The sequence below is a fragment of the Rhinolophus hipposideros genome, assembly GCF_964194185.1.
Source record: "Rhinolophus hipposideros genome assembly, chromosome: 3".
Lineage (NCBI taxonomy): Eukaryota > Metazoa > Chordata > Mammalia > Chiroptera > Rhinolophidae > Rhinolophus > Rhinolophus hipposideros.
The window spans coordinates 8,595,997-8,740,175 of record NC_138049.1 but is presented as its reverse complement, the minus strand read 5'-3'; the positions used below and the strand labels follow the sequence as shown (position 1 = coordinate 8,740,175).

Sequence of the window (144,179 nt, the reverse complement as noted above, 5' to 3'; positions counted from 1 at the left end):
TGTGAGAAGGCTCGGAAGCTAGAGGGGCAGTGTGGGAGAAGGCCAGGCTGATTATAACACCCAGGGCCAGGGAGAGTGAGGCATGAGCTGAAGATGCCAGGAAAGGAAGCAGGACAGAAGGGGCCAAGGCTGGAGGTCCATGTTCTCATGTGTGACCAAGAGCACCGAGATGCCTCCCAAGGCTTGTCCATGTGGGTGGCCAGGACTCCTACTGTGAGCAGGGTGGGCTGCAGAGCGGAGGGTGGTGGTGCAGGAGAGTGACTGGAGGTGAGAAACAGCTGGAGAGGAAAAGGAGGAAATGGGTGTGTTTGCAAGGTATCTAGGTAACAGAATCAGTAGGACTTGGTGGTTGATTAAATAAGGGATGAGAGACAGGGCCCAGATGACAGGTTGCAGAAGAAGCAACCAACAGTCTGAAAGCTGGAAGAATAGCCCCCAGGGCCAAGACTGGCTTTCTGGACGGACATGTGACCTGTGCGGTCACACAAGCCCATGCTCAGAAGGGCCCAGCACTTGGTTTACTGCTCTGTTCTCGCTGCCTTGAAATGCTTAATCATTTTTGAACAAGGGGCCCTGCGTTTTCATTTTGCAGTAGGCCTGCAAATTACATAGCTGGTCCCGCCCAGGGCTTAATGTCTTCTACATGTATATGCAGAATCTTCGCTTAGCTAGTGGGACTTGTACTCTATCCAAGGCCTTGAGATTCTTGATTTATCTCATCAGGCAGGACGTGAGCATAAGACTCACGTCCTGCTCAGTGTAGTGTGTGTCTGTGAGCATATCTGTGGTGGAATTCACAAGAGCAGGAAGAAGACAGAGACTTACTATTTACCAGCTTCGGAGACACTTAGGAGACTGAGGGTACTTTAATAACATGAGCTTTGAGTTTGCTGCTTGAGTAAAACAGGAATTTCCCTCACCCAAGGTTCATTTCGTTTAGTAATTCTAGCTAAAAAATTCCATCCTTTCAAGCCAAAGTTAAATGGGTATGCCATTTGGCAGAAAAGATTTTTTTTTTTGAGTGAGTGATTTATGATTTTATTTAGCTAAGAATTTCATAGGATGTCGGAATCTCACGCAACATAAAATTTACATTTGAAAGAAAATTATCACAGAAAGGGTTTTACAAGAAAAATTGTGCTTGCTCTTCAGGGAAGGACAAAGAGACAGTCCTTTATCGAAGGTTAAGGTATAACACAATAAACTGTTCAAGGAACTGTCTATAAATTTACAAAAATTGCTATTCAGGCTTCTAGGCTCTGGACCAAATAATTATTACCGTCACTAGTAAATGAGAAAATAAACTATTAAGATTCACTGAGGTATGGATCACCATTCTAAGTTTCTTTACATGTCTTATATCCACTTACAACAGCAAATTTCTGTAAAACATTAAATTTATAGGAAGAACAGGAGATATTTGAGAAGCTCTTCCACGTATTTAAAAGGCTCGATCTTTTGAAGTCTACTTGGTAACGTACCATGTTTCCCTGAAAATAAGCCCTAACTGGAAACTAAGCCCTCGCATGATTTTTCAGGATGACATCCCCTGAACATAAGCCCTAAGGCGTCTTTTGGAGCAAAAATTAATATAAAACCCGGTCTTATTTTGGGGGAAACACGGTAGTTTAAAGGGCTTTGAAGTCAGATAGTTTTAGGTTCAAACCTCCATCTATCTGGGGCAGTTGCCTAAAATAAGCTTCAGTTTCCCCGTATGTAAATGGAGATAATCCCTACTTTCTGTTTGTAATTTGCATGTCGTGGTCATTTAATAACTTGTATTTTAAAAAAAAAAAAAAAAAAGCTGCTAAAGGACTATTAAATGCACAGTTATGTGTGACTCTGAATTTCCTTAAAAATAACCCTTTGCTTCTTTGATACATCACTCAAGAAACTCTGAGGGCAAGGGCCAGTTATTACTGGGCTAAACTGCTCTGCTTATGACAAAGAGGTGATGAAACTGGTGTTTTCCCCTCAGAAGAGAAGTAAAGAGAGGGACTAATGTGGAGAGGATGGGGAAGAGAGGGATCAGTGAGCTAATGTCATCTGAGGAAGCCATGTGGGACACCGACCAAGTGGCTTCCTGGCTGCAAATAAATGGTCCTTGTGTGAGTCAGGGTAAAGAGAAGTGTGTCCCGGAAACACTCTCTCTCTCTCTCTCTCACTCTCTCTCTCTCAAAATTAGGACTCTCCCCTGCAAGGCTCTGCACTGAATGAATCCCACCTTGTGAGGCCGACTTTGGGAGACAGTCGACCCCCGCTGCCCCTGGCCAGGGCCTGCCTTTCAGATTTCGTTGCCCAGTGTCTTATTTTCTTTGGCAAATATCTCCTTGCACAACAATTGGGGTTTCTAGAGGCACAAGTGAAAGACACCTGATAGCCCAGGGTTGAGACGGTCGGGAAGCGTCCATGAGGAGGTGAGAGCCAGGCAGAGAAGGACCAGAAGTGAGAGGAGGGAGATAGGATGAGCTGGAGGAAGATGCCTGTAGGAAGGAGGGGTTAGAGGTAAAGAGAGGAGGTGACTGATGGACTAATCCAGGACAAAAGGATTCTCCTCAGGCAGAGGAAGGTAGACCCTGCCAGTGTCTGCCATAAGAAGAGTGGTCTCGCACGCCCCTCTCTTCAAACTCTGCCGGGGTGGTCACCTTCCTTTCGTATTTTGGGGAAAAGCTGAGGGGCAGTCAGAAGCACTGTGTTTTGTCTCACATCAGTCTGTGCTGTAATGCTCACCTGGCTCCACACCAGGTGTGGAGGGGGGTTGAGAGGCATGTTGTGGTGGATAAACATCACCTGTCTGGCCCGAATGAGAGCCTCCTGCAGGGAGAGTAGGGGATGAGGCTGGACGGGTGGGTCAGAGCCAGGTAGCAGAAGGCTTCCATGTCACAGCAGGAGTTGCTAGAACAAGGGGGCTTCTAGAAGTGAATCAGCAGGGAGTCCTGTCTCCAACTGCTGGTCATGGGACAGGAGGTGGAAAACACAGGTGAAGAAAAAAAGTGTATTACTCAAATTATGGATTGGGAACAATTACTGTAATTTCTTCAATTTTTTGACAGGGACAATGGAAAGAGTCAAAAGATGAGTTCTGGTCCCATCTGTGACCTTAGGCAAATCCCTATGTGACCTTAGGCAAATCCCCTAACCTTTCTGCAAATCAGTTTCCTGTCTCCCAAAGGAAGATAATGATACCTGCTCCTTCGTGTTATTGGGAAACCTACTTGGAAAATGTGTTGGGGAGTGTTGTCCCAGAGCTAGGAGACTCAGCAAGACTCTGTTGGTGGCTGTGCATGGCCTGTGCCCTGAGATTGCTTTAGAATTCATAAAAGAGACAAAAGAGATAAAAAGTTAAATAGTATTTGAAAAGACAAGTAACTTAATTAGATTTGGGTGTGCTGGTATTTTCCTGTGTGTGGGTGAAAGGGTCTATGCAGAAAATGGTACGTGCCCTCAAGTCAAGCAGAGCTTGGGTTTCAGTCTCCCTTCCGCTCATGACAGCAGCGTGGGTCTCACAAATTTCTTGGGCCCTCTGACCCCACGCTGTCCCATCAGTAACGTGGGAAAGGCAGTACACGTAAACTTATTGTGAATATTAAATTCAATCGAATATGTAAAGTGCCTTACATATTCAATTAATAATTCAATTAATAATTCAATTAATGTCCATCGTTGTTATCACAGGGTGGAACTGTTTTGTTTCTCTTATTATCTTCCTTTTCCAGGCACTTACAAGGCACTCTTTTGCTTAGGGAGAAACAAGGGATGCGTAAGCTGTTCTCTCTTCTGGGGAGAAAGAAAAAAAAAATCTGCCTTCAATTGTTCCCTTTCTACATTACTTTGTTCTGGTTTATTTTCTGTAACGAGAATAGGGCTGTTTAGAATGTGGAGTTTCCAGGTAGTTCTGAGCATTTTCTTTATTCCTCTTCTCTGGTTTTTATTTGGCCTCTGACGAAGCAAGGCCCTGCCTACCCTTCCAGGGCCCCCTGGGCTGTCCCATGAGTCAGCCTCCTTTTCTGTCCCTGCACTTCATTGCAAAATGACGGTGGTAGACGTATTCACCAACATCAACAGGATGTTGCAGCAATTAACAAATGAATCAGTATAGAGCACACTCACATAAAAACTCCTAATAAAGCTAAATATTATGTTTCTGGGAGCTCTTAAAAGAAGATTTTCTTTACAAGAGTCCAGCTGGTGACTCTTCGGTGGCTTGTGAACTTGGCCTCCGAGCCAGGTGTGCTCCTTCCTCCCAGGAATGGGATCGTGAACATCCCAACCAGAAGCCCATCTCCCTGGAGTGTGGCCTTCCAGGACCAGAGTTCTGTCCTCTTCGGCAGCATGGAGTGGGAACCATGGGGTTGCCAGTTCAATTTGCCAGGACTCCCAGGCAAATGTGAATTTCAGATAAATGGCAACTACTTTTTTAGTATAAGTTTCATCTCTCATATAATAACTGTAAGAGAAGCAGAGCATACTTATACTAAAAAATTATACATTATCTGAAATTCACATTTAACTGGGCATCCCGTTTTAATTTGTTTGTTTGTTTGTTTTTGCTAAATCTGGTCCACAGTGTTGGAGTAGCACCATCTCAGGACCGTAATATTTAGACATCACAATAATCAACTCCTGCCTTCAAGAAATCACACTCTCTGTTATGGATGTCAGTGTGAATGTGTGATGTGCTGCTGCTTCCACATGAGGAACACCCTCCTGAAGGCAGAAGTCTTTCGCGGGGGCTGCTGGCCGAGTTTGGCCTCCCAGAGCTGTGACTCGAAGAGTCAGGGCTTGTCCATCGCGTCTATGTGTCCATCCTGTTGGTGCGTTCATACTGTCTGCGTGTCTAATAAATAACAATCTGGAGAGTGTTTCTTTAGGACTCTGTGAAAATGAGAAAATGTTCGAGAAGCATTGAAACCCACACTCCATAGGAGACTATTTGGTTGAACTTAACAACATTCATGTTTTTCAGGGTCATAGAAACAGTCAACAGTGGCCATGTCCCATGGGTCAACATACAGGCTGCCACTGAAGAAACCACCGAGAGTGTGGAGTGGGATCTTCGGTGAGGCTCAGTAATCCCCTGAGATTCGCTTCTGTGTGACACGTGGTCTCATCTTCATTACAGGATCTGCTGGTGCATTAACGCCCTGAAGGTAAGTCTCAGCCTAAGCGTGTGCGTCTTCCCAAAGTGGCGAGTGCTTGCTAACTGATTCAGTGGAGGCCTTTCATTTCTTACAAAATTCTCTGGAAAAGGTTGACTGTGGAGATTAGGTTCTGGTAATAACAAAGGAGCTTCGTGAGACTAAACCCCAGAGATAACAAAGGAAAATTTTTTTTTCATATTTGAAAGAAGTGGGGAGTGACGAAAAGCAGGTAGAAACTAGAATGGGGTTTATCCTTGAAAGAAGGATAAACTGCACCTGGTGAGATTTTGAAGTTTGCAGCTTTTTCTTTTTCCCCCTGAGGAAACTTCCCGAACCCCCATGCTTATTGGCTTGAGGTCGATGCAATACATTTGACAACAGTAGCACAAAATATATGTGTGTGTGCGTGTGTGTGTGTGTGTGTGTGTGTGTGTGTGTTAGCACATGGAACTACACTGATGTAAGGTCTTATGAGGTGTTTGATGTAGTATGGTCTTACCTCTAAGTGGATTGTGATAAATTAAAGATATACAGTAACCACTAGAGCAACTACTAAAACATGCAAACAGGTATAGCTAAAGAGTCAGTAGAGGATTAAAATGGAATGTTAAAAATATTTAATGTTGGGTGGCCGGTTAGGTCAGTGGTTAGGGCACGGTGCTCTTAACAACAAAGTTGCTGGTTCGATCCCCACATGGGCCACTGAGCTGCACCTTCCACAATGAAATTGAAACAACTTCTTGACCTGGAGTTGATGGGTTCTGGAAAAACACACTTAAATAAAAAGTTTTTAAAAAAATTTAACGCAAAAGAAAGTAGGGAAGGGAAAATAGGGGAAAGAAAAATAGATAGGACAATTGAAAAACAAATATGAAGATGGTAGACTTAAAACTCAAACATATCAGACAAGCAAGACCTAATTATATGCGGCCTTCAAGAGAGGCATTGTAAACATAGATGCACAAATAAGATGAAAGAAATAAAAATGAACAAAGTTACTACGGAAATTATGAGCATAAGAAAGCTGGGGTAGCTACATTAATTTTGGACAAAATCGACTCAAAATAGAACTCAAGGTAGGAAGTATTACTAAAGAGAAAGAGGGATATTTCAAAACTATGAAAAGATAAATACATCAGGAAGACATAGCAATACAGAGTGCTTAAAACTGTGTGCAACAAAAAAATGACAGAAATAAAGGGAGAAGCAAACAGATCCCCAGTCATGGTTGGAGATTCTAATACCCTCCTCTCAAGAATTGGTAAAACAAAAAGACAACAAAAAATCATCAAGATATAGAAGATTTGAATAACACCATCAACTACCTTGATTTAACAGACCTTTATAAAAACCACACATGCAGAATAGCAGCTTATGAACAACCACTCTTAGCAAGTACGCATGAAACATTCACCAAGATAGACCATATGTGGAGTTACAACCCCTGTCTCAATAAATTTCAAAAGATTGAAATTATAGAGTATGTTCTCTGTCCAGAAGTGAATGAAATTAAAAATCAATAACAATAACATGTCTAGAAAAGCCTCAAATATTTGTAAATTAAACAACATTCTTTTAAATAACTCCTGAGTCAAAAAAGAAATCACAAGGTACACTAGAAAATATTTCAAACTGAATGATAATGAAAATATGACGCATCAAAATGGGTGGGGGGCTGTAGCTGAAGCAGTGATTAGCGGAGAATTTATAATTTTAAATGTTTGTAGTAGAAAAAAGGCTTAAAGTCAATTATCCAAGTATCAAATATCCACCCTAAGAAGGTACAAAAAAGATGAGCAAGATGAATCTACAGCAAGCAAAATGAAAGAAATAAAAATCAGAGCAGAAATCAATGGCATTGAAAATAAAAAATAGAAAACTGTAACAAAACCAAAAGTTGATTATTTGAAAAGATTAATCAAATTGATAAACCCTAACAAAGAATGATGGAAAAAAAAAAAGAGGAAAAGGGCAATTTTACAATATCAGAGATAAAAACATCGGACATTACTTCAAGCCCTACGGTTGGTTAGCAAAAGGCATCTTTATGCTAATAAATTGACAACTTATATTAAATTGACAGATTCCTTGAAGAATACAACTTATAAAAATTGATACAGGATGAAACAGAAAATATGAATAATAGCCCTCTACCTATCAAAGAAATTGAATTAACACTCTAAAAACTTCCCACGTGGTTTCTTTGGTCAATTCTATTAAACATTTAAGGAAGAACTAACACTCATCTTATACAAACACTCAGAAAATAGACAAGAAAGCACACTGCCCAATTCATTTTATGCAGCCAACATAACCCTGATACCAAAATCTGTCAGAGAAATTATAAAAATTAAAAATTACACAACATACCTTATAAACAAAATCCTTAACAAAATATTAGCAAATTAAATCCAACAATATATAAAAACGATAATAGATCTGACCAAGTTGGGTTTATTCCAGGATTGCAAAGTCAGTTTAACATTAAAAAAATCAAACAATGAAATCAACCATATTAACAAAAGAAAGAATAAAAACTGTGTGATCGTTTCATAAATACAGAAAAGTCATCCAACAAAATCAACACCTATTCATGAATTTCTTTTTGTAATTCTCAATAAACTAGGAATAGAAGGTTACAGTCTCAAACTGAAAAAAAAGTGTACAGCCTACACCATACTTAATGATGATATACTGAGGATTTTCCCCATAAAATCAGGAAAAAGGTAAAGATGCCCACTCTTACCACTTCTATTAAATGTGTACTGGAGTTCTTTGGTGTCATGTAAATATAGTTTGGAGACTTCCCACTAAAGAGAATGTAATTAACACAGGACGCCAGCCACTGAGCTCTGAAATCAATCAGTCACAGGACTCTGATGGCTGACTTAGGATAAATTAAACAGAAGATACGCAAAGACCGCTATAAAATATAAAAAACTATAAAATATTGCTGAAAGAAAGGTTAACTGTGGCTGTTGAGTCTATAGCTCTCTGTCTCTCTAACCTGAGCTCTGTGCCATATAACAAAGAGAGGGGCCAGAAGAATCCCTGCTTTACTGAGTCTAAAAATGACCCCCATTCCACAAACCCATGGATACCCTGATGCTGCCCATGAAACATCATTAACTACCCCTGCCCTGCTTTCAAAGGTCAGAAGCATCACTTCCTGCCCAAGATTGTGTAGGGTATATCCACATTAGTCATTAATATCATCATCATGAATCCTGGAAATATGAGAAGTATTGTATAAGCATTTACATATAATAATTTCTTAAAAAGTTAAATTGTATTAGTAGAATGCTAATTGTCATATTTATAAATTATGAATTCCTTATATAGTTCCAAGTTATAAATTCCATAGCATAATTGAATGAGCCATGGTTTTATGAGGTTTTCATATCACCTACCGGAAGTGGTAGTCACCGTGTCGTCATCCATTGTAACTGAGCCTTTGGTCATAACATGAAAAAGTTAGTAAACAGATAAACCAACTCTAATAACCACAGCTAATATTTATTGAAGGCTTATGTGACAGACATATGCTGTGCACTTTATGGGGATTATCTCAGTCTTCACAGTAGTAACCTTGTAAATATTATTATTACTCCTACTATACAGATGAAAAAATTGAAGCTTAGTAAGTGTAAGTAATTTGTCCAAAGCCATATGGAGAATAACAATGGAAAGAAGATACGAGAGTTGACACAGAAGCTCTTCACTTGAGGATCTAGGGACAGCGGGATGTTGTCAATAAGATATTGAAGGCCTGGAAAACTGCTTAACTATGTACGAACATATTAATTTTTTTCAAAGAAAAACAGCTAGAAATTCCCTTAGAGGTTTATAATCCTTTGAAATTAAAAGTCATTGCCTGGCTAAGTGATCAATAAATCATTGCCAGACTAAAGCATCGACAATGAGCTATGTCTGGGTTAGCTGGTCATGGAAAGATTTCTGTGTTTTGTTTTTCTCATCAAAGACCCTTCTAGTTGAAGTGCAGTTCTGAAGATGGTTAATTCCTCTTACAACTCAGTGAAATCAGAATTCTAAAAAGATATTCTAGAACTGGTTTTCCCAGGGCTTCTAGGTCGGCGTATAATACACCAAAACGCACTAGAGATCAGTTTGATATGCAATGTCACCCTATAATGGAAGCTTAAATGACTTTTTACCAAAATTTTGCTATACAAAGTTTTATAGTAAGGTTTACAACATACAAACGTGATTTGTCTTCCTGGAAAAGCTTATTTTTCTGTAAATTGAATTACATTTTAAATGCTTTAAGTAAGATGGCATGATATGGAGGATGAAGGCTAGGACTGGAATAAAAAAAGTTGGGTCCAAATCCTAGTGTGGCCACGTAATAGCTGTAAAACTGTGGGCAAGTTACTTAATTCTCTGGGCCTCGGTTTCCTCATTTTCAAAATGGGGATAAGAACATCTACCTTATGGAGTGCTTATAAAGAGTAAACAAAATCATTGTATAAAGGTCCTAATGCTATTCCTGGTACAAAAAGGCCTGTCAAAATGTAATTGTTTTTCTTTAGCGTTTAGGGAATCCAATTATTAACAATTTTCTAAAGTACAAAAAAATCACCCTTGGTTTATCTTTTATATAAATTCACATTTTTCCAAGTCAGGTTTAGAGGCAGTATATGGTAAAACAGGGGTCAGCAAACTTTTTCTGTAAAGGGACAAGTAATGAATTTTTAAGACTTTGGGTTTAACTGGTCTCTGTTGAAACTACTCAGCTCTGCTGTTGTAGGATGAAAGCGCCATAGACCATCGGTAAATGAATGATCATGGCTGTATTCCAATAAAACTTTATTTACAAAAGGAGGCATCAGGCTGAATGTGGCCCACAGGGCCATAGTTTGCCAACCTCTGTTGTAGAAAATAAGACTGCACATGCTTGGGAGTCAGACTGCCTATATTCAAGTTCTAAGTGCCATTTACTAGCTGTATGACCTTAAGCAAGTGACTTAGCATCACTGTGTTCCCTCACCTGTAAAATGGGGATAATAATAGTATTTCTGTTCAGACTGAGTCTGAGTTGTTCCAAGATTTGTGCCTGAGAAGCTGCAAGCTCAAAGAACACACCAGGTGACTGAGTGTGAGACACAGGTTTATTGAGACTTACAGACGGGGGAGAGTCTCCGGTGGCTGCCGGCCCCAGGGGTAGTGCTCCACACGCAGGCAGAAAAGAAGCAAGGTTACATAGGCACAGCAAAACAAAGAGCATCGTGAGCAGGCCTGCTCTCATGCACACAGCATCCCAAGAAGCCGGGAGACCTTGAATGCTGACCAGCGCACAAAACTGGCTGTCTGATAATCAGTGTTCCCATTGAGCCGGGAGACCTTGACTGCCAGCCAGCTTATCTGCCTGTGGGTCAGGTCCCCACAACTGCTTTATAGAATTGTTGTAGTAAATGAGTTAATAAACCTATAACTCTTAAAACACTGCCTGGAACAGAGTAAGTGCTCAAACAATGTTATTCTTTTAAGTTAAAGCAAGTTACAGCTCTTATATCAATTAGGATTAGATCTGAGTAAGAGGAAACCCAAAATAACAAAGGCTTAATTGAATAAGAGACACTTTTTTGGCCCTCATGTCAGGTAGGGCAGAGTTGCTAAGGCAGCTCCACAATCCTCAGTGATCCCAGGGTCCTTTTATCTTCTTGCTTCACCAACCTCAGCCTGTGGTTCCACTTCTGGGTCCTAGTGGGTGCTTGAGTTCTAGTCATCATGCCCACAATCCACATTATTACCAGCAGGAAGAAGAAAGGCAGGGAGAAGGGGTATGTCCTCTCCCTTCAGAGATACATCGCTTAAGTTGCACACACCCCTGCTTATTTCCCATTGGACAGAATTTAGTCACATGGCCACAGTGAGCTGCAAGGGGCATTGGGAAATGTAGTCATATTCTGGGTTTCCCCTGGGAGGTCTATTATAATACTAAGGAGGAAAAACAGGTATGGCAGCAGAGATGCGGGGGTGGGGGCGACCAGCACTCAATGACACAACTCTGCTTTCTGAAACCCGATATAGTAAAATCAAGTGTAAGGAAAGGTGGCTGATAGAGAAGGGAGAATTTGAAAGAGAAAGAACATGACAAGGAAAGGAAAGGAGAGTAAGGTCGCTTGAATGGTTTCTTGGATTTTGTTCATTTGTGATCAGCTTGTTGTGAGGTTGACAGGGAGGGTCAGGCCACAGGAATCATGCCCAACAGCCCTTCTTCTCTGTCACCATTTACAAAGGAGTGAAAGACGCTGGCATTTCCTCCCCTCCCTGTTCTGCCTTCTCAACCTGAGCAGGGCAGCCAATAGGCCACGGAGATGATTCAACAGGAAAATTCCTCGGCTCTCAGAGGGGCCTGGCACTGCTTCCAAGCTCTGCTTTGATGGTGCAATTGGGGCTTGTCTCTGCAACCACACTCCACCCCAGCCAGTGTCCCCTCTATCCCAGATAGCCTTGCCCTCCCACTTATCTTGTCCTCCAGCACTTGGGGGTAGGGTGTGGGGAGGAAACTGCCTTTCTGGCTCTTTCTTCACTGCCTGAGAAGCAGAAGCAGCAGCCTCAGCAGCTTGCTGAGTTAGGTGCTTTAAGTGGTGGAACAGCCGGGTTAATTTAAATCCTGTTGGTTCTAGCTCCTAACCCTTTAATAATCACTGTTGGATCCCTTTGGGAAACCATAGGATAAGAACAAATTTTATCGGTGTCACTTTGATCCATGTGAGGTCTGTGATTGTGGGTGTTTAGTAAGACTGTTTTTGCAGTTTCATTTTGTTTTGTTTATAAACAGACTGTGTTAGACAATTTTTAAATGAGTATCTCTCAGACTCCTGCAGTTCTAGCTTATGCTGCTGAATTACTTTGCCATCATCTCTAGTGTTTCATCTTCCCAAACTGTATATGCAGGGTAAATTAATTCAGTAAGTGTAAATTGCTGAGGATAATCTTCTATTACTAGTGTTTGTTCCATTCAGAAGAAATTTTTGTAGTCTTAATACATACAATGGAAATTGCTTTTCCTAATAGCGAAGCAAAGGACGAATTGAATCTCTATCTTGAATGTCAACTGGTCCCCTCTGGGACTATGCACTTAGTCACCTGTTTGGACTGACTGAGAACACTTCAAGTAACCATAAACCATAGCATCCAGGCCTGGTCCCTGGTAGGTCTTCGATAACTATTTCTTGAATAAATAAATAATGTTTTTGAAAAGCTGTGCCCATCTTTCTCAAAAAATACTTCTCCAGCACTTGGCTATGTGACACCTTTCTTCTTGGCACAAACTGTGGGAGTTGCATCAGTTATGTGACAAGCTGCAAGTCAGCCCACGACAATTGCTAATCAGCCCACTTCAGGGAAACACTTATCTCCACTAGGACAAGCTCTTGTGTCACATGGGGTAATGATGGCTTTTCTCTTACCAGTTTCTTAGCTGGGAGTCAGCACTCAGGAACATCAAGTGACTAATTACTAAAATTCCTGGTGAACATACCAACAGATACTTATTGGTATGAGTGTGAAGAAACCATTTAACAACAGGGGGGAAAAATAATCTAGCAGAAATCAAGCCCCATTGAAAACACCTAAACCCTAGAATATTTAATTGAAGTTACTGGAAACACAAAAGTAGCAGAACTCCTTCATAGTGTGATAAATGCCCTCAGTGCCCTTCTTAAAAGGGCATTTATTATTTATTTAAATTACTGAGTGTGTAGTGTGATTGCTTTGGCTTCAGCCATGCCAAAGGGATGCCCTGCACTTTGTTAACTTCTGCCCATTGTTCATACTCATATCTCCACCCGGTGCTAGGCCGATGATGCTAGAGTCACTTAGGAAAAGTATCAAATGGGAGTCACTTTATCAGCGTCAAAAATGTAAGTTTAAGTCTTCATAGCTGAGGAGGTCCATTTCTCAAGGGTCTCGGCTTGGGAGATATTAATGCTATGCTGGAGATCTTGCCCATCTCCCCACGTTTTTATTATTCCCTTTAATTGTTTTGTGGATGTGCGCATCTCCCCCATCCAACCAGGTCACCAGTTCCTTGGCAGGCAGGAACTTTGTCTCACCCACCTCTGTGCCCACCATTTCTTCAGCTACCTCAGCACCTCGCACAATTCTTCATCTAAGTAGCAATCCACAATAAGTGCTTATTAAATAAACTAAGAGCTATGGCCATCTAGTACTAGGACTTCTATTCTTATATGTCTTGTAAACTGATTCTGAAAGTATTTGCAAAAATATTGTAATGGGTGGCAGCATCAGGGAAATTAGTGGATGGCTCCAAAAAGCCTGCTTTGAAGAACTACCCCCTACAGACACTGAAAATATCTTTAATCTGCTATGTTTGTTGGGGAAGCAAAAAAGATTTCATTGTTTTTCAATCACAGTGCATTATGAAATTCTAGAATGTGCCGAGTTTATCTCTACCATCAACTAGGCCAGCCTTTCTCAAGAAGAAACCAAGGCTTAAACAACTTACTGGACTTAGTCAAATCATTAGTTCATCGTAAAGGCAGAACTAACCCCAGTCTTTTTATTCCCTAAATCTCTACCTAGGATATTTTTCTACTACTATATCACATTGCCTTTAGAGACTGCTAAAGCAAACAAATAAATAATATGTTTCTATCTTTTCTTTTTTCTTTTTCTTTTTTTTGACTAGGAAATTTATTTGAGGAATGAGTAAGAACAATCTTAATCCTGAGAGAAGGCCATTACACTTAATGATTTATAATAAAAGAGAGTGTCTTTACCTGACCCAGATGACCTGGAACAGGAAAAACATAAAATTTAAGTCATAACATCCAAAGAATTTTTACTCTTATTCTCCAGTACCCTACTAGCTAGATATTTTCAATGATTTACTTTAGAAAAATAGCACTTAACTAATGTATATTTTATATATATGAGATGCTTTTTAAAAATACTAGATTTCCCTAGATACAAAATAAGAATATTGGTCTTGCTCAAACTTTTCGCACCAAAAAATAATGGAAAAGCAAAACTGTGTTTTATAATGGAAGAAAAGTGATAGGAAACAAATCAAAGTAAATTGATGAATGGAGACTGGAAACTGAACAATCAAATGAAATATGTCACCTGGTTTAGATCTCAAATCAAACTAAATATAGAAATATGTCTTTGGGATAATTTGAATATGGGCTGGGTATCACATATTATGCAGTAATTTATTGTTAATTTCTTTAGGCATGACGATGGTACATTAGACAATATCCTTATATTTTAGTCATGTGTAGTATTTAAGGGTAAAATGTTGGGGGGACAAAAGGGTTTCATTGTTTTTCAGCCTGAGACTAGCTTTAAAAATACTTTAGCAAAGGGAAAATATAAAGCATGTATGAGAAAATGTTAACAATTATAATATGAAAATGACAGTTTTACAGGAATTCATGATCTTATTCTACTTTTATACGTAAAATTGTTATAATAAGTTTTCATATGAACAACATTCAAAAGCACATTAAGTGAAGCAAATATCTTCTAATTTAACTTTAAATACCATTTCAGTGTGAACAACTTTTGGTTTCCATGTAAGAGTGAAAATATCTTTAATGAAGAAATACTAAACTGGCCAGTTGCTGGACAAAAGTTGTGCTTCTCACCTTCCCAGAAGTGACAAAGATGTCAGAACTTAAAAAAAAAAAAAATTCTATGAACAAAATCAGTGTTTTCTTTAATGAGGAAGTGTGACTTGAAAACTTGGCATTATTGGAATAAAGGAAGTTAGACCCTGGAGTCCCTCTTAGAAAGGATTCACGTGAGATTATGAGGCAAGTAGCTCTGTCAATATGCCTTGAATCCCAGGAATTTGGGCACCACCACCCCATTTTTCAATTGATGTTCCTGTACTTTCAGTGCTTCCTTTTTACATGAATGTCTTCACAATACTGTTTCTATACAAATCTCACAACTGGCCTTTGCTCTCACTGGCAGCTTGTTTGGAGTCTCCGTAGGAATATAACTTTTTTCCTATTTAAAATCCTATCTCTGAAACTAGAGGAGAGAGACATGAGTCAGGATAGGCACGGTTATGCTGTAGAAATAAGTTAACCTTAAAACACCAGTGGGTTCAAAGTTTCATTTCTCACAAAACAATTTCTCTGGGTCAGCAGGGTAGTTGGGGGTAGGCAGGGGGTACTGAACCTTCCCCACCTTGTAGCTGCACCATCTGGAGCTTGCCTTCCTGGGACATGAGTGCCTAGGGCATACCACAGGGGCTCTTTACAACCTTCCTCTAAATTTGAATAAATATAAAAGCGCTAAGAATGGAGGGTGATGATGGCCACACAATGTCCATGTACGTAATACTACTGAACTGGATACTTAAAAAAGGGAAATTTCACATTATGTGTATTTTACCGCATTTTTTTTTTAAGTTAGGAAAATTGTAAATGAAGACTAGAGAATAAAATGGTTGCTCAGGAAACCCATTTAGAACTAGTTTGTCCTCTAAACCAAAATAGCCTGTGTGTGTTGGAAGGATCTGTGCATACCAGTGCTGGCCTGTATCCTCCAGAAGGGAATTAAATCAGTTGTTCTGATACGGGGGTCTCCTTGGGGAAGCATCAAGGGCTGTTTGGAATTTTGTGGGGCCATTTTCCTGTTGTCATTATTATTGAGTGAGGGATGTGCTCCTGGAATTTAGTAGGTGAGGGCTATAGGAGCCAGACTTCCAGCAATGTGGAGGCACTGCTATGAAATAAAGAATTGCCCCACGTCTACTTGAATCTCAATTGTCCCATCAGACGTTCATGAAGTGAAAAGAAACTGTTGATGAATACCTCAGCCTGGAACTCCATTTTACGAATAAATGCAGTCTTTTTTTTTTTTCTTTTTTTTTACCATTTTCACAGTCACTGAATTTTCCTGGAATACAAATGCCATGTAAATTGAGACAAGGCTGTATTTTGTTTTGTTTGAAACTTTACCAAGAAGTTGTTCACTATTTTGGAAAAATGAGGTCACCTATAGCAATGCTGCCTGCCCTTGGTGTTTGAACAGCCAACACACACACCTTCATCGCTCAGCGCTTGGAATTTTCACTTGCAACGACGGAACAGAGCTGTTTGGAGTCTCCTTTTAACTACCTTACAACCAAAAAAGTATTAAGCTAGCAGACAGATGTGAATACAACAATCTAGTTTAATTCCACTAAAAGGCGTCTTCTAAATCTTTTCATACGATTGTTATGTGTATCTTAATTTTGTCATACAGTGATAAGAAATACATTGCGTATTGAAATGATTGATTCTTTAGGTACCTATTATTTTTCAGTCTTGCTCTGACAGTGTCCCCAGAGGTCTACCTTGTTCTACTGTTTCTTTCCCATCCATTTTGTGTCCCATCGCCTATGGAAGCCCACAGTCTCCAAAACTTAGCTACTACAGGGTGAATTTAAGGAGACCACTACCAGGTCTATGTTTTGGCGCTTCACTGTCCCATATCAAGAGGTAGGAACTTATTCTGACAGCACACTTACAGCTGAATTCACAGTTCACCTGCGAGGATACCAGGCTTACTCCTTTGCAATAGTCTCTAATTTGTTTTGGTACATAACATGACGTGAATTAAATGAGGCTTTTCCCCCACTTTCTTTCATCATATACAAATAAACTTGGCATGTTATTTATCTAGTGCATACTTATACCTTTACTCTTTCATTTTCTATACATTTTTCTGCAGAGGGGCTTCTGATCTTTTTACTTCTTATGAACGCAAACAAACGTGTACTATAAGCAGGTGCAAATAACTGGTTTGTCATGTCTTCCAGGGTATCTGTGCCTCAGCATGTATATATTATTTTTTCATACATTATTTCCTTTTATTCCACCTTTATTTTAAAAATAGGACATTACCTTTGTTTTTAAATGATGTAGTTTTAATTATGTAGTTGTGTACGTTCATATTATGTGTGTATAAACATATGAATTTTATTTCTTGATAATACAGGAGGCATTACAAAAGATTTCTTTCTGAGGAGAAAGGGGGTCTGATCAAGGTGAGAACCGGCGCTCTGCCATATGTAACTGTCACGTCAGGGTGGCTCCCAAGATCTGAGGCATGTTGTGAAGGTGGGAAACAGGGTCACAGAGACACTAGAAACTGACAGACAGTTGAGGTAATTGAGGATGGAAAATCCAAAATAGCCACAACATTCAGTCCTCAAAAACCTCAAAGGCAGTCGTGCAGGCTGAGGTTTAGGGGGGTTCAGGGTGGCCCCAGGGACAGAGACCTGGAGGTGGGAAAATTGTGAGAGAGGCAGATTTGAGGTCAATCTAGGGAAGGATTTGCTTAGTTAAGGCTGCCCCCAAATGGGATCACCTTCCCCTCCCGCTTCCCCGCTGCTAAGATGCCTTAGAGTGTGTGACCTCTGAGATGTCTTCCTAACCGGGACCCACCTGAGTGAAGCAGAGGTTAGTGAGTATCGGCTCTGGAACAAGGCTGCCGAGGTCCAAAGTCTATGCCTGCAACCTCCAAATGGGGTGACAGTGAAGCCCTTAATTTCTGTGTCTCAGTTTTCTCATATGAGTCATGGAAATAATAAAAAGTACTTTTCTCTGTGACATAGACTAAGTTCTCAATAGACGTTAGCAATTTCTACTGATCTTTATGAAGCACTGAAGAGAGAAACAGAAATCAGAAACAGAGAGTCCTAAGAACTTTTCAGTTCCTTATTAAGACCCAGTTGTATTTTTACTCTTGGGTTCCATGAAACTTTCCTGTATTCTTCTATGACAGTTCCTTGTTTTTGTTTTGTTTTGTTTTGTTTTTAATGCTAAGTCAAGTTAGTTTCAGTTACCTGCAACCACGGAAGTGTAACTAATACAGATGAAGAAAATTTAAAATAGCCTTTGAAAATAGGGTTAAGAAATTAAGGAGAGGGGACTAACACAGTGCCAGCATTTGGGATCACTGTGGCGGCGGACTCCAGTGTTTACTTGGTAGACCCTCTGAACTTCCCACTAGAGTACCTGTGAGTATACACAAAAATTATATGAACTTGTAACACAACAGGACATTTAGAGAAGGCAGAAAACCATAGGCCCGAATGTGGGGGAATTTCCACTAACTTCAGAGTGGCTGAGGTTGGGTTAAAAATTACCTTTTTGAATCATACCTGCCTTTCCCCTAAGCCAGCACAGTAATAGATGGCTGGAAAGAAGGCAGTAGGCCCTGACTTGCCACCATTAGGAGTCCCTATTAATAGCTTGAGAACACTTCTCTGAGCAAGCCAACTTGTCATTCATGTGTGAAAGTAACAAAGATGGTCTCAAATGGGCTCAAAGATGGGCTCAAAAAAATGCACCATTATATATATACCCTCCTGAAAACATCATTCGAAGATGTTTTCTCATGTAATAAGTATTGAAACCAATTGAACATAATTTTGGGAAATATGGTTTCAAAATTGACTCAGCAAAAAACAATTCTTGGGCCGGCCTGGTGGCTCAGGCGGTTAGAGCTCTGTGCTCCTAACACTGAAGGCTGCCGGTTCGATTCCCACATGGGCCAGTGGGCTCTCAACCACAAGGTTGCCAGTTCGATTCCTCGACTCCTGCAAGGGATGGTGGGCTGTGCCCCCTGCAACTAGCAACAGCAACTGGACCTGGAACCCAGGGTGTACGCCAGAATCCTGGCAGCCAGAGTACGGGGCGGAGGTAGGAGCCCACCTTCACTCCTACAGCAGAAGTGCTCTATACCCATGTTGGCGGGGGAGGGGGGGCAGAAGCAGGAAAGGGAGCTATACGCTGCACAGCCTTAGGAAAGACAAATATTTAGCACAGTTATATTTATAAATAACAAAAGAATTGTTTTCCTTACAAAGGGATTGAAAGTTCAGCAGTAAGCCCTCATTGAGCTTTAGAGACTCCAAGTCACACTGGCATGGTGCTGTGACTTCATCCAGTAATCCAGCAGCTCCTTCACCCTCGGCGGCATCGACTTCTGCTTCTTCTTTGCCAGGTAACTGCATCACATTCCACCCAGGCCAGGAACCTGGGCTTCGTCCTGGACCCTCCCTCCCTCTCTCTCACTCCCCACATCCAATCAGTCACCGAGTGTTACCATCTCAAATGTCCCTCCGCTCCGTCCCTGTGGCCACTCTCCTGACCCAGGTTTTCATCATCTCTCACCTGGACTCTTCCCTGAAGCTTCTAGTTGACGTTTTCTCCCATGTTTCTTTCTCTGCCATCTCTAACCATCCTCGACATGACTACTGAGTTTCTAAAACCCAACTCACACCCTGCTCTTCCAATCCTTGCCCACCACCTGCCTCCGTGTGGGTTCCCTGTGTCCACGCTGCTCCAGTTTGCCAAACGTGGGGGGACTCTTGACACAATGTTCTGATGTTTTGTGATAGAAAGAAGTGGTAGGGTTCATTGGATCCCACCACAAATGACGACAGAACACATGACACCAATCACAAGCTGGAAACTACAGAACTTTAAATAAATCTATATTTCCTGGCTGAGGATGTGAAGTAACGCTTAGATTCGTTCCACTTTGCTCTAAGTGCTCTTCCGGATAACATTTTCACTCCTTTTGCCTGTTTCTAGCCCTTGTTGTATACCCTACTGTCAAAATGAATGTTCATGATGCTCTAGCCTACCCTTTTATGTATTCATTTACACGTATATTCAGTCATTCAGCACAGCTTTATTGAGTATCTACCCTCCTTCAGGCACCAAGTCAGGCGCTGAATATACCCAGATGTATAGGAAAAGTCTGATGTGTTATAGTTTACCACATACATCAGTTTTTCCTGGCCACGGGCCTGGTATTGAGGTAAGATCATTAAGTGCCTGCCACAGTAATAGACACCCAACCCATTGGCAGTCTGTATGTCGAAAGATGTTATTTGAAAATTTTATTGGAATTCCATACACACACAAAATGAATAAAAGTATGTTTCTCTCTTTCATCAGACAGTTAAGAAGGATAAACAGTCAAAACAGTGTTAGCTTAAAATTGAGCTACTCTGTAAGCTATTCGTCATTTTAAAAAGAACAAACGAAAGGCATCTTTCTCTTGGCTTTTCTTCCCACTGTGTGTGGTAAATCCATCAGCTAGGCCATTTTCTGTCTCCATTTCTGCATATGCTATAGGTTACTGAGTCACTTATCTTCAACAGATGTAACAGTTACTCAAACTCTCCAAAATATTTCATAATTGTGAAGAGAAGCACATTTGTGAAACATTATTCTATAGGGATGATTTTGGCTTTGCAACTTTCAGTAGGAAAAATAAAACATCCTAAAGTACCTCTATAAACAACCACTAATCTCATTTTTTTTAATGTAAAGCAAATCAAACAGCTATCTGTATCCAGCTCTCTACTAAATAAACTTAAAATCAAGTGAAAAATGGCAGCTGATAGCAACCAAACCAACACTTTGTTTGCTTAATGTTCCGTTGACCCTTGAACAAAGCAGAGGGTAGGGGGTGCCGATCTCCTGCCCAGTTAAAAAGCTGCGTACAACTATATAGTCGGAAGTAGATGATTTAAATCAATTGCCAAACATTTATTTTCTTTCTGAAATTTAAACTCGGTTTGTCATGGCAACAGAACATTTGCATGGCCTGAAAACTGGGACAACTACATTTTTAGACCAAATTGCTTTCATATGTTAATCTAAACGAAATACCCTTTTTGGCTTCTGCACTGGTAAAGCCTAGTACAGTGTGTGCAAAAATGCTATTAATAATCACCAATAGTGAGACTATCGATAGGGGATTAACCCCCCAATCTGGCTCCATTGGTTGTTCCAACTACCTTCCATGCCCCACTGCTTGGTCCCTCCACTCTGATCATTGTCCTCCCCCCGTCCTTTACTCAGCTGCTCCTACTACTTTCCTTTCTTGGCCTTGTCCTGTGCCTTCCCACCCTAAAAGAAGGCTCTTTCCTCTTCTCATCATCTAAATAATTCCTCTCCATCTTTCAAAAATGAAAGAAGTTTATGCCTAGGAGAACTGCCCGATCCTGAATTTCACATCGGGCTTTGCATGAGCAAATATGTAAACTTTGATTGTGGTAAATGCCTAAAATATTGGGACTTATTTGTTATTGCAGTCCATAGGTACCGTGACAAATATAAATGTGAGAGGCAAAACTTTAAAACTTTTAGGGGAAAATATAAATTATGACCATAGAGTAAGGAAGAATTTCTTAAACAAGACACAAATATTACAATTGTTGAGAAATACCTTCATAGGTGTAAAAGTCTATAAAGCACACACACATTTACAAAATTGAGGAGAGTGATTGCTCCTGAGAAAGTGAGAGATGCACTTGGGGTGAAGGACATAGCTTCAGAAGTGCTATTCTTAAGCTTCATGGAGTTAGCTTTGTTAATTTTTTTTCTTTCTTTTTTTATTGTGGTAAATACATATAGCATAAACTTGACCACCTTAACCATTTTTAAGTGCTATCACATTGTTGTGCAGCCATCACCACCATCCACCCCCATAACTCTTCAGCTTTGGAAGATATTTTTATTTGAAATGCACGTACGTATTTTATGCACTCTTTTGCACACTGACATATTTCACAATTTTAAAAGGTAGGAAGTCATTGTAGCACAATACTTATTGTTCTGAAAATATATCCATGATATAGTCTAAAGATAAAATGGAATGATATAATACTGTATACATAAAATGTAATAAATAAAATGTTATTTGGCCGTAAAAAGGAATGAAATTCTGATACATGCTATAACTTGGTTGGACCTGGAAAATATCATGCGAGGTGAAATAAGCCAAACACAAAAGGACAAATATTATGTGATTCCACTTCTGTAAAATATCTAGAACAGGCAAATTTATAGAGACAGAAAGTATTTTAGTGGTTACCAAGGACAAATATTATATGATTCCACTTCTGTAAAATATCTAGAATAGGCAAATTTATAGAGACAGAAAATATTTTAGTGGTGCCCAGGGAAATGGGCAATTGTTTGCTGGGTACAAAGTTTCTATTTGAGGTGGTGAAAAGGTTTCGTAAGTAAATAGTGGTGATGGCAGCACAGCATCGTGAATGTAATAAATGCCACTAAATTGTACACTTAAAAATAGCTAAAATGGTACATATGATGTTATATATATTTTTTACCACAATAAAAATGCATAGGGAATTATAGAGCTTGTACAGAGGTAAGGGAGATTAAGAAATCTGGAAAGACACATGTCAAAATGCTAATAGAAGTTATTTTTTTCTCATTTACTTATTCTAATCCTTTACAATGTACATGTGTTGCTTTTGTAACTTAAAAATGCAAGGCTATTTTTAAAAGAGAACAGGAGAAAGAGTGATCTGAGAGGTAGAGGCAATGATGAAGAGAGAAGCAGATGAAGTCACCATGCAATGGTGATATAAAGAAGCCCCGTTATGGGCTGAGTCGTTTCCCCTCCCAAAATCATATGTTGGGGTCCTAACCCTTCCCCAATAACTCAGAATATAACCGTATTTGGAAATAGGGTCTTTGTGGATGTAATTAATTAAGATGTTACTAATCATCTAAAGTCACCCTACTCCAAATTTTCATCTAAGGTCATAATGGAATAGGGTGGGCCACTAATCTAATATAAAAAATGAGGGACATTTGAAAGTGGATAGGCACACAGGGAAAGAACATAAAAACAGACATCAAGGTGATGCGTCTATAAACCAAAGGTTGCCAGTAAACCACCAGAAGCAAGGTGTAATAGTTAATTTTATGTGTCAACTTCGCTTTGCCACAGTGCCCATTTAGTCAAAGATTATTCTGGATGTTTCTTTGAAGGTGTTTTTTGGATGAGGATATCATTTAAATCAGTGGACTTTGAGTAAAGCAGATTGTCCTCTATAATTTGGGTGGGCCCCATGCAATCAGTTGAAGGCCTTAGAACAAAAATGACCTCCTCCAACAAGAAGGAATTCTGCACATAGATTGCCTTTGCACGCGAAATATTCTCTTTTGTGGGTCTCCGCCTTCTGAACTCCCCTATTAGATTTTGGACTTGCCAAGCCTCCACAATCATAAGCCAATTCTCTCTCTCTCTCTCTCTCTCTCTCTCTCTCTCTCTCTCTCTCTCATTCTTTTTCTCTCACTCTCATTCTTTCTCTCTCTCTTTCTTTTAGATAGATAGATAGATAGATAGATAGATAGATAGATAGATAGATGATAGATAGACAGATAGATAGATAGTAGATAGATAGACATTCTCTTTGTCCTGTCTCTCTGGCAATCCCTAACTAATACACTTGGGGAGAGACCTCAAACTGATTCTCCCTCACAGCTGTTGGAAGGAACCAACCAACCCTGATCTCAGAACCTCCTGCTTCCAGAACTGTGAGAGAATAAATGTCTGTTGTGTAAGGCCTCCCAGTCTGTGGTACTTTGTTACACAGCCCAAGCTGACTAATACACCCTCCAAATGTGGGGGGTGGGGGTTGGGAGAGCTTCTCCCTCCCGTGACAGAGAGGCCAGGTCTTTGTGTGGCATCTACTTTGCATTCCTCAAATTCTGTTTTCTGTAGCATGTGAAAAAATTAGTCTCTCTTTGGAAATCCTCATAATGCTATCAAGAAATACAATAAAATGTGAAGGGCAGAGAGACTTACATCCAGCCTTGTAAAAATAGTTTTCAGCAGTCAGCAGAATCCTTTAGAGATGACAAAGACACCAGAAGCTGCAGCAAGCGACGCTGATGACTAGCTCATCAAAGGACATGATCGGGCAGATGACAGGTAGAGGGGGTTGGTTGTTTGCTTCTCTCTTATTCACCCTGTATTCTGAAAAATATTTTTTTTCCTCCTATGTCTACCTGACATTGTAGTGGATATTAAGTCAAAAAACAAAACAAAAACAAAACAAAAAAAAACACCCTTTTTTTGTATTGTTTATGTTTACAATTTTTGTTTCTCAAGTTTTAAGGAGCCAGTGATGACTAAAAAAAAAATCTAAAATCATGTTAAAGTGATCTGAACATTTTTAATCATTGTGCTATGAAATTATACGTTCAGGTTTAGTATCTTAAATATAATTATTTTATGTTCAAATTAAAAGTTTCTTCTTTTGCTAGGCTAAGTGACTTTAGATCTGTAAAAGACTTACAAATGTAAAATTCTTTTATTTCAATTAAAAATTTATAATTAAAAAATAGGTTTCCCCATAGCGTTATTCAAAATTCTGCACCTTTAATTAAATACCTTGTTTCCATACTGTATGACATAGGGAGATTCTGGGATTCTTTCTCTCCGTCATTCCTGATCCACATGGATTTCCCATGTTAGTTAGTGTCTTTACTACAAAGAGCTTCAGTTCCGGCTTCAATGACTCTACAGTTTATCCCTTAGCTATCTCACATCTTTTCACTAATCGATTATCTCTAAATCGTCAGACCTACCCTCTCTCTAGAGCCCTATACCCCTTTCCAAATATCTCCTGAGTATTTCCATATATCAACTCCAGACTCAGCCAGGCTCAAGCTAGCCAACTGGGGGGAGCTGGAGCCTCGATTTTGACCCCTTCCCAGGGTAGAGGAGGCCCAAGATAGGACAGATGGGGCTCCCCACCCCAGGAGGAAGCCTGCTGACACACAGCAGCCACAGACAAGAGCAGTCCAAGCAAACATCTGGCATCAGGGTAGGAGGGGCTTGAGGAAAGGGTTTGCCAATCTAGTCCATACACCGGCTGATAATCAACAAAGTTTCCACTGCCTCTCACTCCCTTGGCTGCTTCCCCTACTAAGACTGTCCCTTAGGAGTTTGGTCCATGGTCACTAAAATGTGTCTTTTCAAAGCTCACGTTAGTGTCAGAGGTGCAGGAACCCAGCTGCAGAGGAAGGAAGTCAGAGACTGGGCTCCTCCCTAGCACCTCATTTCTATTAACAGCTTCACCCTCCTCCAGAAGAGTTAATAGATAACATGACAAGAATAGTACCAGACACCCAGTGTGTGCTAAGGAAATTTTAGTGATTACTCTTATCCAGCATTAGAACCACAGTTACTTGAAGTTTTTTTTTTCCATATACACATAATCAGTCACTAAGTCCTGCATGCTTTTCATTCAAAATGCCTTTTCCGTTTATGTACTTAAATATCTACCAGTGAGATGATGTGATGTCTAGGATTTTATTCAAATATAATACGGGAGGGAGACGATGGCTGGGTGTAGGAATGAAAGGACTGCCCATGGCTTGGCAGTTTCTGGGGCTGGATAAGAAGTATATGGGAGTTCATTTTACCATTCTTCTACTTTTGAATTTTGAAATTCTCCCTAATAGAAATTAAAATAACAACAACAAAATTATCTCCAGGGTGATTCTTTCCTTTCCATCCTTTGTACAGACAGTTAAAGAAGCCAGACGATACTTGATGAGCAGGGCACTGAGGCCCACACTCCTGGGGAAGGCTGGCCTGCACACAGGAGGGCTGCAGTAGCACGTTCTCCCAGGGCATCTCCATGGATCGTTGGTGGCCACCCCCTGGCAGGCTCAGAAACTGAGCTGTCAACACTTAATCGTGGCTCTGCCTCAGAGGGTCAGACTCACGTGAATCGGGCTCAGGAGAGTGACAGCTACTTCGGGATGCCAATGTATTTTCCTCTGAGGGAACTCGTAACTGCTGAAAGCATGGGGCACTTGAGTCCATTTGCCAGCAGCTTCTTTCCCTCTAGGCAAGCTGTAAGGACGGCTTTCTGAGCTTGGAATCAGAGCGCTGGGAGTTGACTGTGCTCAGCATATGTTTACTGGAAACAAGTCAAGTAGCCTGACCCTTCCCCATTAGGCCATGACTCAGGACGGCACTTTTTTCTTCAAATACATCAATACCTTAATCTACTTACTGCTACATTTGCATGCCAAGCAGCCATTTGATCTCTTTGAGGTGTCTGGACATTTTTCACTCTTATCAGTATTGTCTGCGTCTTTCAGAATCTCATGGCCACATGATTTCTCTTAGTCCCAAACCCTAGGGAAGAGAAAAGAGTAGGACATTTCAGAATAGTGTGGCCATAACTATAATATGAATGAATATCTTCAACTACCAAAGGGCCTTCTATTTTTTTCTGTCCGTCTTGGGTCTGCACCAATGCTTCCTACACACCACTGCCAGATTCATTCTCTAGGAGCATTACTTTAAGATACTTTCTAATGGTTTCCCATGGCCTCCCACGTCATGATCTGCCCTCTACCTATGATCTTTCTAGCCAGATTTCACACATGACAACCTCTGCCCCAGTAAACTTGGTCTAGCTGACATCAGGGGAATACAGCTTGTACTGTTTCATTGTTGTGTGTGTGTTAACACCATTCCTTCTACCTTGAAAAATTAAAATTTTAACTCTCTTCCAAAATATAGTTCAACTTCCACCTTCTTTTGAAAATCTCTGATTTTACTACTCATAGGTGACAATTATCTCTTGGGAGAAAACAATTGTCAGGGCAGGCATCATGGCTGTACGGCCTGAACTGTTGCACAGGACCCCGTGCTCAAAGGGGCCCCGCACTCGGTCTCATGCCTTACCATTGCTCTTGAAATTCCTTTTTTCAATAAAAAAATACCCCAAACATTTGTTAACAATCCTATAGACTGTATCACACAGCTGTTAAAAAGAAATCAGTATTTTGTACATTTACATTTCACATAATTATGAGTAAATTTAAGATTATTTCAGACATCTTAATCTTTCCCCATGCTTGACCTAAACTGGTTAATGTTCCTTTAATCTCTTTACTTGACTTATTTTAAATTAATGATGTATTATTTAAATTAACGATGTATCATTTAAATTAATTATGTATGTATATATATATATAATAATGATTATTCCATTGACCCCTCTATAAACTTGTTAGTTATAATCATACACAAATCTTTGTGTAGTTACACTAATGATTACATCATGAATACTTAATATAGTCTAATAAAATAATTACTTTTACCACATCCTCCAATGCTAACATATTTGAAAACTTTTAATTCTACTGTTATCCTTACTGACTTGTATTCCTCTTGTCATACATTTTAATTCTACATGTATTTTAATCTCCATGAGACATTTATAGTATTGCTTTATCAAGCAATATCCACTTATATTTATCTCTATGTTATCCTTTGTTTTTGCTCCTCGTTCCTTCCTGAATTTTCAGTTTTCAATCTGGGATTACTTTCCTTTGGACTTAAGAACTCACTTTAGTATTTTTTCTAATTCAAGCCTGCTAACAACAAAATGTTTTAGCTTAAGCTTTTCTTTTTTTTTTTTTCTTTTTTTTTAAGGAGGGCGCAGCTCACAGCGGCCCATGCAGAGATTGAACCAGCAACCTTGGTGCTACTCGCACCACTCTCCAACCAACTGAGCTAACCGTCCACCCCAGAGCTTAAGCTTTTCTTTAAAAATCTTTATTTTGAGGCAGTATTGCTTATGGGTATAGAATTCTGGTTTTTTTTGTTGTTGTTGTTGTTGTTTTTTAAGATTTTTATTGGGGAAGGGGAACAGGACTTCATTGGGGAACAGTGTGTACTTCCTGGACTTTTCCAAGTCAAGTTGTCCCTTCAATCTTAGTTGTGGAGGGCACAGCTCAGCTCCAGGTCCAGTTGCCGTTGTTAGTTGCGGGGGGCACAGCCCACTATCCCTTGAGGAAGTCCAACGGACAACCTTGTGGTTGAGAGCCCACACTCCAACCAACTGAGCCAACCACTGAGCCATCTGACACTGGGCCATATGGGAATCGAACCAGCAGCCTTCGGCGTTCGGAGCACGGAACTCCAACCACCTGAGCCACTGCGCCAGCCCCTAGAATTCTGTTTTAACGGGAGAATTCTTTATCCCTTTTAAAATGGTGCTCTGCGGATGCGTATCTTATGTTATTTATGTTGAGACCTTAGCTATCAGCCTTTTTCTTGCTTATTTGGCCTCCGTATTCTCTAAAATCTTTCTCATTATCTTCCATTTTTAGGTCATACTGTGGCTCGTTATTGTTTCCTACGTATTTACTTTGCTTAGGGGATGTTGAGTTAATCGAACTTATGGATTTGATTCTTTCAATTTGGAACACGCTTCTGTACTTTTACATTCTCTTTAGTCTCCTTTTAATCACATCTCACTTGTCTTTTTTCCAATGTTGTTTACCCTGTACTTTTGTTAGGATATTTGCTCTCTTTTGTTAGCTTTATTTTTAATTTGTCAATTTTTTCTAGTTTTATTGAGGTATAATTGACAAATAAAAATTATTTATAGTAGAGTGTACAATGTGATGATGACTTAATATATGTTTACTTAATATATGCGAAATGATTACCATATCAAGTTAATTAACACATTTATCACCTCACATACGTAGTTACCGTTTGTGTGTATGTGTAGTGAGAACACTTAAGATTTAGTCTCTTAGCAAATTTCAAGCATACAGTACAATATTATTAACTACAGTAACCATGCTGTACATTAGATGCCCAGAACATACTTATCTTTTATTGGAAAGTTTCTACCCTTTGGCCAATATCTCCCCCATATAACCCACCTTTCAGCCTCTGGCAACCATCATTCTACTGTACAGCTCTATGAGCACAACTTTTTTAGATTCCACATATAAGTGCAACCATATAGTATTTGTCTTTCTGTGTCTGGTTTATTTCACTTAGTAAATGCTCTCCAAATTCATCCACATTGTTGCAAATAACAGGATTTCCTTTTCATATGGCTGAATAATATTCCAGCATATTGTATCTTCATTATCCATTTATCCGTCAAAGGACATTTAGGTTGTTTCCATATCTTGGCTATTTCAAATAATGCTGCGATGATCATGGAAGTGCAGATACCTCTTCAAGATAGTGATTTCATTACCTCTGGATATATATCCAAAGCACCGTGGTTCCCCGAAAATAAGACCTAGCTGAACCATTAGCTCTAATGTGTCTTTTGGAGCAAAAATTAATATAAGACCCAGTATTATTTTACTATAAGACTGGGCCTAATATCATATATCATAACATATCATATCACATAATACCGGATCTTATATTAATTCTTGCTCCAAAAGACGCATTCGAGCTGACGTTTCAGCTAGGTCTTATTTTCGGGGAAACAAGGTAGGATTGCTGGATCGATCATACAGTATTTCTATTTTTAATTTTTTGAGGAACTTCCATACTGTTTTCCATAGTGGCTGTACCAGTTTACATTTCCACCAGCAGTGGACCAACGGTTCTCTTTTCTCCAAACCCTCACCAACTGTTATCTCTTGTCTTTTTGGTAACAGCCATCCTAACAACTGTGAAGTGATATCTCATTGTGGTTTTGATTTGAACTTTTCTGATCATTAGCAGTGTTGAACGCCTTTTCATATACCTGTTGACCATTTGTATATCTTCTTTGGGAAAATGTCTATTTAGATCCCTTGCCCATTTTTCAGGCAGGTTATTTGATTTTTTCGTTATTGAGTTGTGTGAGTTCCTTATATATTTTTGATATTAACCCCTATCAGATACGTGGTTTGCAAATACTTTCTCCCATTCCACAGGTGGCCATTTCATTTTATTAATGGTTTTCTTTGCTGTACGGAGCTTTTTAGTTTGATATAGTCCCATTTGTTTATTTTTGCTTTTGTTGCCTGTGATTTTTTTTTTTAAGGAGGGCACAGCTCACAGTGGCTCATGTGGGAATTAAACCGGCAACCTTGGTGTTACTAGCACCACGTTCTAACCAGCTGAGCTAACCGGCCGCCCTTGTTGCCTGTACTTTTGGCGTCATATCCAAAATATCCTTGTCAAGACCAATATCAAGGAGCTTTTCCCCCATGTTTTCTTTTAGAAGTTTCATGGTTTCTGGTATTACATTTAAATCTTTAATCCATTTTGAGTCAAATTTTATGGAATAAAAGACAGATCAAATTTCATTCTTTTGAAATTCTTAATCATTTTGGAACATTTTCGTTTTGCTCTGAGACCTGCAAATTACGTAGCCGGACCTCATAGTTGCGCCCACTGAGGAAAGGACTTGGATCCCTGTGTCAAGTGATCTGCTCTGAGCATTAGGGATCTGATTGCTAACAGTCAGTAACCACGTTGCAAAATTATTCACTTCCCCTTCATTTCCATGAATTCTGTCTAGTGAATATTTACCAGACCAGTTTTACACAAGGGAACAATAGTTCGTTAATCCTCCCAGAATAAACAATTACATTTTCAAAAGAACATGCTATAATCATTTAGTCCCTAATGATCACGTCTAGTGGGAGAGATTTGAGGCAAGGATGACTACAAGGCACATTAGCCCTGGGTAAGTGTGTTGGGGTTTGAGGTCTGAGCAGTGTGGTGACTGACTCCCCTAAATTGTTCTGTTTTTTTCACAGCTTTTCCTTTCTCTTTACATCTGAAACCACAGGTTCTCTAAACACAGGTGTTTCTCCCAGTGGTTCTCATGGCAATAGCATGAGAGTGTTGTATCCAGGAAGATCAGAGGACATTTGTTGAGTAAGTGTCATGAGGGGCACCCTGCTCGCTGCGCCATTTGTCGTGCAGGGTCTCAGCTCCCGCTCCCCGCCCAAGAACGCAGGACACGGTAAGGCCAAAAAGGAACACCCACGGAGCCATAGATAGGGGAGTCAAACCAATATATTCTCGCTGGCGTCTGGGCTGGAGACACAGGAAGCAGGATCTACATAATCTGCCTAACAGCAGTCCGCGCTTGCCAGCCACCATCTTCTTGCTAGCCCCCATTCCTCCCTGCTAGCGTAGCCACAGCCGTTATATTAGTGGCCAATGGCCTACGGGTTACAGCTGACGGCCAACTAGCCACAGCTGCTGGCATCTGATCACAGTTGATGGCCATTTACTACCCGAGCCAGCACCTTTCTATGTGAGGCCGAGAGCCTGGAAACTGCTTTTTTGGGGTTTTGTCCCCACACTCCACCCCTACAGGGTCTCGCCTCACAATCTACGCGACAAGCGTCTTCTGCGAGGGGCCCTGTGCAAGGAGCCTGGAGGTGAATGCACTATCCTGAACACAGCCAGGCTCTCTGGGCACAGCCAGGGTTTCTCAGGGCACCACCAGTACTTCTGGGCACAGCCAGACTTCCTGGGCTTCTTAAGGTACCACCAGTCTCCCCGGGCACAGCCAGGGTTTCTCAGGGCACCACCCCAGTACTTCTGGGCACAGCCAGACATCCTGGACTTCTTAGGGTACCACCTGTTTCCCCAGGCACAGCCAGGTTTTCTCAGGGCACCACCACAGTACTTCTGGGCACAGCCAGACTTCCTGGGCTTCTTAGGGTACCACCAGTCTCCCCGGGCACAGCCAGAGTTTCTCAGGGCACTGCCACTCTCTCTGGACACAGCCAGACTTCCTGGACACAGCCAGGGCCTCTCAGGGCACTGCCACTCTCTCTGGACACAGCCAGACTTCCTGGACACAGCCAGGGCTCACAGGGCACTACCACTCTCTCTGGACACAGCCAGACTTCCTGGACACAGCCAGGGCTCTCAGGGCACTGCCACTCTCTGGACACAGCCAGACTTCCTGGACACAGCCAGGGCCTCAGGGCACTGCCACTCTCTCTCTGGGCCTCTCGGGGTACTGTGCTGGAACAACAGCGGCTCACATCAAGGTGCTTACATATTATCAATGGCGGCCAGTCAAGACACAAAAGCAAACATCAACCAGTCCCACTACATGATGGTATGTTCCCAAACAGTCAAGCGTCCATTAAATCAGGGATAGAAGGCAATTCCCCATGGTCCATAGTCATTCGCCAGGGCTGTCCTGGGGGTGAGGGATAACCTTGACCTCACCCTCATCTCCCACGGAGGACTCAGCAAGCGTTTCCTCCTGGGACTAAAAGTCCTGCATCCGGGCTGCCTCAGCAAGCAGTTCCCAGCCCACAGGGCGGCAACAACCTTCGCTTTCTCCGCTTTCTCCGGCCTCTGCTGGTTGGGGAACCATCCACGTCTTTCCACCCCTCCACGGGGATCGAGCTCTCCGGCAGCTGCTCCTCCTGGTCTTCCTCAGACTGAGCTTTCATACGTACAAACTGCTCCACTGCCCTTCGGAAAGCTTTGGCCAGCACCGTATCCTGCCGACTACGCCATGTGTCATGCGGAGGACCCTGCTCGCTGCGCCATTTGTCGTGCAGGGTCTCAGCTCCCGCTCCCCGCCCAAGAACGCAGGACACGGTAAGGCCAAAAAGGAACACCCACGGAGCCATAGATAGGGGAGTCAAACCAATATATTCTCGCTGGCGTCTGGGCTGGAGACACAGGAAGCAGGATCTACATAATCTGCCTAACAGCAGTCCGCGCTTGCCAGCCACCATCTTCTTGCTAGCCCCCATTCCTCCCTGCTAGCGTAGCCACAGCCGTTATATTAGTGGCCAATGGCCTACGGGTTACAGCTGACGGCCAACTAGCCACAGCTGCTGGCATCTGATCACAGTTGATGGCCATTTACTACCCGAGCCAGCACCTTTCTATGTGAGGCCGAGAGCCTGGAAACTGCTTTTTTGGGGTTTTGTCCCCACAGTAAGAGTGACTTAGCCGGGCAGGACTGTCTCAAGGCCTCTGACTGTGGTAGCAGGATGGATGTCTTATTTTCCTTCTGCTATTTCAAGTTCGAGGGGAATACAAAATGCATTTTTCATGATGATGTGCTTATCTACCATAGCTCTTTGCACATTTCAGCCTCTCAATACATTTTTTGTGAATGAAATAAAAAGTGCCTGGTAGACCAAACTAGCCCTAATAAGAGCCACTGCTTCATGAACACCTAGTACCTGTGGCAAATACTGGGCCAGGCCTCTTGTGTGCACCCTTCTAATCAATTATCTAACAACTGCCACCTGAAAATCACAGTTTTACAAGTATGGACATGAACAGGTAGCGACTGTTGATAAGAACCACATGTGTGTCTGAATAGTTATTTAATACTTAAAAAAATTGAGCTTAGAATTTCTCTATTTCTACAGAGTATAACATTAAATGTGTTACCTATTTGGACACTAATGCTGAGCTTGTGTTTATGAGAATTGTGAGTGTCTATGCATTTATTTACTTAAAAGAATATTTCGCATTTTGACATTTCCTGCCTTTGTCAAAGGTTTAACGATCTTAAGCAGAAAAATTGCTGAGGTGCCTGTGAAAATTCTGAGAAACTAGAGTAGAGAAGCTAGACATGTTATAGAAGAGGTTAAATATACCAAGTGATTGAAATTGAACACAGTGGAGATGAAGAAAGAGAGGAGTGAGTGGAAAGGCAAAGCAGAAAGACATGCAGAGGGGTGACCACAGATAGGTACTGGACATGAATAATAAGAATAAGTTATGATCATTGTGGGATAGTGTGGGGACAGAGCCAGGAGTGCAGTTTCCAGGCTCTGGGCCTCACGTGGAAAGGTGTGGCTCAGGTAGTAAATGGCCATCAACTGTGATTGGATGGCCGTCAGCTGTGGCTAGTTGGCCGTCAGCTGTAACCAGTGAGTCATTGGGCACTAATATAACTGCTGTGGCTACGCTAGCAGAAAATGGGGGCTAGCAAGAAGATGGGGGTGAGCTAGCAAGCGGCGGAGTGTGGATTGTGGATTGCAGAGAGGCAGATTGCAACTAGCAGGTGAGGTTGGTTGGCAGAGACAAGTGGACGGCGGGTTGCGGATCGTGTGGCTCCCACCTCCTGTGTCCCCAGTCCAGCTACCAGTGAGACTATAGTGGTATGACTCCCCTACCTATGGCTCCGTGGGTGTTCCTTTTTGGCCTCACCATGTCCTGTGTTCTTATGTGGGGAGCGGGACCGGAGACCCCTCATGACACCCTGCATGACAGATAGCATATTAGGAAGTTCGCTCTAGGTATGAGAACTGCAATGAGGAATTGGCATCAGAGCAAAGCCCACCCAGTAGACAGTTTTGATAGCTGTTCATCTCTGCTAGAACAGCATGCTACTCCAGCGAAAGGTGGTCTTGCTAAATCCTGTAAACAAGCCTCAAGGATGTGTCACTGTAAATGAGAAAGCTGAGGATGGAGATTAAAAACCTGCTCAAATTCACACAGGTGGTAGGCAGCAGAAATGAGTTTCAAGCCAAGTACAGTCCAACTCCAGGGCCACACGCTTTCCAGTCAGCACTCAGCAGTGGGTCCCCTCTCTGATCGAAGGCCTGAGGGAGAACAGGACTCTAAGGGACAGAGACTGTCATTCACAGTGCCTCGCAATAAATCGTGGTGGTTACAGCACACGTCCTGGACTTGTGGTTAACAAGCACTGTCCTTAGAATTGCCTTCCACGAAGAAGGAATAGTGTGTGTTTATATGTGCTAGCAAGTTAGATGAGACCTTTAGCTTTAAAAGTAATTCTCCATAGCCTGTGACTTGAGCAATGACACACGAGCTAGCAAAATGTCCTTTGCTACCCAGCTTTTTCTACCGTCAATATCATTTGCTTCTTTGTGCCCAATCACTGTCTGTAAAGATGTTTCTGAGAACGAACGTCAGAGTCTGCCCACAACAGGTCAGAGAATCAAAGCAATTTCCCAGGGTAAACTTTTAGGGGACATCAGTGATCATGAAGGCTGAGAGCCCGCTAGTTAGCCCATCTTACAATCACTGCCCTGCTCGCAGTATCCTCACCCGGCCTTCCTTCTGGGAGTCAGGACCACCCAAACTGAGCAGAAGGCCAGTGCAGAACCGAGAGCACACACTCCCTGCTGCAGCCTAGCCCTGCCCGTCACTGTCACCCCTGCCATCCATTCAGCCTCATCAACTCCAGCCTCTTCCTGCCTGCTCAGATCCTAGCAATCAGATTCCAGCTAAATCTCCAGTTCTGGACACCATTTCTCATTATTCTACACAGATTGTGTCTCCCAGACAGTGTCGAGAGAGAAGTGACTTGGTCAAAATGGAACCAAAACTAAAGCCAATCAACCAAAACATATTTAAAAAATCATCCCCTTTTATACATACATTGGCCAGCTTAACACCAAGGGACAACTTTCAATAAAATAACCTTTGCCATTTCTCTAAAACCTTTGCCTGCTTGAATTTTCCACCAGAGCACTGACAAAAGCACCTGACGTGTTACATGTGTAATTGTTTATCTTCTTCCCCCACCCACTCTAGATTCTAAATTCTCAGAGAGTAGGGACGTTTATCTCCAACACCTGCAACTGTGCCTAGTACAAGGTGAGGACTTAACATGTGTTGTGATTGGAAAGGCACCTGTCACACCACTTTCTCCTGTTTATTTCCAAGGCCACCCCTGAGGTTCACTTTAACCTCAATTAATTTATAAAATGTGAGAAAAAAAATATACCTTTGTGCCAACCCAGTCTGACTCTGGGGTTCTGTACTATTCCCCACTCTTCCCATCTTCCACCATATAGGGTGGGCAACCATCACGTTTTCATCCCATTCCACATTATTTTTCATAGTTTCATATTCCCACATTAGTTTCACATTAGTTAACCTAGCACTTAGTAGTTGGGATCTGAGCTATTGGAACATAAGGACAATCTCATTTTGACTAGAGAAAGAAACAAGAATTGTAACTGATATTTACTGAGAGCTTATTATGTAGAAAGCATCATGCTAAATCCTTTGAGCTCATCATCTAATTTAATCCACACAACACACCCATGAGATAGATATTATTGTTGTTGTTATTGTTATTATTATTCCCATTTTGCAGTTCAAGAAACTGAGGATGAAGAAGTAATGTACCTAAGGTTACATGGATTGTAAGTAACGGAATTGTCATGTGGGGTCTCTGGTGTTCCTTTTGGCCTCACCATATCCTGCATTCTTATGCGGCGAGCGGGACCAGAGACCTCGCATGACAAGAATCCAGCTCTGTCGACAGGAAAGTCTGTGCTCCTAAGGAAGAAAGAATGGAAAAAGAGAGAAGGGAATTGGGATGAGGACTGTATTTATGTTTTGTGGAACCATTATAGCTATATCTAAGAAAGTTAAGTTTTTAAAAGACAACTTTTAAAAACTATCATTTCAATGTGAAAAGATGTGTTTGGGGCTAGAGAGTTTCAGAGTTACAGTGATGAAGTTATTAATTTCTGCAGTTAAAAGTGCTTTAACTATATAAGTGTATAGTCATAACACCTAAATGTTACTGAACAAACCCAGGGCAAGAGTTAATACCCATTCTTATGGCCACCAGCTGTGCCATTAGCATAGGCTCCTAGGAATGCTTGTCACTCCCTCCTCCTGGCGTGATAAAAAGAGCTCAAAGCCTAAACTGAACAACTCTGTGGCTCTGGCTGCAGCTTTTTTTCTTTTAAAAGTGCCATCTAGCCAAACGCAGTCTGCAAATGCAAATCAAATTCCTTAGCTAATCAGTTGTGTTCTCACCACTGGGAGTAATGGAAATGCAGGCTGTAGAGCAAATAACTGAACTTGACGTGTGCCAGTTTCAACCTCTGGGTTCTGAGGACATCCCAAGTAAAGCACCACCTCCGAGAAAGCCTATCAAAGGAAGGAAGTGGATGGGAGGAAAGAAAGAGGTGTGAACGGGTGATCAAATGGAATCAGAAGATGAAACCACCTACTTCCCAACTTGGCCCAGGGCTTTTCATGATTATCCTGAGTGACGTCAACTTTCTAGTTTGGGAGAAGCCACTGTTCCACTGGGCGGCTGGACTTCTTGGAATAAGATGAAAGGATGTCATGCTTCTTCTGTTCTTCTAATGTGGGTGGGTGGCTCCTAGCACAGTTCAGGACAGGAGTCCTTGACTGGTTTATCTTGCTACCGGTCCAAGAGTCCCTGTGCCCTACGCTTCCGAAAGCCAAAACTCCAAACGTAAGAGTTGGGAGTAAGGAAAGGTTTATTCATCGAGAAGGTGCCGTTCGAGAAGATGCGGGTTCTAATCCTCAAATCAATCTTAAGAAAATACAGAGTTCAGGCTTCTTTTAAGTCAAGGGAAGGGAAGATGGGAGGGGCAAGAGGTGATTGAGGACCACAGACATCTGGGTACCAGCAGGGTCTGAGGAAGACCCAGAAATCTCTAAATCTGTTTGTTCCTAGTCTGTTCACCCAGCTGATCTGAGTCCGCTTTCGAGGTTCCTGCAAATCTTTGATAAACTATCATTATTTTTGTACACATTTCCCCCACCTGCTTGAGAGCAGCACCTTCCGGCAAGGGGCTGTTCTTTTAAAAACTCAAGCCCCAAGCAGAATTCTTCTAATGATCAGAATATCTCTAGCAGGAGCTGTTAGCCTGAAGGCCTCAGGAACAATGCAGGCTGGAATAAGATTGGGCCAGAGAGACGGATCATTTCACTGTTACAGTGATTGTCTTGACCTTCACAAAACTGCCTTCAAACCTCTCCCCTAAAATATTTCTAGTTCAAAAATGACATGTTTTGGAGACCTGTGATAAGAGAAGTGGGCTCTTGTCTCTGCTCTGGCCTAATGCGCACCAATAGGTAAGTCATTTACCTACCCTGTAAGGTCCAGTCAGACCAGGGAGTATTGTGCAGTTGAGGTTTATATGCCATTAGGGACAAAGAGAGGAAAACGGGTCTGGGATTTCAAAGGCAATAAGCAATTTACAGGTAGCTGAGTAAGAGGGGAACACAGGTGACAGGCAAATCCCTGCTAGCCATCTCTGAAACAATGGGACATGAGGTGGGGGGTCTAGTTAACAGACCCCGGCTTAGAGACTTTCTATGTGCCACAATATGTTGATTCCCTTCCAGGAGGAGAAGACCTTTCCATCTGAATCTCTTAGGCAGGAAAGGGCATGGGTCAAAGTTTCTCTCTGGGTCTTTTGTTTCTTAATAACCAACTTAAAACCAATATCCCAAGAGGCACACTTTGGGGGGGGGCAAAACCTTGGTCCCCTTCAGTGGTGCTAGGGGCAGGTTGGAGACATGGCAGCCTCTGCTCCTTAACTTACTGTCTGATGGCGGAGGCAGGCAACTGGTCACTCTATAATGAATTACAAACAAATTTCCAAAGGCAAGGAAACCAAGTATGGCGAGAACTTCGATCAACAGAACTTGACTGAAACTGGGAGCAGAGAAGATTTCCCTGAGGAATACTAACTTCTGTGACATTCCAGGAGAGCTCCGAAGGATGAGTGGGAGGTCAGCTGATGTGTGGGGTGGTGGGGGGAAGTGAACAGATGGTGGGGGGGATAGGGGTAATTCAAAGAAACAACATAAGCAATGTAATTTGCAGTGAAATGAAATGAAAATGTGAGGTCTCTTGTTCAAGGCTATTAAGAATGTAAGGTTTTTGAGAGAGAAGCATTAAAGCAAGTGTGGGGTCCCTCTAAGCACTGGACCCTACGCAGGTCACATGCCCAAGAACCTCTCCATGGAACAGAGTATGATGCTCAGGGGTGGGGAGGAAATGAAAGGCCAGTATGGCTCCGGAAGGGTGGTATTAGATGGAGCTGGAGATCAGACTCTCTGAGGATTGCATTGGACTAGAAAACAAAGTTATGGTGTTTTTACTGTCTCAATAATCCAGGCAGTGATTTCACTTTCATTGAATGTTTTTATTGATTTTGCTTAGTCATCATGAATTTGGTGTCTTCCATGGTTACTTCTACAGATGAAACCGAGACTACAGAAATTGTTCAAATCGGAAAAGCTTGGCCTCTGGTCTTTTTGCTTTCTTGGTGTCAGATGCCCAGGTTGATCGGTGGTAACCCCAGGCTTGAGGCAAAACCTCTTGGAAGGTCCAGGGAGCCACTGCTCTGCTTGGTCCCGGATGTTTATTCAGCACTCATTTTACTCAGCCCAGAGTAGAGCACCACTGGCCCACCAGCACCCCATCCAGGCGGTGTCAATTGAGCATGCCAAAAAGCACAGGTCACAGGATCAACCCTGAGTCTGTAGCTCCCTAACAAAACATGGATTGTTGAACTGCTGCACGGGGCTGAAGGCAGCTTTCAAATGTAAATGAAAACGGAAAATTCATTACTTATGCTATTACCCAAGTTCAAATCCTGGCTTTTGCACAGTATAGTTAGGATGTGTTCTTAGTCCAGATATTTATTTAGTTGTTTATTTAAACGTAAACATTTAAAAATAAAGTAATAAACACATTTTCAAAAATTCTGACGATGGCATCTAATGAATCTCCAGGCATTTTCTAGGCATATACAAGGTATTTTCGTATTTTTTTACACAAGTGGATTCTGCTGTTATGTTTATCTTTATTTATGCCTCTTAAAATATTATCCTTTTCTTATGGGCTTCGCAGAATTTCATTTGCCTGATATGCCGTATTGAAACAGTCCTATTAACAAACATATAGGTTGCTTTCTGTTTGGGGTTAGAACAATGCTTAACATCTTGACTCACTTGCGCAAATCTGACAGCACCATACATTCCTAGAAATAGACCTGCTAGGCCCAAGGTTATGGGAATTTTCAATTTTGGTAAGTATTACCAAATCAGCCAAGTTATTTCAGCGAGACTTGATTTCTTCATGTCTGTAAACAATGGACAACAATGACTTTCTCAAAGCTTCCCTATAAGGATTACATGAGATTAAGGCATGTGAAAGTCTAGTCCCGTGTTTCCCTGAAAATAAGACCTCGCTGGACCATCAGCTCTAATGCATCTTTTGGAGCAAAAATTAATAGAAGACCTAGTATTGTATTATGTTAATTACATTATAAAGACCGGGTCCTGTACTAATTTTTGCTGCCAAACATGTATTAGAGCTGATGGTCCAGCTAGGTCTTATTTTGCGGGGAAACAGTATATAGTAATGAAACTGTCAATGAATGGTCATCTCTCGCTTTCCTTTTCCTTCGACTATTTATGAATACTATAATTTGTGACTATAGTTTTAGTTATGAACTCAGCCAACAGAAAATTTACAGAAAATTCTGTAACACCGTATCCACGTCCAACTCCACCGCTGAATGTATAATAACTCTTCCAATCTCTGGAGGTCAAAGGGTATTTTCGACAGAACACAAAATTTGACATTAGTTCTAAATACTGCTTTTCTAGGCTAATAAAGGTGGCTTGGTTTGACAGTTGCCTCTTTCAACCTGTATGTCCCTGATGATAGAAAACAAACTGTACTAGACTGACATACCAACTAAGATGTACCTTCCGGTCACATCTGTCGTAGTGCCGTGGTAATCTTACTGCTCAACTCAAGTCATTCATGTGTGACTAAAACCCGTGTGTCCAACTCGGAAGAAAAACGTTTTGACAAAAACTACGGAAAATTTTAGAGCTCTCATTTCCACTTGCAGAAACTACGCTGTGTCTTCCCCAAACCTCCAGGGCCCTGGGTCATTTGTAAATGCACGAAGCGTGCAGAGGTGCATGTGGCACCTCGGAGGGACCCCTCCACGCGCGCGGACACCCAGGCGTGAGGCCGAGCGTCCGGGAAGGGCCGGCCGGGCCAGGGGGCCAGGGCTGCGCTCGGTGCCGGCGGCTGCTGCTGCTGCGGAGGTAGCGCCGCTTGGACTCCGCGCGGAGCACGCGCGGCCCGACAGCGCTCCGCCTCGGGGCCAGGATCCCGCGGGTCACCGCGCCCGGCCAGGGGGACGCAGACGTGTCACCGGAGCCTCGCGCCTCACGCAGCCCAACCTGAGCCGCCGCGCGCGGCGCGGGCGCGAGGCGCCAGTCGGGACTCGGCTCCCGGGGACGCCCCCCCCACCCCCCCCGCGGCGTCCTCACTGTCCCCACGTCGCGACCCCGACTCCGGCCGCGGCCCGGGACGCGTCCCCGAGCGGCGGAACAAAGGGCGCCCGGCGGCGGCGCGGCCCGGGGCGGAGGCTCCGCGCGGGGGCGGCGAGTGGGCGAGGAGGCCGGGCCGCCGCGGGCCCCGGGCGCGCTTCCGCCGCGCACGCCGCGGTCCATGGGAGGCTGGCCGGCGGGGGCGGGGGCCGCGCAGCCGGGGAGTTTCAGGAACTGGAGGAGCGGGCGGCGGCTGCGCTCGGCCAGCGCCCAGACTCGGGGCCGAGGCGGAGCTGTCGCCGCCGCCGCCGCGCCGGGGCCCAGTCGCGGCCGCCCTCACCCTCGCCTGCCCGCCTGGGGCCGACCGCGCGGCGCGGGAGCGGAGCCGGCCGTCCCGGGCCGCAGGGCCGCCCGCCATGGCCACCAAGGTGAGGGGCGCGCAGCGCAGGCCCGGCGGCGGGCGAGGGGGGTCCGGGCCGGGGACGCGGGCGAAGCGGAGGCGCCGGCTGCGGGCGCTGGGGGGTCGTGGGGCGGGACCCCGGGCGGGAGCGGGGACCCCGGGCGGGAGCGGGGCCTCCGGCACAGTCTGCCGCTGAACGTGCGCGCGGCGGCCGCCGGAAGGCAAAGTCCCCGCAGCGCCCGGCTCGCCCGGAGGAGCCGTCCCGGCCAGCGGTGTCCAGCCCCCGGTGCCCCGCACGTCCGGCCGCGGCCCCGCCCGCCGCCTCCCGCAGGACTCCCCGCGCGCCCCGGGGTCTGGGGACGCGGCCCGCCGGGCGAGCACGCGGCCTTTTAAATCCCCCCGAGCGCTCCCGCCGGGGGAGGGAAAACGCGAATTGACCGCCCCGCGCTTCCCCTTCCTTTCTTACTTGTTTATTTTTCTCTCTTTTGTTTTGTTAGCGTTTCAGTTTGAATGTTATTTCCAGCGTGAATCACATACAAAGAGGGAAATGACTGGGCTTTCAGGAACGCGTTTGCTCGGCCGAGGCCCGGGCCCGACTTACGCGGTGGAACTCGGCCTCCTGCCGGGTGATTGGCCCCGAGCGGGGCTGCGCTTACTTTAGAGTCTTTTTCGTAGAATTGGAGGTCACCCTGCGCTGCCGGCGTCACCCTTCCCTGGGGTGTGTTCCTTAATTCTGGATGTAAACTGGCAAAGCCAGGACCTTTGAATGAAGATTCCGGGAGGCCGTCCTGCGTTTTAAGGAACGCATGGACTTTTGCAAATCGTGCTTTGTCCTGTCACTTTTGTAAAGAGCAGCAGCCTGTTCCATATTTGTGTTTGAACCCTGTGAGCTTTTTTTTGGTTTGTTGAAAGCCTAACGTTTTTGTTGTGGGGTTTTTGTTTTTGGTAGAAAGACTTAGGAAAGTAGTACGAAATGCGAAATCCCTTTAGAAGATCAGATTGTCTGAGACCATTTCAGTCCGTTAAATTTTTTGCTCTAAATTTATGTAGTCGCAGTGTTTAGTTTTTTTTTTTTTTTTAAAGGTTGCTCTTCTCCAGGGGACCTGTTGCCTGCAGTTACTGAAATAATTACCTTCTTGTTAATAGATTATCAGCTATACTCTTCCTTGGTTTTATAAGATGTGATAGAACTTGCTACCTTTTTAATGTATATAACTTTTTGTGGATCCTTTAAAAACAAAACAGAACTCAAGCCAAGATGTCTTAAGGAAATTTGATTTTGAGGTTTGTGGCCACATATTCCAAAAATTACCGGTTACACGGCCTTGTTTTACACTCACCTTGCAACCTTAAAAGCTGTTTGTGGTAGTTATGTTGGTGGTGGTCAGGGCGGTGGTATTTCACACTCTGATCTAATGCATGTTACTGGTACTGTCTTTTAGGTGGCTCCAGGATTAGCAACTAGTGTGGGTATACATGATGAAAAATTTGATAGTTACACCTGCACTTAGTTTTTCCATAAAATCAAAAAGGACAGTTATTGTACTAAACTTGAATTGCACATGTCCTCACTAAACACAAGCCTTAAAGCATGTGTCAGCACTTCCAACTTGATTATCTACACCACTCTGAAGGCAAATTCCAGTAACTCTGGCTGTTAGTTTCTTTTACCTTTCTAATCACTATTCCACATGGGACTCATTTCCTTGTTTACATGGTGGCAAACTACTTCCATTTTTTTAAGAAAGGAGGAGCAAAAGAGCACTTATTAAAAGAGGACCCTCCTCAGAGTTCTGGTTTTCCTACTTCATGGTGATTCTGTGTCAAACCAAAGTCTCATTTTATTTGTTCCCAGAGAAAGTTGTACTTGCTGTTTCCCCTCCAACATCTAGTGGTTTGGGTTTTTCCCTTCCCTTTCTTTAATTGGGTAGTTGGGGAGCATGTACTTTTAGTAACTAATAACATCTAACTTTTTAATAAAATTTTAAGACTCATTTGGTACACAGGCTCTTGCTAGGAGCATTAAGTGATGACAAATAATGCAATATCTGGACATTTTAGGTAGTGTCAGGTTTCCCTTTGAATTTTCCTTTGAAGCCAGAGTATGGCTTCTGTTTTAGGTATGATTTTCTTATGTATTTTTCTTACATGTTTTCTTGAAGATACAGTTATCTTTGAACTATCGTGATTTTTAAAAAACTCCTCTGGCATACTCACCTTTTAGAAGAAAACTCAATTCTTCACTGCCAAGAAAAGTTAATCAGTAACTGCATATTTTAAAGGGATTATCTGTTCTTTGATCCTAATCCCTAACCCAGTAGAAAGTGAATTCAGTTTTGAGTGCATGTCGCTAAATTGAGTCGAGTTTCATTTAACAAATACAGGGAAAGGCTAATATGAATGTGTAAAGTCTTAACTTCTGTTAGAAGACTCAACAGGTTGATTTTGACACAGTCATATGGTGAATTTAGAGTAAATTTTTATTTATTAAATCTTGGGGAAAAATTTTTTTACCCATAACATATCAAAAGGGACATAAAGAAAATCATTAGGAAATTAATCGAATCATAGCTACTATATAATTTAGATGTAATAGCCATGTCAAAGTTAACCTTTGGTAACTAATTTGGGTCCTTTTGTGATTACATATAGTTTTAGGAATAATCATTACAACAAGATTTTAGGAGTCCCTGGTGCCTTTAATAAAACACAACATCTCTTTCCAGCTCTAGTGTCTAAAGTTATACGTTTGTGTTATATTATAATTAAGTAGATGTGGAATGTTGAAATACTACTAGGAAATGAGTGAATTGCGCAGGACTGTTCTATGATAAACTTAGAACAGTTCGGAAAGCATACTTTGTACTCTCTCCTGAGCAAAAATCTCTTGAACTGAAAAAAAGAATAAAATACCAGAAATATCTTTCTAAAGAGCCTTAGGATTAAAGTTGGTTTTGATAGTTGTTTTTAAAAAGTGTGGAAAATGCTAACCATTCAATTTTGTATAATAGTTATATTTTCTAAAGTTTCTTAATAAGTAGAATGTCTGGACAGTTTTTGTATAGTCTCAAAGAAAAATTCTATGACAGTAAGAAGGTAAACCAATTTCTTAATAAAGAAGGAATAGATTAGAAAGCATAAAAATTTTGCAGAGTTTTCTACTGCACCGTTTGTATATTGACCATCTGAAAATTATAGTTTTACTTTGCCCTCCTAACACTTTGTAGTTTACTTTGCATATGCGGTTCCTTTTTTTTCTGGAATGCTGTTTGTTCTCTGTCCTCTGACCCCAGTACCTTCTTTTTACCCATGTCGCAGCTCAAAGCATCACTTCCCCTAGAAAGCATCCCTGACCTCCCCGACCTTTGTTACAGGGTCCTGACTGCCATTGTAGGTTTGTTTCTGCAACTGGGGGCTGTCTCCTTTAGGTTGCTGTCAGCGCCAGGAATCTGGGACTGTGTGTGTTTGCTTTGCATTCTCTGTCCAGCCCAGAACCAAAGCTCTTGATAAGCTGTTATTACATGAATGAATGTTAAATTTTCTTGCCTCAGTTCTTCCCTCTCCACTTTGAAAGAGCAAAAAGATATTCCAGTGAGATAAGTAACTGTTAAAGAAAATTCTTTAGTTCTAGCTGTAAACTTTTGTTTAATTGTGTGTTTTAGTAAATTTTGTTTTAAGTATACATGCACAAAGGAAAATACACATCTACAGCTTAGTAGCAATTTATTTTTAAATATAATAACTCAGGTTTACTAATGATCATGTTACCAGAGGGGGGTGCCATTCTTGGCGCAATGCTCAAGCTTGGTTTCCACACCAGGGGTGGAACTGGCGGTGTCCGGGCTAGGTTCCCACACCAGGAGTTGAACCTGGACCTCGGGGAGGAAAACTAGGAATCCTGGCTACTATGTTACCGGGGGTTGGGCCCTCCTCAGCGCAGTGTCCAGCTTCTTGGCATCTCAAGGAAAGAATTGAAGAAGATACTGAGGTAAAGTGGTGAAAGAGCAGTTTATTAGAAGAAAAGGTACACTCCAAAGAGGTAGAAGTGGGCCCGAGCAGAAGGCATTGGCTCAAGGGCATCATTATTAGAAGAGAAAGTACACTCCAAAGGGATAGGAGTAGGCCTGAGCAAAAGCATGGCTCTGAATGGCGAGGACTTGGAGTTTTTATCCCTTTTTCCTCTAGAATGGGCTGTTCCTCTCTGGGCGTGGGACCATTTGACGGACACCTGTGATTGACAAAGGGCTATTACCTCATCTTCTTAGACTGCGCATGTTCCTTCCCAGAATTCAGTCTGTTATAATGATATTAATGAACTTCTGGGCGTACGCATGATGTTATAATGAGGGTATACTGAGGCCCAGGTGAAATGAAGGTCGTTGTGGCCTTTACTGCGCAAGTATGAGTGACCGGTTTAATCTAGTTGGGTATTTTGTACCCATTTGTTTCCTCATAGGGATGGATAATTACAATGAAAAGGGGACGTTTTGGGCAGACGGGAGACCTTTTGGGCGGTCACATTCTGTGGGTTGTGTTGGACGTGCAGGAATGCAGTGACCCCATGCCTGTCTCTAACCGCCTGCCTGTCTTCCCCTTGAGAGACGTGATCCCCATAGAATCTATATGGGAAGTTGAAGGACAGGAGGTCTTTCCTTCTGTATCGGCTTCCTACAGGGGCATAGAGCTGTCCCTACCTATTGGGGATTTACAGAGCTCTCGTCCTATCTGATCTTAGACGAGTGGAAGGGGTCTGAGATCTGCCAGGAAGACCGTGTTCTGACTTCTTTGGTTGGGACTGGTAATCTTGCTGGCGTGTCATCTGTATCCCCAGGGCCCCTGAATGAGGGAAAATAGATTTTAATAATAAATTTTAAAATGTTGGCTTGATGAGCAGAGCTCAAAGCTATGGATGTGGGGTGGCTACAGGATGGAAAATCCGTCAACTCTATGGAGCCTGTGGCCATTCACCCAGTCATTCAGGTGGCGTTAATTGTCCAGGAACTGGGCCCAGAATGGGTGGGAAAGAACGCGAGGCTTCAGTGATTATAATCAACAAGTCTAAATAAACTGATTTACAAAATAATTAAGAAGCAGGGTGGTAGGGGCTAAGAAACTGGGGAAAAGGAAACATAAGGAAAAGTAAACTCAAAATCCCTATAGGAAAGAAAACTTAAAAGTTTTTCAGTGGGAGGGGGAGGGGGCTACTCTCTTGGCCTGTATCAATTACATGAGAAACTGGTTCTTATGTTTTAAGGTGACTGGAACAATCTTCATACTTCGGAGACTTTGAAAAGATTTATCTTAACCCATGAGTTGTTAAAAGTGTCTTTAATTTTTTAAAGTATAGGGTTTTTCTATTTATCTTTTTGTTAATGATTTCTAACTTAATTGCATCGTGATCAGGGAATTTGATTGTTACTGATACTATACCTGAAAATTTGTTGAGGTTAACTTTGTGCCAAGCATATAGTCAGAAATGTTCCACGTGTGCATATATATATACACACACATATATGTATGTGTTCCCCAATTGATATGTGTGTGTTTTCATCAGACTGAACTTACTAATTACTTTGTTCACACCTGTATCCTTACTGACTACTTGATGTGGTGTATCTAACATATCTTTTGTCTGCTTGAAGGACATGGTAAAATGGTGGATTTAAAAAAAGATCTCTGAGTTTAGAATTAGCATTGTCTTCCACGTGACTTGAACTTTTTATCATTATGAAGTGACGCTCTTTGTAGTATATTTTTTCTTAAAGACCATTTTGTCTAAAGTTAATGTGGTTTCACTAGCTTTCTTTTGGTAAATATTTATCGGCTATATAAAAGTCTGTAGCTGAATTTTACCTTTTTAATCTGGCTTTGTGGCTAGAGAATTTTCTGTGCTTTTATTTGTGTTTACTGATGTGTTTGGGTTCCTGACTACCATCTTGTAGACTGATTGAGGATCCCTCCTCCCCTCTTACTTCTTTCCCACCTCCCTCAACTTTTTGGAAAGTTTATTCTGTATGTTACTGCTGAGTTTATTCAATGTTACTGCTGAGAAGTTAGCCATCTAATATTGTTCCTTTATAGACGATCTGACTCTTCCCTCTGTCTGTTTTTAAGACCTTCTCTGTGTCTTTAGTATTTTGCAGCTTCACTGTAGTGTTTCCATGTGTGGATTTTATTTATTAATACATAGCTTGGGATTTAACAGGTGTCTTGGGTCCTTCAGTAGCTCTAGAGCAGTGCAATTCAGTAAAACTTGCTGTGATGGTGTACATGTTTTACATCTCTGCAGCCCCACATGGTGTCACCTGCCACGTGTGGCTGACGAGAATTTGAAATGTGGTTAGTGTGACTGAGGAACTGTTTTTAGTTTTAATTTAAATAGCCACATGTGCTTAATGGTTACTGTACTGGGGAGTACAGCTGCAGAAAATTCTCAGCGATTATTATTTCATGAATATTGTGTCTTCCCATTCTCTCTTTCTGGAACTCTAATTAGCATGAAAAGGTCCAACAGACATCTAACTTCCTGACTTAACCTGTCATGTTTTGTTTCTGTGCTGCATTCTGGATAATTTCTTTGGCTCTTATGTTCAGTTCACTATTCTTTTTTCAGTTGGGCCTAATCTGCTCTTTTGTCCATACCTTTAATTTTTAATTATATTTTAGTTTTAGAAATTATATTTGGTTCTATTTAAAATCTACTTGGTCATTCTTTATAGTCTCTCATTCTTTCCTTATATTTTAAGCTTCTCTTAAGCATTATAAAACTTATAGTTTGTGTCTGTTAATTCTACTGTCTGAAGTCTAATTAGGCCATCTATTTCTGCTCATTCTCACTCATGGTGCTTTGTTTTCTTGTGTTTTTATTTTTTGTTTTTTTTCTGTGAGTTGCTCATCTTTCTTGGAACTTCATCGGAGAGAATTTTGATACCTAAATTGAAGTTATGGTCCTCCAGAGAGAATTTATCATTGCTTATACCAGTCTCCTGAAGACACATCCTTGGGGTTACTCTGACTTTAATTCCTGGCTTAATGTTTTTCCAGCTATACTGGGTAGCATAAATTTGGAGCTCAGGGGAAGTTTTCCCCTCTTGCCCTGCTCTGTCAGTGATGATAAGTTTCCTTGCTGTTGAGGTCTCTCATGTTGAGGTCCTTTTGGGGTCCCAGCTTCTGGCTCAGTACAGAAGTCCTGTCCTCCCCTGGTACAGTCCAGTTTTCAGAGCACAGACCCAAACTTACGGTTTCCAGGGTTTGGAGGAGACTTCTGGGGTGGAATCCTGCCTCAGCACATGTTTTTTCCCCAAGGTTTCTGCTCTCATTTCCTCTGTGATCTCTCCAGATCCTTTCCTTTTGTGCTGACTCAGCAATCTGTTTTAAAAGGTATTTATTTTTTTGCTTTTACTATTTTATTCAGCACTTAAGTGTTTCAGTCTGGAGGCGGTTGGGATATCAGCCTGCCGTGTTTGCCAGAACAAAATCCAAGTCAGAGCAGCTTTGTAACAGACTGAAGTGAAGGAATGGCGTATGTGCACACAAAGTGTTCAGCTATTCTTGGGAGGGAAAAAGATGAAGCAAAAGCAAAATCGTTAAGCATTTTAGTTGAAACAAAATGTTAAATCAAGAATCAAAATAATGGACTGTGAGCATTTTACTTTCCAATTGGTACTTCTTTTCTCATCCTTCCCTCCCCCCGTATTATAAAAACTCATGATAGATTTAACCCATTTATTCATTTTTAGGTATTGTAAGTACAGTGCTTATAAGGATGTTATTCAGTATGACTCAATTCTTCTGAGCTATTTTTAGCATCTGAAAATCGAGTAATGTGGTCCTAGGTCCTATTACCTGTCGAGACAGGACCCAAAAGTCACCTGCTGTGGCTGTTCATTAAGTCAGCGACATAGAACTTTAGGGCTGAGTTAATGAGAATGAAAAATGCTGCTTTCTTCTGGGAACTGTTACCTGTGGTCGTTCACGGATTCCTTCATTTGAACTCAGATGAGCTCAGGGCCAGGTCCTTGGCTCCACGATGCGATGTCATCTGAAAGGCCTTGTCTTTGTCCTCAAATAGTATGTCCCCCAAGCTGTAGTGCCTGAGAGGGTGCAGGCTTTCTGCCGGGCTGGGGTGGGAGGAGTGTGGGTCCTCCGTGGGGCTCCTGCCTGGCCTTCTCGAGGCAGCAAGGCTTTCAGAGGAGCTAAGTCTTGAAATCGTTTTTCTTTACTTTTTTGAGTGAATTTTAATCCTTATTTTATCATATCAGTCGTTTTTAAAATACGTACTAGTAAGTACATTTTGAGAGTCTGCAAGTCCAGTGTTGGTTTTGTAGGGTCCCAGATACTGAGTTCAGCAGACATTCCAATAGCTTCTGTGTGCCTTTTTTGTGTTGGAAGTAGGGGTAAAATTTGGGTCCTTGTTTAAATGTGCTATTTAAAATGTACCAGTTAAATGCCAGTTTAAATGTATTTTCTAATGCAAATTCACAAAAGAGGGCTTCAAAATGTAGACGATGGGTCTTAATAGTAGTTGTTTGTCTTGAGGTGGCTGCGCTTATTTAGCAACTTCTTTTTCATCTTTCAGCCTGTTTTATATTCTCAAGATTTGGAGTAATGAATATTGATTGATTGTGTAATAAGGAAGAAAACAAGTTCCATTTTTTTTAAATTTAAAAACGTTCTGTCATTAACCAGGCCTCTAAAGCAGATTCCCAAACTTACCCACCTTTGGTTCATTTGTTTTGAATTATACTAAGATGAGAAAAATGTTTTTAATGCTTATAAGTAGTAAGTGGCATGTCAATAGAAAAATGCATTCAGGATTACACATAGAAATTTATTTTACTTTCTTAAGCACTATATGTTCATACTTCTTCCAAAGGAGAAAAAGTATGTCTTTTTAACTTTTAAAAATAAATAAAAAATTACTGAACAAACATCACTAAACCTGAAAGTCTTAAAAATTACTGTTTTCTAAATACATTTGTAGTTTTACCCGCTCTCCACAGCCGTCCTCTCAGAAGCTGAGAGGAAGCTGAGCAAGCAGCCAGTCCTTTTGGGTCAGCCGCGGATTTTTATCACTTCTGTAGGAGCCATCTTCATAAGCTTTTAGTCAAGAGTTAAGATGTTTACAGCCCTTTTGTTGATGTGTCAGACTTTGTGCTGTGATTGCTGTTACCAGTAAGTAAAACATATTCAATGTTCTTATAACCAAAAAAACCCAAAAAGCTAGAAAATCAGTAGCCGTTCGAGCAGTAAGATTTGTAGTTACTTTAGATTGATCCATCTTAATCATTTAAAGCCAACGTAATATCAAAAAATATGGAGATTGTTTCTTAAAATTCAGATAGTTAAAGCTACTTCTGGTTCTAGTCTTTACTACTGTGTCTATACTATTTTAAAACCCATTCCCATTTTTGATAAGTAAAAACATCTCATGCCCTTCCTGTAGTCTGTATTACAAAAGTGGTAGGTTGTGTTCTCTGAAATGCGAGTACGGATTACACATTTTCCCCCAAACTCCCCTCCTCTGACTCGTTAGGAATGTCTGCTAATAAAGGTTATGATAATGGGAATAAGCTTCCGTCTAAGAGAGAAGTTGGACTCTTACTAATGTAGTGACGATCGCGTGTTCTGAGTTTTGGGCATTAATGGTTGAGCTGTGGTACCCTAGCTGCATCCCAGCCCCCCATCCTGGGAGCTTGTTAAACCACAGTTTGCTGGGCTCCACACCCAGAGTTTCTGATTCAGGAGATAGAACCCGGAACATGTATTTCTGCAGTTCTTCGGCTGATGCTCCTGGTCTGGGGACCAGAATATGGAAAACAAAAAGTAGGAACCTGGATTCTGCCCTTCGTTCATCCCTGGAATCTGTGGACTATGAAGTGAGTGGGTACTAGCACGCTGCATGCAGTGAGTATTGTTTTCTTGCTTAAAGGACTCTTCATTCTGAGTTCAATTTCAAGTGACACTGAAAATCAAAAGATTGATAAAGTATTCTCTCAAGTAAAAGCTGTTAGTGTCTCATCCACTTGTGATTTTCAGTAACTTTTCAGTGTTGTATTGATTCGTCATTTGTAGCACGTACAAAATGACTTAGCACTATTAGGGTCTGATTATTCTTGTGCTGAGGTGACTGTGATGCTTATTGCTTTTCCTGTTGCTTTTTAGTTAGCCAGAAAATATGCCACATAATTTTGTATATCGTCATAGTTTACAGTTATCACTGCGTATTGATTTGCATTGTGTAATATGTTTCTAAAGTGGTTGTGTAATAACAGTTTTTAATTCACTAGGGGGGTTATTATATAAAAGAACCTTGTTTTTAAATTATTTTGTAATTTAGATATTTTGTTCCTTCAGAAGAAATTGTTGAGCACCTACTGTGGGCCAGAAACTGTTGAAGCATTAAGGACACAGAGTTAAAGAAAATTTTAAAATCCTTGCACTCAGACAGAAATCCTTGCTGTTGTGGACCTTGCATGTGAGTGGAGGAGAGGGCGAGAAATAAGGTCAATAAGGAGAAAAACACAGCTGGGGAGAGGAGAGAAGGTGGTAAGACTGTGTGTGCGTGCCTGCATGCAGCGTGACATGCGTGGCCAAGGAAGCCTCCCAGGGACGGGGACCCTCAGGTCATGAGGGGCGGGAGGTGGCATTCGAATAGCCAAGGAAACAGTGTTGCCCTCAGGCAGGAGCATGCCTGCACGTCTGTCCTTCCGTCCGCCCATCCCTGTAAGCCGGTATCAGTGTGGCCTGAGCCCACAGGAAGAGCAGCACAGTCGCTCAGGTCGTAAGAAGTTAGGGGTGATGGTGAGTACTTCCGCGTTTATTGAGTGAGATGCAAAACCATGGAGGGTTTTCAACAGACCTAAACTGACCTGTTGCTTTCTTTTTTTTTTTTCTTTTTTAAGAGTTGATCTTGCCTCTGAGGGTCATAGCTAACTGTGGGGAGGCAGGGCTCTGTTCACTTTTATATCGGCTTCAGTCTTAACTTCATCCCTTCTTTGCAACGTAATTGATTTATCTAAAGTCACACTAGGAAAATCCTGTGCTCCATTCAAGCCTGTCACTTCGAGAGCTACAAAAGGATTGATAGACTGTCCTTTTATATATGAGGAATATCCCAGTCAAGTCAGTTGAAAATAGTTTTTAAATGAAATTTTCTTTTTTTCACTTGTTTAAATGCAATTTAAAAAATCTCTCACACTGAGTTTTAGATTCTGATAGAAAATTTCAGATCATATCTCCTGACATACTGAAAGTGGGTGCATACACCTATCAGACTCATTTGCTCCTTTGAGCTATAAAATAGTTGGTTGATGAATGGTGTTCACCCAGACGGTAAGTAAAATATTTCCAGAATGGCAGATTTTAACCAGCCATAAAAATATTTATAACCAATGACAAACGACTACATTCCTCTTCTAATTGGAATTAGTGCTTGCTGAAGCAGCTTCTTGTATAAACTTTCTGAAGCCTCAGCAATTTGAGAACAGTGGTGTAAGAAAGCAACTGAAACACCAAGAATTGGGTCACAATGTTCTCATGGGCTTTAGAAGAAATGCTATCACCCTGGCGTAGGATTTTGAGATTCGATGAATCTTTATTCTTTTCCTGGTTTCATTGTAGTTTTTTATATGAAATATGTTTCTGAAATTTTATATGATTTGTGGTTAAAACCTCCATGACGGTGAGTTTTCAAGATACTGTTTAAACAGTTTGGCATGATTCAATATTTTTTATTTTAACAGTTTATTTATAAAAATTCCAAATACAGACAAAAGTAAGATGGTACAATTAGACCCCTGTGTATACATCACCAGTCTCAACATTTACCAAATCCTGGCCAATTTTATTTCCTCTAAACTTCCTCTCCCATTTTCCCTTCATTATTTTGAAGGAATTATTTAATGATAAATATTTCAGTATGTACCCATAAAAATAAAACTTTTTAATATTATTTAATATCCAGGCATTATTTAACGATAAATATTATTAAGTGATAAATCACTACATACCCATAAAAATAAGACTTTTAAGAACACATTATTTAATGATAAATATTTCATAAGTATATACTCCTAAAAATAAGACTTCTAAAAACACATAACAGTAATTACTGTTACCCCACCTAAAAATTATGAATAAACCCTTAAATCTTGAAAGATCCAGTCTGCTGAAACCTATGTAACTTTACTAACAGTTGTCACCCCAACAAACTTTAATTAAAAAGAAATTTATTGGGGTGATACTGGTTAATAAAATTATACAGGAAAAAAAATGTCCAGTCTGATAGTGTATAACATATTCATAAATTAATAGCTTGCTGTATTTGTTGCTTGATATGCATTAAGATAAGAAAAGTGCCATCCAGTTTAGAGGCTTAGGTGATATACTTAAAAATTATTATTTATTGGCATTTGTTCATTTAAAATAAATTTTGCCGTAGGTAGTGTGACTATAGCTAACATACCCAAAGGTTTTAGGGTATGTTTGTGTGTTCCTTTCCTCTTGTTGAATCGCTGCACTTAACAAAATCCTCAGCAGACAAGGCCCTTGTAAGCCTTTCTGGACAGTTTATGTGGTGCTCGCAGTAGGAGGGCGCTTAGATCTAGAGGTGAGGAGAATGGGGTTGTATATGTCTTTTATTACATTGCAGGTGGCAATGACATGGCCTAACCTTTCACATCCAGGTGGTACCTGTTGGTTAGAAAGTTGATGAAAATGAAGATTAAAAAGGAAATACTAACCATCGTGTTTCAACTTAAAATTCATAAATACGCATTTATTCAACAATCCTTGAATAGAAAACCAAGGTTTTTTCTTTGAGTATGTACCTCTGATGGAATTCTAAGTGATCCATCGTGGATAATCTCATAATGCATTGCCTGTGATTTCAATTTTTAGTTTCTTTTAAAGAATTTAAAAACAACTTCAAAGCATTGTAAATACAGAATCCTAGATTTTTAAAAATTGCTATTTCCCATTTGTCTTAACTGTTGTCTCAACTGCACTTACTCTGACAGTAAACAGGGCAGTGGCGCTTCCTTGCTTATTTTCGCATCCTGGTGGAGTCATCCGTGGCAGCTATTCAGCAGGTGATTTCCTAGGGGCGCTCGGTTAATCCCACTTCACCTTTCTTCTTTTACTTGGTTTTCCCTTTTTGTAGAATTGACTAGTTTACAGCAAGGATCAGCTGCAGAGACAGAGAGGATGCTGGCAAAAGTCTGGTCAGAGGTCCATTTCCTGCCGCATAGAAGGGGTCCGGTTGGGAGCCCTCCAAGGCGCTCTTCTGGCTTTTCATCTTCACATGTAATGAATTCCTCATTCTGTAATCTTTTCCCGTCTCTTGGTTGCTCTTTAGTCGAAATCTCTTCATTTGATCAAGTTTGATTCATTCTTCTGTTTTTGGTATGAAAAACTTTTAGCTCTTCAAATTATGTTTTATTTTGCTGACTTAATTCTCTTTGACAGTCCTTTTTACTATGACTCGAACCTTACACTTATGATACAATAAAAACCAGCTGTAGTCCTGTTGTGAGTTTTATATTAGTTGTATGATGATTCTAGAAGAGAAATTGGCCTAAAGAGGAACCACTGATAAAGATAAATCATAGATAAGAGCACTGGCCTTCGTCCAGTATTCAGTGTAAGGCAGACACCGCATTCCTCATGTAACCCAGTTGTGTGTCTTTATGTAGATGGCCTGAAGGAGAAGAATCACTTTAAGTAGTTTAAAGATCACATTGCACTTAAGTATACTGGTATTCTTTAAATACTTTAACGTGAAGTGTTTAAATTCTTCAAATAGGCCCAGCGGGACTGGAAGGTCATCTGGTTTAATCCCGCCATTTTTCATGTGTGAAAGCTGAGGCCTAGAAAATAAATATCCGGTGCTTTTTACCTTATATAAATTCAGGGTTATGATGGGGACCCTGAGTTGTTAGGAAAAGACTGTTTCATGTGTTTTGTCCAGTTTTCTAGCTGTGTATGGTAAGAGGGCAAGTGTAGTACTAGTTACCCCATCGTGAGTTCTCTGCTATTTGATTTTGATTAGTTATTTTAACTACTGGATTTTAATGTGTCACTTACTCATTTCATATACTAGTTTTTCTCTTCTCTTTTTGTTTTATTGGGTCTGTACGAGGGTTTCCAGGTGGGAATTCCCGCCCATTCTCAGGAATGTTTTTTGCTTTCCCGTTCCCGAATCCCGAAAAAAGTTGGTCGGGAAATCGGGAATATCAGCTCCTTGATCGTGGCTGGTAGTATCGGCCGTCACTTTGTGGAAACGATTCATCGTGGAAAACAGAAAACAATTTATATCTTGGGATTCGGGAACGGGAAAGTGAAAAAAAATTCCTGAGAACGGGCGGGAATTCCCACCTGGAAACCCTAGTCTGTACTATAGCCTCTTCATTTCCACCTTTTAATAGTTTTATCCTTATAAGGCCTCAGTTGATTCAGGTTATAGGAGGAAATACTATACTGAGTTTTGGGACACAGATTTGGGTTTGCCATTTTGCGTATGTTTAGTGTTTCACAGTTTATCCACAAGGTCCCCGAACAGCAATGAAGCCTGCACTATAGCTTGGGTCCCCTTTCCTGTACCTTTCCCTAGCACACAAGGGAGCCCTCTGAGAATCTTTGTATTGTTTGAGAAATACAGATTTAGGGGAAACTGCAGTCCCTGTGAGGAACTTAAGGTACTGAGTATAATAGAATTTTTTTCTTTAACTTTTTTTATTTAAGTGTGTTTTTCCAGGACCCATCAGCTCCAAGTTAAGTAGTTGTTTCAATCTAGTTGTGGAGAGCGCAGCTCACTGGCCCATGTGGGGATCGAACCGGGACCCTGTTGTTAAGAGCTCGCGCTCTAACCAACTGAGCTAACCAGCCGCCCCTATAATGGAATATTTTGACAGGTTCTTTTGTGAGGACTAGTTCTCTTAAATTTTATGAGATAATGTGTTTTTTTCTAAATGGAATTGTTTGAGTGTTCAATCCAATCTGTAGTAAAGGGCTATAGTACTTGCCAGTGATGGTTAGTGTAAAACAAAAGGGACTAGTAGCTAAAACAATTATTTTACAGGACAGTTTCATCTGGAGAAAGTTTTCAACGTAATAGGGCAAATAAATGTTTCAAGGTACTTTGTGCCATTTTGGAAATTATGCCGAGTTTGTATTAAAATGATGGTTGAAAATGTTGAAAATTTTAACATGGTCCTTGACTATTGATTTTTGTGTGTGGTCTTAAAGTGCTAAAAATCAAGTATTGTCTTTCTGTATTTCTGAAGTCATGGTATGTTTCAGGTGCCCTTTTTTAAGCGAGCAGAGTACATTTGGGACAAGTTCATTTATAATTTCTCCCAAAAAATTCCCTTGGGATTGTGCATGAACTGCAGTGTGTTTACAGACCGCTGTATGGACCTGTACCGTGTTTTCAGAACGTGGTGTGAGTTACTGATAGGCTTTCTTCGTTCTTCATAAGGTTCCTCATGCTTTTGTTTTCTCTTCTGCTTTGTGTTTTGTTTCTGTTGTTGTTACCGGTAATATCCTCCCAATTATTTATCAAGTTTACAGAGCAACTTAATTTTTGCCAGTTTATTTTAAAATTGGTCTAGTTAATCGTTATTCTAATATGTTTTTCTAGTAACATAGGGGTGAGACAGGTTAGTTAGTATGTTAGTATGTTGCTAGGTAGACAGGGGTGGGGTCCGTTGTGGAATAAACAAAAGGCAGCCATATGCTGAAACTCCAGGTTCTGGAATGTCTGCTTCACTTCGGGACAAAGATGTGAGAACACACCTTAAGGTTAATAAGTTATCTCAGATCCCTTCTGGCCAGACAAAGGAGCAGATGTGATAGGTAGGAATGGGCTGGTTCATTGATCCCTTCAGGATGAGCAAACAGGACAGACCTGATGGATGCATTCCATTAGGAGGCTCCAGCTCCTTCCCCCAGCAGGTATACCCGAGGGAAGGTATAAAAGTCAGAGCTTCTGCCTCAGTCACTGGGCACCCCCACTCGGGACCTCCTCCCGCTCGGGAGCTCTGACCCTTTGCGTTTAATAAACTACCCTCTTTTGCAACTCCTCGCCTCTCCTGGGTCCTTGTTTCCATTGTTCGTTCTCACGAGACATGATCGAGGCATTCACTCACTCACTGAAAAGTCCCCTACATCATTTAGGGACTCACAGAGACATATTCCTTCATCAGGGTGAGGGGTTCCCTGTGGACCATCATCATCAGCATTGCTGGATCATCCCTTCCTACATACACTAAGGTGGTGTGTGTGTGGGGGGGGTGTTGGTGGTTGACCCCCCCCCACAGGTGGGTCTGGTTCTTGAGTGATCTGGTGAAGTAGCAGATTCCAGAACCAGGTTTTTGTGGGAAGAAGTAGTAACCTGGGCACTCATCTCTTTCCCTTGAGTCCCTGGGTGGACTGGGGAGAGGCGGTTGTGCAGCTTTTAGCACATGCAGTGTGTGTGTGTGTGTGTGTATGTAATGTTCAAAAAACCCAACAGTCATGGTAGCTAACATTTATTTACTGGGCCCTTTGTGCCAGTTACTATTCTAAGTGCTTTGTATTTATGCCTTCATTTATCATGTGGGTCACAAGGCACATTCTGTTATCTTATTCTTGAGGAATTTCGTTGAGACTTGAAGGAATTCGGCCTAGTTGAACCTGCATGGTCTGGCTCCAAAGCCAGCTCAATCGCTGTGTTGTCAATAATTACATTTCCTCCCCTTTTTGTGGGCGAATGAAAAGCATTGTCAATATACAGTACTGGGGGGCAAGGGTGGGATGGGGGTGCAAACAGACACTATTACTTTAGAGTGTATAAGCTTCCTACCAGCTGTCTGGGCTTTAGGGTACTATTTGCTTTATATATAAATATATATATATAGCCAATGCGCATTTCCTTTTACAATCGGGAAAACAATAAAGCTGTTTTAATTTGGCATGGATGTGAGGTTATTTTCTTAACCACGGCTAAGTAGGTATAAGTAGGTTTTCGTGTGCTTTGCCCTAGAGGTTGAATAGTGATTGATAACCTTGCAGCTGTGATAAAGAACAAGGTAAATGTGCTGATATGGAGACTCCTGAGATTAAATAAAACATGAATGTACAAGAGTGTGTGTACTGTGGTTCTGAGTGGCTTTGTGTGTTTGTGCAAACACGTGTCAAATGTGTAACGTTTTGAAGGGTACTTTCAAATCTATTAGCGCTTGTGTCCTTTGGCAGAAGAGGAACCTTTTTAAACTTTATTATATTGCGTTTGCTGTTGGAAAAGTGTATGTATATACTTGTGTGCAGTGAAAATCACAATACAGAATGAGAACTCCAGGAATCTGTAGCCTTTAATACAGATTCTGTTTGCCGTCCAGTCATTTTTTGAGCTAAATTTTGGAGCATTTAGTGCTTTGTTAATAACCAGAGAAGCATTTTCTAGTAGATTGTGGTATTTTTAACAGGATTCTGAGTTTGTAAGTAGAAGTGCAAGACAGTGCTTACAATTTTTATGTATTTATTTTTGACTAGGAATAGGTTCGTGTTAAAAAAAACAACAAGACTGAAAAAGTACAAAGCAGGTAACACTGAAAATTCCTCTCCTCCCCCCCCTCCAGCCAGCTGTCTTCTCTCCTCAGAGGCTGTGATATCTTTATCTCATATCCTACAGAAGCATTCTATGCATACACAAGCAAACGCGTTTTCCCTTCTTTTACACACATGTGGTACCTTGCTTTATATTCTAACTTAATAACATTCATTAGAAATAATTCCACAGCCAGAAAATGAACCGATCTCGTTCTTTTTTGCTGTAATATGGGAGTCCATTTTATGGAGGTTCCCACTTTCCTAACCAGTCTCTCCCTACCTTTTAGGCGGTGGCTGGTCCTTTGCCATTGTAAACAGTGCTGCAGTGAACAACTGTTTACATGTGTCCTTTTGTACAAGTGTGAGTATTTCTAGAGGATAAAGTCCTAGAAGTAGAATTTTTGAGTAAGAGTATGAGTATTTGTAATTTTAATAGGCCTTTTACCAAATTGCCTCTCACTTCCATTAGCACTGTGTGAGAATACCTATTTCCCCGAGCCTACCACCCTAACCAACGTGATATTGTTATGAGAGTTTTGTTTTTGATTTGTTGCCATCTGGTAGGTTAAAAATAATGTTTGTTTAGCCTTATAAGTGAGGTTTTACATTTTTAAGAGCCATTTTTACTTTTTTTTCCCTTCCCAATTCCTAGGTAGCCTTCATAGAGTAGGGGAACCAACATTTGTGATATTAATTGCAATTATTTTTCCTAGTTGGTCATTTATTTTTTTATCTTGTTTATGTTGCCTTTGCCAGGCAAGGCAGGTATGTTTTATTTTGGGGGAAGAGCAATTTCTTCCTCTCCCCTTTTAAGGACAAGGGTTTTGCTTCCTATTTGAAATCCTCCTCCACTGCAGGATTATTTTTAAAATTCACTTAAGATTTCCAGTGGTACTTTTTACAGTTTCATTAAAAACCTTTTCATTATGGAGAATGTCGAGCATATTCAAGTATAATAAAGCCTGTGTACCTATTACCCAATTTTAGCAGCTGTTGACTCGCTTGTTTCATTCATCTAGACCGCATCAACTTCCCCCACTCTTGCATTATTTTTGAAGAAATACAGACATTTTATCACTTCATCTGTAAATATTTTAGTGTATATCTCTAAAGATGGAGAGTCCTTTAAAAATATACCATTTTGGTTCCTAAAAATTGAATACTCTTTTATATCATGCGACCCTTAAGTATTCAAATTTCCAGTTGTCTCAAATATCAATCTTTTCTGTTGGACTCAGAACCCAAATAGTCTATACATTGTGCTTGTGATAATCTTCTAAGTCTCTTAATTTATAGGTTTCCCTGCTTCTCTTTTTCCCCACCCCCCAACTTACCCACCCCCCGGGCTTGTTTTTGTCTTTGAGAATTATTTGTTAGAGAAAAATGGGTTCTGTGATTTCCTGTATCTGGATTTTCTTACTGCATCCTCATTGCCTAGTTTAATACATTCCATTGTAGTTCCTATAAATTGGGACTAGGGTCTAAAGGATAGATAAGAGTCACATTCTTGTTTCTTTTCAAGTAGATTTCATAACTGGCGTTGTATTTCATCGGAAGGCAAATAATTTCAGGTTGTCTTTTGGATGCACTGTGCTTAGATGCATTAAATTATTAGAAATTTAAAAGTGATGTTCTAATTCTGTTCTTTTTTCATTTATTTCATTTATTACCATAGGTGTCCTCAAGGTTCATCCGTGTTTTGCATATTGCAGAATTTCCTCCTTTTTTTAAGGCTGAATAGTGTGCCACTGTATGTCTACACCATATTTTCCTTATCCCTTCATCTGTCAAAGGACATCAGGTTGTTTTCGTGCCTTGGCTGTTGTGAATGCTGCTGCATTAACACAGGAGTGCTAGGATCGCTCTGAGACCTGGTGCTTTTAGAGAAACACCCAGAAGTGGAATTACTGGGTCACATGGTAGTTCTATTTTTAATTTATTTGCGAAGTCTCCATATTGTTTTTCATAGTGGCTGCACCATTTGGCATTAGCTGGAATATTATTGTAAAGAGAGACTTCTTATCTACTACTTGATTAGTGAGTGGTACAGTCTGTAAAGGAGAGGCAGGATAAATGCCTGATTTTTTTCACCTTTATTTACCAGTTTTCAAAATGAAATGGTTTCCTACCGTGTTTCCCCGAAAATAAGACTGGGTCTTATATTAATTTTTGATCCAAAAGACGGATTAAGGCTTATGTTCAGGGGATGTCATCCTGAAAAATCATTCTAGGGCTTATTTTCCAGCTAGGTCTTATTTTCTGGGAAATATGGTATGTCCACATGAATTTTAGGATTAGTTTGTTCTGTTTCAGAAAAAGAATTCTTGTTTGTATTTTATTAGAATCATTGAAGGGAGAGTTGCTATCTTGACATTGGGGCTTCCCTTCTAAAAACAGAGAGAGGTTCTTTGTTTGAATTAGTTTTTGTTGCCTAACAAACTATTCCCAAACTTAGTGACTTAAGACAACACATACATAATTATTTCTTACATTCTGTGGGTGGTTCTTGTGGTCTGGAAAGCCTGGCGGAGCTGGATGGCCTGGGGTGGCCTCACCCGCATGTTGGGGTCTCACCTCTACAGGAGGATGGCTGGGGTGGCGTGGTGGTCTCTCCTCCGCAGAGGCGAACCCAGGCTGGTTCACTTCAGGTCACAGAGGTGGTCCTGGTATGAGAGTGGCAAGCCCCAGTGTGCCAGTGCTTTTCAAGCCTTGGCTTGTATCACATTTGCTGTTATTCTGTTAGCCAAAGCAAGCCAATGAAAAAGTCCAGAGTCAAGAGTGGAAAAATCGCCTTCACTTCTTAATGGGAGGAGTGGCTAAGTCACATGACAAAGGAGTAATTCATACAGGGATTGGAAGATTTATCACGACTATTGTTGCAAACAATCTACAGTGCTCCCCAGTTTTTCCAATTTTCTGTCTTTCAGCAACATGTTAAAGCTTTTTCCAGATCAGTCTTATGCATCTGTTTAGTTTATTCCCAGATATTCCATCTCTTGCAGCTACTGTAAATGGTGTCTTCCCCCGACCCCCAATTTTAACTTAGAACTCTTGGGCAGGTGATACGTGCACACAGTTAAAACTAAAATAATATGAAAAGAAATACACTGAGAATTGTCATTCTCCTCTTCTTATCCACTCATTTTCCTCTCCCATATGCATAGGTAACCAGTTTTAAAATACTTTATCTAGTGCTTCTTTATAGAAATACTGGCCCACATAAATATAAATGTTCTACCTGTGAAAAGGGTGGCATACTGTATGCCCTATTTTGCAACCTGCTTTCCTTAATGATGTGTTCATTCCATGTCAGTGCACAGAGATTGTTCTCATTCTTTTATTGCTACAAAATATTCCTTTGTAATGGTATTTCAGGGTTTATTTAACCAACTCCCTGTTAGTAAACACCAGGGTTGTGTACAGATAAATAGCATTGTACACATGTGCATCTAGAGAATGGGTTTCCAAAGTGAGATTTCTGGGTCATAGGGTGAAAATATCTTTAAAGCTATATTGAATTAGCGTTTCTCACTTAGCAGATTGGCAAAAATCCAAAAGTTGGATACTTTATTGTGTGTGTGTGAGCCTATGGAGAATCATTACTTTCATACCTGTTGCTGGTAGAGGTTTAAATGGTACAATCCCTAACGGAGGGAAATCTGGCAACAGCTACCAAATTAACTTCTTCAGGTGTGAAATGGAGCATTTTTTCCATGTTTCAGGGCCATTTATATTTTTCTGTGAACTGTTTATTCTTTGCATTTTTCTGTTGGGTTGCTGATCTTTTTCTTGAGTTTTAGAAGTTCTTTATATATTAGAAAGATTAACCTTTGTGATACGAATTGCAAAGATTCTTTCCTTTATAACTCATGTTTAATATATTAGTGATTTTTGTATAATAACTTTGTTCCCAGCCATCTTATACGAGTCAGCAGATTATGGCCCATGGGTAAAAAAATCCGGCCTGCCATGTGGTTTTCATAAATAACATTTTATCGGAACACAGCCACACCCATTTGTTTACATGTTGTCTATGGTGGTTTTTGCACTGTAGCAGCAGAGACAGACTGTATGGTCTGTATATCTTAAAATATTCAGTATAGGGCTCTTTACAGAAAAAGAAAAAATGACCCCAATTTAAAGCAACCACATCAAAATGTTTTGTATGATGCAGCCATTTTGACATGGCCTTAAAAATAAAAGCCTGTTAAACTTTCTGGTATGTGTGTGTGAAGCAGTGGGCAGTCCCAGGTGGTGTCAGAAGTGTGTAGTACGTTACTGGTGATCATGATGTTACGTGTGATTTGGCCAGTTTGATGACCAGAACATCAAGTAACTTAAGGAGCTGGAGTTTGTAAATCCAACAAGCCTAGGAGGGCCTTGGATGCCTGGTGGAATCTTTGTCTGATACTTGGGAATAAAGTATAAGTCTCTCCAAAAAAAAAAAAAAAAAAAAAATGCCTTTGTCTGAGTGTTCTTATGTGCACTGCATAAAGAAGCTTTGATCTGGGTGAATTTTGATAGAAAATCTCTTAAAATCATCCCAGTCTCAAGCAGTTTCGTTACAGCATGGCCTCTGTTCAAAGGATTTCCTTGGTTGAAGTACTTTCCAGAACTGTTCTGGAGTGGAATAGAGGGAAGAAGGAGTAATTAGTCAATCAATTAACATAATTCATTGACCCATGACCCCTTGGAAAGAATTCCTTGTCTTGTGCAGCTATCTTGGACCTTAGGGCTGCTGTATTGTTTTTTGGGTTTTTTTTTTTAAGATTTTATTGGGGAAGGGGAACAGGACTTTATTGGGGAACAGTGTATACTTCCAGGACTTTTTCCAAGTCAAGTTGTTGTCCTTTCGATCTTAGTTGTGGAGGGTGCCGTTCAGCTTCAAGTTGTTGTCCTTTCAGTCTTAGTTGTGGAGGGCGCAGCTCAGCTCCAGGTCCAGTGGCCGTAGCTAGTTGCAGGGGGCGCAGCCCACCATCCCTTGCGGGACTCGAGGAATTGAACCCTCGAGGAATTGAACCGGCAACCTTGTGGTTGAGAGCCCACTGGCCCATGTGGGAATCGAACCAGCAGCCTTCGGAGTTAGGAGCACGGAGCTCCAACTGCCTGAGCCACCGGGCCGGCTCCTAGGGGCTGTTATATTTTAAGTTTTACTGATGAAGCAGGTGAAGAAGCTATGGACAGCATGTTTATCAGGTGTTCTGCGGACTTAGCAGGAAAGAATAAGGGAGAATTGCAGGATGGCATCAGAATTCAGAAAACTCTTAGTAGGTTGGAGCAATGGGCTGAATCTAACAAATGAAATTTTACGGGGATAGTTAAGTTGCTCTGTTTGATTCAAAATATCAACTGAACAAGCACAGGCCAGGATTTAATAAAGGCTCTTGAAATCAGAGACTGATATAAACTGAAAAGCATTTAAGCCTTAACCACTTAGAATAAGGACGGATCCATCTGCATATGTTAATGGTGTAATACAGTAATGCTGTCAGGGTCCATTAGGGTAATTCTGTTTCTTCTGGAGAGCTTGATGGTTCAGTAAAGGGAAGGCATTACGTATGTAAGATTTTATAAAAAGTCAAATGAGCGTGCTTAAGTAAAACAAGCTTGCCATTTAAAAAGGTAAACTAGTTATATGGAAATATCACCTGCACCCTGAATTTCAGTTCTCAGGGGTGTCAAATTAATAAGGAACCCTTTCCTGTGGTCTTCTGAAGGTTTGCATGTTTTACTCTTTATATAACTGAGCATCTGTTTTAAAGATGGGAGAACTACATTGCTGAAGATTTACTGCTTTTCCCCAAGATTTAATTGTCATTTGTGTGAAACCAAAGAAGCAGCTGCTTAAGAGTAGGAGCGTTCTAACTCAATGTGAACTTTTTTGCTGCCAGTTTTTGCTTGTTTGTTTCTGCTATTGAACTGTTTAATTCTGCTGTTGTCCATTTTAGGTTCTTGTTTTTTGGGTTTTGATTTGGTTTGGGTTTTTTTACAGAACAAGAACTACAGCACTGTACTTCCTATATGCAGTGTTTTTCCTTAATTTAGAACATTTTCTTAATAAATTCTTTTGTTTGGGATTTTTGGTTTGTATCAACTTGGACTCTCTTGGTTGTAACAGAATCTGAACTCACATTGGCTTAATGCACCAAAGGAGATACTTTGGTCCTCTTGACTGAAAAGTCCTGGGCTTGTCTTCCACGTGATCTCATCAGGATGCTGTTTCTCTGTCATTCTACTCTGTGTTTACTCCATTTCCTTTTGCAGACTGTCTCCATACCTCAGCTCATCAGTCATTGGCAATATCTTCAGAGAGAAAGATCCACTTTCCCCAGCATCTCTGTCACCTTCTGGGATAGAGTCTGATTATCCCTGTTTGGGTTACATGCTCAGCCGTCACTTGGAGTAGGGCAGGAAGTTTCCAGCGGCAAGGGATGGGGCAGACAAAATAACAGATGTTACAGCGTGAGTCAAGAATGAATATTTTTATGTGCCTCTCTCTTCTCCCAAAAGGAAATGTGTGCTAAGGATGGTGATTGTGCACGTATCAGACGGGTGTGGAGTGGCACACTTACTATTCCAGTACCTGGAATTTGACTTTGAGAACTTTGAATCTGCTAATGTTTATTTAATGTATGTAGATAATGGAACTTATGTATAAGATTGCTGTCTACTAGCCATTGTTCCCCTTATCTGTAATACTTTCTGAAATTGCTATTGAAAAGATAAATGTGGTTAACAGTATGAATTCAGTATATAGTATCATATAGGGAAGTTATCTACTGATCAGGAACTGTATGGACATTTCGCTCTTGAAAATACTTGAGTCATTTCTTTAAAGTATAGCTAACATTGGAAAAGCACTCTAGAAAAATGGACCTTTTCTTTCAGAGGCCACATCAAAAACAGGTTGGCATTTGGGGTGGGTGTCAACATCTTTATGTTTGGATACTGTCGGGTGGAGAGGAGGAAAAAGGGGAGTGGTAACGGAAGCGAGTGAGACGCCAGAAGGAAGCCTCATGCAAGGATCGGAAAGAGTAAAGACATGGGTAAAGGGAGACGTGCTCAGAGGTGCTCAGTGCTACGGGTTCCGGTCTTAACTAAACTTTCTAACAATAATTGCTGCCTTGGGCTGAACGGTCAGTTATTTTTTTCTGTTAACATGTTACGCTCATTTGAGGATGTGATTTTTAAATCTTTTTGTTCTCCCAGATTATTCTCATTTCTAATTTTTAAGAAGCATCTCTAGGTTTTTGGTTTTTTGTTTTTTTAAAAAAAGGCCTTAGATCAACATTTTAAATAAACCTGTAATACTTATATACATTTTTTCGTGAATAAATGTTCGGTAATATTTAAAAGTGTAAGTTTTGCGGTGACCGGTTAGTTCAGTTGGTTAGAGCACAGTGCTTTTAAGAACAGGCTGCCTGTTTGATCCTCTCATGGGCCACTGTGAGCTGCGCCCCTCATAACTAGATTGAAACAACTATTTGACTTGGAGCTGATGGGTCCTGGAAAAATACACTTAAAATAAAAGTTTAAAGAAAGAAAAAGTGTAAGTTTCACCAAGTTGTAAGTTTGGTAAACAAGAGGCTTTGGTATTCTGTATTTGGGGATTTGTGGGCTTTAACAGATTTATTAAAAAAAAAAAAAAAATTGTTAACCAGGATTCTTCAGGAACCATAAGAAAGCATCCTGCTCTTGGCAGCACAGCAGACAATCTGCCCTGGCAGCCTGCTGTCCTGTGGGTGTGTCCTGGCTGGGGGGGGGGACACCTCACAGCAGAGGTTCCGCCTCTCACCTGCCCTCAGTGCGGGAGGGCTGGGGTTGGCATGACAAACACTCTCCAACATGACAAGCAGAATTCTACCTCCTTTTGCAGCTGTATGAGAAAAATAACCTCATTATGGTTTTGCTGTCCTTTGTAATGACCTAATGAAAAGTGTAGTGCTTCTAAAGTTCTCTGCCTGCCCCTTTCAATCCCCTTTCCCAGCCTCTCAGCGAACAGACAGAAGTAAGGGGTCTGATGCAGTTTCTGGCCCGACAGACTGTATATTACCATTTGTTTCTTTCCAACTTTTTATTGTGGAAAATCTCAAACATGTAGAAAAGTTGAATTATTTTCCACTGAACACCATAAACCCACCATCTAGATTCTAGAAATAGCATCTCACTATACCTGATCCATAACATATTCATCCGTCAGTCCATCTTATTATTTTCAATGTATTTCAAAATAAATTTGTATTTGGGGTTTTTTCCTAATCTTTTTTTTACTAGCAGTGCATCCTTAATCCTTGTTACCAGGATTTCAGGTATCATTAAGCAAGTGTGGAGAAAGCATTGGCGAGCAAAAGGGCCTCACACACTTCTGACGCATGGTTGGTGTTCAGTCAATATTTGTTAAGTGAATCCATTGATCCTTAACAGCCCTTTAGGTAAAGTTCCGTTTGCCTCTTATGACAAACAAGTACTTTTAAAATAAGCCATATGTTTTCTAGGTACATGTGAGCCCCAATTTGTAAGATACACTTGTTGTATATCATAAAAGTGTATATAAAATATATATTTTTTACAACAGTGGTTCTCTTTCTTGGAATACATGCATGGCAGCATTCCAAGGAACTCACATTTCTGGGTCGGCGCCTCGGGTCCTCTTGAGGAAGAGGCTGAAAGAGCAGCCCCACCTCATACCAACCAGAAGAGTGTCCCTTCAGTCTGTTTTCTGTGAAATTCAGATTTCATTGTAGGAAAATGTTTGAAAATTACAGGTGTTTAGGTTACACCGCTCTGTAAAATCATTGTGAAGTGGGAAGTGTAATAGAAGAACGTAAATATATGTTGCTACCCAAATCTCAAATTTCCGCGTTTACTTGGCTAGAGATACTGCATTATCAAAGTTCATCCCAGTGTCTCTTCTAGATGAAGAATTCTGGGGTTTTAGTTGCAAGGAAATAATCTAAAGATGTATGACTCTTATTTGTGTGTACGTACTTGTATGTCTATATGTGGAGCTCTTCAGGGCCTGGAGTGAGTGTTCCCAGATTGAACAATATCTGTATTTTCACTTCTTACCTCCTAAAAGGAGGGGCATGCTTTTTTCCCAGCCCCATCAAGTGGATGTGTTTTGAGTATGTTGGGGGGCTGATCTCTAAATGCAGTGTGGGCAGCTACCAGAAACCTTCCCTATTTCCAACAGGGACTCGCTCATAGGCGTCATTCTTTCTCACAAGAGAGAAGGCTGATTAATCACTTTGGTAATATGTCTTCCTTTCTTCCAAAACAGCGGCTGCTGTCATGAAGTATTTGTTCATACCAGCATGTTTACAAAGTGAACTTAAAGGTTGTTTGTTTTGTTACGGTTCAGTTTACATTTGTAACTTGTTTGCCTCTCCACTTCCAACAGGCTCGGGTTATGTATGATTTTGCTGCAGAACCTGGAAATAATGAACTGACAGTTAATGAAGGAGAAATCATCACAATTACAAATCCGGTAAGAGAACTGTTACATTTGAATCTGATGGTCCCTTAAGGACTTATTTTTAAGATTTTATTTTTTAATAAATTGATCATTCAGATCCACATGAATTTTTTTCCTGTTGCTTGCAAAGTATTGATGGGGAAGTAAGAATATTTTATAAACATTGAGAAAAGTTAAGTCCTCTAAAGATAGCTGGGTAGGGTTCCATCAGACAGAAGTAGAAAGAGAGAAGTCCCAGCCAGATAGATTCCAGCCAGATGAAAAGTATAGTCAGAAAGTAGTCAGTGTTCTTAGAAGCCCCAGCTACCGTTTATTGACAGTGCGGAAGCCCGCTGTTTTGCTGGGTGCTATGCATCTTGTCTGTAAGTGTTTTCCCTATGAACTCTGTGAGGTGGGTGTTTTTTGTCCCGACCCGCGGGACACTACACGAGGGACCCCGAAGCACCTAGAAGGGAGGAAAATGGGAGACACAAAGACCGGAGACAAGACAGGAGTTCTGATCAAGTCTCTCTTTATTGCAGCTCAATCAGGGGTTATATACATTCTTCTGCTGGGTGGAGGGGCATTAACATAAGAAGGGTTGCCGCAGGCTAGCATCTTAAGCCATCCAGACACCCCCTACAGAAATGTGGGTGTTATCTAAAGGCCCAAGTAACTTCCTCTATCTCATGCTTCTCAGTTATGTGATGGTGCCTTATAGGCACCCGCCCCCTACAGGTCCCCCTTTTCTGTTTTATAAAAAGAAAAAAGAGCTCTAAGCCCCTAGGGAACTGCGCCTGTCTTAGGTTGGGACAGTCCATCTCTGTGAAACCTGGGACAGTGACAGGTTTTTGATTTTTTATGTTACTTAGAGAGCTGTCCTCTTACCCGTCATTGGCTATCCAGTTCATCTCACAGGGGAGGAGTCCTGTTTTATGACTCCTGTCATTGGAGATAGGGATCTCCTCGCTCTTGCATCTCCAGTCGGGTGTAATGGACCTGTATGGGCTTGGCCTGCAAGGCCTCTATTTGTTGTCTGAGAAAGCGCATGAGTTTATTGAGGAGGATGGGTCCCAGTGATAGTAGGATAAAGCACCCATGGGGCCAAGCAGGGGTAGTAAGTAGGGAAAAAGTCCATTGAATCCAGAGAGGGTTGGAAAGGAGGTCTCTTCTTTTTTCAAGGTCTTCTTGTCATTTTTGACTCTGTCACGAACAATTCCAGATTTGTTAGCATAAAAACAACATTTTTCTTCCAAGGGCCAGGCAGATGCCCCTTTTCTGCAGTAAGTAAATCTAATCCCCTCCTGTTTTGGAGGACAACTTCTGCTAGGGAATCAACCTGATCTTAAAGATCTTGGATAGTTTCTGAGAGTACCTGGACATCTGATATAAGTTGCCCAGATAATTTATGGTATTGTACTAGGGAATGTCCTATCCCTGCGGACCCGGTGGCAAGTGCGGTGGTGATGTTAGGCCCGCTAATAAGGGAATAAAATGGACTGCACGTTTAGTGCATCCTGCAATATGTTCAAAAGTCGGGATAGGGACTGGCTCATCTCCTGGAATGATGGATACATCTGGGAGGAGGGAGCCTAGGGCACAAACTCCTGTCCAGTTTTGTGGTAAATAGGTGTAGGCATAATTATTTCCACAAATATATACCGATCCATTGGGTGCACACATAGCAGAGGATACATTAATGAAGGAGGAGCAATTTGTAAAGGAGAGGCTTCTAAAAATAACCTCTGTAGTATATTGTTAAAGCCAAGGGGTTGGACTCAAAAAGGGAGAGCTATGTTGCATGAATTAGCAGTCATTTTTGTGCCTGTTGTGAAAGATGGCTTCTCAGGGAGCAGGGCTGTCCCTGGAATGGGGGTTAACATCTATTTGTTTTATAAGTCTCTCGGGAAGCCACCGGGCAGCTTGGGTTTTATTATCGAAAATGCAGACTGATCCTCGTCCCCAAATGAGGACAGGATCTGGGCCTGACCATAGATTTGTTATGGGGTCTCGCCACAAAACAGAGGCAAAATTATCAGCTGTGGATGGATGCCAGAGGCGGTCAGCGGCAGTTTTTGAGTTTTTGTCAAGTTGCAGGAAGTTTAGAATAAAAAGCGCATGAGCAACAACATTTTTGGGGGAATTTTTTATAGTGTACAATTCTCCACTTTTTAACTTATTTATAGTGATTTTGAGTGTTTGGTGAGCGCGTTCAACAATGCCTTGGCCCTGAGGATTATAAGGGATGCCTGTAATGTGATGGATCTGTAAAGTGGAGCAAAAGGACTGGAAATTTTTTCCTGTGTAGCCTGGCCCATTGTCTGTTTTGATAGTCTTAGGCTTGCCCATTACTGATAGGCAAGTGAGGACATGAGAAATAACATGTTTGCTGGCTTCACCTGTTTGTGTGGATGCAAAAATAAATCCACTGAAGGTATCAACTGTAACATGAAGATATTTAAGTTTGCCAAATTCAGGGACATGGGTAATGTCCATTTGCCAGATTTCATTGGGAACAAGGCCTCTAGGGTTTACTCCTAAGTGAGGGGTAGGTAGATGTGTGACACAAGCAGGGCATTGTTTTACTATTTGTCGGGCTTGTTCACGTGTGATCTTAAACATTAATCGTAATGTCTGAGCGTTGAGGTGGTGTATAGAGTGAGCGTGTTGAGCCTGATCAACAGTGGAGACGAAGGAAACAGTTGTTTTGTGTGTAGGTGAGTAAGTGTGTCAGAAAGGGGCCAAGAAAGTGGCCAGTCTTCTTGTCTAATAATGGTTGCATCAGCACCAGTGTCAATAAGGCCTTTAAAGGTTTTTCCATCAAGTTTTAAATCTAGCATGGGCTTATTGGGGGAGAGATTTTGAATCCAATAAGCATCTGAGGATCCAAAATTCTTTTTGTTTCTAGGCTCATTGCTGGCAGATTTATGGGTGGTCTGGAGTGGGAGAAGGAGTAGTTGAGCTATTCTCTGTCCTGGTTGTATAGAAATGAGAGAGGAAGTAGAAGAGGCTACAATCTGTATTTCTCCTGTAAAATCATTATCTATAACACCAGGGTAAATATATAGGCCTTGTAGGCTCGAACTGCCTCTTCCGATTATTAGACCAAAAGTGTTTGGTGGTAGGGGTCCGGTGACACCCGTAGGTAGTATCTGAGGTCCCATGTCAGGAGTTAATATTGATTTGGAGGAGGGACTGAGGTCCAGTCCTGCACTGTCGGGGGTTGCTCGGAGGAGACTTGAGACAGGACAAAGTTTTGTTGTGGATGAACAAACCGAGTCGCCCCAAGGTTTGGATTCTCTGCAGGGGCCTGGGGCTGGCCCCTCAGGAAGTTTCCCTGCTGGGGCAGGAGAGGATTGCCGTGGGCATCTATTTTTGATCTACATTGATTGGCCCTATGTTTGCCTCTCTTGCATCTGGGACATACTCGTGGGGGCAATATGGGTATGGGAGTGGGCTGGCTTAATAGTGTCTGGCGAGGGGTTGGGCATTGATTGGCAAAATGTCCGGGCTGGCCACATGAAAAACAATTATTTTTGCTTTTAGATGGATTAAATAATGAATCTTTTAAAGCTGCCCCAATAGCAAGGCCCATTTGGTGACCAGGACCAATATCAGTGCATAGGCGAATGTAATCAGAGAGTGAACCCTTTTTTCTAGGGCGGATGGCTGCCTGACAGGCAGAATTGGCATTTTCAAAAGCTAATTGTTTGAAAAAATCACTATCAGTTTCTGTGCTACCAAGGAGTCTTTCAGTGGCGTTGGTTAGGCGACTGATGAAGTCAGCATATGGTTCATCTGGCTTCTGTCTAATACTAGTGAGTTGAGTTGTGGCCGGCCCCTTAGGGAGAAGTTTTTTCCATGCCTTAGTAGCGGCAAGGTGAATTTGAGAAAAAAGGCCAGATGGATATTGTAGTTGAGCTTCATTTGTATCGTAGGGCTTAAAGCCCCTGAGCTTATCATAGGTCCAATCAGTGCACTCGCCTCCCGCTTCTGCGTTGCGGCGTGCAGTTTCTTTACAGGCCTCAGAAAACTCAGATTTCCAGAGAACATAATCACCCCCTGATAGGGTGGCATGGGCCAAATAGTGCCAATCGTGGGTGGTTAACCAGAGGTCATCTAGGGATTGTAAAATTGAGAGTGTAAAGGGGGCCGTGGGGCCATATTCATCCACAGCTTTTTTGAGTTCTTTTGTGGTTTTTAAATCAAGGCGTTTATAGTGTCTGGCGGGTTCTTTATTATCTCTGTCGGGGTCCTCATCACTATCTGCACTGCCCTCTTCAGTTTTTATTGGGGGGAATTCAATAACAGGGAAAAGATTAAGAGGGGGTTTTTTAGCAGCAGAGGAGAGTTGTGAATCTAACTGTTGAAGTTGTTTAAGGAGAGTTAGATGTTGTTTTTTGAGTTGAACGGTTTTTTCTAATTGTTGGACTTGGTGGGAGAGGAGAGTTTGATCAGGATCCTGGATAGGAGCTGAAGGCATTTGGGGATTATAGGGAGGGGGCAATTGATTAGAGGCCAGAGACTGCCAGTCAGGATTAGCGGCAGCTTCCTCTAAATCAGCCTCGTCCTCAGAGCTTAACTGATCGTCCTCAGGTGGGCTCGAATTTACATTAAAATCAGGACAATTAGGTGAGGACTCTTTTAGTCCTGAGATAAACTTGTCATGAACACTAACCTCTTGTCCCATTATGAGAAGGAATAAAGACTCTCCTCACGTAGGCAGTCGGTTGGTACAATCCGCCAACACGGACCCAAACGAGATGGCTCGGATGGTAACGACCCGCAGATGAATGTCTTTTGGGACTCACCCGGCCGGAGCGACGGGGGTGTTGGGATGAGAGGAGAAAAAGCCCTTACGTGAGCAATTGGTTGGTATAATCCGCCAACACGGACCCCGAGAGGCGACGCGGCTGGTAACGACCCTCAGGCGAAAGCCAGTCGGGACTCAACCGGTCGGGAAATCCTCTGGGTGGACGATTGGAGCTCAAAGTAAGCAGGCAAAATCTCGCTCAAACGGTCCCAAACACCTAGAAAACTGTCTCGTTGGTGAACGACTAAAACCCAAAGTGAGCTGAGAGCAGATAAAAAAGGAGACTGGGACAACAGGTTAGGGGAAAGGGGAACCCTAGTCTAAGTGTCTGAGGGGAAGCCTGTAGACTATACATAAGTCTAGAACACAAATATATGTCCCATTTTTTGAAGGAGTCGTCCGCTTACCTGTACAGATCTCCCACAAGTTGGGTAGTCTTATGGTGATCAAAGAAGAAATATGCTGCAGCTCCTTAGACCGGACGAACTCAGACGTCTCGTCTTCTAGGAGACTTCAGGCCCCACGTTGGGCGCCAGTTGTCCCGACCCGCGGGACACTACACGAGGGACCCCGAAGCACCTAGAAGGGAGGAAAATGGGAGACACAAAGACCGGAGACAAGACAGGAGTTCTGATCAAGTCTCTCTTTATTGCAGCTCAATCAGGGGTTATATACATTCTTCTGCTGGGTGGAGGGGCATTAACATAAGAAGGGTTGCCGCAGGCTAGCATCTTAAGCCATCCAGACACCCCCTACAGAAATGTGGGTGTTATCTAAAGGCCCAAGTAACTTCCTCTATCTCATGCTTCTCAGTTATGTGATGGTGCCTTATAGGCACCCGCCCCCTACAGTTTTTAATCTCTTTTTACAAATGAGGGTAATGAGACTTAGAGAAGTTCAGTAACTTGCCCAAGCTCATTCGTCTTGTAAGTGGCAAATCAAGGATTCAAAGCCACATCTGTTTGGCCTCTAAGCCTCTGCCTTTTCTTCTCTGCTGAGGACCACCACATGTAAACAGGTGTCCCAGGGTACAGGATATGTACAGGGCCAGTAGGAGGCAGGCCAAGAAAACTGGCACTTGGGGCCAAATCAGAATAGGACCTGTGTGCCAGGCTATACCTAGACTTTGGATTTCATTTTGTAAATAATGGATTCATTTAAGGGCTTTATAGTTGATACTGTTGGAGGGAGGTGACACGATGAGACCTGCACTTTAGGGAAATGAATCCAGCAGACGGTGTGGTGGAGTGTAGAGCACGACTTTGGGTAGCAGCAGTAGGAGTTGAAAGAAGATGGGTGCAGGTGGCCTTGCAGAGTCAGAGCCAGAGGACTTTGTGCCTGATTGAGAATGTTGGCGAGAAAAGAGTCAGCGATCGCTGAGGTTTTTGTCCTTGGCATCTGAGACAAAGTGGATTTATTAACAAATGTGAGTCAGGAAGAAGAGCTTCTTTGGAAAGATTAGAAGAGTTTGTTTTTAGATATGTTGAGTTTAAAGAATAGTAAATAATGAACCCTGGCTTACGCTTTGGATCAGTTTAAAAATGGAAATGCAGAGCTGGAGATAGGCTGCGTCCCTGCACATCTTTGGCAGCACGTGAGGAAAGGTGCCAGGAAGGACGAGGGGACTCTGGGAAAGGTAGGAAGAGGTGCAGATGTGCTCCACTGGCGGGAGTGGGCAGGACTGTGGCAACATAAGAGCAAGGAAGGAGAAAGAGGAACGGCCGAGAGGACGGATGGTGGTGTCTTCATATTGACAGTGTTTTTAAAACCTGTGTTACATGTCTTAGATACCAAAAAGAAGTACTGGGGAGAAAAAGTATATGTAGTTTTATAAAATATGCTAGGTGTATAGAAGTAAATGGTTCTATTTTTATTCATAGGAGAAATTAAGATTCTTTTATCTACCTATCTAGTTTTTTTAATGAAGAAGTATTCTTCACATCTTGGTAAAATAGTATTGTGTCTAAGTTGCTGTTGTCAAAAATGGACATTAAAGTTATAGTTTAAAGTGATTTTTTAAAAATGTTTTATCTAGATTCAAGTAATAATTTGAGCACAATTTATGAACGTAAGACAACTCTTACTATTTTAAGGAGAAAAGTGGGACTTGGGTAAAATAATAGATTGAAAAAATAGGAATCCTGGTGTAGAGTACTTTAGTTTATTAATGTTACTTATCCAGAAGATCTAAGGAACTGTGGACGAGGTAGCTTTTCCTAAATAACAGGTAATCCCAAAGCTTGGTGCCTTAAACAACCATTTGTTGTTGCCCTGGAATCTACAAGTCAGCTGGATGGTTCTACTCACCTGGGCTCACTCGTGCACCTGCAGTCACCTGGTGCCAGGCTAGAGCTCAGCGTAGCTTCATGGCTTCACTCACGTCTGGCAGTGCTCCTCCTGGGCGTTGGCTGGCTGTGGAGGTGTCAGAGGTTGGGCCTGTCTCTGTCCTCATCTAGCAACCCAGATGTATTCACGTAGAAGCTCTTTTGGTTGGGAAAAAGCAATCTGAAGTGTACAAAACCTCTTGAGGCCAGGCTTTGGACTCACCCCATGTTATTTCCATCTCATTCTGTTGGCTAAAGAGGTCACAAAGGATAACACAGATTCTAGGGGTGGGGGTGAGCATGTGCAGTCTACTTCTTGACAATCAGAGCTGCAAATCATTTTTGTAATCTACCACAGACCATAGAAAGGAATTACAAACGATGGTGTTCTACAAATAGGCTATTTTAAAATCTTTGGTCACTTGCTATTTAACTTTGATTTTTATTGTTTTTAGATTACATATCATTTTCTGGAGTAAAGAGAAGACTTAAGAATTTAAGAATTTGAACTGTGTTAGCTCTGTAGGAATGAAAGCTTAATGTTAATTACTTTTCACGTATAACAATTCCCAACGCAAAATTTCTGCAGGAAATGCCAACTATAGTCTTTCTTTTCCTTTTTCTTTTTTGAAAAACTCTTAGGATGTTGGTGGAGGATGGCTGGAAGGAAGAAACAGCAAAGGAGAACGAGGTCTTGTTCCTACAGACTATGTTGAAGTAAGAGCTTACTGTCATTTATTAATTAAACCTGGTCTTTGTCAAACGTCTTTTTTTTTCTAAGATTTTTTTTTACTGGGGAAGGAGAACCGGACAGTGTGTACTTCCAGGACTTTTGTTTTCCAAGTCAAGTTGTTGTCCTTTCAGTCTTAGTTGTGGAGGGCGCAGCTCAGCCCCAGGTCCAGTTGCCGTTGCTAGTTGCAGGGGGCGCAGCCCACCATCCCTTGCAGGAGTCCAACCGGCAACCGTGTGGTTGAGAGGACCCGCTCCAACCAACTGAGCCATCCGGGAGCTCAGCAGCAGCTCAGCTCAATTTTAGTTGCAGGGGGCGCTGCCCACCTTCCATTGTGGGACTCGAGGAGTTAAACCAGCAACCTTGTGGTTGAGAGCCCACTGGCCCATGTGGGAATCAAACCGGCAGCCTTCGGAGTTAGGAGCACGGAGCTCCAACCACCTGAGCCACCGGGCCGGCCCTCAAATGTCTTTTTATGAATTATCAACTTAAAAGACAAAGGAAGATAGCAACTTCATTTTCAATTAAAAAAATTACATTATAAAAGTAATACATGGTAATTATATAAAATGTGGAGAGTACATTGAAGTAGCACTAAGAAACAATATTAACTATAGGCCCAAGCTCCAAAAGTTACTCCAAATATTTAGATTAGGTTCTTTCCAAGGAGAGCAACTTTTAATTATTATGAGTAAAAGTCCCTGTTTTTCATTCACTTGTATAACAGCTGCTACCTACAATATTGTTTGTTGTAGAATTGAATCACAAAGTTTAAATAGATTTTTTTAAGTAGCTTACTTCTCCCTGTGTTAATGTAGGGCGCATCTCTCAGTTCTTTCTCCCATTCCCACAGACAGAGGGTCTTGAATGAAGTGCTGTGAACCACTGCCTGGTTTAAGCTCCATTCTGATAGATGCCGAGGAGATAGTGTTACAAGCCCCGAATGAATGGGCTCCCTGTGGGGACACACCCACTCAGCCCACAAACCTTCTGCCTCACCTTCCTGGCGCCCCCTGCCGGTGGTCTGTAGGTTACTCGAAGTACTGAGCCCGTGGTGAGCTCTCCTCTCAATCTGAGAGGAAGAAACGAAGGTAGCCTGGTGCCCTGGGAGTAAAATTGGAGTGAGATCAAGAAGAAAGGCGCCTGTGGTTCCTCTCCAGTAGAGAGGAGTAATGCCCTGGGAAAATGTTCGCCTGAGCGCTGCCTGCACCATGGGAAGGTCTCCTGTTGTTCCTGGTGGAACCCTTTGGAGAACCTGATGAAATCTCAGAACTATGGGCATGTGCGTGCACCCCAGCCTTTCCCATACAGTTGCGGAAGGTTCACCGGCCCCTGAAACGAGTCCATGTCTTAGTTTGTGTTGTGTTTTAGTTCTGTGCACTGTGCATTCAGGGTTCTAAAACTGACAGGAACGAGAAAAATCTGAGGCTTAGTAGATACTGGCATTAATTGCATTTTCTGGAATTTTGCACATTTACAGAAAGGAATAATTAATACAGATGTTCCTGGGCTTGCTTGCCTGTTAAGAACATAAGCCCCTTTTCCATGAGAGCCGACAATTCTTACTTGCTTTCAGGGACGCTAACGCTGAAATAACTCTAATCTATTAAAATAATTGTGATTCTTCCTAATATTCAGGTTTTGCCCAGTGATGGGAAAGATCCATTTTCTTGTGGAAATTCAGTGGCTGACCAAGCCTTCCTCGATTCCCTCTCAGCAAGTACAGCTCAAGCCGGCTCGTCAGCTGTGAGCAGTGACAACCAGGTAAGTGTTGTGTCATCCTCCTGGATGAGGCTGGCTCTCCTGAGAGCAAAGCTCATTTGTGGAAGCTTGTGATGCGTTAGCAGCTGTTGCCGTTCCCCGAACACATAAATAAAGCAGCTGTTAGATGTTTGTGTGGCATTTCTGTTGGGTATTAACAAAGAACTTGCCTGTTGAACCTACTAAAAACTGTTTAAAGTTGATGAGAAGAGAAAAGCAGGGTGTTCATTGAGAGTAGCTTTTAAAAGTCTGGCATGGTATGAACACAGACCCCGTACGTTGCGAATACCCTGTCAGGTGAGGGCGTAGGAAGTACTGTGGGTTGAGGCGGTCGGTGTCAGGACGCGGTGTGTCTGACCTTGGCACTGACTTACGTGCTTAGCGAGAGCCCCCTCATCCTGAGGTGAAACACGTGTAACAGTGACTGCAAATCCAGCACTCCGCACGTGCTGCTATTATTGTACTGCTTCTAAAAGACTTAGAGTAATGGGGTAATTTGAGAAAAACACACTGAAATTTTACATTATTTTAATGACAATTTGATCAGTTTGGGTGACGCTGCCTATTTCAGTTATTACTAGATGATTATCCAGAGTGAGTGACAAGAAAATTGAGAGGATAGTTATCAAAATATTATTGCTGCCTCCATCTTTAGAAATGAGTGGGCTTTGGGGAATATTATTTCTTGATATGTTTTTCAGTTACATAAAAGGTTTTAAATTATGTGAAGCCTAATTATCATATCACTTGTAATTATTTGCTTACAGAGGTCTATATCCTAACCTCCCAAGAGAGTTTATCAAGGTGCTTTTACCATACATTAACTACAGGTTTTATACATTTTAAATAGCCTTTTGTGGACATCCTGATTTACAAATTAGTCTGACCCAGATATTTAAAAATCAGAGGCAAAGTGATCACTCTAGTTCAGCATTTTCCCATATTTTGTTACTCTGTAATATTTGAGAAGTTGGTCAGTTAAAGATTACTGAAGATGAAATGGGAAGAAATAGTAGTTAAACCTCACTTGAAGTCTCCCCAGGGATTCTCAGCCTGAATGCTGTTAACCTTTCAGGCCTGATACTTCCTTATTGTGACGTTTAGCAGCATCCCGGCCTCTACGCACTAGATGCCAATAGCACCCTCCTCCGTTGTAACAACCAAAATTGTCTCCAGATGTTGCCAGGTGTCCCCTGGGGGCCAAGTCTACCCAGCTGAGATTCACAGAGTTAAACAAAAACATCAGTGAAATTTGTTTGCGTTAAATAAGAGACAACATTTTAGTAAGAGGGAATTATAGTTAAGATTATCATAGAATAAGTAAAGGAAAGAAAAGATGGAAATTGTGCATTTTATTTTAATTCAGGGACCTAATCAGCCATTACCTCAGGATAGGCTGGAGCACTTGAGCTGACGAACACAAATCCAAAATCAGGCTCAAATCACTTCACTGTTGTGAAGTAGCTTTCTCAGTATTTAAGTGTTGTAGTATAAACTGAAGAGTGTAAATCTGAATTTTTTTCTTCCGGGTTATTTAGAAGAAAATAATAACCAATTTTTAAAGAGTTGGATTTTACTAACCCAACCTAACATTAAATCTAATTAGAGCCTTTGAATGAAAAGAAAAAGTAAACTGAAACTGGAAGTAACAAATACAGAAAGAATGACCGTAATTAATTAATTTGAGCATTTGAATTTAAATCAAGTAAAAATACTTTTAACAGCCATCCATGCTCTCAGTTATCTGAGCTATGAGAGCAATTTAAATAGGCCAAAATTGTGCTACATTTTATAAATATCATGAAAGATGTCATGAATAAGAAACCAGACAGCCATTATTAATTGGCAGCTTTTAAACATTTTTCTACAATCAGGTTTGCCCATTCTTTCATTTCTGAGTGTCAGTAAAAAACTACTTATGTTCCAGCGATATGCCTCTTGGGATTTTTCTCATGAGTCTGGCCTTGTGTTCTCTCACGGAGGACAGTTTTATTTGGGAGACAGGTGTGTCAGAGGAGCCAGGCCTCCTCTCCCCCATCAGGCCATGCAGGGCGCACCCCATCCTTTCAGCTCAGTGCACTGTAGACTTCTGAACCACTGTCTGTTTACCCTTCTCAGCACCAGTTATTTTAAATTAGGCTTTCTTCCCACACAGGCAGGTTAGCCCCACAATTCAGCTGCTGGTTATCCAACATCGGACTAGTCTTTCTCTTAAATCATGTCTTTTAAAAATAAGGTCCTCTACAAGGTATATCCATCTGCAGATCTCCTTGAATAACTCATTTCAAGCCCGCTGGCCTTTTCATTTATCTGCGCCTTCCTTTGTATTTTTAATCTATACTGCATTTCAGGGTAACTAGTTCATAAATTTATGACTTAATATGTAAAATAGCACTTCCTTTCATTTTTCTTAAAACGCCTAATTTGAGATTGCTTGGGGTACCTTTGGTTCTAGCTTCTCACTGAGCAGTCGCAGGGGTAAGTGTGGTAACTGGGGAAGAGGTACATAACACTGATGCATTCATTACAGCGACCCATTATGATCTTTCTTTCCTCTGCTGGTATATGAGGGAACCCTTTATCTATAAAACAATCCAGTCACTTGGCTGTGGTACAGACTCGAATTATAAATGTCAAAGGAATATAATTCATTATTCTTTAAATGTGTTGGAGCAATTTAATTCGGAAAATGATAATGCTCTTTTATTTTCTCAGTACTTGGAGAGAATATAGACAAAATTATTTTCATAATCTTGGAATATGGAAGGCGTTTCTAAGCACGACACAATGTCTAGCAGCCATTAAGGAAAGCTTTGATAATGTTTAAGTCAAAAAGTAATATTAAACTAGGAAAACTATTTCTAACATGCCACCAATATAACTAATTCTCTTAATATACAGAGGACGCTTGCAACTATAGGAAAAAGATGAATAACTCGGGAGAAGAAATGGGCAAAGGGTGTGAACAGATTTTTTCATTGGAAAAGAAGTACAAATAGCCGGTAAATAGGAAAATACTCATTTTGAGATTCTGCCCTCAAATTAGCAGAGAATTAAAATGCTTCATTCCTGGTGTGAGGAAAAGCGTGTTCAAATAGGCATTCTGATACGAAGCCAGTGAAAGGATAAGGTATTTTACAGTGGAAAGTGTGAGACTTGCAGATTTCAGCCTTAATGCCTGTGTAGAGCTTTGTGTTCTCAGCACTGGCTGCAGGACCAGGAGCCAGCCTAGCTCATCATCCTACCATCTGCCGCGTCACCCATCAAAACAGTTCAGTTCTCTTCCAGAAAATCCTCTGGGGTGGTTAATTATGTTTTAACAGTTTAGTTATTAAACAAATGGTCTAAGTTAAGTGGTTACTTAAAAATATAAACATCTTTTTATTATGCAGAGATTTTCATTGTAATAATATTTGTTAATGAAGGAATTTTTAATGGCTAAGGGATGAAGAAGGCAATAGTACTTTTATGTTAGAACTATGTTTTCCTTTCTCTTTTCTCAAAAAATCATTTTAGGCCATTTTAAGATATTTTATAGTCCATTTAAAAATAAATCAGCAAAAGAAACCTTCACAAAGGTTATTAAATTTGCTTATTATTTCATCATCTCAAGTAAGGTCTGTAATGCCATAGTCCTCTCATAATTGCTTATCGAGGTTTCCTCTTTATAAAACCTTTATTGAAAGGTGCTCTTGGTCTTCCCCCACTGCCCTCCACCCCCAAATGATCCGGTTAGTACTTGGTTACAGGCCTTTGTAAGGAAGGTTGTATACATCTGTTTATAGGATTTGTTGACATTTTTCTTCAAAACTGCATTAGGCTGGCATTACTAAGTTTCCCCGCTTTGTCGGTTTCATATCCTCGCCTTGTATGACTTCGTGCATCTAGGGAACCTTTCAAAAGTACTTGCTGGTGAAATTTACTGTTTAGGATGGTTTTAGTGTTGTTTGCTTTTGCCTAAAGGGAAAGAAAAGCAAAAGGTTCGTTTTGGTTTTTTACCTTAAAACTGCTATGATAAAGGGCTAGTCAGCATTGTTCTATGCACAACCCCTCATCAGAAGAGTTTCCATAAAAGGCCCTTTAGTATGGATTTTTATTAGATCTGTCTGGAAGCAAATGGTCTTTTGCTATTTGTGGCATCATCCTGTTTGGTACTTAGAACTACCTATTTTAAAACTTTGTGTTAACAAGAGATAAACTCTCTAGGCTAATACAAGTATTATCCATTTTCTAAGGCAAATTGTATTCTTTTTTATTTTCTCAATTTGAAAAATAAATACCTGGAATTGACATCTGTGGGTCAGCAATGTGAATTAACAAAGGATTTGTTAAGCCATTTAAATTTTGAGGGGTAATTTCCAGTTGGTAGTGTTGATATAACTGACTACCAATGGATTTAATATGTTGTGGTGATCTAACCTCATGTTTAAAAGAATGTACAAGTTTTATATACCTATTAGTGGTTTTCTGAAGTCAGTAGAGGTTCAGCTGTAGAATTAGATGATGTCCTTTGAGCAAATATAAAGAACAAAATAAGAGATTTTATAATTCTTCTGTATTTTGAGCTGAAATGCTTAAGCTTTTTACATAAGAGAATTTTATACTCTCTGTAAGCCCTTTTGAGAAAAAGAGTTAAGTCTGTGTCAGAAACTGATTGGGTATAGGAATTACATTATTTGCTTTCTATTCACACTTCCTAATACAATTGGCACATGGTTATTAAATGTTTGATGAATGAGAAATGTCAGATAAAGACTTTGGTCAGATGACGTGCAAACAAACAAACAAACAAACAAACAAAAAAACGCCTCAGCTACTAATAACCCCAGTCTTCACAAAACAAGGAGCTTTTTATTCATTTTTGTTGTATGCCCCTGGACAAAGTCTTGCCCTGGAAGTTTCTAGTGGCAAAATTCTTTCTTTTTTCCAAGCAAAAGACCATTTATTAGGGCGCAGTAGTGTGATAGGCCATGGCATGATAAGCTAAACGGCAACACAGCACATAGGATGTAACAATGTGACACTCAGGCATAGGAGGAATTTCCTTATCTGATGAGGTGGACCCTCGAATGCTTCTCGAGCCTCTCCCCCAAGATGATAATGTCAAAGGTAGTGAGCCCATGGTTAGGGTCTCCTCCTACCTGGTGGACTTGCAAACTGAATGATCTGTCTTGACCCATGTTGAACTTTGGGCAATGGGAGCTGTGACCACTCATCACCGTCCTTGGAGCCTTCCTGTATCCTTTGTACTCCTCCTGTTTGCTGGTTTGGTAGAAAGCAACTTTCATGAAATATAAGTTATCTTTTTCATAATTCTCAGATGTAGGTCACTCGAGGTCTGACCTAGTTCAAGTGTACACAGATAATATAAATGGAGTCTATTGCCCATTTCATCGTCTTCTCCCAGCCTGTCCCCGTGTTCTTATTCTCACGGTCTGTGCAGTGAAAGTTGTTCTTCTTAGACCTTGTCTTGTCTACTTACTAGAAAACCAGTGAATTGAGTCAGATCTCACTGTTGTTATCCAACAAGCTCTTATTTAATGCATTTTCATTGATGCCTGTTGTCAGAAGTAGGAGTTTGATGCTTCCTGGTCCAAGGATGTCATCTAAGAGCAAAATACAACAAAATTGCAAAATATAACAAAACCAGAACCTATCATTTTTGTGGTCAACAGTTACAGATTAGTGTTTTTATTTTCTTTAAAAAGAATTTTTAAATAACATTTTATTGTTATAGAAGCAGTACATATGCACTGGAAAAAAATTAGAATTCAGACTAGCAAAAGGACAAGCATCACATTTCCTGCCATCCACTACTGTTTACACCCTGATAGGTGTCTTGTTTTCTCTGTGTGAACGTGGGTGTACATGTGTATACCCAGATGAGACGTGTGTGGTAATATACGCTGTAACCTTTTAAAAGCTGATGATACTTTCGTTTCCTTTTCAGTATATTTTCATCTCACATAATATCCAGAGCAATTTTAGTTTTCCCAGCTGATGCCACAGATGTCCTTTACAACTTGTTTGTAAGCTAGTGTCCAATCTAGGACCAAGCACTGGATCTGGTTATGTCCCTGTAAGTTATTATTTTCAGCACAGTCCTTGCTTTTTTTAAATTCTGACTTAGCCAGTTATCCATAAAATTCCTGTTTTCTGGTTTGCCTGGTTGTTCCTTTTTGTTTTGTTTTATGTTGTTCCTCTGTCCTCTGTACTTCATATAACTTGGAAGTTGTACCAAAAGGCTCAGAGGATTCACATTGAACATTTTGGCAAGAACACGTCATAAGTGGTGATATTGTCTACTCACGCTGCATCGCATCAGGAGGCATGTTATCTGGTCACCCTGCCACCGATCACATGGCCTTGGTGCAGGTCGAGGGCAGTCCTGAGCCTCCATTGTCGAGTGACATTTTCTCTGTATCATCAGAAAGTCGTCTGTCAGGCATTAATTTAACATTATTAACCATTCACCTAATGGTTTACCACCAATTTATAATCCTTGCTTGCCTACATCAATAATGTTATTCCAATTGTCATCTATATTATTACTGGGTCAGATTCAATTGATTTGTCTCTTGTTATGGGTCAGATTTTCATGCTGCTTTTCATGCCTGGTGGTTTTGTTATTGGATGCCAGACATTGTGATTTTTCACCTTGTTATATGCTGGTTATTTTTGAATCCCCATATTTTTGACCCTTGTTCTGGCATGCATTTAAGTTACTTAGAAATAGTTTAATCCTTTCAGGTCTTAGGGACAAGAGCAACGCTTAGTCTAAGGACATTTTTGCTCCTCCATGGAGGGTGACCCTTGCAGTCCTATACACAGTGCCCTGTGAATGATGAGGTTTTCAGTCCTGGCTGGTGAGCAGAGCCCCATGTGAGGGACCCATACGGAGTCCTCTCGTATTGCAGTTTCCTCACATGCATGTGCTGGGCAGTGCTGGGCCTGAGACCTGCGGTCCTTCAGTCAGTCAGACGTCCCCTCTCAGCCCCATGCCCCAGAGCCCACTGGGCTTTGTGTGGGTTCCCCACCCCAGTCATGGCCAGGAAAGTCTCCAGGCAGGAATTGGGTCCTTTGTTGCCTGATGTCCAACAATGGGAAAGCAGTTTCATAATATTTTGTCATTTTTAGTTTTTAGTTTTAAGTGGAAGTGTAAACTGGATCCCAATTGCTCCTTTGTGATTTCCAAAACTAAGTTTGTCTACATCTAAAAATGGAAATAATGCCAGCACTTACTTCACAAGAGAGTTGCACCCAAAAAGTACATTCTCGTAACACTCTCTAAACATTAAATAATGATAGTGGCTTCCCTAATAGATAGTTGTGGACCTGGGATTTGAAGCCTCGTTATTGGACTCCAAAGTTGTCCTCTTAACAGTGATGCTAGTTTGGCCACTGTTGGCTTCATGGAGTGTATCAGTTATCTGTTCTCACAACGGTGCTGCGTCCTAAGCCAGCCTGCACCTCGGGAGCGCACACCAGGAGACTGTGTCTGAGCCCCTGGCCTGGTCAGGCTGTCTGTGCTCATAGAGGGCTGGGGAGGACTCACCGTGGCTCTCTGGTTGTTCGGCATTGACCGGGTGGCTCTGCTCAGTTTGTTTGGACTTTCTCACTGTCTGGTGGCTGTGAAAGCACAAGGTTCAGCATCTTAACATTTGTGAAAGCTTTGCTATGTTTTTTCTCTGGAGTTTCTTTCATTGGCTTTCTGACTTGTGTGATATTTGTTCCATTCCTTATGTGCTGCTTATAATTATTTTTAGTGTTTTCAGTGGTACTGTATTATGACAACAACAGTCTTTAGAATATATACTAATGCATTGAACTTAACCCACTACTACACAGTTGGGGCTTTGCTTATTGCATGGAATTTGTGAATGGGGGGGGGGGCATGCTAGAATTTTCTGGTGACCTGCTATGAGTTTGCTGGTTTTAGTTAAAAGCTTTGGTATATTCTTTTTCCCCCTCTCCATTCACTGAGCACCTTTTTTATTTTAAGGTGGATATTTTGGCTCAGATTGGTTGTGTTGAAAGTCTCAGCCAGTCACCGCCTTCTTCATCTTCTCCTTCTCCTTCTTCCATAAATAAGGTAAAATTCACACTTGAATGCAAGTGGAAATAAACATTTAAAACCCCTAGAAGTAACTTTTTTCCCCAGTGAGGTCACGTTTCAGGTAAAGTATCTTATCAGAGCTCCCTGGGACCTGGTAACATAGAATGAGGACAATTTGTAGTTGGAAGGGGGATTGGGATTTACGTCTTTTGCAGAGACTTGATTGACAAATTTTTTCCATGGACCGTGAGGCATAAAGAAGAGTTTGTAATTACACATGGTTGATAGTCAGGAGAGGTTGGTACCATAAAGGGAGGGAAAAGAAGAGGATGAAGACATTGCTGAGAGGAAGGAAAATGGGAAGAAAGTAGAGAAGTGACATCTCAGCGTTTGAGAACTTAGAGCAGAATGGATTATTGTGTGACCAAATGCCTACAGTTGAGGGATAAAGGGGGTTTTGGGGATTGAAAGCAAAGAAATCAGGGACAAAGGATCATTAAAGCAGGTTGTTGTAGCCCAGTTTGTTACCTTAGGGGTCAAGCTTTGAAGAACCAAGATGTGAGCAGTTAGCACACAGCATGTTTGTGCCAAGAGCTCTAAGAATTAGGAGTTATTGTTGAACTTTAGATGAAGCATTTCTGCTTCTTCCTGTCTTATGTATCCGAAGGAAACAAGTCTTTAGCTAGAATAGAAAACATCTTTCAGTGCTTATTATCACCTTTTTTAATTTTAGGTTTTTTCAATTACAGTTGACATTCAATATTATATTAGTTTCAGGTGTACAGTATGGTGATTAGACATTTATATAACTTATGAAGTAACCCCCCCTTTATAAGTCTAGTGTCCCCGTGGCCCCATAGTTACTACAATTTTATTGACCACGTTGCCTATACTGTACACTGTTGTGACTATTTTGTACTTAATCCTTTCCCCTTTTTCACCCATTCTCCCAATCCCCCTCCCCTCTGGCAACCATCAGTTCTCTGTATCTGTGAGTCTGTTTCTATTTTGTTTGTTCATTTATTTTCTTTAGATTTCACATGTAAGTGAGATCATAGGATTTTTGTCTTTCTCTGTCTGACTTATTTCACTTTGTGTAAGACCCTCTAGGTCCATCCATGTTGTCGCAAATGGTAAGATTTCATTCTTTTTAAAAGCTGAGTAGTAATCCATTGTTTATATGTATCACAGCTTTTTTGTCCCGTCGTCTATTGATGGGCATTTGGGTCGCTTCCATATCTTGGCCATTGTCCATAATGCTGTATTGAACATTGGGGTGCATATATCTTTTCAAATTAGTGTTTTGGATTTCTTCAGATAAATACCCAGGAGTAGAATTGCTGGGTCATAAGGTGTAGTTAGTTCTATTTTTAGTTTTTTGAGGAACCTACATACTGTTTTCCACAGTGTCTGCACCAATTTGCAATCCCACCGACAGTGCACGAGGGTTCCCTTTTCTCCACAGCCTCACCAACACTTGTTGTTTACTGACTTATTAATGATGCCATTCTGACAGGTGTGAGGTGATTCACTCATTTTGGTTTTAATTTGCATTTCTCTGATGATTAGCGACATTGAGCATCTCTTCATGTGTCTGTTGGCCATCTGTATGTCTGCTTTGGAGAATGTCTATTTAGGTCCTCTGCCATTTTTTTAAATTGGAGTGTTGTGGGGTTTTTTGGTTTATTTTTTGGTTTTCTTTGGCGGTGTTATCACTTCTTTAATGAAAAGTTTCTCTATTAATGTGATCTGGCATTGAAAACACTTGGAAATATAAGTGCTTGATCTTTTCCTCTGAAGCATAAATAGGTGTACCATTCATATGGGGATTTACTCAAAGAACTGCAGTCTTCATTCTTTTCTTTATTCTGGATGAGCCCCCGTATAGTAAGATAACCTCTCCTGAACGCATATCATGTGCCAGGTATTGTGTTAAGTGCTTTTTATATTCATTATGTCATTCAATCCTTATAAGCACACTACGAAGAAGTTATTGTTGTTATATGCATTTTATAAGTATGGAAACTAAGAGAGATGGAGTAAATTGCCCAAGTTCATACAACCAATAAGTGCTAAAGCTGGAATTCAAACCTATATAGACAGTTCTAGAGTCTAAATTCTTAACTGCTGTACCCATGTAAAATTTACTTGGATCAAATGGTCCCTGGGATTTAAAATTCTGTGGACCAGTATTATTGTCCTTGTCCCCTTTTACTCATATTATGCCTTTGTAAGACACACAGCTTTCCCACGGTTATCATCTCAGCAACACTCATTGCTACCCACCCCCACACGGTCATTCTGACTCCATTCTGTGGTCTTTCTGGTTCTACGGTCAGGTTCAAGCTCGTCCGCTTTCTGAAGAAACTTATACTATAATCCTTCCAGTGGATATGTTTAAATAAGTCTCATGATCAAAAGCCAAGTAAATGTATTTCTCCATTTGGATATGAGGATAGGATAAAGCCAGACCTGCGAATGTGCTGAATTACATTGCTCCTGGCCTTAAGTTAAGCGCATTTAAGTTAGTTGGCACGAGGACTGAAAATTGAGTTTGAAACTAAAAATTGGCAGAGGACCTAATAGAGAGTGGGCTATAATCAGCCAGTTTCAGTACAAGGCCGGTTAAAATGCATTTATTGATAGAGGTCCTGACAAACATAGTTTGAGAGCCTTTTAATTAAACAAACGCTGAATTGACTGAGCACTTACTATGTGCCAGGTCCCATCGTCACAGGCAGCAGGGAATCACTGTTGACCCTGATGGCCACGACCCCTCTATGTCCCCTACGTGTATCCTAGTGGAGTTCAGAAGATGGAATGATTGCATATATAAATTTTGTTGGATTTATTAACATTTTGTTAAAACTTCAAGCATTAAAAAGTTAAATGAATTTCATAGTGAATAATCATGTACCCACCTTCTAGATTTTACCATTAACATCTGCCCATCCCTCTGTATATCTGTGCCTGTCTGTGTCTTCCAACTTTTCTCCGGTATGCTGACTCTGCTTTTATCCCATGGAAGGCTTTGGTATTTCAAGAGGGTGGTAGTGTCATATGCTGAAAATCGCTTATTCAGTTCACCACAGCAAGTTGTTTTCCTAGAAAACACTCAAGTTAATATAGCTAAGGAAAACCTGAGTTCCCGCTTTGTGAAATAATGATAATGTCATAAAGGCTAGATGTCTGACAAAGAATATGTATTTCATACAAATGATCAAGAACATCATATTTAACCACAGAAATTTTTAGTCTTTGCACTTGATGTAAGACATTTGGAGAATTTTGAGCAAAATGTTTTTTAAATTAAGTCAAGCCAATGCCCTTGACTTATTAGTGGGAGTGACCTCCTGATATGCAAGTTATTCTAAACAGGTGACTAACTTTGGGGAATGGAAAAATGGGATGCTGTCGTCTGGTAGCCTCAGCGACCAGCGCCCTTAATGGGAAGGACTTTGACCACATTTCAGGAGATGAGGCAGAAGGCTCTGTGCAGCTGGAGAGAGCAGCATGTGCAAAGGCAAAGATGTAGGAAAGTCTGGGAAACTGAAGGTCGAAGCAGAGTGTGGGTTAGTGGCGAGTAAGGATGGGATGTCATAGAAGGAAATGTAAGGACCTTGACTGATGGACTAAGGAGCTTGGACTTGATCGCATGGGCAGTGAGAGCTAACGAAGTGTTTGTAATTACATGTGGTTGATGAGTCTGGAGGGGTCGGTACCATAAAGGGCAGGCAAAGGAGAGGATGAAGACATTGCTGAGTAGAAAGGAGGAGGTGAAAGCTGGAAGAAAGAGAGGAGGTACCTCAGAGTTTGAAAGCTTAGCAAAGGAACAGAATGGATTCGTCATTGTGTGACCAATAAGGGGCACAAGGGTTATTGGGACTGTAAAGCAAAGGAGTCAGGTTCAAAGTATGGGCAGGGTGGGTTCATAGAGAGACAGAATGAGACAGACTGTGAGCTGATTATTAGTTATTGGTATTAGAGGAGGGGCTCTGGAAGTCAGTGAAAGGTCATGAGAAAAAGAAGTCAGTGAGAGAAGCTGGAGAGGAGATTTCCAGTGGTTTGGAAAGATTCATCAGCCGGAGTCAGGTTGAAACGAGACAGAAGGATTGTTCTAGGAAAAATAACAAAGACAGAGAGAGAAGCAAACAATTACTAGGTTTGCCTATGAGGATTTAATAACCTAGATAGAGAGCTAAGATCACATACATAACCAAATCATATGGCAATTATTATAAGCAGTTTGTAAACTGAGTTTTAAAGAAAACTATCATGTTTCTGTCCTAAATTTTAATTTTTTAGGGTACTTGCTATGAATAGTTCACATTTGACTTTTTCCCCCTCAATATTGATGAAAATCTTTCTTTGACAGTTTGCTAACAACACTTAACAATATTATTGCCATGGCAATGCTGAACTTTCACTCTTCCTATTGTTCTAGTTCATAACCTTTCTCTTCCTTTGCAGGTTACTTCATTTAACTTCTGTCAGTCTTTCTGAATCTGAGTCTGGCCTGAGGTTACCCAACTAGAAAGTAGAGCCAGAATACCACCCGAGGCAGCCTGACCTGGAAGGAAACTCTTTTCCTAACTGCCCTCAGCCTACCACCATTTGTGGAAATACGAGACAAGTGAATGTCTCTACTTACTGTCATCTTACTGCACAAAGTTTTTGTACTTTTTGAAGTTTTTATTCTAAAACCAAAACCCTCATAGAGTTTGGAAGGCGCAACATATGAATAAATATATATGCATATGAATAAAACTCCTTCAAAGAAAACTGGAAGGAAGGGATTCTCTTAAATGAGATGTGCTTGTCAGACTCTCAATAGGAACGCCTTCATTGCCCGTATTCACTGGAGTGGCTTGAAAGTATCACCTTGTAAATCATATATTTGAGAAATTCAGTCATATGGATGAAATGTTTCTGCTGTTAATATTTTATTTAGAGGAAAATCACTAGTAACGTTATTTCTTTTTCCTTAAAGGTAATAAGAGATGTTAGAATGAAACCGTACTTCCGTGGGTAAAACATATATTCTGTTTTTGATGCTTCTTGAATGTGGCAGGCAGTTATGCACCCCATCTGTCAGTTAGCGAACAGTAAAAATAAGCAAGCAGTAGAGGATTCTAAAACGTCAGAGAGGTGTCTTAGGCATTTGGGGCAATTCCTCTCTGTGTCTCTGTCTCTCTACTAACACCAATCTTTTTTTTCATGTGAGGAAGAAAACTCAAGGAAGGGGAAATTTGCTATTCCATGTTCTTGGATAAACAGATTCAACATTGAAATTGTTTTAAAAAACAAAAAGCAACACTATTTGTTTTCCCTGAATTTGTCTGTAAATTTAAGATGATTCAAATAAAAAGCAATACTTTTTTTCAATTTGACATTATAATGCTAAAGTTCAGATTGTTTTAGTTTTAAAACATTAACCCGATGCTAAAGTTCATGTGTAAAAATAAACCGATAAAAGATGTGCTAAAATACTAATGGTATTCTGTCTACTGGGCTCCAAAGTAACTTGCTGCTAATACAGATAGATTCCTAGGACACAGTGGAGTCTAGAAATAGGCCCATGTCCAGTATGTGATAAAGGTGACATTTCAAATCAGCGGCGGAAAGATGAATTATTCGTTAAATGGTGTAAGGACAACAGACTGACTACAAGAAACAAATTAAGCTGGACTCCTATATTGTTTCTTATACCAAAGTAAATTCCACACAGAGTGAAGATTTAAAATTTTAAAATCAAGGAGACAAAAACCCGTGGTTGCCTCGGGTGGGGACAGCAAGGGTGGGAGGTGGGCTGTACCAGATGCTCCTACTGCAGCGCTCCTTGAGATTGGGTGTCATGAGTTACTTGTTCCAAAACTTTATTTATGGTGTTAATAATTAAAGTGTAAAATTACTCAAAGGAATAATGGGAGAAAAATATTTTAAAAATAGTTTTGGAGTATGGTCGCCCCCTTTTATGCAAGACAAAATTCCTTGGCATGTCAATTAGGGGTGTAGGAATGTAACTGTACAGTCTCTCTGGACAGCAGTTTGACAAAAGCCAGCAGTTCTAAATGCCATCTCATTAGCCCAGCACTTTTTCTTCAGGAATTTCACATAGATATGTTGGACACGTGGGGAAAGCACGTACAAGGATGTGCATTGTTGCAGTATAATTTACAGCAGCAAAATGCTGAAAACAAGATAAATGAGCATCCCCATATGCTGGTTAAATTATGGGAGATAAATACAGCAGAATTCTGGAGCCATGTAAAAGAAAGATGCCATCCATATGTGCTGAGGTACCTTGGAGAGTGTTTCAGGCTCATAAGTGAAAACAAGCAAACCAACCAAAAGTACAGAGCAGAAAAGTACAATTTGGGCTTGCTTACATTAAAAACACAGGATCTCAGTGCATGGGATGTGGAAGTGTGTACAAAGTATTTGACTCTTGTAGTTGTTTTTGAAAGAATGACTAGCATCTTAAAGTGGTAGGCATATCTTTAAATTGCAGGTCCTTTTTATTCTGTTTGAATTTTTAAAACTGGGAATGTATAATTTTTTCAAATAAAAACGTACTTAAAAATACAATCAATTGCTATAAACCAGTTAAAGTGAATAAAACAGATTCTCATTATTAGCATGTATAATCTCAAAAACAATGTTAAGTGGAGAAAAAGACAACTTGCAAAGAAATACATACAGTATAATGTTTAGTTCCGTTTTAAAAATATAAAAATTATTTATGAATGTGCACATATGCAATGGAAGTATAAACCATACGCAGGAATGAACACGTGTTCAAAAGAATAGTTTACTTCGGGGAAGGAAGAAGAAAGAGAAGGAGTGGGGCAGCTGAGTCTTACAGTTTCTGTGTTACTGCTTGTAAAGTTCCTAAGCAAATATGGGAAAATGTTAATGTCAGTAAAATCAGGTTGATGCTGCTTTTTGTGCTTTCCTATGTGTTTGAAAATTTTATTCAAATTTAAAATTGTTTTAAATTTCTATTTCTTTCAGCACCCCTATTGTATTCTATTGTTATGTGATTGCGACTGAATTGAGTCATGCTTTCTAGAAATCACAAATGTTCTTTCTCTTTTTTTACCCCTAACAACAGGTCAGCAGTGGCAGTGACCCCTGGTCAGCCTGGGGTGCCTCCAAATCTGGAAACTGGGACAGCACAGATGGCTGGGGAGCCAAGCCAGAGGGGGCTGCAGCCCAAAGAAACACTTCCAATAACTGGGACACTGCCTTTGGCCATCCCCAAGCCTACCAAGGACCAGGTGAGGAAGAGGGCCAGCTGGTGATGGGCCAGTTATGAGGTGGGTGCAAAAGTCATTGCGGTTTAAAAGGTTAAAAATAATTGCAAAAACCGCAATGACTTTTGCACCAACCTAATAAAAATAGATTTGAATCAGATGAACTGCTCCTATTCACTAATAGCAAACATCTTTTATCTGAATTCAGATGTAGGTAGTTGTTAATTATAATCTTCGGTCTAGTCACAGTTAACTGTCCAGGAGTCACATGCAGATACTTGCAGGGGCCAGGTTCATAAAGCCAAAGAGCAGAGCGGCGGTGGGGCTGTGCAGACGGAAGGGGCCGCCCTCTCAGTCGATGGAAGCACTGCAGGGACACTGGGCTGCTGTGCCTGCACGGCCACAGTCCCTGAGAGAGACTGGAAATCGCGATTGTTTTATGTCATCGTCCCACTTTAAAATCTTAGCAACTAGCACACATTAGTTTTTAAGTTTTGGGCCAAACAACTCTGTATACAGATCGAAAATGCTTCATCAGCTGCCAGTTTATGATCTCTGACTGAGCTGTTTCATCTTTTCCTCAACTGTCCGTTTGACTCCCAGGCTGTTAATGGAAATACTGAGGCAGAAAAGGAATTGATAGAAGGGGAAACAATTCAGGAATTAAGAACGGGTATTTATGTCTGTCCCAAAATTAAATAAAAAGTTAGAATCTACGCAGGGTTTTTTATGATCCCTAAGTGAGCATATCATGCCAGGAACTGCATGTGCTGAGTGCCAAGGAACTGGCATGCAGGAACCGTAGAAGGCACAGGTGCTGGTTCCAAGCTCCCCGTGCAGACAGCAGCTGGGCTGTTGGCAGGCCCAGGGATCGGCGCTAGGCAGCGATGCGGAGACAAACTGTTGACATCTCATTCTGGAGTAACTTGGCGTGGCCCCAGGAAACTTGGCCCGTCCTTCTAATACTTTATTTTTTGTTTTGGCATTTTGTCTCTCGTGGTGGTACTATTAGGGCAGATATCGCAGGGCAATGTCCTGCCTACTAGCAAAAGGACACTTCAGACCATCAGAGGTGGAGACAGGTACAGAACAGTAGGAAGAGGACGAAAGGAGGAAAGTTGGCAGCACCTCTTCCGACACAGACTTTTGTTATGTTAGGCTCCTGATTCTGGTTAATACTTCCTGTCCCTCATTTTTTCTTTCTCCTTCACCCCACAACCTGTGTTTTTCCTTCTTTCCCCTCATTGCCCTTCTGTAACCTTTGTTATTATTAGTTATTATTATTATTAATTCCTTTTCAAAGCTCTGTTATCCCTTTTCTCCGCCCCTCTTGACTTAAAAGATATTTGATCTGCTTATTTGCAAATTTATAAAGCTAGATTAATCAACATACAGGCCTCTAGAAGGCCTTCCCTTGCAGCATTTTTATAGTCTGCGTTTATCTGAAGTTACTTGGATGACAGTCCTCTTTAAATTGTTTCTAACCTGTCTTTTGTACCAAAGGTCAGAATCTGCAATTCAAGCCTTCAGACTGACAACAGAGCCTGTAATCTTCATGTCTCCATCACACTCCTGTACTATACACCCTCCTCTCCATCACACTCTCTACTGCACCCTCCTCTCCATCACACTCTCTACTGCACCCTCTTCTCCATCACACTCTCTACTGCACCCTCTTCTCCATCACACTCCCTACTGCACCCTCCTCTCCATCACACTCTCTACTGCACCCTCTTCTCCATCACACTCTCTACTGCACCCTCTTCTCCATCACACTCCCTACTGCACCCTCCTCTCCATCACACTCTCTACTGCACCCTCCTCTCCATCACACTCTCTACTGCACCCTCCTCTCCATCACACTCTCTACTGCACTCTCCTCTCCATCACACTCTCTACTGCACCCTCTTCTCCATCACACTCTCTACTGCACCCTCTTCTCCATCACACTCCCTACTGCACCCTCTTCTCCATCACACTCTCTACTGCACTCTCCTCTCCATCACACTCTCTACTGCACTCTCCTCTCCATCACACTCTCTACTGCACCCTCTTCTCCATCACACTCTCTACTGCACCCTCTTCTCCATCACACTCCCTACTGCACCCTCCTCTCCATCACACTCTCTACTGCACCCTCTTCTCCATCACACTCTCTACTGCACCCTCCTCTCCATCACACTCTCTACTGCACTCTCCTCTCCATCACACTCTCTACTGCACCCTCTTCTCCATCACACTCTCTACTGCACCCTCTTCTCCATCACACTCCCTACTGCACCCTCCTCTCCATCACACTCTCTACTGCACCCTCTTCTCCATCACACTCTCTACTGCACCCTCTTCTCCATCACACTCTACTGCACCCTCTTCTCCATCACACTCTCTACTGCACCCTCTTCTCCATCACACTCCCTACTGCACTCTCCTCTCCATCACACTCTCTACTGCACCCTCTTCTCCATCACACTCTCTACTGCACCCTCTTCTCCATCACACTCCCTACTGCACCCTCTTCTCCATCACACTCTTTACTGCACCCTCCTCTCCATCACACTCTCTACTGCACCCTCCTCTCCATCACACTCTCTACTGCACCCTCCTCTCCATCACACTCTCTACTGCACCCTCTTCTCCATCACACTCTCTACTGCACCCTCTTCTCCATCACACTCTCTGCTGCACCCTCTTCTCCGTCACACTCTCTACTGCACCCTCTTCTCCATCACACTCTCTGCTGCACCCTCTTCTCCATCACACTGCTGTACTGCACCCTCTTCTCCATCACACTCTCTACTGCACCCTCTTCTCCGTCACACTCTCTACTGCACCCTCTTCTCCGTCACACTCTCTACTGCACCCTCCTCTCCGTCACACTCTCTACTGCACCCTCCTCTCCGTCACACTCTCTACTGCACCCTCTTCTCCATCACACTCTCTGCTGCACCCTCTTCTCCATCACACTCTCTGCTGCACCCTCTTCTCCATCACACTGCTGTACTGCACCCTCTTCTCCATCACACTCTCTGCTGCACCCTCTTCTCCATCACACTCTCTACTGCACCCTCTTCTCCATCACACTCTCTACTGCACCCTCTTCTCCATCACACTCTCTGCTGCACCCTCCTCTCCATCACACTGCTGTACTGCACCCTCTTCTCCATCACACTCTCTGCTGCACCCTCTTCTCCATCACACTCTCTACTGCACCCTCTTCTCCATCACACTCTCTGCTGCACCCTCTTCTCCATTACACTCTCTACTGCACCCTCTTCTCCATCACACTCTCTGCTGCACCCTCTTCTCCATCACACTCTCTGCTGCACCCTCTTCTCCATCACACTCTCTGCTGCACCCTCTTCTCCATCACACTCTCTGCTGCACCCTCTTCTCCATCACACTCTCTGCTGCACCCTCTTCTCCATCACACTCTCTGCTGCACCCTCTTCTCCATCACACTCTCTGCTGCACCCTCTTCTCCATCACACTCTCTGCTGCACCCTCTTCTCATCACACTCTCTGCTGCACCCTCTTCTCCATCACACTCTCTGCTGCACCCTCTTCTCCATCACACTCTCTGCTGCACCCTCTTCTCCATCACACTCTCTGCTGCACCCTCTTCTCCGTCACACTCTCTGCTGCACCCTCTTCTCCGTCACACTCTCTGCTGCACCCTCTTCTCCGTCACACTCTCTGCTGCACCCTCTTCTCCGTCACACTCTCTGCTGCACCCTCTTCTCCGTCACACTCTCTGCTGCACCCTCTTCTCCGTCACACTCTCTGCTGCACCCTCTTCTCCGTCACACTCTCTGCTGCACCCTCTTCTCCGTCACACTCTGCGCTGCACCCTCTTCTCCGTCACACTCTGCGCTGCACCCTCCTCTCCGTCACACTCTGCGCTGCACCCTCCTCTCCGTCACACTCTGCGCTGCACCCTCCTCTCCGTCACACTCTGCGCTGCACCCTCCTCTCCGTCACACTCTGTGCTGCACCCTCCTCTCCGTCACACTCTGTGCTGCACCCTCCTCTCCGTCACACTCTCTGCTGCACCCTCCTCTCCGTCACACTCTCTGCTGCACCCTCCTCTCCGTCACACACTCTACTGCACCCTCCTCTCCGTCACACTCTCTACTGCACCCTCCTCTCCGTCACACTCTCTACTGCACCCTCCTCTCCGTCACACTCTGTACTGCACCCTCCTCTCCGTCACACTCTCTACTGCACCCTCCTCTCCGTCACACTCTCTACTGCACCCTCCTCTCCGTCACACTCTCTGCTGCACCCTCCTCTCCGTCACACTCTCTGCTGCACCCTCCTCTCCGTCACACTCTCTACTGCACCCTCCTCTCCGTCACACTCTCTACTGCACCCTCCTCTCCGTCACACTCTACTGCACCCTCCTCTCCGTCACACTCTCTACTGCACCCTCCTCTCCGTCACACTCTCTACTGCACCCTCCTCTCCGTCACACTCTCTACTGCACCCTCCTCTCCGTCACACTCTCTACTGCACCCTCCTCTCCGTCACACTCTCTACTGCACCCTCCTCTCCGTCACACTCTCTACTGCACCCTCCTCTCCGTCACACTCTCTACTGCACCCTCCTCTCCGTCACACTCTCTACTGCACCCTCCTCTCCGTCACACTCTCTACTGCACCCTCCTCTCCGTCACACTCTCTACTGCACCCTCCTCTCCGTCACACTCTCTACTGCACCCTCCTCTCCGTCACACTCTCTACTGCACCCTCCTCTCCGTCACTCTCCTGTACTGCACCCTCCTCTCCATCACTCTCCTGTACTGCACTCTCCTCTCCATCACACTCCTATATTACACCCTTTTCCTCTATTTTTTAATTGGTTAACCCAGTCAGTAGTGTTTACCAGAAAATGAAGTCATTCCATTTGTATTTTGTTTTTCTTTACTGACACCTCCTGTGCCCACCTACAGCGACAGGTGAGGATGACGATTGGGATGAAGACTGGGATGACCCCAAGTCTTCGTCTCCCTACTTCAAGGATTCGGAGTCGGCCGAAGCAGGAGGTGCTCAGCGCGGGAACAGCCGAGCAGGCAGTTCTTCCATGAAGCTGCCTCTTAATAAGTAGGTTTAGAGGGAGTTGGGAGCATGAACTCTAGAAATAGACGTAAGGCACAGAGGCCTTTTCCATTTTTGGTGATTTATGAAATTTAGGGTGTGATTTGGTCATTTTTATTTGGATCTTAGCTTGGAAGCTTATTTAAATTTTTGTTTTTTGTTTTAAAGGGCAATACTTGTTCTAGTTAATGATCTGCAAACTGTTTTTACCTTTACTCACTCCATAATGTCTTAAGGCTTCATTGTTGATGTCACAGGAAAGCTAAAAATATACCTCTTTTAAGTGTTTTGCTATTTGTTGATCACTTACCATATTGCCAGGCATTGTGCAAAGCAATTTGCTTGCATTCTCATGTGACCCTCATATCCCTTTGTGGTACATACAATTTCTGTTTTACTGTGGAAGAAACTGAAGCCCAGAAAGGCTAATTAACTGCCCAAGCTCACACAGGTGGTAGGGGATCTGGTCGGGAGTCCAAACAGCCCCATAGTCTTTGAAGTATGTGCTCTAAACCGCTGTGTTTAATGTGTTTAAAATTTTGTTTTACTTAGATTTCTCTTAGATTAAGGAGGGAAAAATGTTTTGAACAGTACTCATAGATGCACTGCTTAATAGGAAAGTTTGTGGGAAAGGGTGAGTGTATACAGAGCGCTGTAGGATTCATTGGTAGAGGGTTCTGGATAAGTCTGTAGTTGATACCAGTGTAACTTGAAGGAGATACAATTTATGACTTCCGTAAGAATCTTCAAGTACTCTTTCTTGCAGCAGTTATGTTTAAAATAGTTTTATTTTCTAAAATTATGAATACTTTTCAATATTTCAAGTCCATGCTTCAAAGCAGATATCAGGTCTGGAAAAAAATTGTAAACATAATGTTTGACATACGTATCTAGATATCAAGCTCTAGTTTTAGATCTCTGTGTGGACACACACATATGGGGGGTGCCAAAAAAATGTATACACATTTTAAGAAAGGAAAAAACTTTATTAATGGTAATACTAATTGTAATACTCAATATATACCAATAACAAAAGATAAATGCAAGTCACATTTGACTTCTGCAATGACAAGAGATGCTCAGAGTGGTTCCCATCAGCGTCCAGACACTTCTGATTATGGCGAACTACTGCTTGAGCATAGATATCATCTCTTAAAATGTGTATACATTTGTTTGGCACCCCCCCATGTATATACTCAATAAGTCCTACAAGTTCTTCTTATATATTAAAATAACATCAGTGATTAAATAAGTTATCTTTTGGCTACGTACTTTACCTGCCTCTGTCTAGTTTCTTCCATTACGTATTTTCATGCTTGATTCCTTGTATAATAAAATTAGCCATTTGTTATTGACCGTATCCTGTTTCTTAGAGTCAGATTTGAAGTTCTCAGTAGTGATGTATATTACTCTCAGTTGTTTTTTAAACCCAAATACAGAGTATATTTAAAACCCATTTGAATAGAATATATCTCTTAGTCCCAGTTTGACAATAAGAAAGCGGAGACTGAGACAAATAACTGGCCAAGTTTGCATTGCTAGAAAGTGGGGTTCTGGCTGGTGCCCAGGCCTCTGACTCCCCTGTCCTGTGCTTTCCACTGCCCCATACTTGCTCTCCAATTTGCTGTATGCTCTTGAGGGAGTCAGACAACCTGTTTAAACCTCCGTTTCCTCACCGCTAAAGTAAAGAGGTTGTCTTTAAGAATTCTTTCTGCTCTAAAATTTCATTCCAGCTTGAAACCAGATTAGAGCAGTCCCAATTGGCACTTGAACCTCTGAGGTTATCCGCCCCCCTCCGGTACTGAGAACCATTTAAACTCCTATGTATTTTTGTTTAATTAGACTAATGTATAAGTGACTCACATTTATAATAGTTGTAAAAATTTTTTAAGTATTAATACTTTTCAGCAGTTAATTCATTGTATATGACAGATGTATTCCATTCATGGAACATAAACCTTATACCAGAAAAGATTAGAAATTTAAGTATACTTGAGCATTATAAGAATCCATCTTGATAATACTCAAAGAAGTAATAAATTGCATTTCCGTTCAGTGACTGCATAGGTGGCCCTGGAGTTTTGCTGCGGCCCATAATACCTGAGGAAGTGTGACAGACGATTTCTGCACTCAGAATCTTCCATTCTAGTCAAGGGGTTATCATTATGTGTAATCCTCCGATTTTCCCATCAGCATTTTCTACCATAAGTGTAGATTCTGTAATAAAAATGTGCCAAGTTAGCCAATTAGTTCATTAAGCGTTTAGGGTATTCCTGTAGCTCCTGTAGGTCCTGGGAATACAAATACTTTGTCTAAGATATTGGTAGGCTGCTGCAGTGTAGATGACGGCAATTGTATAGCAGAGGGGTGCTCAGAATGTTGAAGAAGCACAGAGAAAGCTCTACCTGCAGCTGTAGGAAATACTTTCGAAGAGAGGATGGAGTAATCAGAAATAATTTAAATTTATTAGTATGTATGAAGCTTTTTACATAAGTCCTTTAATTCCCTCATCACCTGTAAAGGTACGTCTTATTGGTCCAGTTCTCTCCCCACGGAGACCGAAGCTCTGAGCATCACATAGGTATTAAGTGTTGGAGCTGGAATTCAAACGCAAGGCCTTCTAGGTCCTAGACTCCTCTTGCTTCTCTCTTGTATGATCTGTGTTTTAAAGAATGTCGAGGAAAGGGCTTGGAGGGAAGTCAGTCAAGAATAAAGTAAAAGATACGGGCCCCTGAGAGCATCACATTGGCCTTAACTTGGTATATGAATGAAATTAGAAATAATGTAGCTGGTTTTTTGTTGAAATAAGATTTATTTTCCTATTTTAGGTATTTTGCTTTCTGAGGTTTTTTCCCCCCTTTCCCATTTATTAAAAAAGTTCTAATACCCAAATTAATATTTTCTTCTTTAGAAGTCTCACTTTGGATGGCTACTCATTTATTCCAGCTTTTCTCCAATTTTAGAAATTTCCTTTGGATTTAGATTTGATTTCAGGAAGTAGTTAGCTTTATTATGTTTTAGGTCTCTCCTAAGAAGACTGGTTTTCTGTCGTGTCTTCTAAACTGGTTTGAAGTAAGAAAAGAAATTAGCACAAGTGCTTATGAACATTGGCGGCTTCTTTGGGGTAATTGTGGCTTCCCAGAAGGAGTATGTTGAAAAGCAGCTTCAATTTGGCTATATAGATGGCGGTGAGTGGCTGCTGCCCCGTGTGGTCAGCTCCAGCTGGTATGCTCAGTACCAGCTCCTCCTGTGACCTCTGGGGGACATTTTTCTGGATCCTTCACTCTTTGTGGGGTGATAGTATATTTCCGATCCAGTTAACCAAATAGGTACCATAAACATCTCACCTTCTGGAGTCAGACTGTTCTCTTACTAGGTAAAGCTTAATTAAATGACTAATTGGCCATTGAACAATCTGATTACGTTAGGTTTCATTTACCACAGTTTCCTAGTTCTAGTACATCTAAAAGACAGAACAAGGTTAAAACTGTTGTATTAAGTAAATGTGGACGAGAGCTGTAGAATTCTTTTCTAGGAAAACAAGACTCACAAACATTTGCCTTCATGATTAGATTTCCTGGATTTGCGAAGCCTGGAATGGAACAGTATTTGTTGGCCAAGCAACTAGCAAAACCCAAAGAGAAAATTGCTATCATTGTAAGTTTGTTCAATTTTTTTGTTGGCTGCTCTGTTTCTGATTAAGTTCTTTTATAATTCTTTAAAACTAAGAGGGTTGTTAGTCATTTGGAAAGTATTTTTAAATACATTAAATGCTCCAAATAACTGACAGTATATGTCAAGTATTCTAAGGGTACTAAAAATGATTAGCATGAATTAATGCCTGTCATTATATTGTTTAGATATTCTTTATATTTACCTTTCAGACTTAGTTATTGAACCAACAGCACCCATAGTATATATTCTTTTCATAATTTTTCTTCTCTAAGGTGGTTTGAAGTATCTTTTACATGCTGTTTTTCAACCAGCCCTGTATATTTAGCTAGTAAACGCAACTCAAATATTTAGGTTTCTATCCTGGCAAAGTGCATGCATGTTATCAGAATAAGGTGCCGTTTCCACTGTGTGCATAAGAATTAGTCTGTCTTCCAGTAAACCAGCTCCCAGGTCACGATAAGGAGCGAGCCAGTAAAAGCTGGGAGTTAATGGCACCATTAAGAATGTCTGTCTTAGAATAACTTGATTATTATGTAACATGCATGGGCTCTTTAGTTTCACCCAAATGTTCATTGCTGGTAGATTTTCTGTCTACGCAGTATATAGCTGTAAATTCCCAGATGAAATCCTGCGAAAGAACGGTGGCTGTCTCCTGACCACATGGCCTTAAGCCTGTGACAATCAGATAGAGGAAGACCTTTGGTGTAATCACCATGGACTCAAAGGATGAGGAAACATCTGGTCTTATTCTAGGATCTCTGGGTCCTAGAAAACTTGATAAAATTTTAAGAATGATACTGGATTTATTTTATTACTTGTTCCTAAATCTTCGAAAAGGAGAGAAAGGCTGTGACCAAGAGCCCCTTTGATCCTTCATCCCTCAAAGCAAATTTGGGGTAGTTGTCCTCTGGTTAAAGATTATTTTAATTTATTTTCTTTTTCTTCAGACTTTTTTGTAAATACTGAGCATGTATCATTGTTCTTTTCATTAAATTTAAAACTTCACACAGTTAAGAGCCAATTGCCCTGCCCCTCAGATTCTCAGAGGGAACTTTGTCACAAGCATGGCAGTGGGAGAAATGAGCTAAAGGAACCCGGCGTTTGAGTTGTCTCCCAACTTTTAGGTCGATCTGGGCTGTGTGCCCTGCAGGCAGGCCTGTCTGTGTGGGCTTCTTGCATGGGAAAGAAAGCCGAGGAAAGCCATTGAGTCTTTAGGAAACCAAGAGAAAGCAGAGACCTGTTTCTTTGCTTTTAAAGTGCAGTAACCCTACCCACTAATAAAATGTGATCCCGTGGGTAGTGAGCCCTAGTTGATCAGAGTTGTGGGAAGTTCCCCAGAAGCTCCTCTTAATGATGTCTGCTCTGCAGCTTTGAGAGCCACCTGGATCTGGCTCTCTCTCAGGGAGTCAGAGCACATTGTTCAGAGATCTTCTCTTTAGTCCCTTATTAAAATTCTCTGGGCCCCAGTCACCATCCTGACCTAAAAACCTCTGAACTTTCATGCCCCACCCCACTTTTTCCTCCTTCCACCTTTAAAAGTCATTAGGACTGGGTATACAGAAAATGAGAATAAGTGTTGAGAAAGTTTGATGGCAGTTTGACATTGTTGAGACATCTAAGGATGTAATTTTATATTTCACAAACTGTCAGAAAATTTTTAAAACAAGCCCTTCATACATATAACTAAGACAGCTGGACTAGAGAGAAAAACTGTTCCATCTAGCATGCCCCCTGGGGAAATGCCCATATGGGGAGCTGAGGAGTTTGTCCTGGCAAGTGGGACCTCAACAGGAACAGAACGCGTTGATGTCACTTCTCTGAGAGGAGGAAGAGTGCCCTTCCAAAGAACTTCTAGTCCTGAAGAGAGACATTTGATGACTTACATCAAATTTATGTACTATTTTTGTGTGTAACAAAACTAACTCTCCCTGGACTGTTGTACAGGTTGGAGATTATGGCCCGATGTGGGTTTATCCTACCTCCACGTTTGACTGTTTGGTGGCAGATCCCAGGAAAGGCTCCAAAATGTATGGGCTGAAGAGCTACATTGAGTACCAGTTAACACCTACTGTAAGTATCCGAGTTACCGAACGCTGTCAGGCTTCCATCACTAGTTATAGTTGGCCTTTTTCTTCATTTTCTGTAGTTGGCATTGGTAACCTTTTCTCCTCTTTCCCCTGTTTTGTAGAACACTAATCGGTCTGTAAACCACAGGTATAAACACTTTGACTGGTTATACGAGCGTCTCCTGGTTAAGTTTGGATCAGCCATTCCAATCCCTTCTCTCCCAGATAAGCAAGTCACAGGTGAGTGTGTGCGACACTGAACTCAGGATGACAAGTTAAAACAGCCCCAGTTCGATGTAAAGCAGTAATGGCATTTTCCATCCAAACTCAAGATGTGTAAGTTTGGAACAGTGGCTACGTACAGCTATATATGTCGTACATATATATGGAAGTTACATAAACACCTACCAAGAATGTTTCATAAAATGTTCTGTCACAGTTCTTTTGCACATATCTTGAATTCTAGGAAAGTCGTTTTCTTTGTTGCTACACTCTTTCCCATAAAAGAAATATGTGAATTTTTTTAAATGTGAAAAATGATACCTGAGAAAATAGAAATGATCCAGATAGCCTAAGGTGGAAATAAAAATATATGACCCAACTGACGGAGACATCATACAGCCCAGCTGTGTTGTTTTCATTAGAAGGGGTAAACATTAGGCGTAGAAGCCACAGAGCTTCTGTTAATGCAGGAAGTTGCCAAGCTTTCTACTCAATTATTTAGGTGTGACTATTGATATTTAAATGTTTGTATTTGTCATTGATTATTACCCTCTCCTTTTTCTTATTTAAGGTGTCATGTTTCCCCACTTGACCTGCCCCAAATAATCTGGTCAGTAATCCACCAAAGGTGTTATCAGAGCCCCTTGTAAATACGCGGTCAGAGAGTATTTGTTTCTGTGTCTGTTTTGAGAACTGTCACTGATTTTTTAAAAATCTCCAACGTTGTATAGAACCTGAAATACTACTACTAAATATGTTTGTCTTGGAAAAAAAGTTTATAAAGACACTGAGCTTTACTAAAGATTAGAAAGAGTTTTAGTTTGTAGCTAGAAATTTTTCAGGTAAATAAAACTAGTAAGTATAGAAAGGAAAGGATCAAAGTGAGAGTAAGGCTTAAAAGGTCTGAACTTGAAGGCCTCTAAGGGAAGTAAAAGAGACATCAACAGGTTAACCTGAACCCAGCGAGAAGAAACGTGGAGGCCTTGAAGGAAGGATTCTTTCCCACAGGTCAGGGACGACCAGAGAGGGTTTAATCCTCATTCAGTAAGAGTTGAGATAAATCGTGTAGAGAGGAATGAGAATCTTAACCAGCCAAATGGCAGAGCCAGCTCAGGGTGCTTTCAGCGTGGCCGTGAACTCTATCCCTACGTGCCAGGTGTCATGTGTGCTTAGACACTTATCTTGTGCTTTCTCGATTCAGAGACATGAAACGCACTCGCTCGGGATTGCTAAAAAAGGAATCTGATTGCAAAGCTTGCTCTGTTTGCATTATGAGATGAGGACCAACTAATATTTAGTTTGAATTAGAAGCCTTAGGATAAGAAAGTTATTCTCTGTAAAACTTTGTACTTTACTTTGTTTTACGTTTTATGTTACTCTGAAATTTTTAAAGAGGACGGATACACTTGTTTTTAAAAAGTTGTTTTGTTTTCATTTTCACAAATGTCAAATTGTTCTAGTGGAATAGAGGGTGGGGCCGTATTGCCAGGCAGACGCACACATCCTTGCCCGCATGTGGGGTGACTTCTGAGCGGCCTCTGTTGGAACTGGCAGTTGAGTGAAAACCATGTCAGCGTGGCCAGGCTGGTCAGCTTGCTGCCTGCCTCCTTCCACTCAGAGGTGTCGCAGTACCCCTAGTTCTATGCCCTGTTCAGGTACTCACTGTCCCTCCTTTCTGTTGTCCTTATTGTTTTGAATCACAGCTTTCTTTTTAAAAAGTTAGATTTCTTTCCATGAAAACTTCAGTTCTGCCTTTCTCCATATTTTCAAATTTCATTTCTTGAATTTTGTACTCTCCTTTATCAGCTTGTTTGGGACAATATGTGCTCCGTAGTATTTGAATAAGTGGATTAATGCGCTATTTTAGGGCTGGAGACTTCGCGTATTTTTCAGGTTGTAATACATTGTTTATTCTGAATCAGTGCTAATCATTCAGTGATACTTGAAAGCATCATAGAATCATGATTCTGGGCTCATATTAAGGTTTGTTTAAAAAAAAAGTTCAGGCCCAAAGCCAGGAGGATGTCGTAGAAAAGCCAGAAAGCAACAGCCCCTCGTCTGAAGAAAGTTGAGCTTTGATTTCCTGACTGGGACATGTGCCGAGGAAACTGGCAAGCACAGAAGCCACTTTATTTCTCCTTCTCTTGTTCGCCTCCTGCCGTGACGCCCACCACAGCAGTACTGTATAAACTGCCCTCTCACTTCAGTGCTGGAGAAAAGAAAGAGAGATGCCTAGGAGGTCATGCCATGACATTTCTGTGCACTGGGTCTTTCTGTGGAAAACTTAAAGCTAACATTTTTTCATTTGTTCATAGATTTGTTCTTCGTGAACTCATACTGAGTGAATCTGCTCTTATTCCTGGGTGCAAAACTCGTAATTCACATTCTTAATGAAAACCTAAGTTAGGTTTGTTGAAAATGGGGAACTGGAAATCCCTCCTTCCCCTTTTTTTCTAATTCTCTAGAAACCGGTATGAAAATCTTACCAAGCACAAAATAACATTTGAAGTCATCATTTGGAAATAAACCAGCTGTGTTTATTTCCAGGAGGAATAAGAATCATTAATGAATTAATTAATTAATTTCAACCGCTGAGTAGCTTATGAACTCTTAGTATAATTCACTTGCTCATAATGGGGAATTTGGTATAGCGGGGCCCCTGCTGACTTACTGGGTCTTTTCTATCCAGGAGGTGGGGGTCATCTTCTTCCCAACAGATGAGACTTTCTGCACAGCCTAAGCTTATGTAGCATTTAATCTCTGCTCCTGGTAAGTGCAGAATTTGAAGTACTTTAATGTGCAGGCGATGTCCATGTTTTAGGTCATGAGTGTTTGATGGTGGGTTATACTCTTCTCATTCAAAGACTTGTGCTTATTGGTATTCATAATTTCTAAGGGCAAGTCCAGGCTGCATTTTTTTTTTTTTTTTGAAACTTACACACAGTGAATTCACGCCTTTTGATGTACCGTTTTGACAGGTACCACGACAGTCTTATAACCACCACTATACTCACAATACACAGAAAGTTCTGTCACCTTCCAAACCTCCCTCATACTGGCCTTTTATTTTCAGCCGCCCCGCCCCCCCACCATCCTAACTCATGGCAAAACTGATCTGTCTTCTGACTGTAATTTTGCCTTTTCTAGAATATCATGATAAATGGAAACACATAGTGTGTGGTCTTGAGTTTGGCTTCTTTCACTTAGCATAATGCATTTGAGATTCATCCAACTTGTTGTGTATCAATACTTTGTTTCTTTTATTGCTGAGAGTATTTCAGTGTATGGCTCTACCATAGTTTGTTTACCCATTCACTCAATGAAGTACAGTCGGGTTTCCAGTTTTTGTCAATTGTAAATAAAGCTGCCATAAACATTTATATACAAATTTTTACATGAACATAAGTTTTCATTGCTCTTGGGTAAATACCTAGGAGTAGAAAGAGTGGGTCGTATGGTGGGTATATGTTTAATGTTGAAGAAATTGCCCGACTGTTATCTAAAGTGGCTGTACCATTTTGGAATCCCCGCCCACAATGGATGAGTGTCAGAGATTCCACATCCTTAACTTCTGTTTTTGGTAGTGTCTGTTTTTTGTTTATTTTAGTAAGTCTAATGGGAAGGTAGTGGTATCTCTTCATGGTTTTAATTTGCTGTTCCCTAATGACTAATGCTGTTGAGCGTTTTTTCGTGTACTTATTTCTCATCCATATAATGTCTTTGGTCACGTGTGTGTTCAAATCTTTTGCCCATTTTTTATTAGGTTTTGTTATTGTTAAATTTTCAGAATCTTTATATATTCTGGAGACCAGTTTTCTGTCAAGTAATGTGATTTGCAAGTAATTTGTCCCAAGTGCGGCTTGTCTTTCTGTTAACAGTGTCTTGCGTAACAAAAGCTTTTAATTGTAATGAAGTCCAGTCTGTCAGCTGTTTATTTAAAGGATTGTGCTTTAGGTATCATGACTAAGACCTCTTTGCCTAACCCAACTTCACATTGATATTTCTTCTACAAGTTTTGAAGTTTTAGGTTTTACATTTAGATCTATGCTGCATTTAGAATTAATGTTTGTATAAGATGTGAGGTGTGGTAAGGGTTTATGTTATGTATCTGGATATGTACTGATTCTAGTACTATCTGTTAGAAAGAGTATTCCTTCTTTGTTGAGTTTCCTTTGCACCTTTGTCAAAAATCAATTGACCATATTTGTGGATTTATTTCTGGGCTTAGTTTCTGTTCCATTGTTTTATGCATCCATCCTTTTGCCAGTTCCACACTGTCTGATTAATACAGCTTTATATATAGTAAGTCTTTAAATCAGGTGGTGTGAACTCTCCAACTTAGTTCTTTTTCAGATTTGTTTTTGGTTATTCTTTTTTGACTTTCCATGTAAATCTAAAAGTCAGTTTGTAGATATCTATAAATGATCATGATGGAATTTTGATTGGAAGTACATTGATTCTGTAGATCAATTTTGGGAGAATTAAAATCTTAATGTGTAGTCTTCTAATCCAACAACATAAATATATCATATTTGGTTTTCATTTGTGTTTTGTAGTTTCATCATAGAGATTCAGCACATATTCTGCATATATTTCAGAATACAGATTTTGTTAGGTTTACATGTAATAATTTAATTGGGTTCTATTGTAAATCGTACTGTTTGTTTTTTAATTTGTTTGCCAGTTTTTTGTTGCACTAGAATACAGTTGATTTTTATATGTTGACCTTGTATCTGTGACCTTGCTAAACTCACTAATTCCAGAAGTTTTTTTCTGTGGATTTGGGGGATTTTTTTTTTCTTTTTTAATGTAGACAATCATGTTATTTTGGAGTAGAGACTTTTATTTCATCCTTTCCAGTCTGTGCCATCTGTTTCTGTTTTGGCCTTATTGAACTGGCTAAGACTTCCAATATAAAATTGAATAGAAATGGTGAGAGCAGACGTTTTTGCTTTGTTCCCAATATTTGGGAGAAAGAATTGTCTTTCACCATTAAATAGGATGTTGGCTTTAGGTATTTTTGTAGGTCCCCTTTGATCAAGTTAGACTTCTAGGCCTAGTTGGCTGAAAGTTTTCTACGTAAATGCTGAATTTGGTCAAATGTGTTTTGTGTATCTATTGAGGTAATAATACAGATTTTCTTAATATGCTGAACTAGCCTTGCATTCCTGGGATAAGCTTCACTTGGTTGTGACGTATTATTCTTTATTGTGTGTTTTTTAATTACTGAATTTGATTTGCTAATATTTGCTTGAGGAATTTTGTGTCTGGTCGTGAGGGTTACTGGTCTACAGTTACCTTGTAATGTCTTTGTCTGGTTTTGGTATTGGCATTGCTGGCCTCACAAGTTTGGAAGTATTCCCTTCTTTTCTATAATCTGAAGGAGAGAGTGTAGAATTGATATTATTTCTTCCATAAATGTTTGGTGGAATTCACCACTGATGTGATCTGGACTTGGAGTGTTGTTTGTGGAAGACTAACTGTGAATTTCCTAAATAGATACAGGGCTCTCAGGCGCTCTCTTCTTCAGTGAGCTTCAGTCGTTCTGAATTGATCTATTTCGTATCATTTGTTGGGTACGGGCTTGGAATTGTTCATAGTATTCCTGTGTACTTTTAAAGTCTATAGTGATAATCACTCCTTCAGTCCTGATTTTGATAATTGGTGTCTCTTTTATTTTCTTGATTTTTCTCTCTTGTTTTTCTCTTACCTATTTCATTCTTTTCTGCTCCTACTTCTCTCCATCTGCTTGCTTTGGATTTAATTTGCTCTTTTTCTAGTTTTTTAAACATGGAAACGTATTGTTTTGAGATTGTTGTCTTCTATTACAATCATTAAATGTTAGACTTTCCTCTAAGTACTGACTTACCATCTCTCATAAGTTTTGATATGCTGCATTTTCATGTTCAGTTAAAAATACTTTCTCATTTCCCTTATAAGTTTTTGACCTATGGATTATTTAGAAATACAGTTAATTTTTAAATATTTGAGCATTTTCCACATTTTTTTGTTTGACTTCTAATTTCATTCTGAAAGTAAGCATACCTTCTGTGATTTTTAATCCCTTTAAATGTATTGAGAATTTTTGTAGGGCCTAACAGATGGTCTATCCTGGAGAGTGTTCAGTGTGTACTTCAAAAAAATCTGAATTCAACAGCAATTTGGTGGAATACTCTATTTATATTGTCAGTTAAGCTGAGGTGGCTGAAACTGTTGTTCAGGATTCTGTAACGTTGCCAGTTTTCTTTCTATAATTTTCCATAGTTATTGTCAGACTGTTTCTCCTTTCAGTTCTGTCACTTTCAGCTTCATGTATTTTGATGCTTTCTTGTTAAGTCCACATTAAGTTTGTAATTGCTGTATCTTCCTGATGTAGTGACATGTTCCCCTTGGTTTCTAGTAAGGTTTTCTTTGTTAAAGTCTATTGCGTCTGATATTCCTATCGCCACTTCAGCTCTCCTAGGTACTGCTAGCGTGGTATGCCTTTCCCCACCCTTTCACTTTCAATCTGTTCGTGTCTTTGAATCTAAGGTACATCTCTTGTTGGCAACATAGTTGGGTCTTTCTTTACAGAGTCTGACAATCTACATTTTGATTGGAGATTTTAGACAAGTTTTATTTAATATGATTATTAACCCAGTTAGATTTACATGTGCCATTTTGCTGTTTTCTATTTGTTCCTCTGTTCCTCCTTTTGAGTTAAATATTTTCTAATGTGCCATTTTAGTTCTTCTCATTTTTAAAATAACTAAATTTTTAAAGTCATTTTTTTACTAGTTGCCTGTCTGTATAATCTTTTATATTAACCCACATATTTTTGGTGCTCTTTATTTCTTCCTGTGCATTTGGGTAATTTCCTTTTAGCCTGAAGTAATAGCCTGAAGGATTCTTTAATCTTTCTTGTAATGCAGGTCTGCTATCAGGGAATTCTCTCTCCTACTTTGTTTGCCTGGGCGTGTCTTTATGTGGCCTTTATTTTCAAAAGATAGGTTTACAGGTTATGGAATTCATATCTGATAGTTTTTCTTTCAGCATGTTGACTATGTCCTTCCATTGCCTCTGATCTCCACTGTGTCAGATGGCAAATCATTCTGTCCTGTCAGTCACACTCATGCACACGTGCACGCACACCCCACCACGCATGATGAATCGTCTTCACTTGCTTTCAGGATTTTTTTTGTTTTGTTTTTGTCTTCCAGCAGTTTGATTCTGCTATATCTTGGTGTGGTCTTGGTGTGGATGTCTTTTTATTATTATTATTAATTATTTTTATTGGGGAACAGTGTTTCTCCAGGGCTCATCAGCTCCAAGTCGTTGTCCCTCAATCTAGTTGTGGAGGGCGCAGCTCAGCTCCAAGTCCAGTTGCCGTTTTCAATCTTTAGTTGCAGAGGGCAGAGCCCACTATCCCAAGTGGGAATTGAACTGGCAACCTTGTGGTTGAGAGCTTGTGCACTAACCAACTCAGCCATCCAGCCGCCCCCGATATCTTTATATTTATCCTACTTGGAGTTTGTTGAGCTTCTTGGAAGTATAGATTAAAATTTTGCATCAAATTTGGGAAATGACCCCCTTATTTCTTTAAATATTTTTTCTCTTTCTCCTTTGGGATTTCCCATGTATGTTGGTATGCTTGATGTTTTCTGAGGCTCAGTTCGTTTTTCTTTAGTTTTGTTCCTCTCTGTTCTTCAGATTAGATAACTACTGTTGATTTATCTTCAGATTCAGTCACTCATTCTTCTGTCTTCTTCAATCTGCTGTTAAACCCCTACAGTGAATTTTTAATTTCAGTTACTGTATTTTCAAGGTTTTTATTTGATTTTTTAAATAGTTTCTCTCTTAAGAATCTCCATTTGTTGATTCCTTGTCATGTTTTTCTTTAATGTTTTAAACATGACTTCCTTTAGTCCTTTGAACATATTTATAGACACTGCGTTTTCTGCCGTTTTGTTTTTCTCATCTAAATTCAACATCTGGGGACACTTAGAGGAAACTTATCTTGACTACTTTTTTTCTCAGTATGGGTTATACCTTGTTTCTTTACAGTCTCTTAATGTTTTTTTGAAAACTGGACGTTTTACAGGATATATTTTAGCAATTCTGGGTTCTGAATTTTGTCTCTGAAGGTTTTTGTTGTTTCTGCTTTATGGTTTGTTTGTTTTTGTTTGGTAAGTAACTTGCCTGGACTAAATCTCAGAAATTTGTCTCTCCTGCAGCTCAATTATTTTTATGTTTTTCTTTTTAAGTTTGGCTTCCTAGGGTTCAACTGCAACTGTGTAGATTAGTAGCGAGCCTACCGCAAGCCGTTGAAACTTCTGTCCCTGCCAGTGGATATGTGTGTGGGTAGGGGAGCACATTCAAAGTTGATGTCATTTTCAAGTTAGTCCTGGCTTCTAATTTCTTGAGGGTCCTTTTGCGTCTCCTTTACACGATGCAGCCTCAGAGTGGGCCAGAGTGTGGCTGGCTTGGACCCCACCTAATCACCACTGTTTCTGCGCTCAGCCTCGGCCTGGAATTTCTTGCTCAACCATTAACCTCAGCTGGTAGAGCCATTGGCCCTCCCTGTTCCCAGCCTCTGGATTGTCACTGCCACCACCCCTGAGCATGGGCGTCTCCCACTGCTCCAGGTCAAGTGAGCCTCCTCCTTCACCAGGGAAGCTACGGCTGCCAGTCTTCACAGCCAGCTTCTCCCTGGCAGAACCTCCATGTCACCCAAGAAGGGGATGAGGCTGCGCAGGGCAGGCCCGGCCAGAACGCCACAGATTTCCATTGTTCGTGCCTGAAGTTCAGCAGTTTTACAAACAGAAACACTTCTCAGATGGCCCTTGGCCTTCGGTTGGTTTCCAGAGCACTGATTTTTTTGATTGTCTGGGTTTATATTTATTTTGGGGGGAACTGGGTTAACTGATAACCTCACTCATCTGTGGCTAGAATCTCCATTTCCAGAAGGCTTTTAACTCAGAGATTTCCTTTGGTCGGCTTATAAAAATTCTCCATGTTCACTTGATGATTGGTATGTCAGGCTTGTTAAGCTGATTTTCTACTTCTAAAATAGAAATATGACTTACTAAGCTCTGTTTTAGGACAGTCATGAGTTCTGAGATAGCAGCTTTCATTATTGCACTCATGGAAATTTTGCCTTTTCTATTTTAGTTTAAGTAATTTAAAAAACAAAACGGGGAAAGCTACAATCCTGAGTTACTTTCCATAAATACTAAATTTTCATTTGTATATCTGAGATTATATTGCATTTGGACACATTTTTATAAATACAGAAATTTTATGTGCTTTGTAAGAATTACATTTAAAATTCCACTTTATCACCCTTTTATTCTTGCCTATAGGACTTAATATGGACATACAGGACCTAGCATAATGGTAGTTTCAAAGAAAAAGTTCTTCATACGGAAATCAAATTTACTTTTAAATTTGTTAAGTACTTTGGGGATCCTTGAAGAAAATAGCACTTCAAGGCTGTGATTATTCTTGTTACAATCAAAAGGTTTATTAATTTGTCTAGTTGGAATTTTATTCTTACAAACTAAAAAAATCTGTCTTATCTTACCTATGGGTCTTTCAGCATCCACTGTGTTGCTTGTTTTCAGGTTAGTAAAACATTACCATGGCTGACCTTTTACTAAATAACTTTATACCAAGTAGCCAGTAGCTATGTAAACAGCTTTCCAATTGCAGTGACAGTAATTCATTTTAGACCCAGATGTACAGTGCTCTCAGTGTGTGTCTTGCAGGTCGCTTTGAAGAAGAATTTATCAAAATGCGCATGGAGAGACTTCAGGCGTGGATGACCAGGATGTGTCGTCATCCGGTAATTTCAGAAAGTGAGGTTTTCCAGCAATTTCTAAATTTCCGGGATGAAAAGGTAGGATATTTTATTCTGAGAGTCTTAAGAGTCTGTTGAGAATTGTCACATGCATACAGTTTTATGTCTGAAAGGAGTTAAAACTATGTTGGCTAGGTGGTTATTTCTCATTTCCTCCAAAGACAATGAGAGGATAGACATCTAAATCCCAGCCCTAGGAAATTAGTTGTAAAATGTGAAAGAACTCCTTGCCAGGATGGCTTCCCATAAACGGGGAATGGAGTGGACAGGATGAAAGATATGATAGAGTAAGAACATTTTTCCTAGATGCTTTTAAACATGGGATAGATACCAAACTACCGTGTTTCCCCGAAAATAAGACCTAGCTGGACCTTCAGCTCTAATGCGTCTTTTGGAGTAAAAATTAATATAATATAATTTAATACCGGGTCTTATATTAATTTTTGTTCCAAAAGACACATTAGAGCTGATGGTCTGGCTAGGTCTTATTTTTGGGAAAACACAGTATGCAGGATATTATCTGCGTGAAGTATGGGTAATTGAGTGATTTTTTTTTTTTATGATCACATTTTGACCTTACAATGTGATAGCATTTTGAAAGGAAAAGTAGATTAGAAATTGAACCATCCTTATTAAAACCGAGTTGTTTTTCCAGACTAAATAATAGTTGTTCGTCCAAAGTAAATGCTGCTCTGCCTGTCCCTGTTGCCAATCATTCCGCCAATGATCATCTGTCCTTTTTTGATAATCAGGAAAAAATTGGCTGCTTGATATCTCGTTATTGTCAGCTTTGAAAACTTTTTTCTCTCCTGAAGCTTTTACTGTACTTATTGTCTTCTTATTCTCTAAAGGTGTTTTCTCCCTAGTTTTTCTCATAACAATTATTACGTCTTAGAAAACAATCTAAAAGATAAAAGCATAAGTGAGTTCAGATTCCAGTAACAGATACGAAACAAATTATGATCCTAGGGAAAAAATCATGAAATGATTTTCATGTTAAATGAAATAATAGAATACCATATACTTTGTTAGAACTTCTAGACAGAGATTTACTTGCTAAACTTCTTTGTACTATTTTTTCTTATTTAAAGTGACCACATTTACAATAACAAGCCTAAATTTAGGGCTCTGTTTACAGACGTATGCATACACTTAACGTAGTATAAATATTTGGGCCTTATTTTCAGTTATTGCTTGTTTCTAGAATTTACAGTCTCATTTGAATGTGTTGTACGTAGCCAGGTCAGGAATTAGAAAGCATTGAAGTGCTTTAGCATTTCTTTGTGAATTTGTATATGTCATAGGTCTAGCCTTGCAGGCTGCTCTGGAAAACTCTAGTTTTTTCTGGTGAGATGTGATATTTAGTCATAGTATATCAAGTTATATTAGCTTCTTTGAGTGAGTTACTTTGTAGTTACAAAAACTACATGGTGCCCCCACCCAGTTTGTAGCCTTTCTGGTGACTCACAGGACTTTTAACAAGGGTTTATTTGATTGATTTGGCAAGGATTTGGTTTAGAAAATACTTCTAAAGATTGTTTTATGCAGAATATTATTAAAAATAATAATAAATCTAGACATTGGTTTTTGGGTGTGTGTGTGGTTTTTTTTTAATGGCACCTTTAAAGATTAACTTACCATAAAAGTGATATACGAGGAAAAAATGAGTCAAGCCGCTTGAGTTCTAGTCTTGGCTCTGCTTCTAACAACCTCTGTGATTTTTGTCCAAGACATTTACACTCTTGAGTCACAATTTCCTCACTGGCTAAATTGACACTGTAAAACCAGATAATCACTAAAAACTAAGATATTGACATATGAATAGTAGCTGATACAGATGGATGGACACAGAAAATCCCAAAGAATCTACAGAAAATTATTAGAAATAAGTGGTTAATAAGGTAGATGGACATGAGATATTGCATATTTATATACTGACAATAAGCAGAAAATGAAAGTCTAAAAACATCTTTACAATAGCACCAAAAGTATCAAATATCTAAGAATAAATATAAGAAAATGTACCAAAGATCTACATAAAAATCTATGAAACATTGAGAAAAATAAAATACGATCTAAATAAATTTTCTAATACTGTTTCATGGATTGATGAACAGCAAAGATGTCATATGTAGAAAATGGAAGTACTAAGAATAGTCAAGATACTCTTGAAAAAGAGTAAAGTGGGAAGAGGACTTGACTGGATTTCAAGACTCATGAATTTCAATAGCAAGGTGGTGGCATAAAGATAGACAAACAGACCAGCAGAACAAAATAGACACTTGACAAAGAGGGTGCTGAGTACACTGGGGCAAGGACAGTCTTTTCAATAAGTGGTGCTGGGTCAGTTAGATGGTACCATTGGAGAAAAATCAAATTTGGTCACTACCTCACAGCAATCTACTATTGATTTTGTTAAGGTTGATACTGGCATTGTGGTTAGGTTTTTAATATATGGCCTTAACTGTTAAAGATACTATATAATGCAGTATGAACAGGTGAAATTACATTATGTCTGAGATTTCCGTTTAAATAATAAAAAAAAAAGGTAGAATGGAGGAGAGTAGGTAAAACAAGATTGGCAAAATTTTGATAATTGTTGAGGCTGAGTCTGTAGAGGGTTATTGCACTTTTCTCTCTACTTTTGTATGTTTGGAAGTTTCTGTTGTATAAAGTTTTAAAAAATTATTTCCAAATAGTTCTCAGGTCTAAATGTGAAAGGCAATACAGAAAAGCTTCCAGGTGACAGGTGACAGGAGAATATCTTCATTTCTCTCAAATTTCTGAAATAAGACACAAAAACAACTAACTATAGACATTGATAAATTAAACTACATTAAAATTAAGAATTTGTGTTTATCAGAAGAAGCCATTAAAAGTGAAAAATAAGCTAAAGGTCTAAACATATATAACCAACCAAGTACTGATTTTAGAATATATGAAAACCCATACTAATAGATAAGATAATCAACCCAGTAGAAAAATTGGAGATTTGTAATGTACTTCACAAAAGAAAGTATCTGAATCATCAACAAATGTATATAGAAAAGTACTTAATCTCATTAGTAATCAAAGAAGTGCAAATTAAAACCACAGTGAATACACTGCTGAGTCACAGAACGGCTAAAATTAGAAAGGCTGACCATATCCAGTGTCTTCTAGGTGAGATGAGGAGTTGCTGGGACTCACACTGCTGGTGGGTGTGAAAATTGGGGAGACTAGTTTGGAAAACAGTTTTCATCTACTAAAGTGAACAATTTTCCACCCCTGACAAATGCATGTACATATATATACCAGAAGACATGTACATAGTAGCTTTGTTCAAACTTGGCAGGGGCTGGGGTGGCTGCCAGTTGTAGAATGGGTAAGTAAATGGGGGCATGTTCTACAGCAACGAAATGAGTGAACTACAGCTGTAACGACAGTGTGACTGTAGCTCCAGGTAGAGGTGGAGCAAAAAGAACCAGGCACAAAAGATGCAAAAAACTAGCAAAACATAGTTCTGAGACTCATGTTTTTGTGATAAAACTCTAAAAGTGAGGAAATGACAACCATGAAAGAGTGGATAATGGTTACCTTCTGGGGGAGATTGGGAAGGGCATGAAGGGGCTGCTTTTCTCCCTCTCGGCCTTGGTGGTTGGTATTCACACAGGAATGTACTTTGTGACAGTTCCTTGCCTGGGTGTTTTTGCTTTGGGCACTTATCTATATGTGTGTGTATATATATGATATATGAGGTCGGACAATTAAGTTCGTGAACTCATCCTAGAAAAAGTACTACATACACCTCATTGCTGAATATCACTACGGTCACCTGCGAAGTCCTCCCCTTGGGAAGCTGTGCACCGATGCCAGTGCCTAGTCCACCCTTCAAAGCAATTTTGGAACTCTTTCTGGAATGGCCATCAGAGCTGTCGTCGTATTACCCTCGATGTCCTAAATGTCATAAAAATGTCTTTCTTTCAATATTTCCTTTATCTTTGGGTAAAGAAAGAAGTCACTGGGGGCAGATCAGGTGAGTAGGGAGGGTGTTCCAATACAGTTATTTGTTTACTGGCTAAAAACTCCCTCACAGACAGTGCCGTGTGAGCTGGTGCATTGTCGAGATGCGAGAGCCATGAATTGTTGGCGAAATGCTCAGGTCGTTTTTGTCTAACATTTCATACAGCCTTTTCAGCACTTCCAAACTTGGTTAACTGTTTGTCCACTTTGTATAAATTCATAATGAATAATTCCTCTGATACATCCAAAAAGGATAGCAACAGCATTGCAACCAGTTTGTGAACTTAATTGTCAGACCTCGTATATATCTTGTAATAATATGTTTTTTAAAAATAGCTCACAATACTGGTTTCTATCTTGAATTTTAGAAAAGCTTTAACCTTTTTTAGAAAACGACCTAAAAATTCGAGGCACCTTGTCGAAGTTCAGGGTGGGTGTGTGACTCGCTGTGTTTATATTGGTAGTGCTTAGAAAGGTGGCTGAATCGCTGCTCTGGACGAACGTGCTGTGTAGGGCACTGTTCACGTCCGAGGTGACACTTGAGATGGAAGGCATTTGGCTCTGGGTGCACAGGGAGGTGGCATGGGACCTGCTTCCTGAAAATTAGAAAGATAAAGATGATCAGTGAGCCGATTCTGGTAGGGGATTTTCAAAGGGCAGTGTGACTCCTCTCTCCACTTTAACTTACGATATTCCTATTTACAGGAATGGAAAACTGGGAAGAGGAAGGCTGAGAAAGACGAGCTGGTGGGAGTTATGATATTTTCCACGATGGAACCAGAGGCACCTGACTTGGACTTAATAGAAGTGTAAGAGATACTGCCAAACTTTCCTTCTTCTCAACTGTGTCTGCCTCCTTTGCTTAGAGGTCTTGGCCGGTACAACCACAAGTGGAATTCAGACTGTCAGGCTAGAGTGTGTGAAATGAGTGGGGTTTGCAGTCAGGTGACAAGAAGAGCGTCATTTGTGCCTGAAAGCACTTTCTAACCATAACATCAGATTAAAGTCTGCTTCCTTTTTACCTTATGTCAGTGATTTCATAGTTGACACAGTGGTTGGTAGTTATTTTCAGTAAAATATGATGAAAAAAGTGTCACAGAGCCAACTAACACCCACGTAATGTGCAACAAAGCAGAAACCTCTCTATACACTGCCTTGAAGGAAGCAGTCTCTGACCTTTTTCTAGGTGTTTTTTAATCTGTTTTTAATCATGTAGTCTTTTTATTAGTGTAGGGTTGGTTGAAAATCTGGAGTAGTTCCTTTTCTATATAAAGACTAATAAAATATCTTGGGGTTTATTTTTACTTTAAGAAGGTTTTTTTCTTATAAAATCATTGCTTATGTGTTATCAAAAATATAGACAAGAAAAAAAAAACCCCTGCAATCTGCCAACTACCCAGAGAGAAAAACCAGTGATAACATGTTGGCCTAGGTCTGTAGTCTTCCAAACCCTCCTCTGCACATACGTATCTAAAGAAAAAAATGTTTTCAATAAAAATGACCTCACACTATGCATTCTCTTTTACAAAAAATCTGTTTTGTTTTCTTTTTTAATTTAAGAGTATATTGTGATTTTTCCAGGTTGGTAAATACTTTTTACATCCTTAAAGAACTGATACGTTCCGTATCCCCGTACACGGTTGTGCACCCAGCTTTTCCGTGATTCAGTGTTGGAATGAACAAACAACTACCATTAGCAACCTGTATTGTTGTTTGATATATTCGACAGTACTGCCAGTGATCGAATTTCACTAATAAGATATTCAGGAAATGAGGATTTTATTTACTTTAGAGTAATTTTATTAAAAATTCACAGGAAATTGAGCCGGCAAAGGAGGCAGGGTAAAATATAAATGACACATTTTTAAGTAGTCCTTTAAAAACCTGAATCAAGCCTGTTTTTAGGACCAGTGTGGTTAAAGGGCAGTTGTTCTAAGCAAGCCCACAAGTACCTGGGAATGTTCGGTGTGACTGTCCAACCACATGGGATTTCCCCACTTCCACCTGCCCCTGGACCGTTGGTGGCTGAGCCCAGGCCATGCCTTCTTGTGTGTCTGCCCCACAGAGAACAGAAGTGTGATGCTGTTGGTAGATTCACCAAAGCCATGGATGACGGCGTGAAGGAGCTGCTGACCGTGGGCCAGGAGCACTGGAAGCGCTGCACAGGACGTGAGTGGGCCTCGTGCGCCGCGTCCGCGGCGGGGTTCACGGGGGCGGGGCAGGCTCCCTTTTACGGCCTGTGTCACACTAGGGAACCGCGCCGCCTGGGACAGAAATGCAGTGACCTCAAGTCATGACCTTCCCTTCCCAACCCGAGTTAAACAAGACAGTTGGCTAGAACAAAGCCACTTCAAGAACTCTCATAAAAAACACCATGTTTGCTTAAATGTTTCCATTTATTTGGGGTTTTGTAATCTATGGGAAAGTAATCTTTTCTGAATGTTTAGAGTGCTTGTGGTTATTTTTAATCTCACAATTTTACTTTTTAATCTTTATCCATTGATAAGACGTTGTATATTTGACTAAAGCCCTAATTTTTAGGAAAAACCAGTGTAATTGGTAGCAGAAAACCCAAGATGAGTCAGACGGGGAGCACTGGCAGCCACGGCTTCCTGCCTGCTGTTTCCGTGTCCTCGACTTCTGGTCCCCGTCCCTTCCCTTTGTAGACTGCCATTCTGCTGAACCGCGTTTCCTGTGTTCTCCAGGGCCATGCAGCTCTGGTGTCACATAGCCCAGGACAGGGACAGTGGGGCGTCCAGCCGCGGGGTCCTGCGCACCATCCGCCCTGTTTCTCTCTAAGGCTCAGAAGGTTTCAGAGGCCTGCCCACCGCGGCACGGCCTTCACAGGGATCCCGGACCTGGAGGACCCGGAGTTTCTCTCCCCTGTCCATCCATGCTGCCCTCACTGCCGCAGAACCTTCTGGGGCCCAGAGAGAAAATAGCTCTCAATACGGCTCATCCGTGTTAACCTCGGCAGGAAGAGGAACTGCTAGTCTGTTTCTAGACCCTGCAAGAATACTGGCTGTCTGCAGTTATTTTTAAAAAATAAAAACGGTTTCTTTGAATTATAAAAGTAATACATACCACTTTTAAATTATATCAGTATTTTGATGCTCAGTATAGGAAGATGGTTAAGTTATGTGTTTTTGTAAAGGTTTTTTTAAAGGTGGTATTTTTCCTCTAAATAATGGAAAAGAATCAGAATTTGAAGTCAAAAAACAATTTTAATGAACAAGAAACTGAACGTGGAGTGACTTGTGGATAAATTATTAAAATAGCAGAGCAAACTTAATAGCAGTTCTGGGATCTGTTAGTCCAGACCTGAAATCTAAGCCTTACACCAGGAGTTGGAAAGCTCTGGCCTAGAGGCCAAATCTTTCTTGCCTGTTTTTGTAAATAAAGTGCTATAGGAACACAGCCATACGCATTATCTGCATATTGTCTGTGGCTACTTTCATGATACAGTGGCAGAGTTGAATAGTTTCTACAGAAACTTGTGGCCCCACCAAGCCCAAAATATTTATTATCTAGCCTTTTGCAGAAAAAAAAGGTCATGCATGCCTCACATTGAATGGCCCTCTATCTTCATACTTTATATCAATGAAACACTTGTAGTGTACTGGCTGTTCATACCTGAGGGGTAGACACTGGAAGTATAAACAAGTAGGGCAGACACCGGAAGTAATAACAGTTGCTCCTTTTCCATAGCAAAGGAATACGATGCTATATATCCTTAATACAGAACTAAGCTTGAGAAAATAATGTATGCAAATACAGCACTAGGAAACGAGATTTGTTTCAATTTGGTCACAGGGAATAGTTCGTGAGCAAATGGGAGAGTGACTTTTCTCTAAAATATAAATGAAGTCATTTCATTTTTTAAATAATTAATTTCAGCTGTAAACTCTTATGAGGCCATAGTAACAAATCAGTTAAATCTGTATGTTCTTTGAAAGCTGTTTCCTATTTTTTTAAGAAATATTTTAAATGAATGCAAATTTTGAACTTTTTTAAGGATATTACAGAAATCTGGGATTATGATTTTTTTTAAAGAATTAAATCCCTTATATCTAACATCCGATCAACTCCATGTTCTATGTAACCAACCCATAAAGCCAAATTTATTAGAGAAATATTGGCTTAAGGCTGGCTCTTTTTTTTGGTGGGGGGGGGGGTTGAACACTTTATTTAGGACTTGTTTCAGGCATATCTTCTTACATTTTTACTCTCACAAAAGAGTTTTTAAAAAATCCACATCTGTAAAGTGAGAAACCCAGCACACTCTGTGTGGTGAAGCAAATGGCACATATCTGAGTTACCAAATCGTAAATGGTTTACTAAAATCAAGCTAGTACAGTTTAAATTTGTGTTTTCTAGTTACTGCAGTTTATGGACCATACTTCAAATTCTCTGGCCTAGACATTTGAATTCTTTTTATTCATTTATTTTAAATTTATTTATGTATTTATTTATTTATAAATTTTATTGGAGAATATTGGGGAACAGTGTGTTTCTCCAGGGCCCATCAGCTCCAAGTCGTTGTCCTTCAATCTAGTTGTGGAGGGCACAGCTCAGCTCCAAGTCCAGTCACCATTTTCAATCTTAGTTGCAGGGGGCGCAGCCCACCATCCCATGCGAGAATAGAACCAGCAACCTTGTTAAGAGCACATGCTCCAACCGACTGAGCCATAATGCCGCCCCTCTGGAAGCTCAGCGGCAGCTCGTTATCTTCAATCTAGTTCTGGAGGGTGCAGCTCACTGGCCCATGTGGGACTCGAACCGGCAACCCTGTTATTCAGAGCTCGCACTCTAACCAACTGAGCCATCTGGCCGCCCAAAATTATTTTTATTTTTTAATATTACACTAATTCTTCACATGCGAAGCAAATAATTTCTTTTGGAAGACAAAGATGTGTTTGAAGGGACTGTTGACAGATGCAAAGAAAACAGCCTAAGATACAGAGACTTCTCTAGGAAGTTCTCCAAAGTGATCCTAGGATCCTAGAATTTTAGCACTAGAAGGAACCTTAGAGATCAGTTAATCTTCTTACACAGATCCTAAAATCCCTCCTCCCTGGTCCTATGAAGTCCCACTACCTTTTTTTTTTCCTCCACACCTTGTTGCTTTCGGTTTTGTTTTGTTTTGTAAATAACTATTCATACATACATAACATAGTGGGAAAAGCAGTGGATTTGGAATCACAAGTGCCAAAGCCACTATTGATTGGCCATGTGAGCCTGGGCAAGCCAATTTACTTCCATAACCCTTATTTTCCTAACCCATGAATTGGAAATCATGTGTCTGCTTCTGGGTGGGGGGCCATTGTGATACCAAGTGGGGTGGTCTGTGTGAAAGCACTGTAAACTAGAAATTGCCTTCTAAATGACCTTCCAGTCCACTTTGATTTCGTTCGGTGAGTAAAAATGGGGGCAGTGGTGACAGTTGTTAAAATAGCATCCACCATTAATTGAACCACCGGTTAATTACAAATTGAAACAAATCATTAATTTTAAGAAATCAATCATTTTATTAAAGGATACAGACTATTTTGAATCACTTCAAAATTTTTTTTATTATAAAAGTAATTACTCTTAACAAATAGTTGAATCCCACTTCAGTTTCCTCAGAGGACTGGTTGACAGGTTTTTATTTCTCCTTCAGCGTTACCCAAGGAGTATCAGAAGATAGGAAGGGCCTTGCAGAGCTTAGCAGCGGTGTTCAGTTCTAGTGGTTATCAAGGTACGTCTTTATTTATTCCTTGAGCTGTTACTGTCTGATTCGGACTGGCTGCCCTCTTTCAGGCTCTTGCAGACAAACCAGAACTCTGCAGGTACTGGCACTGACTCTCAAATTGGCGCGGCTGCTCCACTCGGGACATTTGCAACCTCACCTTCTGATTTTTGAGAAAAGTGAAGACTTGTTATTTGTATTTTTGTGCTAGCTTCTTTGTTCTTTTCCGCATAGCTCTTGTGTCTTACTAAAACTGGTGGCTGTAATACGTAGCACTCTTCCCTTGCTTTTATCTCTTGGCCAAACCGGTCAAGTCTTCCCAATACAAGGCCAGATCTCTCTCGTCAAGGTCATTTGGAAGAAAAAATTTTGACTAACAAACTCATGTTGCCTTAAGTCTTTCCATAACTTACAGTTGTTTTCAGTTTATCCCACATTGCATATCTTACCTGAAGTATTTCAAGTTCATTGTATATTTATATCAACAACACTTGAAAGAACAAGTTAGCTGTTTTCCTTTATATTTTGGTTTATGTTTCCTTAATTTGGCGTATGGAGCAGATGGGAAGTAAATGTGTTTGTCAGGTGAGCGGCACCTATTGAATTTGAGTACATCCTGTCACTTACAGAAATGACAGAATTTGTACTTTCACCGGGGTATTTATTGATCCTGATACCGAGGGAACTCAGGCCTTTGGATGTCAATATTTTGAGGATTTTCAGGAATAAGAAATTAGTCTCACCGAAATTTAGGATTTAGGGCTCCCACATATGAATGCAAGTCCCCAATGAATACTTTCTCCCATTTCAAGGAAAGTGAAGGTCAGCAGCGTTGAGCACTACGTCTTATCACGTCTCTGTTGGCACAGATATGCTGGTGTGTTGGGGCAGTGCTGCCATCTGGCAATAATGCACGTTTCAGTTCCTAAGGATGCTCAGCTGTGTTAACTGTAACTTTCCATGCTCCCTTTACCAGTACATGTACTAACATCGGAGCAATGCAGAGACTATTAGCATGGCCCCTGCACAAGTTCATGAAGCATTTCATATTCTTTTGGATTATCACGGAAATACAATCGATGAAAGTTTTTAACTGGTTATGGGAGAAGAAAGGGACAGATACGGGAGCTAGACTCCTGATCATATCTTTTTTTTGTAGATTTGACTTTGGAACCACGTGAATGTTCCACATAATTACTAGAAAACAAATTTAAGTTAAAATATTTTTTTAAAAAGTCCTAAGAAGCAAAGGCAAAATAAAACAAATTACTTGTACATAAAGATGGAGGTATAACCTACAAATTACTTCAAATCATCTCAAAACGTTATATTTTGAATGTACATACATCCATACTAACAGATGGCTTATGGTATAGAAGACTGCAAAAAGTTTTAGTTGTTTTCAGTAATCATATGGTTAGCAATATAGTATTGGTATTGTTATTCTAAACTTCCGAAACTGTTTTACATGTTGTAGGGTAAAGCAAATATGTAATTATGTTACTGTTGTTAACACTAAAATTTTTAAATAAAAGAGATAAAAAAATCGAAAGTTTAAAAATGTGTATGAAAAACCATGTCGTCCTACATTTGAATTGGAAATAGTAATATGAGCTCATCGTGTGTTTTCCTCTTTTAAAAATACTACAATTTGCTGTGCTGTGTTCACTGAAAAGCCTCAAACCAATTACTCGATCCAGTAGGAAGAAACAGCCCAGCCTCACACATGGAAATCTCTAAACACCATGTCCCACCACAGTGAGTGGGGGCTCCTGTTCAGCACAGGGGCTCTGATGAGCCCGTGTGAAGAGCCTTCCACTGACTGGCCAGTGAGGAAAGGGTTTGAGCATTAGTGCAGCTAATTCCTGTGGAAGGAAGCATATCAAATACGTTTAAATCCATGTTTAATGCAACGATACTTCAAAAACTGTTCATCTCGTTTCCCTTTGGGGCGAGGTAGGGGGTCAGCTCATTTTGAAAACTGGAACGAGGAATAAATCAAGCATTTGACATGCTTTTCCTATTCCTATACCTCAAGGTAACCAAGAAGTTGATAGGAAAGTTTCTCTTTATAGAAGTATTTCAGCTAATAAAGGAGGAGTGATAGAAGTGGAGTAACACCATTTTGCAAACCCATACTAAAATAAAGATCTAAATGATCATCACCTGTGGCTTCTAACGTCACACAAAATAGAAACAACTAGAAATTGTGTCATCTGAATCGGATCAAGTGTCTAGATCTAACGACTAGTGTAAAGAAAATACAGGGAACAGAGGACTATGTTATCACAACAGAGACAGTCAGCAAAACCCAGACTGAGTACCGACATCATGACCTGGTTTCTTCAACGCACCCCAAAAAGAAACGAGGAAAAGGAATCTCTGGATTTAAACACATCAGCTTTATTCCATGTAGACCTTTCTACATCCTGATTCAAGCAGCTGGCGTGAGGTGCCAGGAAGCTGTACACTGATCATTTAATTTATAACAGGGACAGTTGTCTTAATTGTGATATGGTATTGTCCTATTTTCAAAAGAGCCCTTGTAAGTAAAATGTATGGGTGAAATGTTATGTGGCCAGTGAGAGGGGAAGGTGGGAGTGGATGGTATAGGTGAAAAATACTGTCCATGAGCTGTTAATTGGGAAGTTATGTGACACATAGATGGGGATTCATTATACTGTTTCTCTAGTTTTGAAAAGTTTGAAATTCTCTATAATAAATTTTTTAAATAAAATGAATGAAAAGGCAATATAACTTACAACCACTGATAATAACTGTAATGGCTTCCAGGTGAAACCGATCTCAATGATGCAATAACAGAAGCAGGAAAGACTTATGAAGAAATTGCCAGTCTCGTGGCAGAACAGGTATTAATATAACTAACTACACAATTCATATTAAGACTTTATGGCATCTAATCTACATTAATTTAAAACTTAAAGTCAAACTTTCCAAATGGATATATCCTCTTCTATTCTTATGTATCTTTGTCAATGGTCTTTGGTAATAGTGTTTCTTAGATCAAGCTAAAGTGATGGATAAAGTTGTCCTCAAGAAACCTAAATGAATGCCTTCTAGTGTCCCGGGCTTGGATCCGTTCTTAGCCATCAGGAGTCAATGTACAGGAAGGAGTGCTTGAGACTCTCAAGTCCCTGTTGGGACTCTCAGCCTCTCTGACCCGGGGTTTCCTCACCTGGAAAACGGTGATGGTGGAGCTGACCCCATAATGAGCTGAGGATCCAACAGCTAGTGAAGAGAAAGCAGCTGTTGCTGTCCCAGCGTGGGGCAGGCCTTTGTCACAGCAGATGGCGTTCAGTGGTGTCTCGAGTAGCCCGATCTCAATTCTTTTTACAGATAACAGAAAGAAGTTCCTTTAAGGGGAATGATCATCTAAATTGTTTCAGATCCCTAAATTTGAAAAAACAAGGAGTTTTTCAGATGACTTTTAAAAATATGTTTATGCACATGCCCATGTGCACATACACTCGTGTGGTCATTAGCTACTCTCCTGGTACTTGTAAAACGATTACTTTTTAGAACTGTGCTTAATACAGCTATTAAAAATGATAATTCGGAAACACGAAAAATGTTTAAGTTGCCACTTAGAATGATTACCAGACTTTTAATAATATTTTTATATGCTCTGCTAAAATTTAGGCATTAAACTATAACATCTTATTTTCTTGTATGTAAATATACAATCTTAACTAGTACTTTTTCTTCATGGTGTTGTGTTTTGGGCCATGTCAAAATAGCTAATTTTACCAACCAACTTAAAAATTACCTGATGATTTATCATTTTCTTTACAAGCTGTGGTTGAGAGTATGGTAGTCTTGGAGATTATTTTCTTGTAGGAAAACTAAGCTGAATGTATAATTTGGCTAATGTTGTCCTCATATGTCACAGTTTACTTTTCCTTGATTGTCTGAATTCCTTAGCCAGTAACAACCCCCCTGTGTCTTGTTCTAGCCAAAGAAAGATCTCCATTTCCTGATGGAATGTAATCATGAATATAAAGGTTTCCTTGGCTGCTTCCCAGATATTATTGGCGCTCACAAGGTAACTTGATTGTAGAAGTTGACAGAAGACAGCACGGGTGAATCAGGACCTACACGCACGCCCACCTGACGGGCCCCACATTGCAGCACACTCCTGAGTCAGAAGCTTTCTGGGACCCGCCGGAGGTGCTTGGAGTGTTTAAATAGCAAGGTCCCGTCACATGTTCGGGTATATGAGTAGATTTTAGTCTCTTTCATTATATAAAAAGACTATTTTGAAGGAACTGAAAATATAAAGAGTATTCCTTTATGCACGTAGTTAGGGCAGGTATGCAACAAAATAATCATGGTATTTGAAATTCAAGACGATAATATAAGCTTTCCCTTATCGGTGAGACCCCTGGGCTGCTTGAGCAAGTCCTCAAGTCCCTTCCCTGTCAAGAGAAAATAAGAAAGATATTCTGTCCCTGAGCCTAACGATGTGTTTCTTCATTAAAATTAAAATGCTTAGTGTTGATTTCATATTTACCTGTATTAATAAATGGAAACTATAATTCCCATCAAAAAGATATTTTTTAACTAAATAAAAATTGGTTTAGGGTGTACTCACATTTGGATTCTTGTTGATTTTTTCTCTGTTTCAAACTTGGTGTATTGCCTCAGAATTATGGGTATTTTATCAACTGTAGTACTCTAGGATATCACAATGTACTTGGACTTACTCGCAAACTCTCTCCAAAGGGCTGGGCAGTGATCCTAACAATCTCACATGTGTCCACTTTAGCATTTGGTGTTGTCATTGAAGTATCGTGAAGAGGTGGCATAGGTAAATAAAAGGCTTTGTACAACTTCATAGCTTAATATAAAACTCAGAACTTTTTTTTAGCCATTCATCCATTGATGGACACTTAGGTTGTTTCCATATCCTGTCTGTTGTAAATAATGCCGCAGTGGATATGGGAGTGCACTCTCTCTTTAAGATAGTGATTTTGTTTCCTTCAAATATATACCCAGAAGTGGAATTCCTGAGAAGAGTAGAGCTTAAAGATTCTCATCATAAGAAAAAATTTGTAAACATATGACGATGATGGATGTTAACTAGACTTATTGTGGAGATCACTTCACAGTAGATACATATATCAAATCATGGTGCACACCTTAAGTTAATACAATGTTATATATCGTTAGAGTTCAGTAAAACTGGAAAAAATAAAATTAAAATCTCAGTAAAAGAAAACCTCAGAACAGTTAGCTGGTTGTAGGAAGTCATTCAGAGTTAAGAGTTCTAGACATGGAGTGTCATTTATGCATGAGTGGAATGGGTTTCTTTCCAGACACCGCTCAATAATGGGCACGGTGATGATACTGGAGCAGGAAACACTTGGCCGCTTTTACAGCTACTTCCATCTAAGTATTTAAAATTGATTCGGCATTTCTTACAGAAGTCGCAGTAAAGCTCAAGCTTTCTGATCTGCCCGCCTACTAAGTGCCAGCCTGTAAAACCCTTCACTTAAGTACAGAAGAGACGAGGGTCCTGTGTGTGCCCTGTGCAGGGGCCAGAGCGGCCCTCACCCAAGGTCTAAGCCCACTGACAACCTGTTTTCCTGTAGTGAGCTACTCATATCCTGGCAGTGGCTTATAAATATAGAAGTATCTATTTTGTTGTACCATAAAGAGTGTATTTTAGCTTAATTACATTTTTTCAAGATAGTAACTTTTTTGCTTGCAAGTGCCTTAAAGGAAGTTACATTTAGATACTTTCCCTATGTTCTTATTTTGTGGGGACGTTTTCCTGTCTAATAGCAAGTCAAACATAAAAGATGTTGCATTGTCATATTGTAAACTGATGACTAATCCTTTAGCTTTGTTTTACTGATACCATTTCATTTTTATATTTCGCAGGGAGCAATAGAAAAAGTGAAAGAAAGTGATAAACTGCTTGCAACTAGTAAAATCACCCCACAGGACAAACAGAACATGGTGAAACGCGTGGGCACAATGTCTTATGCATTACAAGGTAAGGTAGGGGCTAATGTGTAACTAGCAGGGATTGTTTTCCCCACAGAAGTTGCTATTCTTCTTGCTGGAGAGAAATTCAAATGTGAACAACAGTTAGATAAATAAGAGCTGATTTAAAATGTCCTCATAAGCCTCTTGTTTACAGGATCCCAGTGTTAATGAAAGTCTGTAATATTTATTTACTCATTCACAAACATTTACCTGACAGCTTGATTAAACTTGCACATTTTTATTATTTCTTGGAGACAGTGAAAATTCCTTTCAAACTTTTCATATCAGCACCTATCATAATGTTCTAGGTTCCCAAATTTAGCATTTAGCAGTCTGTAACCTCCATGCCCCAGGACCACAGAAAACAAAGGGCGTTTGAAGGTAGCATTAGGTATATAGTTTAACTGTTAATAAAAAGAAGATATTAATTTTTACATATTTGATTGTTTTCTGGCACATAGGAGCAGTGAATGGAGTTTTCCTGTTTTGGTAGACGGTTAGAATATTCATGGGCAGAGGAGAAAGGGGAAGAATGTTCTAGTACGAACAAAAGCACACAAAATCATGGTACAGAATTATGTCATTGGCCTTTGGGAATAAAAGGTACTTGCAGGTTGTTGAGGAATAAATGTTGGTAATTGTGGGGGACCTTGAAAGCCAGGCAGAAGAGTGCAGACTTGATGTGGGCATTGAGACGCCATTAAAAGGTTTTAATGAGAAAAAAGCTTAAAGGCTTGCTAGTTGCATGGACTGAGTGGAGGGGCAGACATGAGTCAGTGCAGCCAGAAGAGCACGGCTTCGGCGGCCTGCGACTGAGGACCCGAAGAAGGTGTGGTGCTGGGGGAAGAGAAAGATGCAAGTCTGCAGGCTTTTCCAGGAACAACCTTCAGGACTAGGGAATTCCTGAGAAAAAGAGAACGTGTGGAAAGATTTCCAGAACTAATACAACTAGGGCAGAAACAGGGAGCCCTGACTGCAGATATGGGTTTTGAAGTGTTTGAAATAGGGAATTTGGTACTGAACTTGTATTTGAGGTTATCCAAATAGGTAAATGAGAAGATTTGCACAACTTCAGATAACTTAGTATAAAACAGTTGGCTTTTGGTAGGAATTGATGCCGGCAGTTGGCTTTCTAGTCCTGGAGTATGAGGGAAAAGACAAGTGAGAGGTGATAAGGAGAAGGAGGTGGGAAAGACAGCCTCTCCGGGTTGTGAGGAGGTGAGGGTGGTCCTGACGGACACATTTCCATGAGGGGTTAATTTGCTGAATGGATAACATCCGGCAAAGATGAAGAACTGGCGTCAGCTCCTCTGGCCTGGACCCAGGAGGGGTCTGATGGCCTGGTACTCAGGCAGTAAATCCATTACTAAAGCGGCTGTCCCGCTGTGGCTGCTCATCCGCCCCGCTTTTCAAAGGCACCTCGAGAAGCCTCCCTAGACAGTTGCTGTGCAAGAAGGTACGTGGCCCGGCCCAGCAGGTGTCCCGCTGGGGGCACCATAAACAGAGGAACTAGTCATCTGTAGAGAATACGACCAACTGGGTTCCCTGCTCTCTGTTAGAACAGGAGTCCACATTAGGATGATTTTCTGTATTGGGTTTCATAGTATTTAAGATGCAGATCAACAGAAATCACCTACTGGAAAGTGTTGTTTGCCATGAACTGTTCAAGTTGTTTTTCTAGCCTCTTTATCAAGTGATTTGTCAAGAATTGGCCCTGCCCGAGGCCAGTGAGACCAGGTTCTGTGGGCGACGAGTCGTAGCCAAGCCCCGACAGCAGGTGCTGTCGTTTGGAGTCAGGTGGGGAGTGACTGACGTCTTGCTTTCGGTTGTAGCTGAGATGAATCACTTTCACAGTAACCGGATCTATGACTACAACAGTGTCATCCGCCTGTACCTGGAGCAGCAGGTGCAGTTCTACGAAACGGTAAGGTGGCCTTCCCCCCCGCGAGCTGTGCGCACGTGGGGCGAGAACAGGCTCACGTACGTGGACCATGGAAAGTCGGTCCGTTTGCATGTTGTAAGCCTGCATATTAAACCAAAAGAGGCTAAATACCGAGCAGAGTTTATTTTAATCTTTTAATGACACCCATCTTTTCCTTTTTGAATGACACTCGATTAAAAGGCTTTCTTTTGAAGAAGGAGGGGTACGGATGCTAGTTGGGAGGCCGCGAGAAGTCCTTACTGTGTGGTTGCTTCCCCTCCCCCTCAGCCTCTCTGTGCTCAGGGAACTCTGCTGAATGAGATGAGGTCACCCTGCCACCCCTGCAGGCTCAGCTGGGCAAGGAGCCTGGCACCGCACAGGACGCCACAGGCGGCCTTTGTTTGTGAATAAAGTTTCACAGTGTACCAGAGCAACTGCAGAAAGAAAATGAAAGCGTGAAACCTCAAATATTGTCATTCAGAAAACAGGAATGAAAATGTAAACTTTTGTACCTCTGCACAGTAATTTCATTGTGCACCAGAGTGTACAGAAAACGGACCTGGCACAGCTCTCAAGACAGGTTCTGTCACTTTAGAATGGACCATGTCTCGGCTGCCATGTTTCTTACTGAGTTCTCCACTGTTCCCTCGGCATCGTCTCATGTATGTTCACGGTGACACAGGCAAGCCCCAGACTCATGTCCATGCATGTGTCATCTCTGGAGTGGACACGACGGGAGTGTCCGTCTCCGAGCAGCTTCTGGAAAGGGCGCTGTGACTTGTGTGCTTATGCGTATTGTCAGTGGCGTGTTGGAAGCAGTTGGTTTTGGAGACCAGTCCACAAAAGGAAGCCTGGGAAGCCCTGTTGTCCCTCACAGGCGGTGCCTGTGCTCTCTGCTGCACACTTTTTATTCATTGGTTCCATTGCCTGGTTGCCTTTTGCATGTGTTAGAACAGCAGATACATGTGTTCTGTGGGAGAAAGTGACTGGAGGGCAAGTCTTGAAATTCTGATAATTTTGATTTGTTAAATAATTCTCAATCCCAAGTGAGATTTAATTATTAATGACATTGTAATTCAAAATAGGAAGCTACCAGGGGTGCCAAAAGAATTATACCCATTTTAAGAGATGTAATCTATGCTCAAGCAGTAGTTCGCCGTGATCAGAAGTGTCTGGACGCTGATGGGAACCACTTTGAGCCCCTTTTGTAACTGCAGAAGTCAAATGACTTGTATTCATCTTTTGTTATCGGTATATATTGAGTATTAACAATTTTAATACAGTTTTCCTTTCCTAAAATGTGTATACATTTTTTGGCACCCTCTGTATGTATGTAATCACTATCTTTGTTAGACCTAACATAAGTTTTATGAGAAAATAACCCTTAAATTGTTAAAATTTGCATATTTTGTCATGGAGCAAACAGGTATTGTATCCTAAGCACTTATTCCAAATGCCTAGGGTGCAAGGATGACTGAGGCATCTGTGTTCTCAGGGAGACATAGGCACGGCATCATACCTGCAGTGGGAGCTTTCTGAGGAAGGTGCGTACTGCCTGCCCGCTGTAGTGCAGCGGGCGTGACAGGAAGGGTCTCAGGAGCCCATGGGGGTCCAGGAAGACTGAATACAGCAATCACGAAGACCGACCCTCCTGCCTCACTGCAGGAAAAGCGGACAGTCTGGAAATGCTGCTCCACAGAGAAGCTGGGGCTGTGCTGTAGGACGGCTCAGAGGCTTCCTGCGAGCTGGGGGTTTCAGCAGGCCTTGGCCTGGAAGCTGGCCTGGTGCCGGAAGAGACTCGCTGCATAGACCCACGTATTGAACTTGTTACAATGTTTAACTCATAAGAAATGGAAACAATAGAACACTATGAAGTCTTAATGGGAGTGTAATCTCAGATTTTTTTTTGTTTTCTTCACCAGATTGCAGAAAAGCTGAGGCAGGCCCTCGGCCGCTTCCCGGCTATGTAGAACAGAACGGAACATGAAGAAAACTCCGAAGTGCTTCTTTCTGACTTGGGGCAATGCAATTTAATTTTTTTTTCCCCATCCTCCAAAAAAAATAAAAAGGAAAGAAAGGATGAAAACCAAAAAGGAAAAGAGTTGCAAAAAACTGTTTGCTTTACCAGCTCAAATGCATCAGTGATGTACTCTTTTTATCATTTCTACATCCATTATTTAAACCAATGGAAATTATCTCTATTTTGGGGATGTACTTGAAATGATCAGAATTTTGAGTGGAAAATTAGACGTTTGTCCCACTGATGTTTTACACAAAATTGTAATTTATAAGTCACCCACAGTTTTCCAAGTCTTACCCAATGTCAGGTAATTACTAATTGCTTTCTTAAAAATATGAAATATGCCAGAATAAAAACATATATATGTTTGTATATTTTTATAATTTTCAATCCTTTGGGATTCCTGTCTTTTTCGGGAAATCTACATGCCTTTTACCGACGTATTTATGACTCAAGTGCTTACTTTTTCAGGAGAGAAAGCCAAGAGGGGCTCCTGGGGCTGCCGGCACCCTCCTTTGCGTGTCAGTGGGCTTCACTGTCCCGCAGAGGACACCTGGTGATCAGGTGCCCAGGCCCGCCCCCCCACCCACCCTTGCCCCCTACCCCCACACCCCCACCCCCCGGGAGTGTCTGGTGGTGTCTTCCGTGAGGAGTGCCTTCTCGCACTTCCTTCCTAAGTATGGCAAGCTTGATGCCAAAACGAATGAGGGTGAGGATGTTTTTCAGATGCTCTGTGCTCACCCCTGTGCTCAGGAAGGACAGACTCGCCCCTGCAAAGCTTCTCACCTGGTTTCAGTCCGCAGCTGCCCAGGCAGACGTAAGAGAACTGCCAGGGAGAGAGCGATTTGCCTCTTGATTTGGGTTGTAGACGAGTGGGCCAGTTGGTATTGTCTGAAAGGGGGAAAAACAGTTTCATAAACCCCTCCCATCCCCACCAAATGGAAAAGCCTAGGGACTGACCAGGGTGGCCGTCGGAATAACGTGCAGTAACCCCAGAGCTGTCATGTTTAAGAAAAACTACAGTGATGTTCTTCCTGACTAACCGAAACTTCAGGCAGAACTTTCCAGGTCACTAGTACTAAAGTTAATGTCATAATGCACAGCAGAATCTGTAGACCATCAGCTTTAAATCGGAACACTCAGACACTGTCTTACTCCTACAGACGTGTATTTCCATCTCCCACAGTTGCCTTACTAATTATTATCTTCACTGCTTTCATTTATCTGACCTGATAATTATATTACAGAAAATGGAAAGTTTGGGCCAGCACCAATAAAGTGAAACCAAAAAATAAGTAGAAGAGGAAATCAGATAAACATGAATATAAGAACTTGTTGTTCTTTAATATCACGGGTTTTTGTTAATGTTTTATAAGGAATTTTCCCTACTTGATTTTTCTTTTATAAAATCTCATAGAACAGTGTTTATGATACAGCCATTTAATATATGTACAAATTGTAAAGAATATGTATAAATGTTTTACACAAATGTAAGAGCATGTAGAAGCCAACATATAAATTGTTTTAAAAAACTGTACAGTAAATTCTCAAAGCACTTTTTAAAAACACTTTTTGGTGTTTGTGTGATTTCTTTTTTTCTTCTTTTTTTTGATAATTGCTTCTTGTTGCCAGCTGCTGAAAATAGTCCCCGTGGTGCCATAGACACAGTCAGGAAGAGAAGATAGTGCAGTCGGAGTGGGGACCATGGGCATTGGGGCCACATCTCCCTGTGACCTTCTGAGCCTCGGGCCAGGTCACTTGTGTGCCACTTCCCTCTGGTGGTGGAGTGAGTGCTGCTGTGCCCGCCCACCTGCATGGCCCGATGCGTCAGGTAACACGAGTTCACGGTGGGCGCTCAGGTTGCATGGTCAGGGGTGGCCCACGGTTAAGTGTTCAGTCTCCACTGAGGCCCAGGAGCAGGCCAAGAGCTGTTCCTCACAGGGAGGGTGGTTCTCTGCAGAGGGTGGCAGGGCTGTGCCCCTGGGTCCTGAAGGCCTGCTCTCAGATGAACCCCCGGGGCCTGCAGAGGCTCCACACAGCGTCCCGATCTGTCACTGCCACTTCGGGCACAGGGGTCTGCGGATCACGTGGCCCCAGCAGTGGAGCAGCTGGCAAGGCAGCCCCGGCAGCTGCAGAGCCTCCGCTCGTTCCGGGACCCACACCAAACACCTGGGCACCCTGTCAAGCAGACACATAAAATTGCCCACCACATTCCATGTCTGTCTCCCATTTATTCTGCTTTCATTGGTATGAGGAAGGGGCCAGGAAAATGAAAAGTCTCAGAGGAGATGACACAAGCATGGGATACCCAAAGCAATGCCAGCTGACAGAGCCAGGAAAAGTAACGGGAATTTGAAAAAAAGTAAAAGAGTATCCATTGGATGTTGATACTTGGAAGTTTCTCTTTCAAGTGGAAAATGTTAATGACCTAGTGTATATTTTATTCTCTCCGGGTTCAAACACATGGTTCTTTGATAAGTTGATGTTCTGATTTTTAATTGTATCGACTGTTAGGTATCACAGAAGAGCTAAAGTTGGGGACTAATGTACAATTTTTACAGATCTTAAGAATATAGAAATAGTGGCTAAGTATTTGGACAGAAGATGGGGAATCGTGGGCGACAGGAGAAACTCTGGCCAAAATGCAACACTTGAAACAGGAAGTAGGATCCGAGCTGTGAAGGTTCTCTGGGGGTGTGATTATGAGTGACATTTACTCTAAAATTACATTTCAACAAAATGAGCTTGTATTATAATTCAAAAACCATTTGCACTATTAGAACAATTTAGTTTCCCGAATCATCTGTTCACTGGACGTTCAGTAGTGCCGACTGAGCTGGGCACTGATTCCCTCTCCACATACAGACCTCAGCTGTGCCATTTGGTTCAGCCCGTGACGTGGGACTCATCAGGAGTTTGAGGACCTTCCTCCAATGAAGAAACCCTTGGTCGTGTAAAGCGATCTGAATTGAGAGTTGGAACCCTGGGCTCTGGTTGCAAGTCACATATGCTCTCCAGACCTCAGTCCCCTCATCCAGAGTGCCAGGACAAAAACAGATGTGTCCTCAAGCCCTTCCCAGGAACAGAGAGCAGGACTGGGACTCAGGCCCCTGGACCCCTGGCTTCAGTTGGGACGGCCCCTTTAGGACAGCCACCCTGGGACTGCCTCCCACGTGACCCCTATGGGACAGTCCCAGTGAGTTTAAGGGCAGAGCAGGGTGTGTCCCAAACCTTTCTGCTTTCGTCACTTGTCACCACTGCCAATTCAAAAGTAGGACCTGGCCCCCAGGTTACACCGGTGCCCCAGGCCCATCTCACCTGGCAGGAGATGAAAGTGAGCTGAAGAGCACGTGCTGTCCAGGGCAAATGGGAGCACCCTCTTTCCTACACGCCTTTGATCTCAAAATGACCAGCAGGCATGATTGGGCCCCTCGGCAATGAGTGAAGTGAGGTGTGACCGCCACCTCTCTTCTGTAATAATCATTGTCACTTCACAAATGGGGAAATTGAAGTCCAGGAGTGGCACCCCTTCGTTCCAGGCCTCCCAAGCATCAGTATTCCTGGATCTCCTTTACCTTGACAAACTGTGACCCGTTACAAAGCACCAGCCTGTCCTGACTGCCGTAGTCCCTCTTTCGTGACTGAGCCAGAGGACGCATTCAACCTGACCCCAGACAGGTGTCTAACAATACGTTACCTTAGTGAAGCGGAGTATTTGAAAATGGACCATTTGGAAAACTGTCAAGCCACAGGAGGAAGCAAAACAAAACAAAACTTTACCAAAGCAAACCATTTTTGTGAGATTGAACTCTTTTGTCAATGTGTTTAAATCACTTCCAGGTGGATGGATCCACTGCAGTCCAGAAGGTCTAATTCCTCCCGTGCCACACAGGAAATGGAAGGGAACACGTGTTAGCATGGATGGGTATATTTCTGCAACAGGACAATCCATCCAGGAGACTAGTTTTTCTTGGAGGAGCCCTCAGTTCATCATCCTCTTCTTTTGAGTGATGTCAACTCCTAGTGTGCTTGGAAATGTCTTTGTCGTTAAGACTTATTTCCCAACCACCCTTAGAGGTACTTTGTTACCAGCTTCTTCTAACTTGCTTCGTAAGTAGGAATTGTTGGCCTATGGTTCATATAGGACTGGAGTGTGTGTATCAGTGAATCACATGCGATTACAGGTAAATTATCTATGTGCTCATTCTCCGTGTTTCTCCGAGGAAACGGTAACGGTTTGTCACCAGATTCTGAAAGGTATGGGCGACTTGTTAAGGTCACTGGAAAGACAACATCAGTTTGCTCACCTAACCACCCATCTCATGTTTCGTCAACCGCATCCTGTTCTTTTTCTTGTAATTGCTTCTCCTCTTTCTTTTTATAACAAACGAACTGAAGGCATGTCCTGACGAGGGAGGGAGGAATAATTTCACAAGTGGATGGGAGGTTCGTTTCCAGTTAGTCCTCAAAGCTTCTCAGCTGTCTGAGCGAGACACAGTGTTTTAGTCTGTGCTGTCACTATGAAAAGCACCCGGGACGCTCTTTGTGCTCAGAACAGCTGTGGCAAGTGACACGGGGCAAAGATGTACTCTCACCCTTTGGCCAAAGGAGGGAGAAAGGGGAAGGGGCTGAGACTTGAGGAAGGTGAGCAACTCCTTCCTCTGAAGAGCTGTGTCCCATCAGAGCTGATCTCCCTGTGCAGCTCAGTGTAAAGTTTCACATTTTGTATGAAGGGTTTTGGAAAGAATGGGAAAAGGTGTGGCAGAGAGAATGAAAAGAGAGGGTAGAGACAATTGTGAATATGTCCTCACTACTTCCTAAAGAGCCTTGGCACTGAGAGGCAGAGAAAGCTTATTTAACTAATTATGAGCAAGCCTTCCGGATGTAAAGAGAGTGAGAAAAATCTGGCTGTCTAGTCAATATTATTGTCTAAATAAATATGTGCAGGCACCGGTGGTCTGCTGGGCCTTGGAGGCAGGAAGGAATTCAAGCTTGAAAACAGCTCTGTAACTGAAGACGCTCGGCTCGCTCGAGGAGGCTTAGCTGGAGCCAGGCGTGGCGTCATCCCAGTTTTCCAATGTATAGTATGTTTAAAAACACAAATTATAAGACATTTTTATAGTACAAAAGCCATGTCCTCATTGAGAATCAAACAGAGCACCTCTTTTAACAAGGGATTCTTCAGGACGCTATAAAAGTGAAGGCTCCTAAGATGGATATGAGCCAAGTGACCTGGGGTAACACTTCCCTTTTGATTTTTATTGTGCTCATAAACTCTAGGTAGCCCTCTTTTAGTTATCGTTTTTGGTGCGTCTTACATGGATTTATGTTCAGTTTTGAGGTTTAAACAGACGTACAGCTTGATCTGCAAGAATGCTGTAATATTTTTTCACCTGCTGTCAGCTTTTTATTACACTCTACCTTTTTCTTTCATACTCCCTGTAGAAATATGTCCGTGGGTACACTGACAAGTTGGTCTTCTGTTTCTAGAGCTGTGCTGGAAATTCCAGTGATCTGTGCCTTAGTCAGCACAGGAGGAAAACCATGTTAGCCTGCCGAATTCGTCAGCAACACAGTTCAAAAACCAGTTCTCTCAAATACATAAAATGTGAAACCAGAGAGGCAGGGTGGCCCTCAGAAAAGACACTGAGTGACAAGTTTGGAGACCTGGTGTCAATAGTAAGTCCTGTCAGGGCTTTGGTATTCTGAACAAGTCAGAAGCCATTCCTGTCCTTTCCACTTCACCAGGCTCACCTGCAGAGGAGAAAAATGAAGCATGGAAAAAAATGAAAATAATTTGTAACTGTTTCTAAGGCAACATTAAGCCATTAAGCCCAATGCTAAAAGAACAACAGTGATTATCAGCTGCTGGCTGTGAAAGACGTGGCAGACACTGCCCGTCGTCCAACCCAAACCCATTCGTTCCCATCCTGTTTCTCACTTGTCCATCTTACGTGGAGAGACTAGATAAGTGGGCGGACAGTGGCCAAGAGGCACCGCTGTTTCTGCAGTGAGTGACACCAGAGAACCAGAAAGGAACGTGCTTTCCTCCTTACAGTAAGTGTCAGCTCGCTCAGATGGGCAGCCCTGTTTTCCTGGGCTCTCAGCTGCCTACAATCGAGAACCCTGAGCCAGCGTCCATGAATTAATCTCATTAACCTCATCATCCAGCCTTTTCTGAAGACTGCAGCTGCTCGAGGGTTGTTGCGTTACTTTGTGCATCAGTATATCGACTAGACTGTGGGACGGAGAGGCAGCGGCAGGTGTCATCTGCGCTGCGTTTGCCCAGGGTCTACGTAGGAGGCTCACTTTCCCGGCCAGCTCCAAGCAGGTATCCACACGTCTTCGTTCCTCCACTCAGCAAGGATTCATTGAATGCCAGGCGCTGGGTGCCCAGCAGTACCTACAGAGACATGGCTCGGGCCTCACAGAGCCAGTGGGACTGAGGCATAGGGAGTGATGGCTAACACTTACGTGGTACCCACTGCGGGCCAGGCACTGCTCCACGTGACATTGATCAAAGATCAATGAACTTAATTCTCACATCTTCTCCATATAAGACATGAGGAATCTGAGGCACCAAGAAGGTCGCCCCGCGTGGAAAGGGCAGGTCCAGGACTCAGCCCCAGCCCATCCAGTTCCAGGTTCCTTGCACTGAATTCCTACTCAATTCTGTCTGACTGAGGGCGACAAAGGAAAGCACAGATGCTTGAAGGGCTCAAAGAGGGAAAAGAATGTGGTGGGGAAACAGTGTGGTCAAATCCCTCTGTGGAGTCAAGTGTAGGTGAAGAAAGCAAGCTGAGAAGGACCCAGTCAGTGGACGATGGCACCTTGAGTTGGGGCTCGGTGTAGTCACGGGACCACGTGAGGGGTACATGCCTGGAACTCAGGGAGGAGGGGAGAATGGAGGCAGGTGAGTGGGAGGACAGCAGGAGCAGGAGGGGGCCGACCCAAGTGCCATCAGAATCTGTGACGGGGGTGAATGACTCACTCCACATGCTGTCTAATGGAGAGAGGAAGCAGGAGGACTGTTACTGCCTGAGTAACAGGCTGGTCTTAGTAGTCAGGAGGAGAGATGGGCCTGGGCGAGGTTTCCCTGTGTTTGGCGTAGCGTTGATAGTCAGGTCTGCATGAACAGCTCCAGCTTGCTTCTAGCAGCTCTAAACACTGCTGGACAAAGCCCACAATCTTACAGACCGGCTTCGTTTTAAGTTCATGATCTCTGAGAAGGGCTGCAGTGAGAGGGTGGAGGGAAGGGACACCAGGGCATGTTGTACCCTGCTGGGACTGATCCAGGAGAGGGAGAGATGGGTGACGTGGGACAGTGGGGAGAAGGGAAGGAACAAAGTCCTTGGGGAGGGAAGATGGGCCGGGTGTGGAGGGACCATCACCGCCGGGAAGATTACGTGGTAGATTGGGTGACAGAAGATGAGGGCTCCTCTCTCAGGGAAGTATGAGGTCGGGATGGAGGGGGTGGAATGTGTGATGAAGGAGCAGATGGTTAAAATAATTGTCTCAGAGAAAATGAGTTTCACCAGACAACTGTCCTGGATTAATAGGCAGTTAAGCTCTGAGATGATGAGGTTAAAATTCACAGGCATCATAGAACCCAGCTGTGGTCTTGAAATTCCTTTTTCCACCAAAAAGAATCAGGGCGTCTTGGAGAAATGACTAATTCCACGTCTTAGGAGCAGAAAATGTACAAGATAAGCCCAATACTGGCATACGAGAAGGCCAGGAGCCGATCAAAGACTACTGGGGTCGTGTCAAGGGGACCAGCAGCTGATCAAAGAGGTTCCCACTGGCTGAAGAAGGAACATTTGGAGCATCAGTAAGGCTAATACAGTAATGGACTGGAAAACATCAAACATGTTCAATATGGATTCAAAACGAACACAAAAAACCGAAACTAATTGATGAAAACTCTTATTAAGATAACAAATTTAGGTCATAATTAGTTGTCCATTTAAGGAATCTCTTTTAAGGAAAACACAAAGGTCCCTGAAGTGGAAGGACACAGAAAATCAGCGTGGCGTCACCTCCACAATGCTCCATGTGACTCACAGCCTTGTTGGAGAACATGTCCAACGTGGTCCCCACATTTTCAGAAGTGGGGGAACTGGACAACAGTCTAAGAAAAGCGACCAGTGGATCAGAGCGAAGGAGAGGAGGCACGAGGAGTGGTCACAGGAACGTGCCATGTCACCAGCAGAAGGTAAGGGGGCTCAGGACCACTGTCTCAATCTTACTGCATGGTTTATTAATCGATAACTGGGTCCTCGAGGACCTCTGTACAGTGTACAGAGGACCAAGCAAGAAAAAAGCCGTTAAAAAGAACAACCTGCACCCCCACCCGTCCTCTAAAATTGATCTCATCAGGGCAGCCATGACTCCACATGGCCAGACCCTCTTCATCCTACAGGACCCATGTCAGCCTATGCCATCGTTGATGCCACTCCTTGAGACGTGACCTTCCCTTGCATTCCAGGACACTAACTGCCAGCTGTCCTCCTGCCTCACCAGCGTCTCCTCCCCCCAGCACACAGGTCAGAGCACCCTGGGGCTCAGGCTGCAGTCGCTGCTTTCTGACCATTGCTCAGCACTCGGTGAAGCCATCCAGGCCCAAGGCTTTAAACCAGCGGGTTGCTGACGGCCTCCATATTTGCATCGCTGCTCAGGACGACTAGTTCACGGCTCACAGTCACCAGCCAGGTGTGACAGCAGGTACAGGGGAGCTGCAGGGGAGGGAGGCAGTCCTTCTCCCAGTGCTGGAACGCTGCTGCCGGATGAAGGGAGCTGCCTGGCCCAAGGTTAGGCCCTCCTTGGAGGCAGAGGCTGGTCGATGCATTCAGGTTGCCTCTGGGGCCACCCCTCTCCAGGGGTCCTGAGGGGTCACGGGCCATGTGGCAGCTCAATGTCTGCATCCTCCCTCGGGTGGCCTTGGGCCTGAGAGCTCTCCCCACTCCACCTCCTGTGTGCAGGGCCCCCGCTCAGACTCTGTCCACAGGGAACCAAACCGACAACCAGGTGAAGCCAGCAGTGGTCAGACCCTGGAGAGATTCTGAAGGTAGAACCTCAGGATTGAGACATTCTTCTCCTTTCGCAAAGAAGAACCAGACGTGATCAGCCGAGGCTGGCCGAACTCTAGGATCCCATCATCTCTCCGGGGCCCAGGGACCTGAATACGACTGGCAGACACCCCACACCCGAGCAGAGTTCTGGGCCTTTCCTGCTCTCTCCACTCCTGCTCCCGCTCCTGTTCTGTTTTCCTTACTGACGGTTCACCAAGGGCCAGGCCCCCGGAAGGATGGCGCCTCCTCCTCCCTCCACTGGCCCTGTCCCTTCGCCTCCTCCTTGTTGTCTCCACACCCACCTTCCTTTCTCTGTCCAGAGACAGGCGCCTCCTTTCCACGCAGCATCTTTAACTCTCCTTCCCGTGCTTTTGCTGCTAGCCTCTGACATGTGCAGGCCTGGCCCCTCTTAGGACAGTCTCGGCTGTCCCCTCTGCCTGCCATCTGTATATTTTGTGTTTCTCCCAGCCGAGCTTCAGAATTAGCAGATGACGCTTCCTGGCTGAATTTCTTCCTTAATTCTTTGCAAGCTGACTTTTTTGCCCAGCCCTCTAATAAAACTGCCCACTCAAAGGTCACCATTACCTTCTTATCAAACCATGGTTCTTTTCTGAGTCCTTAGTCTTAGAGACCTTTCTGAGGTTTTCAAACCACTGACCACTCACTGCTTCCAGAACATTCTGCACCCCACACTTGATCCTCCCAAACCCCTCAGGCTACTTCTTTCTAGGCTTTTCCTCCAGTCCCTCCCACCTCAGACACCAGCCTTCTCCTCCTGCCTGTCTCCACTCCCCTTCAGAGAGCTGCTCGCCTCACAGCCTCCATTCTTCATTTCTGGCCCTTCCCATTGTGTGTCCTTTTTCCTCTTAAACTCGGCACAACGGAAACCGTTCCCACTTCCCCACCCCCAGTTCCTGTCCTGTTCACACCAGCCTCCTCTCCAGGTCTCCTGTCTCTGTTGATGACACCATGCTGTCCAACTCTCGAAACGCTCCCTTCTGACTCCTCCGCGCCCTTTTTGTCTTTCATGCAATCAGGGGCCACACACAGCCTTTCACCGATTGCACAGCTCTCCCCAATTTCTCTCTCTGCTTTGATCTTGCTGGGCTCCCTGGCCCCGCAAGTCCTGACTGACTCCCCACCCCACAGCCAAGTTAGCCAAATTGAATTTCCTGCAGTGGCCTCCTCTGGGAGTGGACAGGGCTGATGGAGTTGGCCTTTCCTTCCTTCTTCACCTCTTTCCCTCCAATCATAGGTCTCTAGGAGCTCTACATCTCAGGGGTAGAATGTCCCCAGACTTTCCCCACTAAGATGGGTCCACTTGTTTTCCCATGTTCCAC

At 41.5% G+C, this 144,179-nt stretch overlaps 1 protein-coding gene across 2 annotated transcripts; it reads left to right on the top strand.

Moving 5' to 3' along the window:
- The first annotated feature begins 40,958 nt into the window (after positions 1 to 40,958).
- Positions 40,959 to 135,329, top strand: SNX9 (sorting nexin 9). Of its 2 annotated transcripts, XM_081032950.1 has the most exons (19): positions 40,959 to 41,233; positions 68,195 to 68,281; positions 76,028 to 76,102; positions 77,754 to 77,879; positions 85,879 to 85,968; positions 93,047 to 93,212; positions 98,137 to 98,287; positions 101,854 to 101,938; positions 103,901 to 104,026; positions 104,145 to 104,262; positions 113,991 to 114,121; positions 118,790 to 118,893; positions 120,150 to 120,253; positions 123,747 to 123,824; positions 126,609 to 126,685; positions 127,789 to 127,878; positions 129,720 to 129,834; positions 131,660 to 131,751; positions 133,671 to 135,329. In XM_081032950.1, the coding sequence occupies exons 1-19, from the start codon at positions 41,222 to 41,224 to the stop codon at positions 133,716 to 133,718; spliced, it is 1,875 nt and encodes a 624-aa protein (XP_080889076.1). In that variant the 5' UTR covers positions 40,959 to 41,221; the 3' UTR covers positions 133,719 to 135,329. The 2 variants fall into 2 exon arrangements, with proteins under 2 accessions (XP_080889076.1, XP_080889075.1); XM_081032949.1 differs by lacking the exon at positions 85,879 to 85,968 and having other exon boundaries at positions 41,019 to 41,233.
- The last annotated feature ends 8,850 nt before the right edge of the window (positions 135,330 to 144,179 follow it).

Excerpts from the sequence above, each read along its gene's own strand:
- SNX9 (XM_081032950.1), top strand. Across the intron at positions 114,122-118,789 it reads TAAATTTCCGGGATGAAAAG|GAATGGAAAACTGGGAAGAG; the intron begins GTAGGATATTTT and ends TCCTATTTACAG. Across the intron at positions 126,686-127,788 it reads CCAGTCTCGTGGCAGAACAG|CCAAAGAAAGATCTCCATTT; the intron begins GTATTAATATAA and ends GTCTTGTTCTAG.